Source organism: Aedes aegypti, chromosome 1 (genome assembly GCF_002204515.2).
Source record: "Aedes aegypti strain LVP_AGWG chromosome 1, AaegL5.0 Primary Assembly, whole genome shotgun sequence".
Lineage (NCBI taxonomy): Eukaryota > Metazoa > Arthropoda > Insecta > Diptera > Culicidae > Aedes > Aedes aegypti.
Window position 1 is genome coordinate 119,080,776 of NC_035107.1, and position 130,869 is coordinate 119,211,644.

General features: G+C 37.7%; 1 protein-coding gene across 12 annotated transcripts; it reads left to right on the plus strand.

Annotated features, from left to right (window-relative positions):
- The first annotated feature begins 6,543 nt into the window (after window positions 1-6,543).
- LOC5578826 (progestin and adipoQ receptor family member 3) lies at window positions 6,544-110,117 on the plus strand. 12 transcript variants are annotated; one of them, XR_002500761.1, is made up of 8 exons: window positions 6,544-6,723; window positions 21,990-22,310; window positions 82,323-82,844; window positions 82,905-83,057; window positions 87,681-87,869; window positions 96,346-96,517; window positions 105,541-105,864; window positions 109,642-110,117. XR_002500761.1 is itself a non-coding variant. In XM_021846226.1 (7 exons), the coding sequence occupies exons 2-7, from the start codon at window positions 22,143-22,145 to the stop codon at window positions 109,701-109,703; spliced, it is 1,266 nt and encodes a 421-aa protein (XP_021701918.1). In that variant the 5' UTR covers window positions 6,544-6,723; window positions 21,990-22,142; the 3' UTR covers window positions 109,704-110,117. The 12 variants fall into 12 exon arrangements, 11 of the variants coding, with proteins under 11 accessions (XP_021701918.1, XP_021701851.1, XP_021701856.1 ...); XM_021846226.1 differs by lacking the exon at window positions 105,541-105,864; XM_021846159.1 differs by lacking the exon at window positions 109,642-110,117 and having other exon boundaries at window positions 21,944-22,310; window positions 105,541-105,819.
- Window positions 110,118-130,869: the final 20,752 nt, after the last annotated feature.

The following is a 130,869-nucleotide window of genomic DNA, read 5'->3' on the forward strand; positions in this document are numbered from 1 at the left end:
ATGAAAACCTATTTGCAAGGCGATGTTGATTAACACGTAAAGGAATAACAATAATAACAAAATCAGGCAAAATTTCCGAATAGTCTGCATGTGTACAAAGCCAAAATATAAAAGTGCACTGTTGTTGGACGGTTTCTTCGCGAGATTAGTGCCTTTGAAGTTTTAGTGCAAACTTAGAAGTTTGATTCCAAACTGTTTCACCTTAATGATTAAAAAAAATGTGAAAGTACCACGAAGAAGTTTTGTTACAAATAATGCTTCTATTATTTATTAAACAAATCATTCCTTTATTTAATTTCCGATCAAACGTCATCTTCCCACCGCAAAATCGCTAGTGGTTGGAGGTGATTTTTACTTCCAAATCTCAAAACCATCGATCGTCGCAAGTTTCTCAGTAAACAGTCAACACGTCCATGAATACGTTAAGAATCATCAATTAACTCAACCTACAATACTTTATATTCTTACACTCGGATCAAACATAAGAACTTTGCTTACTTAGGCCATCTTCTGCTGTAATAGTTTTGTGATTGTAATGCTGGAACAAAAATACAAATACAAATAGTTGACATTTCAACAACTCGTAATTGTGGGTGAAATTCATTATTTTTCATACAATATTGCGAGCAACGCCTAAATGTGGGCAATTTTCCATGCATTTTTCAAAAGTTTGTGTATGTCCTCATCTACCACATAACACGTGTTCTAAAAAAAAACAGCAATTTTACAGAGATTTTAACATTTTTAACACACGAAATTTTACAAAAAAATTCGGGTGAAATTGATCGGTACAGTGAGATTAATCACCGTGTCATACGATTTTATTCTTTTGCTAATAAGGAAGCCCAAAAACCAATGTAACCTATCGTAAATTCGGGTGAAATTGACCGGTAGGGTGAACTTGATCACTGCGATCGAATGCTCTTTCGATTGAAAACTGTTTTTCATTCCTGTTTACGCCAGCAAAATCAAGTGGGCCAAGGATTCGAAATCCCAGATTTGTGCTCTTGAAAATTTGAGGTTCGGCTTCGATTCATCTTCACCTTGAGCGAAGGTGAAGAAATCGTGGCTTACTTAGTCAAAGTCTACACATCCATTGAAATCTGAAAGGGTGCTGCCTACATCCATTCGAGTTGGCGCGAAAGAAGATTAGAAACTAACATTATGAAGCTAAATTGGTGGTTTCGATCTCCAACATTTTGGTAATTAAATTTGAACACACATTTTTCTACCAGTGTTAAGCGTTGTTTGTTTGCTTGTCTCACAGGAAACCATTTTTAAGTTGCACAATCAAAATACTTCACACAAAGCTTCTGCAGTTTGATGCAGGCAATAAGTTCAATAAATCAGTTGAATAATTGCTGAACGTATGTTAGTTAAAAATATATTAAATATATATAATTTTCACAAAAGTTCTGGCAAACTTACGCATCAATAAGACCAGGTAAACGTTTTTCAACAGTTGATAGTTTTTGTGTCACATAAAATGTATAGCAGTTTTAAGCGTGAAGAACTAATGACCGCTTTTTCCTAGGCATACTCTGATCATTTTGATGAAAATTTTTGCTTGACAGTAGCCTGGCTGCTTGTTGATATCCTATTCGCACCCTCAGGTTTTGACAAGCTTTGGACAAAGTTAGAGAACAATTTGTTTAGGGTGGTGGCACACTTGCCCCAAATTCCACTAATATTGAAAATGTCGTTGCTTACCAAAATCATGACTCCTGAAGCCAAATATAAAGGCCAAACTCTTACAAGTCATTTACATTTTGAGTTGGCAGCATCCATTTAAGTAGATGAAAAAACCGATTTTAGTACTATACCTTTTAATTTCACTAGAGTTTGTATCCTTTGACAGATACGCGTATTTCGACCTCAACTATAACTTATAGTCATGTATTCATCGGCCCGTTCCAAAAATACCCATATTGCATGGGTTTGAAACGCTTTTCACAAATCGGAAGTCGCCATCTTGAATTCCAAAACAACTACGGACATCGATATCCGACATCTATTCGTTGGTCTCGTTTTAAAAATACCCATGTTACAAGGTAAAAAGGGCCATATTGTGTACACTTTGAGCCTGTTTTGCCTTTACTCTTTGCGTAATCGCTTACACTCTCTTTCCTACTGCGTGCCCTCATTGTGTTCGTGTTGTTACACTTTGCGCGCGTCTGTCTCCTCTTTGTGCAGTGGTTAAATTCTGCTCTTTGCGCGCATTGTGCGAGTTGATGCCAGCCCTGACTATAAGGCCGTCTTCAGTGTCGTGTACTAGACTCGAGTCTAGTACACGACACTGAAGACGGCCTTACAGTTGAGGTCGAAATACACGTATCTGTCAAAGGATACAAACTCTAGTGGAATTAAATGGTATAGTACTAAATTCGGTTTTTTCATCTACTTATAGGTATTCTACTAAACAGCTCGAAGATTTATTATCAGCATCCATTTATTGCGTAACGCCTAAATTTGAAATTTTCGTAAATTAACATAGAACAAATATTATATACATGTCTAAGTTATATTGGTCACCCTATTTTAGCCCAATGAGCTGAAATTGGGTAAATGCAACTTTTTTTAAGCTTGGGTTGAAATAATTCAATTTTGCGTTAATTCCACACAAATATCAGTATTTTTTCTAATTCAATAGATCTTGGTAATTTAGCCAAAATTGAGTAATTGGGCTCAACTACGGAATTGCATTAAAACAATTCGAAGTTGAGTTGAACCGCGTCTCCGCGCATAATGAATCCTGATTTGTAGCATTTAAATCGTCCCCACTAACAAATTCCTTTCTGTGACAGCCATGGAGATGCAGATGTGATCCCGCTCCTCAGTAATAGTGGATGTCACACTCATAATCCTTAGGGGTTCTCGAATGGTGCATTGAAGATAGAAAGCTACTTCCAAGCTCCATCTGTTGGTTCTTTGTGCAACTTCGATTTTTCTGGTCAAGCACTGAGTAGCAACTACGAATTGTAAGGTCATCAATGCTCATGCTCAAACTTAAAGAAAAAAAAAAAATAACAAAACTCTTCTTCTTTTATTACGAATTATGGTCAAATCGACTGCTATGCTCTACAATCTGACATCAACGAGCTGCTTCTATGGTGTTCAGAAAATGGAATGCAGTTGAACAACAGCAAATGCAAGTGCATAACATTTACACGCCGTCTTTCCAGCATCTCTTTCAACTATGAAATCAACGGTAGTATCATCGACCGAGTGACGACCATTAACGATTTGGGTGTTACCATTGACAGTAAACTGAAATTCAACAAACACGTGAGCGTAACCACTGCTAAGGCTTTCTCTGTTCTTGGGTTCATTCGGCGTAACTCACAAGCGTTCCAAGATATCTACACCCTAAAGACATTGTATTGTTCATTGGTGCGAACCATACTGGAATACGCTGCCTGTGTGTGGTCACCTTATTACACTACTCAGGTGCTCCACGTTGAGAAAGTACAGCGTAGCTTTCTTCGTTATGCACTCAGGTCACTACCGTGGAACGACCCTGTCAATCTTCCGGACTATGAGAGTCGCTGCATGTTGCTGAATATGGAAACACTGTCATTTAGGAGAACCAAATTAAAGCGAATGTTTTTATTTGATTTGATTACGCACAATATCGATTGTAGCGATTTATTACACAGCGTAACAAAAATTACATTTTTGCGTGTCTCAAAGATCAAATTATGTGTCTCTAGTAGATTTGGGGTTGCTGAATCTGATGCCGATCTTAGAAATGTTCCAGCACGTCACAATTTTTAGCTACAGGTCACCAAATTTGCATAAAACACTGGTTTTATTGATATTTACATAAAAATTAAACAATGATTTATCAAAAAAAATTGGGATCTAATCCACCAAGCATACAAAATAGAACTTTAACTTTCATTTCAGATATAATTTGGTTGAAATTGCACGATTAAATTCAGATTAAATCGATTTTTTCAACATGCTTGCAGTCTTCATACAAAACTCTTCGTTTCTCTTATATGGCAAAATACAATACTTTTCTAAACCAACAAAAAATAGCTTTTGAGCATCGGAAATATTATGAACTTTGTTCATAAGTATTGTTATACACATGAAGTTTGAGTTATGGTGCAAATTAGGCAAATGAATTGCCATACAAGCTGGCAAACTTGCATGCAAGTTGGCTGAAATAGTCAAATTTAGCATTTTCAACAGCCAATATCTCAAAAAACTAGACGTGCTATGATATTTCTGAAAATGGCAATGGATTCAGCAATCCTTAATTAAGTTAATAGTGGTATTTTGGTGCTTGAGACAAAACCGTGTTCCGCAGTGTTAGCGGAAGTAGGGTTTCTCGCTCCAAGCCGTTATTTACGTAGTCGCCAACTCTTGGCACCTAGAACGCATAGAACTGCCTATGGTCAGCATAGCCCACTAACTAGTTGTATACTTATTGTGAATGATGTGTTTGATTTTAATCTGTCGAGAGTTGAGTTTAAACGTAGAATAAGTAGTAGGGTAAATCGCCAAATGTTGAACGGTTAAGATAGACGTTTTTTTGTTATTTGATTTTCATGGAAATTTTGATAGAAAGGTTGCTTAAAAAAGCATTCAACACCGTAAACGATTGTTTAACATTATTTCTGTAACATTTTTAGCACGGTAATGTCCATTTTTAATTGAAAAAATATATATTTAAAAAGATAGTTCTATACCCAATTGTTGAACACATACATAACCCATCTTATCCTAATGTTGAACGATTGTCGCTAAATGTTAACCGTTTGCGGGAGTAATTCATTCAACTTGCAAGTTCGCGCTCCTCGTCGGTTGTGAGGCCAGGGTTAGGTCCGCGAAGCACTTTCCCTGACCACTCTGGGCTGAAACGGAAGTGAATCGTCCCCTACGACACTCCATAGACTTTAGCGGCTTCTCATAATGTACATTATTTTCGACATTACAGCATCAATCGCGAGGTTGAGGTTATACTCCGGATAAATCGGCTGCCGATGCGTAATTTCAATCATGGTGTAAACAAACAAACGGTAATGGCATTGATGCCATAGTGAAGATAGTGAAATTCAAAAAAAAAAGAATAAGAATGGCTATGGGAATGGGATGCAATTAATTATACTTTTCTGAATCGCGTTTTTCACCATTGCAACACACCATTATAGGATTTTTTAAAATAATTATTCAACAGATATTTAAAGCAAAAAACAATACTATATTGTGTAATGCAATATTCCATTTCAATATAGGTGTTTGGTACGAAAATAAAAAATCTGGCAATACTGTTGATGAAACCAAGCCTTTCATGTTATGCTAGTGTTCAACAAATGGAAAATGTACATGAAACGAAAGTGCAATTGAAAATGATTTTATGTAATTAATAGATACGAGTAAATTGTACGGATGTTTAGAAAATAACTAAAGTAGACTTTAACTGATATCGTGAATAGGTGCTTAACCCAATATACGTAGTATGTTTTACCACACAGCTTATTTCATAGCAGCCCCAGCTTAAGTTATTTTTTAAGCGAATTGAAATTTTCGTTCCACCTACCGATAAAAATTTTCAATAAATATTTCGTTTCAGAAATTGATGTGCTAATTAAATTTATTGTGTCCAATAGTACAGCTAACTTACAAAATAATCTGTATAATTTATTGAAACTGTTTGAAAATGGTTCAATTTCCTGTTTTAACATGGTTTGTACAGATCGTTCAACATTTGGGCAGCGTTCAACAATTAGCGAATTACCCTATATGATAAGTAAATCAGTCTGAAGGAAATTTATCCAAGAAGTTGCAAATAAAATAACAAAATAACAAATTATTTTAACTAATAATTGAGGGGGTTAAAAGCAACTAAATTTTTGTCACTTACACCCCAAGTGACAAAAATTTAGTTTTGAGAAAAACAAACTTTGAAGTTCTTTCAGCAATTTTACATTCCAGAATGGCAGCCAAAAAAAAAACAAGACAATCTCCTACAAATTATGTTATTTTTTCTGTAGGACTGATAAAATCACGTGAAATTCATTGGAAAGCCTAGAAAAAGTCCAATTTTTTTTAGTATACTTAACTCAAAACTTTCCAAAATGTCACTTATACCCCTTTGCCTTTTGGCCCCTCATTTTAGTGTTAGAATTTAAACCCAGTACTCGAAGGGTTAAGGATAGAAGTTGATAGTATATCTGCATGTGTGCAGTTACTAGAGTTAATCGTAAGCCCTAGCATCAGTTCGTCACGAAACGGTACAAATCATTTTAAAATTTCGTGCATCATGCATCGCGTGCAGTTGAGCCTCAGCTGTCCTCGTCCGACGCGTACAGATGCTTGCTACTACATTCAGATTTAAATATTTTGCAATGTTTTACATCTTACGTTATAGGTATCGTGCTGTAGCCACAGACTATAGCTATGCCGTCGTCAGACGGTTGGATTCCTCGCGATTTCTCGCGACGACTCTCTTTGTGCAAAATTTCTCTCGGCTTAACCAGCATATCGTATGGGTAGTACACTGCCGTAAACTCTACCTTTTCCAAGGCCGGCAACTGCACCAAGGCATAGTTTCTCTTTGGACAGTGCTCGAACCGGTCACTGGGGTCTAGTGGGCATAAATATGTTTACTGTTTATGTGCATACAATGGGGCTGCTGAATTAAGGTTACTTTTTTGTGAACATCGCAAAGGTTGAAATTGTGACCTCCGGACTTACGCGTATGAAGTGTGATCTGTGAGTGAATCTATGAGTTTCACACAGGATATAAAAACGTGACATGAGTGAAGAATGTGAAGCATACTTGATTTTTCAAATTTGTGAATACAGTGTAATGAATTAACCCATTGACGATTTTCCGGCCATCTATTGCGGTGGTCTCAAGTGGATGAAAAATCTATTTCGAAACCAATTCATGATCCTGATTCCGATGGCAAGGCGTTTGTCTGCATATACGCGTGACTCGTCTTTACCGCAATCGTACCGTATTCCTACCGATAGTGAAAAGAGAACGAAATTTGACGCAATGCTTGAGAGCAGAGCAGAGCAGAGAGTGAACTTTCTTCCATCTACATTCTACAGTATTGGGCAATGGATTGGCAAGTTTTTTGGTTTTCCACACGAAATGGTCAAATTTAATGGGCTAGATCTTAGCTATTTACGGACAGATGTGATTGGAATTTTCACAGCACTTAAGCCTTAACTTGAACTCCACTATGTACTCGCAGAGAAATATATTATAAATGCAAACGAATTCTATATAGACTCATCACATCTAATTATTGGCTCACGGGCTTACCGGCAAGTTTTGTTGACTTCATGATTACCTACTTCCATTTATTTCTAACATAGAAATAGTTGAAGCTAAAAATTCCTTAAAACTATCAAAAGGCAAATCAATGCTTATTTAAAATTCCACAAATCCAATACATACACAATAAGCTTTATTGATATTGACAAATCAAAAACATTATTGTAAAATAGTTGTTTATCAAATATAGCTCAATATTTCCTGAGAGGGTCATAAGCTAGCACTTGTTACCGCCAGTTCTGGATGTTGAGATGTTTCACTCTGATTATTACTTCTATTGTTTATTCAAGTGTTGTGTTGAAATTTTAAATGAAAATATATGTTTGACTTCAATGCGGGACAAAAATTATTAACGTTTGAAAATTAGTGTAAGGATTATTAGAAAGTGTATAGTTTCTTATCATTGATATTTAAAATAATAATAAAGAAAATGTTCGAGAAAAATGAATAGTTTTGTAAAGCTATTTATTTCTATGAAATTTTAAATTTAACAGTTATTTTACTGTTTTGTACTTGTTATAAATCCTACATATGTTGTCGAATATTTTAGTGGTATAAAATAGTCTGTTTCGAAAAAGTTTTCAATATTGAATTGATAAACGATAACCAAATAACTATAAATTTAGAGCTGAATCAAGTGATATTTTCAAACTTGAATTTTCAAGGAGTTGCAATCAAAATTCGTTAAAATCTAGGAGGAATCTGAGTTACATACGATGAGTTAGTTTGCTCAACAAAATTCTAAGAATTCGGACTTGATTCTGGACAAGATCTTTGCAGTAATTGAGAGAACATTTTGAAAACAGAACAGAATTCAAATTGTTGGACGATTCTGTCATGAGTCATGAGAGGATTTTTAACAATGCCATGAGAACATTCCGAACTAAATCATGAACTTAAAATATAATAAATGGTATTTTGACAAGGCTCCAGCTGAACTATTGTGATCATTTCTCCGAGTGAGTACTGTGAAAATTTTTATATCTACCATTTTTTTTTTTTCATTTTTTTATTAGTATCATTCCAAACATTACATTCATTATTTTTTAGATCTAGGTGTTCTGTGTTATTAGACAACACTATCATCCTAATTTGGTAAAACAAATCTAAGATTTTATTAACATTTTGTTAACAACATATTACATTTCATTTGCCGTAGCAGTTCAGATTTTGTACAGGTGAGTTGATTTCACCTGCTTATAAGAGAAAAAAAAATCGCTTTAAATATACTTAACCTAACTTAACCTAAACATATAACGCATTAATCGTGGCAATAGAAGATTGTAACGATTTTTGCCTCAAATTATTTATTATTTTATTTGACATTTGTTCCAATGTTTCAACATTGGATATTCTATGTAACTCATTGGTACTATACCAGGGAGGAAGCCTCAGAATCATTTTCAAAATTTTATTTTGAATTCTATGTAGAGCTTTTTTCCTAGTATTACAACAGCTAGTCCTTGTTGGTACAGCATACAACATTGCTGGCCTGAAAATTTTGAATATCAAATGCTTGTTCTTAAAGCAAAGTTTTGATTTACTATTAATAAGGGGATAGAGACATTTTACATATTTATTACATTTGGCTTGAATGTCCTCAATGTGATTTTTGAAAGTTAAAGTCTTATCTAGCATGAGCCCTAGATACTTAACTTTATCTGACCAATTTATTGGAACCCCTCTCATCGTGACAACATGTCTACCTGAAGGTTTCAAATAAAGAGAAATATGGGAATATTATTAGTTGAGTTTTGGAAGCATTAGGATAAATCTTCCATTTTTGCAAGTATGAAGAAAAAATATCCAAACTTTTTTGCAATCAACTACAGATGACACGCAGACTTCGTCCTTTGGCGGAGAGGCCTGTGTCATCCGCAAACAAGGATTTTTGACATCCCTGAGGTAACTCAGGTAAGTCATATGTGAAAATATTATATAACTAGTGGTTCCGGCAAACTTCGTCTTGCCATCAAGTAGGCTGTTCAAAAACGCTATGAATCGTCCCATACAATATGACAGTTCCGTTCACGCTCGTTTTTCCAACTTTCCCGGTAAATATCCTGGGATTTTTATACACACAAACACGTCGGAACACTTGACGAACAAAACGGAAATATAATCATTCAAATCCGTTGACCCGTTTGGAAGCCATTTCGTGACATACAAACATCATTCCATTTTTATTTATATAGATAGATATTGGTCCCAAAATGCTGCCTTCAGGAACACCAGCTTTTACTGGAAGTCTTTCAGATCTGGAGTTCTGATAATTAACCCGAAGTGTACGATTTGACAAATAACTTTGAATTATTCTAACAATGTATGTTGGAAAATTAAAGAAAAACCAAAGTCTATTTGGACATCACTTGATGTATACATTATATACCAATGTTAAGATTTTAGATGGATTTCGCTTAAATTTTGGATATATTTCATCACTTTTAATCATTGTATGAATGCCAATTTTGAACGCAATCATTGAATTTTATGTGTGTTCTTGAAATGTTGGAGCAATTCTCGCTGAAACCTGGCTGGCATCGGCACCCATCGTTAGAATTCAAATTTTATGTCACTGATCGCTAGTATATGCTAAAACTAAAGGGTGGTACTTTCGGTATTCTCAAGTTTGTGGACCCCTCGTACGTCAGCTAGCTAAACAGTTTGCGAAAAAGCCCATTTTTTGATAAATCTTAGGTATTTCTTCACGTGATATATCTCGTATTTCCCGTGGAACACATAGCAAACTTGGTGACATCGTATAGTAGAGGAAGGATATAGCTTTCATCCGAGACTAAAAAAAAAAATTGGTGGCCATTATTAATTTGCCCGCCATTTTGTATTTTGTTAGAAAAATCTTTTTTTCACAATTTGCGTACCGCTCGTTAATTCTGAGGTCACCTTCAGAAAGCTGAGAAAAAAAACTGAGTAAGATAGGATGCAAAAACTTAGTGAGCAGTGGTATTTACCCTATGAAATGAACGATTTTATAAAGCATGTTCTACGATTTTGACGTATATCGCGAGTACAATCAATAAAACATATTATTTTGTACAACAAAGAAATAAGTTTTCAATTGCTGGTGGTTTCTTCGAATTGAGTGAAGAATAAGTGCATTAATTTAAGTGAAAATATATGGTGGCCATCTTGGATTTTAATGCCACCTTGATCAGCAGAATGAGTTTTTTTCACCTTGTTAGCACTTGTTGAATTTTAAGTCCAAAAGGACCACCCTTTAGTTTTAGTATATAATAGCGATCAGTGACGTTCTTCACCATCTGATTTGAAATGAACATAGAACGATAAGCCTGTCCAAACTATATGCATGTCACGTTACCCTACCAATGCGTATATTTTTACAAATCGTCTCAAATTTTCAGAACTCCGAGATTCAAATAAGTGAAACTAAACGTAAAAATTACAATTCCTTTATTTTAGATGTTTTTCTTAAAATATGATTTGTTTTGATATTTTGCAATATTTACTAGAGTTTTACTTTATTTTAAATTTACTTAAAAATTACCAATTTCATATTAAATAGGGATAATGAACAGCTTTTTATTCAATTTTCCCGATTTAAGTTATCCTTACATTAATATATGTATTCAAGAGTTACCTAGCTTTTTCAAACACTCCATAAGATATGTCATTCTTCCAATTTCGAAAACTTTTCACGTAATTTAGAACCATTTCGTAATGTATGATCTTGCAAATCATATTTCCTTGCACAAATTTCGTCATATCATGATTTCTATGCAGAGTTACAGCCACATTAAGAAAAGAGTATCAAGTTTCCCCAGTCTCCCCTATTGGCTTTGATCTAGCGAAAGGATAAAAGCAGTGAAAAATATATGTTGCAATTCATATTATTTATTTCTGAAGTGCTCTGAAAATTTCATTCAAATCTGTCCATTAATAACTTAGATCCAACCCTCCTAATTTGTCCATTTTGTATGGAAAATCGAAAAAGTTGCAAATCTATTGTCAAACACTGTATATCATGGTGGGATGCGCGGCAGATAGTGGCAACTGCAATAATTCGTCATATAGGAATTCTGGTTGAACGACGAGAGAGAAAACTAACGTTTTCACATGCAAATTTCATACATCCATCACACTAATTGACCGAGCTCGATGAGTTCAATTGGTATCTGAATGTGTCTCTGTGTGCTGAATTGCTTACAGCGGACAATTGGCGCGTGTGATTATTGATGAAATAGTTTTTTGGGGACAACATTCGCTCCGTATACCGGCCGGCAGCGGTTGGGCGATATTTTATACAAACAAATTTAAACGCACCACCCCGTTCGGAAGCGGTTTTAAACACAGAATGCTACCGAAGCAGTAAAGAAAAGCGAAAACAACGTGTAGTCCGCAAATGGTCTTGTCGATTCCCTCAAAATTGTGTTTGTGTAACGAAAGTCGTGGACATTGGCAAAATTAAATTTGTATTGTTAACTTCTTGTGATGGGTGCTTCCTAGTGAATTAAAAAATGGGTTCATGATACATTAATATTGTTATGAATACCTAATTGAAATTTTTGTTCCTCATGTTTGAATTTTCGAATAAATTCAAATTTTTACCCACGTCTATAATTATTTGATCTGCACACCCTACACACACAGTTGAGGCGGTAAAGGCACGGATATTCAGTAAAACCATGCTGAGTATGGTGGGTTGCAATTCTGCTCCAAATTGATGATACAAAAATAAAAGATGTAGACCAGGGGTTTAGATATTTTCGATTTTTAGTAAAAATTCTCGCTTCTTCCAAATCCACCAAGATTTATCGAAAACGTTCTCTTGATTGAGGATTTTAAATCCTGAACAACTTGATTATTCATTGACCTAGTGAGACCTACATTAAAATTGTGCGCGCTTTCAAATTGGACAGTATTTTTTGCCTTTTTTGCAATTAGTTAATAAAATTTTGTTTTCCTTTTTTAATTCTTAAATCAACTTCACAAGCTTTTAAAAATTTTCTGCAAGATCCTGTTTTCAAAGGTATAATTTCTTAATTCTAAAAAACGTTTCTTTTAATTTTTTTGCAAATTCTGCACTTCTTTTTGATTCTTTCATTAGTATGATTTTAATAGTAACAATAATTTCTTAAACCTAGGTGTTGTGTTGGATAGCATTCATATTTTAGTAAAACTAAATTAGACTCTTATTCACATTTTTGGTAAGAACATATTACATATATCAGTTCAAAATATTTACATGCGAATTGAAATTTTACGAGAAAAAATCGCTTCTTGGTGAACCTAATCTTCCTAATGCATTAAGAGAAAGACTGTAATCCGGGGTAACATTGATCAGTTTTTTAGGATATTTCTTAAATATTTCATTCAAAAATGCAAATGTTGCAAGTTTTATATTTTTAAAACAAGTACTGCCACCAATAGCTCGGGACCATATGCTGTATTTTGTTTCTTGAAATATTTTTGATTTAGCTGATATGGGGTAACATTGATCACTTATGTAAACAACGTTCGGTAATATTAAAAATGTCATTACTTACTTAATTCATGGCTTCTGAAGCCGAATATGATGACCAAACTCTTACAAGTCATTTACTTTTTGAGTTATTCTAAAATTAAAAACACCTCGAACCGCGGAACACGCCTAAAGGTAGGCAATTTCTTAAGGAAATTCTACATTCGTTAATGTTGCCTAATTGAACATTCTTTTGAAAGTTTTGACAACGGAATCGTTTTTGGTGATGCCATTTTTAGTAAGAATTTTCCTTGCTCATATTGCTTGTACAACTTATGTGAGACATGAATCTTCGGTAGTGTCATTCTTAACCATTGAAATAGTTGATTCAAAAAGGTGTTTACGCGTGAAGTAAATGCAATTTTCGCAAACATCTTAAAATTCATTAGCTCATGAATATAAGAAGGAGAAGTGCAATTCATGCTTTGGCAATATTTCATCAATAAATGATGATACGAGATTACGAGATGAGCCATTCCGATCAATGTTACCAATAGAAATATTAGTAGTAGAACGCTAATGGCGGTGTTCTCACAAACTGAATTAGTTTATTATCACCTTTAACTGTATCTTTTCATTGTTTGATCGATGCCATGTTGTAGTGGATGGTTTTAAAATTTATTTGACACTTTGAGGACCGGTACTCAAGCTGTCAGCGCGTGGCAAACTAGATGTTGGTAATACGAACAGTAGCGACATTAGCATTCTTAGGCTAATGCTTCTACTATGTTACCCCGCTGATCAATGATACCCCGGATTTCGATACATATTATGCATTCAAGCTAAGTAGGCTGTTCCGCTCAAGAAAAGTAAAAATTTCTGCACAAGAAATGGTCAAGAAATTTTCTGCAGTGAGATCTATTTGAATTGACATTTCTTTTCAACTGCGTACTGCGATCAAAGAAAAATGCTTTTCTTGCAAGAAATTTCCCACGCTTCAAGATAGACGATTACTTTTCTGTTGAAGTGCATTCTTCCCATAAGGGTAAAAAAATACCCATGACTTTCAAACGCTCTCGAAAATCATTTTTCGGGCCGATTTTCATTCATTTAGCTTTATATGAAAGGTATGGAAGCCAGAAAGTAACTCTGAACATTTTGGTGAGTTGAGTAGTATAGCCATTCTGGGCGTAAGGGCTCAAGAGCACGTGGAACCTGTATGTATGGTACGACGGTACAAATTCCATGGTTTTTCATTCCGATTTACAAGAGCTGGATTTGGTCGGAATATTTCGGAACCGGCTCCGGTAAGGTGTGATGTGGACATTTTCAGACCATCATATAGTTCCATCACGCGACAGCTCAAAAGTCATGATTTTTAATTCAGATCTAAATAGACGCCATACCAAAAATGAAACATAAAATTCTTCTTTTTGTTTCTGGCGTTCCGTCTTTGCCCTGCCCTGCTTCTGCTTAGTGTTCTTATGAAAACTTCTATTAGTTATTTACTGAGAGCTTCCTTTGCTGATTTACCATTTTTGCATGTGTATATCGTGTGGTACGTACGAAGAAGATACTCTATGCTCTGAAAAGGCGAGAACATTTCCAATCCAAAAAGATCATCTAGCGGTGAGATTTGAGACATTTTATCGGTGTTGAATTATAACTTTTGACAGAAATCGAAATGTTGGAACCAGTTCAAATAGGGTTCCAAGGATTCAATTAGCGGTTTTGCCAGAGATTTCTCCAGGTAGAAGTTTTGTTCGCTACTAAGCAGTTTAGAACGGTTCTGGTTGGGCTCCAGGAATACCTTCAGGAGTTCCTCCAGGGGTACGACAATGGGATTCCTCCAAGGATTCTTGCTAGAAAATATCAACAGGGATTTCTTTAGAAATTACGTAAGAAGTTCTTGCAGGAGTGTATCTATTGATTCCTTCATACATTTTGCAGTAAAATGTTTACTTTGATTCATCCAGAAATTTCTCCAAGAATTCATATAAGAATCTGTTTCAGGTATTCTTCCAGAAGTATTCCGGAATTTCTCCGGAGATGTCTCTATTTTTCTAAGCAATTTCTTCTGGTATTCCTTAACAAACTCCTCTAGAAGTATTCCGGAATTTCTCCGGAGATGTCTCTATTTTTCTAAGCAATTTCTTCTGGTATTCCTTAACAAACTCCTCTAGAAAATCCTCCAGAGACTTCTCCAAGGATTTCTCTAGGAAAATATCTAGGATAGGCAAAATCTTTGCAGATATATTTTCAAGGATTTCTCCAGGATTTATTTCAGAAACTACCCTAGGTTCTTCAAAAACTACTCAAGATGTTCTTGAGAATCATCAGACATTATCCTAGGATTTTTTATTATGAAAATCGCTACAAAAATTTCTGCTGTAAAATCTCTAAATAAATTTCTGGAGGAAGATTCTCTTCATGGATTGTCCAGAAATTTATCTGAGGATTTCTTCACAGATTCCTCCAAGTATTAATCAAGTGTTCTACTCTTTCAGAAAAATCTCTACACTGTTTTTTCCAGGGATTTTTCTAAAGATTGGCCAGCAAGTTCTATACAGTGCTTCTTCAGGGATTCCTCCAGAGATGCCTTCAGGAGTACCTTAGTAATTAACTAAGATAATGCTTCAGAGATTCCTACAGGAGTTTTTTTTTCAGAGACTCCTCTAGGGATTTCTCAAGGAAAATCTCTACAGGGATACCTGCAGAGATTTATCCAGCTTTTTCTTCAGGAATTTCTCCAAGGATTGCTCTAGGAGTTATTCCAGGGATGAGCTGGTAGATAATTTACTGTATATTTAAATGGAATGAAATGCTTTCCGTTCACTTAGTCTATATTATAAAAAAAATCGTTCAATAAACAAAGCGCGCACAATTTTAATTTAGGACTTACTAGTCCAATTGAAATTCAAGTAACTCAGGACTTCAAAAATATTCTCAATCAAGAGAACGTTTTCGAAACTGCATGGGAGACTGATTTGGAAGAAGTGAGAACTATTATAAAAAAAAATCAAAAATATGAAAGCTCCTTGCGATGATGGAATTTTCTACATCCTCATCATGAAAGTTCCAGAAAGTAGCTTATCATTTTTAGTTGATATATTTAACAATTGTTTTCAATTAGCATATTTTCCTGACAAATGGAAAAATGCTAAGGTTGTTCCAATTTTACAACCAGACAAAAATCCTGCAGAAGCTTCTAGCTATCGTCCAATCAGTTTGCTTTCCTCCATCAGTAAACTTTTTGAAAAGTTCAATTTGAACAGAATGATGGCCCACATCAACGAAAATTAATTTTTTGCCAATGAACAGTTCGGATTCCGCCATGGACATTCGACCACTCATCAACTTTTACGTGTAACAAATTTGATCCGTTCCAACAAATCTGAAGGCTACTCTACTGGTCTTGCTCTTCTAGACATAGAAAAAGCATTCGACAGTGTTTAGCATGAAGGTTTGATTGTAAAATTTAACAACTTTAATTTTCCAACATACATTGCTAGAATAGTTCAATGTTATCTGTCAAATTGTACACTTCAGGTTAATTATCAGAACTCCAGATCTGAAAGACTTCCTGTAAGAGCTGGTGTTCCTCAAGGCAGCATTTTGGGACCAATATTATACAATATTTTCACATCTGACTTACCTGAGTTACCTCAGGGTTGTCAAAAATCCTTGTTTACGGATGACACAGGTCTCGACGCCAAAGGACGAAGTCAGCGTGTCATCTGTAGTCAATTGCAAAAAAGTTTGGATATTTTTTCTTCATACTTGCAAAAATGGAAGATTTCTCCTAATGCTTCCAAAACTCAACTAATAATATTTCCCACATAAACCAAAAGCTCTTCATTTGAAACCTCCAAGCAGACATGTTGTCACGATGAGAGGGGTTCCAATTAATTGGTCAGATGAAGTTAAGCATCTAGGGCTCATGCTAGATAAGAATTTAACTTTCAAAAATCACATTGAGGGCATTCAAGCCTAATGTAACAAATATGTAAAATGTCTCTATCCCCTTATTAATAGAAAATCAAAACTTTGTCTAAAGAACAAGCTTTTGATCTTTAAACAAATTTTCAGGCCTGCCGTGTTGTATGCTGTCCCAATATGGACTAGCTGTTGTAATACCAGGAAGAAAGCTCTGCAGAGAATTCAAAATACAATTTTGAAAATGATACTGAAACTTCCTCCCTGGTATAGTACCAATGAGTTACATAGAATATCCAATGTTGAAATATTGGAACAAATGTCAAATAAAACCATTAATAATTTCATGCAAAAATCGTTACAATCTTCCATTGCCACGATCAATGCGTTATATGTTTAGGTTAAGTGAGGTTAAATAAATTGAATACGTTATTTTTCTTCTCTTATAAGCAGGTGAAATCAACTCACCTGTAAAAAATCTGAACTGCTATGGCAAATTAAATGTAATATGTTGTTAACAAAGTGTTAATAAAATCTTAAATTTGTTTTACCAAATTAGGATGATGGTGTTGTCTAATAACACAGAACAGAAATGAATATAATGTTTGAAATTATACTAAAAGAAAGAACAATTACAATTACAAATACAATTTTTACTCAAGAATAACCCAAAATATAAATAAAATGTTTAAAGATTTATAATTTAGGGGATTCTCAGTGCCAAATACGTAGTAGAGATGTATACTGAAATTTGAAGGTGAGGAATAATCATTTTGAACGATTGAAAATTGAACTTATATTCACTGATTTATAACCACTACTTTACCAGTTTCGTAGTTTGCATAGATTTTATATGTTTGAAATTTTGTCTGACATCGCTGCACATCAATGATATATAAATATATATAAATTTCAAATTTCGATTAATATTCCTTCTTTGTTTAATTCAGTAAAAAAAAACTTTCATTAATTTTTCCGAAGAGATCACGAGAAATATCTCTTGTGGTTCTTCCATGAACTTTCCATGTATTCAACCATGTGCTTTTAAGAGATTCCTCTGAGAATTCTAACGGGGATTTCTTCATGAATTATTTCCGTGATTTCAGTGCTTTCTCCAACAACTTATATACCAGTTTTCATTGAGTTCGTCCTGGGGTTCCCATGGTAGTTATTATTCAATAGATTTTCCTGGTGTTTCTTTAGGATTTCTTAGCTTGCCAGAAAATTTCTCGAAGGATCTCTATTAAATTACTTTAAGAAATTTCTTGAAAAATTACGCCAGAGAATGTTTTAGAAATTCTATTAGGCATTTCTCCAGGAAGGACCTCCTAATAAATCACTTTCCCCTTTCCCAGTTAGTTTGCCGAATGTTTTTCCACAGATTCCTTAATCGCTTGGCTAATGTGGGAAGCAAAAGTATTACGGGGGTTTTCCTCTAAAGATCCGGAGGCAAAAAAAAACTTTTTTGTAAATAATTTTTGTACAATCTGCGGATTTAAAGCAGAAAAACTAAAACAGAAGAATTTTTTTATGCAATGTGTGACGTAGTTTGGAAATAATTCTGAAGGACTTTTGATAAATTTCGTGAAATAATTTGTAATGAAATCTTAGTGTCTTAGTTTAGCCTAATTTTTTTCTCGGTGTATATCATCTTAAGTGATTTTTTTTCAGTGTCTAAATGAAGTACTCAACAAATGATGACACTTTATTGAACATGTCAAAACGCTAAACCCAATAGTTTCAGCAAAAACACACATTTCCCACTTTTTTGATTTCGTCCCACTGTGCTGCTTTTGTGAAAAGAGCATGCTGATTGAAGTAGCTTACAGCTGCCCAATCAAGGATGGATGATAAATTTGGTGAGCTCTTGTACATTAACATTAAAACCCCGTACCTTTCCTTTAACCTGATTTTTATCATTATAAAAAATATCCTTTGAATAGTTCGACCCCAGAAGTGTCGAGTTACCGTCTGCTTACGTTGTATTTAAAATACTGAAATAAGGTTGCATGAAACGCATCACTTACCATGGTGAATCCTGATCATGCAGCTATGATCCCTTCCCACTTACAAAACACCTTCCCATGACAAACCTGAAGATGCAGAGTAGATTTCGGTCTCTAGTAGCAATGGATGTCAAACTAACATTCCTTTCCTTCCCCGATTACTGCAAGAACGTGGCTGGCGTCGTTATTGACTTTTTAATATTTGGAGCTCTTGAAAGTGTACATTGAATATGGAAGGCTACTCCCAAGCTACATTCTTGGTGTTATTATTTCCTCTACAACTATTCTGAAGGCCACATTCACAAAAAACTAAAAAAAAAACAATTAAATTGGACCAAAAATACTGATTTTCCAAATTCAAAATCAATTTACTACGCTCCAATGAGGAGAAAATGTCTTTGACAAATCTGTCCACAAAACGTTTACTAAAAGTTCGCAGAAGAGCGAATTTCCTCAAACAAGAAAGTTTGAGTCAAAACTGAATCCTAAATAAGGTCCACCCTATTCAACGTTTTTTTTTCAAAGATGCAAAACTCAATCAGGAACATCTTCTCTGAAGACATCATGCGTCTAAAATCGACGAGAACAGAGAAAACACATTTTTACTGCTTAAATGTCGATTCGGACCATTGTAAATTGCTACTTATGTTACTATCTATTCCATTGAAGCGAAAAATAGACAGCTGTAAAAGCATTTTATCAAAAAAAAAAAAAAAAAAAAAAAAAAATTTGCCTGGATAAAGCATGTATTGGATTTGTAGATCATTCGATCGGCAAATGCATTAAATGTTGACAAATTGGTGGTGGCTGCACCATTTGTGGAACCAAGTTATATTCCAATCATCCTGTTCGCATAACTATTGTGCTCATCTCACGTGAAACCAGACCGGTTTTTGTTTCGGTTTTGTGCTGTGTCATGGCAGTTGTGGAGCAGCTATTATTGCATGTGGCGAAAATAAACGCTCCTCTTTAGCTAAATCAATTCCGGTACGAAATACGCCGGTATTCTTACCGACGACATGATCGTACGTTTAAACGGAGAAAGTTTTATCAGCGGGTCGTGATCTACTGATTTTTATCTCTTTGGTACATTGCACTAATAATCGAGACATTTAGCGATAGATGTGCACACACAATCCATTTATATTATCTTCTATATAAATAAAAATGGAATGCTGTTTGTATGTCACGAAATGGCTTACGAACGGGTCAACGGATTTGAATGATTATTTCTCCATTTTGTTCGTCAAGGGTTCCGACGTGTTTGTGTGTATAAAAGTTCCAGGATATTCACCGGGAAAGTCGAAAAAAATGAGAATGAACGGAACTGTCATTTTATATGGGACGATCAAAAGCGTTTTTCAACAGCCTACTTGATGGCAAGACGAAGTTGCCGGGACCACTAGTTTGTAAATAATTTGAAAACACTCAACTAAACACGTGATTGCAATACAGTGAACTCTTCCTTTTTCGATATTGAAAGGGGCTATAAACCTATGAAGTTTATCGAGTTCTGGTGTTACGTTTCATCTGGAACAGAATCTGCTTTGCAATTCAGTATTCAAATGAGCAGTTCCACATTTATAAACTGAGAGCTTTCTTCGGAAATTGACCATTTTATCGTGTGGCAAACACGAAGGTAGTCTCTGCTTTGGGAAGTTTTTGTAACAGTTTTATGCCAAAACTTTATATGCTTTATTAAACTATGTTGTTAAAGTCCAACAATATTTTCAGTTTGGACATCGAGCAATCCAATGGTAGAGGGTGTACCCATTTTAAGCCTTTATTTCGTCTATGACTATATTACTGATATCTCTCAGATAAAGCATGCCAGATTTACATTATCATTGCATAGGTTCAATTTTTCAAGCAGATCTAATGAAAACCGGATGTTCATTCCTTGCTCGCAAGCCTATGCTAAGAAGCAAAAGCTCAGCTCAAAGGTACATTTTCATGAACAATTTACTTGAATTCGCAATGCACAGATAGATGCCTAGTGCCACTTGTGCACGATGACGGCTGACGATGATGGCTAGCGTGAACAATTTGTTTATTGAGTTTTAAGTTTCTTTCGAACTGCCTCTGCCGCCACTTGCATGCTTTCGCAAATGCTAAACAATTGCTGGCTATTACTGCATTAGCTGCGCGATCGATGCTGCAGCCAGAGTCGGACACTGATGGAGACCGGGAAAATAATGTTTGGTGCCAAACTATGTTCATACCACTCCTGAGTGAGTAATAAAATCATGAAATTTATCACAAGCAATATCTATAATGTTTTTCAAACAATATTTGAAAAAAAAAATAATGTGAGTATCTGATAGAATGACCATTTTCCAGCCATTTTCGTAGGGGATACTGGATCCCAGGATTTTTCTAATTTTCAATAGAATCGTCGTTTTTTTAGAACGGAATTAAAATTTCAATTGCGAAATGTATGTTTCTTCCAATTGAGTTTAAAGATTATTGTTTCAAATTTTGCATAGTATTTTAACCCTATCTTTCCATGAAAGCTCGTGAGTTCCATTGATTTTGATGAACTTGCGATAAATCGAATTTGATAAATACTATGCAATAGAATTCTATTTCATACTCATCAAACTGTTAATTAACAATCAATTTACTATTGGAATTTTGTTCAATCCGATTTCGAAATATTTAGCCTATTTGCAACATTGGTTGTTCAGCTATAGCTATAGCATCATGAAAGTTCATTATAAAACCAACGACTGTACTTCCGATCCATTTACCTTGAGAGTTATTGGTAAGTAAGTAAGTAGGTTATTGGGAGATGGATGATTTTGCATTTCGACCAAGAAGTGCAACAACCAATATATTCTAGTCTTAAATAATGTAACAATTTTTCCTCCAGTCCGGCCCTGGCCTATCTCTGAATCTATAGTTGCACGATGGAGTTGAAGCTATGCACCCTGCTCCAATCACAACAGTCTTGAAAGGAGTAACATGAGTGCACTGCCAGCCAGACTTGGGAAGAATATGTTTGTGGAAAGTTGCACTTTGGCTCGTCGTCATCACCGATAGGTATACTGATTCGCCAATTTAGGTACTTATCGTAAACCCTTTAACTTGGATCCTCAAAACGGACACGAGCGGCAAAGTGCTTCGCTCGACGCGTCACAAGTGCTTGTCATCGGAAATGATGGAACTGTTGGTCTAGAGTCTAGTGCGAGTTGTTCGTGTGTAATTCATTTGTAATGACAATAAATCGGCTTACATCAATTAAATGGCAAAATTCGAATTTTATAGAGAAGGAAGCAAAACATGATAACTAATGCGGTCAAGTTCGTTTCAGTGGTTGCACTTAAATCCCTGGAGATGCCTTGCAGCTTGAGCCTGCGTAAATGAGTGATTGCTGACAATAATGGTGATGTTCAAGTGATATATAATTGATAAGTAGTATTTCAGTATAGAATAAAAAGAAATTGTCAGAGAGCATTCAACGAGAATGGAAGAGTTGAATAAACTGTTCAATTCGGATTTGCTGGCAGCAGCCAGTAGTGCAGCGATGAAGATGGATGAAAACATGAACACCAGCGGAATTGTGGCCTCGACACTGATAACGACGACAACTACGGCGGCCACGTGCTATCAACGGTTCACGAAGAACAAAAAGGTGAGTGTTCTTTTGTGTTTCTTGGAATTTTATACTTGTTGAGAGTTACTTATAAATAAAATATGAGTAAATCTCAAAAAAATATTTGTTCCGATGTCTGATTATGCTCGGCATATACATAAAAGAGTTCTTGGATAATCTTAAAGGGTTGATGCACTCAATACATTCTATACATAATTAAATGACCCGGGTTATACAATGTAAAATGTAAATACAATTAGCCATACTATACATCTTCTTTAAAATCCATCGAAAAACACTGATTCCACTCGTAGATCTGAAGGCCTTTACTCAAGTGAGTTCTTAAATAACCTTAAAACCTCATTGAGCCAAAAAATATACATGGACACAGTTCCATGAGCCTGTATGGGAATAAATGTTTTCAACAAAGTTCTTAGAGATCATTGTTGCGTTTTGTAAATTTTTAATCCTGTACCCAAAGAAGTTTTTGGTAAGGTATTGGACAACCACAAATAATCGTTGGGCTCCAAACTTGGTAGAACCTAATCAAATGAACCTGTATGGGCTGAAATACTACTCGACTGTCAAAACTCAAATGGGTCGATTTTTGTTTATATGGGAGACTGGGGACACTTGATCTTAATGCGACTATAACTCAGCAGAAAAATCATAATCATCATTGTGGGCTTCGTAGCCGTGTGGTTAGTATCATCAGGCATTTAGCCGCATCGTGCTAAGGAGTGTGGGTTCGATTCCCGCCTTAGCCCGGTAAACTTTTCGTGAGAAATGTTTTCCGACTGTGGGCGTTGCATGCTAGTCCGTTGTCTAGTGTTGTGCTTCCTTCAAATAGCATTCTCACTGAGACCGGCCCACTATTTGCACTTGGTCTTTCAAAATGTTAAAATTTATGCTCATTCGGAAGCTCCTGTCGAGTAGGTAAAGAAACTGCATTTGGTTAGTAAAATTGATGAACCCCTCGGTTAATAAAAACAGTTTCTGAGGACCCCTCGATTTTTGACAATTCTTGCCTCACACAAACTGCCATAACTCGAAAATTTGTTCAACAACATTTTCACAAAAACATGGTTTTAGAGAAAAATATAGTGGCTTCATTTGCGAAAATAAAATTATTTGGCAGCCATATTGAATTTGAAACATTATCTCTATAATGCATAAGACGACATATTCTACATAAGATGTATAAAAATGCAGAAAAGTTCCAGAGATGATCTTTGTGCTTCATCCGAAAGATTTTATTGGCTGCTCCAAGGGGTAAATGTTGAACCTACGTTAAAATCAAATATTTGGTTTGAAATTTCTTGCATCATTATCGAACGGCTACTACTGGAACACGAGTAGTGGGTCAAGCGATTGACTCCAAAAATCTCTTTTAGATCTTTTCGTTCTTATGTTATGATTTTTTATGCTTAAATAATCCACTATTGGCATCGGCACCTTTTACGTGGTTTTCATTTTATCGTATAAACACAGGCTTACACATTGTGCGGGATAACTTGCAACAGCCTTTTTAATCACAAATTCTCAATTTTTTCTGCATTGTCATAAACTTATAAAGCATATTTGAACATTTTTTAACAACGTTACGCAAAAACTTTTGCATTTGCATTTATTACACTTGTAATACAGAACATTGAAAAAATTTGAATCTTATAATTTCTATAATAAATTTTATGGCTTCTATCTATTATTTTTTAGATAATTTAGAAAACTGCATTTAAGTTATTATAAAGGTTTTCCATTGATTAAATTTGAATGACAGCTATGTGAGATGACCAATAGAGGTGAATTTGACTGAACAGCGTAGATATATGAGATGTGGTGTTGCGATTCCAGTTTGGGCAACAAATCAAGTATATGAAGCATGACCAAATAGAAAAATCAATGGGTTTCTATAGGAAGTTGTATGCAATATTATAAATGAATGTTTACAAGCTTGGAAACTTCAATCCAAGCTAGCAAGAATTATAACAAATAACCGTGTACAATGATTTTGTTTTTTATTCCAATAGTCAAAATTCGAGCAAAACCAATTGTACTAATAAACAGCTGTGCTTATTTTTTGAAGTATTTTCATGTACCTATTCTATAATTTCATTATATGATAACAATATTAGTGTATTTGAGAAAATCAAGAAAGTTAACTTTAACTCAAGAGCGGTCGCGCATTTAACCATCCAAAATGCTGCCTCGCTTGAACTGTGTATGAAAAGCGAGCTTTTCGAAAGGTGTGTGTATTCAGTACACGCAAGCGACCGATCTTGCGTTAAATAGAACTGTTTGTTGCAAGTTACTCCATATTCTGGGTGGTTTGTAATATGCATTTTAGATCGATGCAAATTTTGAAGTTTTTGCTCCCCTATGCATAAACGATAATTATGATGAATATCATTCTCCCAAATTTTGAAGTGATTTCGAAAAAAATGGTTGTGCACACGCCATTTGAAGTTTAAATGGAAATTATTATGGAAAAGGCATACTTTTTGTGTTTAGTCCACAAACTGCTCGTCATAGTAATCTAGGGAAAAGTGATCAAACACTTCTCATGTGAATTTTTCTCAACCTAAAACTTTACCAAAGACTATATTTTGATGGGACCTAAGAATAACTTGTTACTTTCAGAGCAACACTGCGTTTTGGCTATAGAACATAGTAGACTGAATTATTTCGATCTTTTTTTTGCCAAGAGCACTACTGCCCATAACTGCATAACAGTCACATTCGACATTTTTGACAAATTGGAGTTAATACCATGGAGAGTCATCAAATGATAAATACTTTCGATCAACTTACTGAAATCTGTGAGATTGTTCTAGAAAATTCGAAAAAAATACCAAGTTGTTTTGTCACATTAGTAATTATAATTGCATAACAGTCACATTGAGATTATAAATGAGCCTCGTAATGTAATATCAATGAAATTTCTATCAGAAATATTTTCTGACTATTCACCTAGTTTGCGATATGAGTTGTACAAAATATCAGCCTCAAATAAGCACCTTTGAGTTCCTGGTAATTTTTAGAAATTTTAGTTTGCTCCCATACTGCCAAAAAATGCACGCTTGGTATTCAATTCACTCAATGCCTACTTTTGTCGAATGTTACAAATATGCAGTTATGGGCAGACTACTGTTGGCTGCCGAACAGTTGGTGAAGCAGGCTAACATGCAAACCTACTTTATGACGATGAATAACAATTTATACTTACGTCCAATCAAAATGTGATCTTCGGCAAAGTAGTAGCTGGAAGGAATTCACTTGAGAAGAATTTGTCCACTTTTCCATAAAACATTATGACGAAGAGAAAAAAAAACTGAACACAAAAGGTTGGAGTTTTTCATAGTAATCTCCATATAAACTTGTGCAAACAGTCAAATTTCTTCCGAATCATGTCAAACTTTGGGAGGATGCTATTCATCATAATCGTTTAAGCATAGGGGGGTCAAAATTTCAAAATTTGCATCACTCTAATGCACATCTATCGCCCCTTTCAACACAAGGAAAAAAAATGTCGATGAAATATGCTCCATATTGTGATTAGGACACCCAATAGCATATAATACATTCAAATCTTTTGAATTGTACTCTATAGAGCTTTGAAGTTGAAAAGTGGTGCAATATATCCCATTTGAGGGTATTTTAAAAACATATTTTCTCTGAGGCTGGGTAAAACCGGTGCTTCTACTCTACATGTATGGGTGTTTGTGCCACAAAAGAATCCGTTTTCAGATTTGGAAAAACCTTTTTATAATCAACAAGGTATAATTAGGTACTTGTTCAAGACACATGCCCTCCACATTGAAAAGTATTGAGAATTGTAGTTTTGACCTTTCGCCACTGTTCGGAATATCAGCCATGTTCGGAGATTCAGACAAAACGGTTTTGTTTTTATGTCGCTTTTCGATTTTCAAAAACCAGAAAAACAAAAATCATATGGTTCATCATGTTTCTTTCGCGTCTTCGACATTTCGGTTCAATATGGAAATCGAAATGCAAGTTGGAGTGTATAGTGCTTGCATATCAAAGCATACAACCAATTACACACGAACGGTGCAATGATCGTGTAATGCGCTTAGGATCTAATCAAGTGCATACTTCGTCCCTGATCTTAAGGTTAGTCGCAAATTAATCTTGAACCGGTCATTTACCCGATCCTATACAGCTGCGTTTGCCATTCTGCATTCGAAATCATAAGAAGCATTATGTGTGCCATAATTGCATACTCAAAGGCGCTTAAGGCACCCAATCACAAGGCTGAGCAGAATTTATGGTGCACCTTGCACTCGAGTGTATACCGTTAATTTTACTCTCGATGACGACTATTTCCATTGAAAGCAAATGGTATGAAAGGAGTTAACATTGAAATCGATATGATTAGTATCGTTCTTGAGTTCTAACGAGGCAATAATCACTTATGGCATCGAATGTTGTTTATCAGGTGTGAGTAGGTATAACGGTTTAAAGGAGTGCTATCAATATCATATGATGTTGAATGTCAAATGGTAGACGGCCGGAAACCGGTTGACGAGATATCTCAATGAATTCAATGCCATTGAATCTGGATCCATCGTGCATTAGCACTATAGCATATGTTTCGTGATACAGAGCAGTAGAGATTTGTCGGTGGGACAGTATCACATAGTTGGCACAGTGGGCGAAGGGTAATTTAAAAGGTTATTCAATATTTGAATTTATAAGGCCTTGCTGCTGAATCGTGGAATATAATATCCAAACTTCGTCTAAATAAATAAAACCGGCGCTTTACTTAAATTTAAGTCCAAAAATATGTCAAAGAAATGGTTGTGCTACTTTTATCCGAACGCGAATTCCCCAAATTCCCCTAATAATCCATTTAGTTCCATGTTTTACGTGAATTCTGCAAATTACTGAGATTCCAATTATGTTTTTTTTTCAAATATGTCCCAAAGAAATGAACAAAAATTTCTTGAAGTATAATCAGTTTTCAGTTTTTTAGGGTTGGCACATTGGTCCAGTAAGCAGTTTTACGCGGAAAATTGCATTTTAAGCTTTTGAATGAAACATTAGAAGAAAATGGTCTTGTACAAAGTTGTTTGTATTAGTTACCCCTTTGGTGTTATAGGAAATTAGGATGCTCCACATTTTTAGGGAAATGGTATAACTAACACTCTTATTAGTAGAAATCATAAGAAACTTTGTTAAAAAATAGTATGTTTGTAGCTCTTAAATTGATCGATTTAGAGGTATTTTTTTCTATGGTGTCAAAGTAGTCTATGCATGAAACATAAATGTTCATGCAAAAATATTATTGATATTTTTTAGTTCAAAAGTTATTCAAGTTTGTCTGATAAAAATTCTTGTTTTTTAGGCATTTATTTTAAAGGAACAAAAATGACACATCTGAAATGTTTTTATGTAATATACAAATATATTTTGTACTAGTGGTCCCGGCAAACTTCGTCTTGCCATCAAGTAGGCTGTTGAAAAATGTCAATGTAACCTCCCATACAAAATGACATATTAGTACCGTAAAATCGGGTGAAATTGATCAGAAGGGTGAAATTGATCATCGTATCACACGATTTTATTTATACGTAATGGAGCACAAATATCAATGTAAGTTGCAGTAAATGAACGTTGCTTGTCGTAACTATTGTCGAATTGTGTGTTGTGAAGTTTTTTGCGTTAAAGAATGTTTATTACAATGAAAATAACGTAAAATTTCAAAATCATGCACGGTGCAGTATTGACAAACACCTATGAACTTCTATTTATAAGCAAGGATTTGAACATGGTATAAACCTGAAAGTTTGTGAGAATGCTTGAGATATATCCCCAAAAAAGATTTCATCACCAAAACTCGTACCAATTTGCACATATGGTTGAAATAATTGAATTTCTGTTAGATATCATTGAATTCCTATAGAAATTGCATACATTTAGGCGTTTTCCGCGTAATTCTTGAAATTTAACTATTCGTTATTTATATATTTATATTCGGATTCAGGGAGCTCAAATTTATCATATAGAGTTGTTTTGGAAACTAACAATAATGGCATTAACAAGTGATCAATTTCACCCCGAAATGAGTTCCTCTGATTTTTTATTTTAGAGGTATTTGTTAACACTAAAATTACATTTGTTAGAAGATTTCGGTACACACGTCGATGAGGCTCACCTTCGTACTTGTTTTCCTGCATTTAGTTGTTTGAAATTGTTAACATTATAGAAAATAGACTAGAATAACCGTGAAAAATGATCAATTTCACCCGAAATTACGGTACTCTCCCGTTTTACCGAATTTAACGAAAACTTCCACGAACTTTTTCGTCACACGAACACGTCGTAAAGGATAGTTTTATATTTACTGCGATATTCACAGTCAAAGTAGGCATTTTTTGCAAGAAAAACAGCAATAACTCTCAAACTGAAAGAGATAGCAAGTTCCTTCACTCACCAAATTACCAACCTTGATACCTTGATGGCTACAGCGTAGCGTCACGCCATTGCCGGGCGTATTGTAGAGCTCCATCTTCGTCGGTCTTGGGCGAAACTTTTCCAGTTGCCCCGAACGTTTAGGGTCGCCAGTTCCTTTTCCACTGCGTACAGCCAGCGTACTCGTGTTCTTCTTCGAAGCCGCCGGCCTCTACCTGGTTCCCCGCTGAATATTATTTTCGCAATTCTTTTATCTGACATTCGCACTAAGTGACCAGCCAACTGAAGTCTGTCGTTTTTTACACGCTTGATAATATTCGCATCTTTGTACACTTGATACAACTAGTGATTCATGCGTCTGCGCCACACACCATTTTCGAGTTTCCCACCGAATATTGTCCGCAGCACTTTACGCTCGAAAATACCGAAAGCTTTCCAGTCTGCCTCTTTCAACGTCCACGCTTCGTGCCCGTAGAGAGCCTTCGTTTCACATGTCACAAGTGTTCCAAGGTAAACAAATCCTTTAACAACTTCAAACACATCCCCATCAAACACTACCTCAGCACCTACACCACCAAGCCTGACTCTAGCTCAACCTGCAACCATGTACTTCGTTTTGGCCTATCCTCGCGGTCTCCCTCTTCAGAGGCACGAAGGCTTCTTCCACTGACCTGTGATCGATTTCAATTAGGTCTATATCGTCCACAAAGCCAAGGAGCATGTGCGACTTTGTGATAATAGTGTCATTTCTCTGCACGAAAGATCTCCAAATAGCACCCTCGAGTGCAATGTTGAACAGTTAATTTGAAAGTGCGCCTCCCTGCTTCAACCCGTCTAACGTCACGAACGAGGTTGACACCTCGTCTGCGATCCGAACACTTGATTTCAAACCATCCAGCGTAGCACGTATCAGCCTAATTAGTTTCGCCTGAAAACCATGTTTAGACAGCTCATTTCTTTTCACTGAGTCGTGCGCCACCTTTAAATCAATAAACAGATGGTGAGTCTGCAAGTTATACTCCCGGAATTTATATAGGATCATTCGCAAGCTAAACATCAGGTCCGTTGTCGAACGGCCCTCACGAAAACCAGCTTGGTGTTCGCTGAAAACGGACTCCTCTAGCGGTCTCAGTCTGTTAAACAGGATGCGCGACAGAATGTTGTACGCCGAATTCAGCAGGGTAATTCCTCTGTGATTGGCACACTCCAGTCTGTGGGCTTCCTTGTAGATTGGGCGTATGTGGCCATCCAACCAACCGGTGGGCAATTCTTCGTCCTCCCATACCATCAGAAGTACTCGGTGAATAGACTGATTAAGCTGCTCACTTCCGTGCTTGAGAAGCTCGACCGGGATCTCGTCCTTCACATCAGCCTTATAGTTCTTCAGCTCACTGATAGCTTTTTTAACCTCTCCTATGGTCGGTGGGTCAACAGCTTGATCGTCATCATCAATAATCATTCTGTTCCTCGCTACATTTCCATTTTCACCGTTCAACAATTGCTGAAAGTGCTCCTTCCACATGGCAGCCACCGCCGTTTTATCGGTCAGCAAATTCCCTTCTCGATCATTGCACATGGCGGGCATTGGTACGGTATTGTGCCGCGCACCATTGACCGTTGCATAGAATCTTCGCATATCATTCCGGTTCATGCTTTTTTGAGCTTTAGCTACCACACTTTCATCATGCTGCTTTTCTTCGGCTCTCGCTGCGTTGTACCGCTCTCAGTTCTGTCGGGTAACGGCCATAAGCATACGGCTTCTGGCGACATTCTTCATGTCTGTCACTCTCTGGCACTCCTCGTTGAACCAGTCGTTTCGTCTTCGTCGTTGATCAGTGCCAATCACTTCCCGCGCCGTTGTTGTCACAGCTTTGTGGATAGGGTCCCACAGGCTGTCGACATCTCCAGCAACGTTGATTCTTCCCAACTGCTCGTCTACTTGCTGGGGGTACTGTGCAGCTACCCCATCAGTCAATTCTCATAAAACTCCTTCATGTCATCGGGTTTATCGTTCGTTGGCGCATATATGCTTATCAGGCTGTAGTTGAAGAACTTGCTCTTCATTCTCAACACACAGATTCAGTCGCTTACCGGTTTCCACAGATTAATTCGCTTCATCTCCTTCCCAATCACTATGAAGCCAACTCCACGTTCTGCTCTGTCGCCTCCGCTGTAGTAGATGTGGTACTTGAATGAAAGTGTTGGCGATGGCGTCCACCGCTCGGAATTCACGTTCTCCGGTTCAGCGTATTTCTCCGGTACAGCGTATTTCCTGGATAGCTGCCACGTTCACGCCGACATTCCGCAGTTCACGAGCCAGGAGCCCAACACGCGCGGGTTCATTCAAAGTTCTCACGTTCCAAGATCCAAGTTTCCAATCGTTGTTCTTTATTCGTTGTCGGGTCTTTTGCTGTAAAATCAATCCGTTTGCTCTACTTTTGCCTTTCTTGATTGGTGACGAGTCTTCGATAGGCCACCTAGCCTGGGTTGCGCTACCTACATCGTGCTAGAGGGGATGCCTCCTCGGTGCTGACACGATACAGCATTGTCCGTTTGTTATTTACATGATGACCATGGTCATAGCCATCACAACCATCCACCTTTATCTGGTCTTTGGACCTGTAGCTCTGGTTCTCAATAGTTACAAGTTCTTTCGGACATGCTACTATGGTGAGCCGTCATGCGCTCACCAAATTACGCATTGTCTAATAATTTAAAAGTGTTCCATAAACTACTTTGATAAGATGTTAGAATTGAAAACGCTGGAGCTAGAAAACTAGTTTTCTCCGGACTCCCCTATGTCACCATAGGAAAAATTCTCTAAATCGGTCAACTTCTTAGGAGTCTTTTAAAAATCCACTATTTTTGAAGAATTATTACGAAGATTGTTTCAGAACTTCTTCTCTTTACTAATAACTATTGAATATTGAAATTACTACAACATTAATTCTATAATTATTTCAATTATCTTGAATACTCGGTTCATGGCCGCTTCTTTCCATCCTCGACTGCGACCCACGCTCTCCAGGTCCTGGTGCACCTGGTCAATCCACCTAGCTCGCTGCGCTCCACGCCTTCTTGTTCCGTCCGGATTCGTAGCGAACACCATCTTTACAGGGTTGTTGTCCGGCATTCTTGCAACTGCCCTGCCCAGCGTATCCTTCCAGCTTTAGCTACCTTCACGATACCTTCATGAACTTCTCGAAGGTATTATTTGAAGGTTTGCCTTCGGGGAAACCGTGAGGAATTGCACCAGGATTATTTTTATGGATTCTTCTATGGCTTGCATCAGAAATAATGATCAAAGGGGATGTCAGATATGCGAAAAAGTTTTCAATTTGCAAACATTTGGAATGTTTTAAAGATATTAGCTTGTATGACTTTGCTAACAAATTTACTTGAACGAAAATAAAAACTTTCATAAAAAAACATTTTCTTCTAAAAACAATCTTGGAGAAAATCGGCAATTACTGATGGAAATGTTCGAATTTTTTTCTTGCTTTTCATCAAAATTGCTCGAACACTCCAAGTGCTTGCAGATCCTCTTCCAGCATGGTCCATGCTTCATGTCCATAGAGGGTCCTCTAAGCGGTCTTATAAGCGTTTTGTACATGGTACTTTTGGTGCGGGGGTGAATCTTTCTCGACCGCAGCTTCTTCTGGAGCCCATAGTAGGCGCAACGTCACCGTATTTCACGACTAACGTTGTTATCAGCCGTTAACAAGGATCCTAGGTAGAGAACTCATCAACCACCTCAAAAGTATCCCCGTCTATCGTAACACTGCTTCCTACTAGTTCCTAGGCGGGCTCTGTCGCGTTCGGTTCCGCCTATCAGCATGTACTTTATTTTTGACGCATTTACCTCCAGGCTGATTTTTGTCGCTTCACGTTTCAGGCGGGTGTATAGGTCTGCCACCGTTCCAAATGTTCTGCCGACAATATCCATATCATCCGCGAAGCAAACAAATTGGCTGGATCTTGATTCGATAATATATCAAGAATCCATTAAGCAATTATCAGCAACCATCAAAAATTAAAAACCAGTTTTTTCGTTCAATTTTAAAGGTATCTCTACAAAAAGTATCATTGAATTTCAGATAGCAAGTGAAGTGTAATGCTAGACTTTCATGAGTATTGCTTTGATTTTGAACTAAAAAACTGATTCTTGTTTTTTTTTTTTAAAACAATGACGGTTATTTTCTTCTTTACAATTCAAACAATGATTCTACTCCATTACTCCGAGCCGAACGCCATTACCTCAAATGTCATTTTAATAATTTTAATTTCAATTTGACCCATTGTGACCAGTACACGCCTAAATGAAGTTTCGCAATTGCATGCGCTGCTATCTGCCCAAGGTCAACGAAAATATGATTTAATTGCTCGAACTGTGTTTTTCCAACTGGTGGCTCAAGCTGGACTGGTTGATCCGGTAAGTTTTACGATGGGGTAGTCGCGAAAAAGCTAAGTTCAACAAAACACCTCCAACGGGTGGTTTGACGTGACCACGGGCGGGTGAATGGCCCAAATCAAGTCGCTGAAGTGTGTAGATCGCAAACGAAAGGTAAAAAATTAATGCGTCTCCCTCCATCCATCCGTGTACCCTTCCTGAGTCGATCTTTGTTCCACCGTATCTCTTTGTGGATACGTCAAAGCTTCAACGGAGACCGACGGACTGACGGACGCGACGCGGCCAGTCATTTCGTCATTTTAGTGCGAATGAAGGTCAAGTTGTTCAGCATGATCCGTATTTTATATTTGCTTAATTGGTTGGTTCGATGAGGTGCAGCAGGGAGAAGTTATTTTTCGATATAAACAATGAATTGTTCATCTAGTGGCGTCTGAATAGTAGATAGAAAATGGCTTAATTGTTTGAATTTTACGCGAAACTCAAGCAGACTGTACCTCATCAACTTGATTCAGATGCTTCATTAAAATGTTTCCATATTTACTGTTACATTTGCAAGCAATGCTTGATTACTGCTCTTCAGAATCATATCGAAATTTAGGTTTGTTCTGCTTAGCATATCAGATTTGTAAAATACGAGTGAAACAGTTGATACCATTCACTAGCCCAGGGCTAAAAATCTTGAAAATAAAGTTAAAAAAATGTTACCATTTGCAAATTATTCTGAATTTTACTTTGTATAGCACGCAATGGATACAGGTTGGCACAATTGACACGAACAAAGTTTAAACAAGTATTTGCAAGGGTAAGCAATTCTTTGCAAGCTAGTATTTAAGAACAGTATACAAACATTTTACAGTATAAAAGAAAAGAAAGGAAAAACGAAAAGTAGTGCCAAGGCCGTAATAATTGAAAACATATTTATACTTAAAAACTGTGGAGTCAAATATATTAGGGTTTCGTTTCTATTGTTCATTTCTTGGGAATTCTATATTTTTATCAATTTTCTAAACATTTTTGCATATATTATTATGTATTTATCTTAATATCAACGTTAAGATTTTCGCCTTTTCGTGTTTGTTTTCGTGTTGTACGGTAGAAGATTACTACATCTTGCTTCATAAGCAAACTATGTTGCGGATTTATGAACATTTGAACATGAGCATTTAGAATGACAATAGCAAAATGCTACAGTCATTTGATGATTTTATCTGGTAACTTTCCTTAGGAGTTTTACCTTAATATTTTGTTGATATTTCTCTGTTCTATGGGAATACTCAGAAATATTTAAACTGGAGGAATCTCTTAGAGAATTTTGTAAATTTTATGGAAAATGTAGAGAATCTTCTGAAACAAAATTTAGTTAAAATGTCTTGGAAGAATTCTATCTATATAGTTAGAGAAAATTCTCGCAGCTTATCAATATGACGGCCTAAAGTAATTCTTGGAAGAATTAATTAAAAAAAAATCTTGTTAAGGGAAATTCTGACATTATAACTTATACCGTTTAAATCGAGGGATTTTTTAGACTAATTCTGAAACAAATTCTGGACAAATCGCTAGAAGAATTTGTGAAAAAATTACGGGAAGAATCCCTGGGAAAACAAATGGTAGGTTTCCTGGATCAATGTTAACTATTTTTAGCAGTTTCGTGTCACTCGTAGGATTCTAGAAAGATATAGTCCTGATTCCTATGACTCTTTAACACCTACGTCCCCAACCCCCTTTTCGACTATAAATTCAAAATTTAAATTGATGGTTCTCAGCCGGTTTTTGACGGATTTTGAAGATTTTTGCATGGATCGGTCACAAAATTCTTCTAGTTTCAGGGACTGAGTTCGACATTCCGGTAATGACCGTGGTTCCGGATATATTCAGGGGAGTACTGGGGTAACCTCCATTGCCGTGATGTTGGCCACTTTTTGATCGCATCTAAAACCCCGCTTGTGACACATCAAACTTCACGATTTTGCATAATATCCACATTAGGATTCATTGTGAGACTTTTGGCCACATTGGGCACTGACATGGACACTCCGGGAACCTGGTGCCCCCGGGGAAGAGGACACTTTGCAGAAATGAACAAAACCTATCTTGCGACGTATCAAACTTCATGTTTTTGCAAAAAATGTACGTTAGGAATCATTATGAGACTTTTCGACCATATTTGGCCCCTACCATGGACACTCCGGGAACCTGGTGCCCTTGGGGAAGAGGACACTTTGCAGAAATGAACAAAACCTATCTTGCTCCGTATCAAACTTCATGTTTTTGCAAAAAATGTACATTGGGAATCATTATGAGACTTTTTGAAAATATTTGGCCCCTACCATGGACACTCCGGGAACCTGGTGCCCCCGGGGAAGAGGACACTTTGCAGAAATGAACAAAACCTATCTTGCGACGTATCAAACTTCATGTTTTTGCAAAACATGTACATTGGGAATTATTATGAGACTTTTTGAAAATATTTGGCCCTACCATGGATACTCAGGGAACCTGGTGCCCCCGGGGAAGAGGACACTTTGCAGAAATGAACAAAACCTATCTTGCGACGTATCAAACTTCATGTTTTTGCAAAACATGTACATTGGGAATCATTATGAGACTTTTTGAAAATATTTGGCCCCTACCATGGACACTCCGGGAACCTGGTGCCCCCGGGAAAGAGGACACTTTGCAGAAATGAACAAAACCTATCTTGCGACGTATCAAACTTCATGTTTTTGCAAAAAATGTACATTGGGAATCATTATGAGACTTTTTGAAAATATTTGGCCCCTACCATGGACACTCCGGGAACCTGGTGCCCCCGGGGAAGAGGACACTTTGCAGAAATGAACAAAACCTATCTTGCGACGTATCAAACTTCATGTTTTTGCAAAACATGTACATTGGGAATCATTATGAGACTTTTTGAAAATATTTGGCCCCTACCATGGACACTCCGGGAACCTGGTGCCCCCGGGGAAGAGGACACTTTGCAGAAATGAACAAAACCTATCTTGCGACGTATCAAACTTCATGTTTTTGCAAAACATGTACATTGGGAATCATTATGAGACTTTTTGAAAATATTTGGCCCCTACCATGGACACTCCGGGAACCTGGTGCCCCCGGGAAAGAGGACACTTTGCAGAAATGAACAAAACCTATCTTGCGACGTATCAAACTTCATGTTTTTGCAAAACATGTACATTGGGAATCATTATGAGACTTTTTGAAAATATTTGGCCCCTACCATGGACACTCCGGGAACCTGGTGCCCCCGGGGAAAAGGACACTTTGCAGAAATGAACAAAACCTATCTTGCGACGTATCAAACTTCATGTTTCATCATAGATTTTTTTCAATAATAACTGACTGACGATGTAATAAGATTCATATTGCGTAATTCCCGCCAATCCATTAGTAATACGTCTGCAAACGAGAAATGTGTGAAATACATGCAGAACGTAAAATGAAGACTGTCAGACATGTATTTAGTATCGCTATGAACAGCATTTTATTTTTCCCTAACTAAACGAACAGAAAAAAAAATACAAAAACACTGCGTACTACATTTGCAAAACTAGCATATACGACAAAATATGGGATTCAATTATTTTTGATATTGCTTCATGCACGAAAACCTTATTCCAGTGAAGTGCAAAAAATATATATCCAGGAATTATGTTCTCCGATTGTCCATGGTATAAGCTAAACTGGTAAAAAACTCAAAAAAATTATCAATGAGTTTGAGCTTTAGCTTGATTGGCCCCCCGTGGTTGCTATTGCAGTATCGCCAGTCAGCTCCACTCACACAAGGAACCAACCAGATGATTGCTTGGGATTAACAGACATCCTCAGTGTATAAGTGCTGTGATCTTCTATTTTTAGGCAACAAAGGTGCCTGTCACGTCAGAATGCAGACCAATGAGGGAAAAGGGAAGGAGTTGATGATGTATTCAACTGGCTCCCACAGTAGATCATATATACCACTGCGTCTACGCCAGTTCATGCAGGAAGGGTGAAGGGGTGGGGTAATTTTTATGGCAGAGAAGCTTGCTGGTTTGGTTAGTAGACTGCCTATGTATCAGGCGTAAGGAAAGGCGTGCTATAATGGTGAAAAATGGTAGCGTATGAAAACGGTTTATTTCTGTCCGTCTCGGGTTCTAGCAAATGCTATGAACTGTGATGGATCAAAGAGTGGTAGATAAAAGCAAGCGAAAGATATAAGGTAATGTCCCAATTTTGTCAGCCCCATGCTGCATTTAGGGTTGACAAAATCGGGATAAAATTTTTCGACTAATTTCAAGTTTTATTTTAACTAAAGGACTTAGTTTCATGGTTTTGTTGATATAAACATTATTTTTTTACTTCCATTTTCTACATACCGTGATCCAAGGTAACATTGATAAGTTTCTTGGATAATTATTTAGAATTTCAAATTTCAAAAAATCGATCTTTAGACGATTATAGACGTGACCATGGTAATAATTGACTTTTTTGCCAGTATCGGATGTGTTTAGTCTAATTAAAATAAATATAAATTTTAGGTTGACAAAATCGGGAAAAATGGATGCTCTAATCGGGGATAGACAAAATCGGGTCAAAAAAGGTGCTAAAATCGGGGGTAGAAAAAATCAGGGGCTGACAAAATCGGGTCATTACTGTAACTACAAAGTACGAGGAAAGGGACGCGCCTGGGATTGAACCCATGACCTTCTGCTTATGAAATAGAAGCGCATTATTTCAGCATTTTTTCATGAATTCTTGCAGCGGCCACTTTAAAGGACAATCCAGTTATAATTCTTGAAATGCTCTACAAATTATTTAAAAAACCGTACAGGTATTCGTCCAAAAACCTGAAGAACAATTTTATTGGCATTTCTCCACCAATTTTATTATGATTTTCTGCAGAACTTTTTACAAATATTTATGCAGAAACCATTCTATATACTACTTTAGGTTCTTCAAGGATTCTATGTGAAATGAAATCTTTCACTGATTCCATCACGAATTTCTTAAGAAAGATTCCAATGATTCTTTTTCATTGGGTTCTTCAAGTAATTCTTGAAGACTATAAGTCTAGAAATGTTTTAATGGATGTTTTTTATTACAAAAACATATTCACGGATTTCAAAAACTGAGCATCCTCCTCCTGAGATCCCCCAGAAATTTCTCCTAAAATACTACCGAAAATTCCACAATGTATTCGTTCAGAAACTTTTGCATGAAAAATTATTCGAAGATAGTTCTTGTTTTTAATAGTTTTCTAGTGATTTCTTCATGAATTCTAAAAAAACATTTTTCAAAGAATTCTTGGGACATTCATTCTAAAATTCTGTCCAGAAATTACAAAAAGATTTGCTTTAGGAGATCTACCACGAGTTCCTCATAACAAAATTCTTGAAATTCCATAACTGCTTGCTAGAAATGTTCATGGATTGCTCAACATTAACATTTTTAAAGATTTCTGAGAGATCTCATGTATGAATTTCTTCTATAGTTTCTCCGAGTGTTCAAGGATTCCTTCAAAGTTTTTTCCTGAATACATTTCATTAGGGATTACTGCATTAAAAACGTAAAAGTAAAAAATAAAACAAAAAGAAAAATATAAAAAAATTACATACTGAAAAATATTTAAAAAAATATGTGAGATAAATTGAAAATGCCTGCTATTTCAATAATATCAGTATAAGACCCATTTTCTCACCAAACAATACATGATGAACGAAATTCAGAAAAAAAAGTATTTTGCTTCGATATAACGTAACCTCGATATAACGTAACGAAAATAAAAATCGAGTTACGTTATATCGAGGTATTACTGTACATATTTTGCAAAAATCTAGAATTTGACACGTCACATTGGTTTCGTAAATTATTGCAAAGTGTCCTCTTCCCCGAAGGAATCAAGGGTAGTGACCGAGTGATCATAAGTCTTAAAATGATTCTCAATGTACATATTTAGCAAAAAACTGAAATTCGGTACGCCGCAAGATGATTTCGTACATCATCGCAAAACGTTCTCTTTTTCAAAGGCACCAGGTTCCCGGAGTGTCCATGGTGGTGGGCCAAAAAGTCTCATAATGATTACCGATGTATATTTTTTTTAGAAAAACATGAAGTTTGATACGTCGCAAGATAGGTTTTGTTCATTTATGCAAAGTGTCCTCTTCCCCGGGGGCACCAGGTTCCCAGAGTGTCCATGGTACTGGCCAAATACGGTCGAAAAGTCTCATAATGATAACCGATGTATATACAGGTCGGACTCGATTATCCGGAGACTCGATTATCCGGGGACTCGATTATCCGGGATTCGATTATCCGGAATTTTAGACTCGATTATCCGGAATTTGTTTTTTGATGTTCTTGTTTTTCAATTTTTATGCTTAAATCTGAGATTATTTGGTATTGCAATATACAATATGAATGGTTTTGAAGTTTAGAACGTATTTAAGAAAAGGGGGTTTAAAAAAGTGTTTTTTTGTGTATAGGGGGAGATCCCCCAGTACCGGACAGCACCCAATACCGGACAAAGTCGAAAAATTGAGAAATCATGGTCCAATCAAGATGGTGTATTAGAAGAAAAGAAAGCTATAATTGAGACTAATGTTTGCGTAGAATAACATATCCTTGAAATATGTATGCCTTTTTTGAAAAGTAGAAAAGTTTGAAAATCTCAAAAAAATTTACGTATCACCTTAATTTTGAGCCTATTTAGAAATTATTTTAAATATGAAAAAATACCTTGGATCACGCAAGCATGATCGAACTGATCCTAATTTGATAGTATGAATGTATTTTGTACCATAATTGAACAAAATATGGACAAATTGAAATTTTTGTTAAGCGCCTCCTGTCCCCCAGTTTCGGACAGCTTGATTTGTTATATGATATCTTTGTAATTATTGCGCCAGTGTCTCTAAATACATTCATTTTTCATGGATTTCGTCGATCATGGCATCAAACATGCAATAAAATTAAGAAGAATAAACAATCAGAACAACATCGCAAAATGTGCTATTTTTCATCATATATGAAAGAAGTTTTTGATGGACATCTTGCAAATTAAGAAAAACTCAAATTCTTCTTGTAAATGTTGCAAATGCATTGAATTGGTAATTATATAATATTCCTATAGTAAAAACATTCAATGATGCTCAAATTTACAGAATTCGAGGCATTTCCAGATCGTGTCCGGTATTGGGTGCCACCTTTCAAGATCGATCAATTTGGTACTAAAATACATCAACAAAATCCAATGTCAAAATTCATATTAATGTTCGAGAATTTATTTTTGTACACTATAAAAATGATAATATTTATCATAAATGGGTAACACGAGCACATAAAACCAATATTTTTTGACTTATGAATTTAGTGGCTTAAGTGTCCGGTACTGGGGGATCTCCCCCTACTGGTCAAAAATTTTGTTTTTTCTTGTAAAGACCCCTACTGTTCCTAGAAAAAAAAAAATCTGGATACGCCACCGCATAATATAAATAAAATAACGAAAAAAGATATTATTTAAGTTATTTTATCAAAGATATCAATTTTTTTTCAGTGATTCGATTATCCGGAGGATTTGATTATCCGGAGTGAAAAAAAAATTGATACTCCGGATAATCGAGTCCGACCTGTATTTTTAGAAAAACATGAAGTTTGATATGTCGCAAGATAGGTTTTGTTCATTTCTGCAAAGTGTCCCCTTCCCCGGGGGCACCAGGTTCCCGGAATGTCCATGGTAGGGGCCAAATATGGTCGAAAAGTCTCATAATGATTACCGATGTACAGTTTTTGCAAAAACATGAAGTTTGATACGTAGCAAGATAGGTTTTGTTTATTTCTGCAAAGTGTCCTCTTCTCCGGGAACACCAGGTTCCTGGAGTGTCCATGATAGGGGCCAAATATGTTCAAAAAGTCTTAAAATAATGCTCAATGTACATGTTTTTCAAAAACATGAAGTTTGATACGTCGCAAGATTGGTTTTGTTTATTTCTGCAAAGTGTCCCCTTCCCCGGGGGCACCAGGTTCCCGGAGTATCCATGGTAGGGGCCAAATATTTTCAAAAAGTCTCATAATGATTCCCAATGTACATTTTTTGCAAAAACATGAAGTTTGATACGTCGCAAGATAGGTTTTGTTCATTTCTGCAAAGTGTCCTCTTCCCCAAGGGCACCAGGTTCCCGGAGTGTCCATGGTAGGGGCCAAATATGGTCGAAAAGTCTCATAATGATTCCTAACGTACATTTTTTGCAAAAACATGAAGTTTGATACGTCGCAAGATAGGTTTTGTTCATTTCTGCAAAGTGTCCTCTTCCCCGGGGGCACCAGGTTCCCGGAATGTCCATGGTAGTGGCCAAATATGGTCGAAAAGTCCCATAATGATTTACAATGTACATTTTTTGCAAAAACATGAAGTTTGATACGTCGCAAGATAGGTTTTGTTCATTTCTTCAAAGTGTCCTCTTCCCCGGGAGCACCAGGTTCCCGGAATGTCCATGGTAGGGGCCAAATATGTTCAAAAAGTCTTATGATAATTCTCAATGTACATTTTTTGCAAAAACATGAAGTTTGATACGTCGCAAGATAGGTTTTGTTCATTTCTGCAAAGTGTCCTCTTCCCCAAGGGCACCAGGTTCCCGGAGTGTCCATGGTAGGGGCCAAATATGGTCGAAAAGTCTCATAATGATTCCTAACGTACATTTTTTGCAAAAACATGAAGTTTGATACGTCGCAAGATAGGTTTTGTTCATTTCTGCAAAGTGTCCTCTTCCCCGGGGGCACCAGGTTCCCGGAATGTCCATGGTAGTGGCCAAATATGGTCGAAAAGTCCCATAATGATTTACAATGTACATTTTTTGCAAAAACATGAAGTTTGATACGTCGCAAGATAGGTTTTGTTCATTTCTGCAAAGTGTCCTCTTCCCCAAGGGCACCAGGTTCCCGGAGTGTCCATGGTAGGGGCCAAATATGGTCGAAAAGTCTCATAATGATTCCTAACGTACATTTTTTGCAAAAACATGAAGTTTGATACGTCGCAAGATAGGTTTTGTTCATTTCTGCAAAGTGTCCTCTTCCCCGGGGGCACCAGGTTCCCGGAATGTCCATGGTAGTGGCCAAATATGGTCGAAAAGTCCCATAATGATTTACAATGTACATTTTTTGCAAAAACATGAAGTTTGATACGTCGCAAGATAGGTTTTGTTCATTTCTGCAAAGTGTCCTCTTCCCCGGGAGCACCAGGTTCCCGGAATGTCCATGGTAGGGGCCAAATATGTTCAAAAAGTCTTATGATAATTCTCAATGTACATTTTTTGCAAAAACATGAAGTTTGATACGTCGCAAGATTGGTTTTGTTTTGTTTTCTGCAAAGTGTCCCCTTCCCCGGGGGCACCAGGTTCCCGGAGTGTCCATGGTAGGGGCCAAATATTTTCAAAAAGTCTCATAATGATTCCCAATGTACATTTTTTGCAAAAACATGAAGTTTGATACGTCGCAAGATAGGTTTTGTTCATTTCTGCAAAGTGTCCTCTTCCCCGGGAGCACCAGGTTCCCGGAATGTCCATGGTAGGGGCCAAATATGTTCAAAAAGTCTTATGATAATTCTCAATGTACATGTTTTTCAAAAACATGAAGTTTGATGCGTCGCAAGATTGGTTTTGTTTTGTTTTCTGCAAAGTGTCCCCTTCCCCGGGGGCACCAGGTTCCCGGAGTGTCCATGGTAGGGGCCAAATATTTTCAAAAAGTCTCATAATGATTCCCAATGTACATTTTTTGCAAAAACATGAAGTTTGATACGTCGCAAGATAGGTTTTGTTCATTTCTGCAAAGTGTCCTCTTCCCCAAGGGCACCAGGTTCCCGGAGTGTCCATGGTAGGGGCCAAATATGGTCGAAAAGTCTCATAATGATTCCTAACGTACATTTTTTGCAAAAACATGAAGTTTGATACGTCGCAAGATAGGTTTTGTTCATTTCTGCAAAGTGTCCTCTTCCCCGGGGGCACCAGGTTCCCGGAATGTCCATGGTAGTGGCCAAATATGGTCGAAAAGTCCCATAATGATTTACAATGTACATTTTTTGCAAAAACATGAAGTTTGATACGTCGCAAGATAGGTTTTGTTCATTTCTTCAAAGTGTCCTCTTCCCCGGGAGCACCAGGTTCCCGGAATGTCCATGGTAGGGGCCAAATATGTTCAAAAAGTCTTATGATAATTCTCAATGTACATGTTTTTCAAAAACATGAAGTTTGATACGTCGCAAGATTGGTTTTGTTTTGTTTTCTGCAAAGTGTCCCCTTCCCCGGGGGCACCAGGTTCCCGGAGTGTCCATGGTAGGGGCCAAATATTTTCAAAAAGTCTCATAATGATTCCCAATGTACATTTTTTGCAAAAACATGAAGTTTGATACGGAGCAAGATAGGTTTTGTTCATTTCTGCAAAGTGTCCTCTTCCCCAAGGGCACCAGGTTCCCGGAGTGTCCATGGTAGGGGCCAAATATGGTCGAAAAGTCTCATAATGATTCCTAACGTACATTTTTTGCAAAAACATGAAGTTTGATACGTCGCAAGATAGGTTTTGTTCATTTCTGCAAAGTGTCCTCTTCCCCGGGGGCACCAGGTTCCCGGAATGTCCATGGTAGTGGCCAAATATGGTCGAAAAGTCCCATAATGATTTACAATGTACATTTTTTGCAAAAACATGAAGTTTGATACGTCGCAAGATAGGTTTTGTTCATTTCTTCAAAGTGTCCTCTTCCCCGGGAGCACCAGGTTCCCGGAATGTCCATGGTAGGGGCTAAATATGTTCAGAAAGTCTTATGATAATTCTCAATGTACATGTTTTTCAAAAACATGAAGTTTGATACGTCACAAGATTGTTTTTTTTGTTTTCTGCAAAGTGTCCCCTTCCCCGGGGGCACCAGGTTCCCGGAGTGTCCATGGTAGGGGCCAAATATAATCAAAAAGTCTTATTATAATTCTCAATGTACATGTTTTTCAAAAACATGAAGTTTGATACGTCGCAAGATAGGTTTTGTTCATTTCTGCAAAGTGTCCTCTTCCCCGGGAACACCAGGTTCCTGGAGTGTCCATGGTAGGGGCCAAATATTTTCAAAAAGTCTCATAATGATTCCCAATGTACATTTTTTGCAAAAACATGAAGTTTGATACGTCGCAAGATAGGTTTTGTTCATTTCTGCAAAGTGTCCTCTTCCCCAAGGGCACCAGGTTCCCGGAGTGTCCATGGTAGGGGCCAAATATGGTCGAAAAGTCTCATAATGATTCCTAACGTACATTTTTTGCAAAAACATGAAGTTTGATACGTCGCAAGATAGGTTTTGTTCATTTCTGCAAAGTGTCCTCTTCCCCGGGGGCACCAGGTTCCCGGAGTGTCCATGTCAGTGCCCAATGTGGCCAAAAGTCTCACAATGAATCCTAATGTGGATATTATGCAAAATCGTGAAGTTTGATGTGTCACAAGCGGGGTTTTAGATGCGATCAAAAAGTGGCCAACATCACGGCAATGGAGGTTACCCCAGTACTCCCCTGAATATATCCGGAACCATGGTCATTACCGGAATGTCGAACTCAGTCCCTGAAACTAGAAGAATTTTGTGACCGATCCATGCAAAAATCTTCAAAATCCGTCAAAAAACGGCTGAGAACCATCAATTTGAATTTTAAAATTATAGTCGAAAAGGGGGTTGGGGACGTACGTGTTAAGATAATATTCAAAATTTTGATTGTGGGCATAACGAGGTGACAGAGTGCATGCATAAGAAAGCACTGAAAAAAGATGGATGTGTATTGAGCTTGAGCTTGAGCTTGATTGGCCGCCCGTGGATACTACTCCAGTATCGCATGATCAGCTGCACTTACAAAAGTAACCAACCGAATGACTGCTTGGGACTAACAGGCATCCTCAGTGTATAAGTGCTGGCGATCTTCTATTTTTAGACGACACTGGAGCCTGCCACGTCAGAATGCAGACCAATGTGGGGAAGGGGGAGGAATCGATGATGCATCATACTGGCTCCCACGTAGACCGTATATACCACTGCATCTACGCCACTTCATGCGGGAGTGTTTGGATTGGGGGAAAGGCATGTCAGAGAGGTTTGCTTTTGTGGTTAGCAGACTGCCTATTAATCAGGTGTAAGGGAAGGCATGCGCGTGGAAGAATGGAAGCGTTAGGGAAACGGTTTCTTGTCCGTCTCTGGTTCTAGCGTTTGCTATGAACGAACAGTTTGAGTGTGATATATTTAGAATGGAAGATCGAAGCAAGTGAAAGATATACAACTACAAAGTACGAGGAAAGGGACGGGCCTGGGATTGAACCCATGACCTTCTGCTTATGAAGCAGAAGCGGTAGCCATCAGACCACCAACCCCGTCTGAAAAAAGATGGATGTGTATTGTAAAAGAACGGCGATCGAAATTGAATCAGTTCTTCTTTTCGGCTAACTCCCTTTTTGAAACGGCTTGGCGTGTAGCTTGATTGAAGATATCAGTGCACACTTTTCCAAATGTACAAATATTTGGCCAAGCATAAATCAACAGACAAACATCGGTTTCAACTCTGATGAAATTTGTGCAATGTCAAACATTTGTATTTTGCTCTGTACCAATCCAAGCCAACTATTTGCCAGAGTATACTGATAGCAGAGCTATAGTGTGGTCTCACGGTGCCCTTGGTGGACCCTCATTTGAGCGCCTCTTGTACAAAGCACACTTTTGGCATGTTCACGTGAGATATTTAATCAAATTTTCAATGATTTTTTTATGTGTAGGGTGACTTCTGTTCATCGTTCATCAATCTTCTCAAAAACTGTCATGAGAAATTTAGTAATACTTAAACTTTAGTTTACATTGGTAAGACTTCTGCAAGAAGACATACAAAATGTTTGAAATTTCTTTTCAAGGTGAACTGTCAGAATTCCCGGATACTCCTGAAAAAGATTATTGTAGACATTGCTGATCCACTTATGACCCAAATAAATTACATTAACGAACTTTATTAAAAAAAATATTTGACTTACTGGACAAATTTTTGCACGGTGCTCGCACAAACTACGGACATCACGAACCATTCAAAAGTATGTGCCGATGGTTCAACCGTTGTTTCAATGAATTTGATTTTCATCTTTCCCGTCCAAGTCTTCGTAAAAAAATCTAACTGGCTCTGGGAAGCTAGGTTTATATAAGTCATAATTATTAAGTAGATTTAAGTAATCTTTGTATCAGTTGGAAACAAATGTAATATTCTGTTGATACGAAAAGAAGTGGAGGTTTTGTGCCCATTTGAGAAAGAGCTCAATATTGCTCAGTTCAAATGGGCTTTTCCCTGCTCCAAATAAACAAATCAACAAATGTATTAAAACTTATGGAGAAATACCATAAGTTTTAATACATTTGTCCGGTATGTCAAAAGAAATTTTTATCAAATTTCGGTAATGCTTATTTTAAGTCATACTTTCTTGACTCAAGAACGAAGGGCAATTGCAGAATATATTCAAAAAATTATAGATCATTTTTTTTTTAAATAAATATGAGCTTCGAATATTTTCTCCTTCAATTCTACAATAATTTTTAGAATATTCGTAGTGCAAACATTTTGTATTGAAAAATAGAAGAAAGAGATCAAAAGAAGATTCCTAAGCAAGTGTTATCCAGATAACCGGCGGCGGAAATAATTGAATAGCAAATGTTTTCTCTAATCAATAAAAACAATATAACGAAAAGTTCTATACTCATTGAAACGGTTATCAGTCATTTTGGAGCATTATTTTGGAGGAACAAAAATACTGTTGTTGCAAAAAATAACCTATCCCATTATTTTTCACTCATGTCCTAATCTCAATGTTAGGTAATTCTCTATTATCAAAGAATCCTGTTTAAAATTCTGTCTGGAATCCGCCTGGCATTCTTCCATGGCTTAAAATATTATAAATCTGACCAATAATTTCGTGGAATCCTACTATTTTAACTACTAACTGGTACAATCAGTTCCAGGTCATTTGGCCGAATGCCGTTTGGACGAAAGGTTCATTTGGCCGAATGCCGTTTAGCCGGAAAAAAGTTAAAAACAATAGTGAACAGTTAGCATGCATTTGTAATTAATTTCAAAAAGCAGTTAATTCTTAAAGAAGGATAAATCATCAATGATATACAGCTCTTACGTATTAGTTTCAGAAATAGTCAATAATTCTGAAAGAAGAACATCTATAATAAGCAATTATTCACTTTTCCGCTAGCGGGAATAGCTGCCAGTATTCCAAAATGAAAGAACAGCCTATGATCAAAGGAAGGAAAAATCTCGTATAAAAATTGAAGCAAGTATAATCAAATAATTATTATATCAGTATATCTACATCAGTATATCTATCTATATACAAAGAACTGCCGATGATTTACAGAAGGTTAAATTTTCAATTGAATTATAAGCTTAATTATTGCCAATAGTTATGGAACTAGTACAAAAGAAAGAATAGTCTATGTTTAAAAGAAGGAAAAATTTTGGATGAAAATCACTCTAAACCCTAGCACACCGTTGGTACTCCAGAATCGAACCAACCATCAGCTTTGAGTCTTGAGGCGAGTTCACAACTTCGTCCTGAATTAACGGATCGTTTTAATTATTCTCTTGGAGCACTAATATAGTGACAAACATGACGTTCGGTCACATAATAAAAATCAGCAACTTGATTAGCTGATCAGTTATTGAGCCACACTTATGAATCCTTCTCATCACCGTTGAAGCTTTTTTTTATTTATTTTTGTTCGTAATTCGGCCAAACGGCATTCGGCCAAATGGCTGGATACCGTACAATCAACATATTCGTTTTGTGGGTGTTTCATAGATACTGATATTTTAAACACAGGCACTATGTATAAGCTGATTTTTCATTTGTATGGAAAACTATTTTCAAAATTATTGAATAAAACTTTAATAATAAGTTCGTCTCTGATTGTTCATTCAAGTTCATTGTCTCTATTCGCATGATTGTTCTTGTGGGACCGTCGTAATAGAGAAATGCCGTTTTAGAGATTAGCGATAACATTAAAATGTTTTTCAAGGGACAGAAAAATGTCGTTATAATGCGCTTTTGTCGCTATAAAAGTGGTTGTTATAACGAGCTTCGACTGTACAATAAATAACAGAGGAAGACGATACATTCATCCTCTATATTTTTATACCACTATGTGTTTATGGGTGTAATAATATGATCAATCGGGAGTTAGTTTCTCATACATATTATGGGTAAAATTTACCCAAAAATATGTATTTCCTTGAAATACATTTTAGAAATCGCAAAAATATAATGTTCCAGAGTCCCGGTAGCACATTTTAGATTCAGCACCAAATGAAATGATTTTTTTTATTACACTATTCATTTTATAAAGTGGACGCTTGGTTCATGCTATATTTCTATGATAATAAACCTACGAGCTGATTAGTGAAATACCTATAAGTAGTAAAAAAACCGAATTTCGTACTATACCATTTAATTCCACTATAGTTTGTATATTTTGACAGATACGCGTATTTAGACCTCAACTGTAAGGCCGTCTTCAGTGTCGTGCACTAGACTCGACTAGTCGAATGATTCATCACATTATATTACTATGACTTTCTTCGCTTTTTGATACATAAAACTGATTTTCTTTTAAACTTGAACAGATTCTGGAGCCAATCGTCTAAGTTGATCAACCACAATCTCACTGAATAAAAATTTCACTGGATATGAATTTTGAAAAAAAAAAAAACTGGAGGAATAAACGCGTAAGCACTTGCACAAACATTAGATGTAATGTAACAGATTACTAACAAAACCTTGGGCAGATTTCCACAATATTGTCTCTAAGATTTGGCCCACGGTTCAAAAAGGTTGGGCAGGCCTGCTTTTGAAGGACTCATTAAATCAATGGTCGTTACTTCCCGTTACAACATCAACATATACATTAATTGCGATTTTTGAATTTATGCGATTAAATGAAGTTCAATCGTGCTTAGTACCTCCACTATTGATACATCTACCCTAGTCGAATTTTCGAGCCAATTTCTAATCTCGAATAACTAAAAATAATTTTTAAATGAAAATACTTAGAGCAGTATGTCCTTCTGCAAAAATGTACAATTTGATAAGACACACAAGTTTGCAGAACATAATTTTTCGGTAAAACTGATTGTTTTCAAAATATTTTCAAAATTAAATTTTGCAATATTTTGCAAATTGAGAGATTTTCAATAATTTAAAAGATTGTGTTTCAAATGCAGTGATATTTTAATTGAGTAAAATCTATGTTATATCTAGGCTGTGGTGAAAATTTCGGATCAATCGGACCACTAAAAGCTGAGATTCAGATCTCCAAACATGTATGGAAAAACAGCCAATGCGTACTTTATTCTGTCCAGTACTGTAGCATAGGTACACAAGCTGTCCACTTTATAAAATGAACAGTCCTTACGTGAAGAAAACAGAATAACATCCAAGACCAATTTCTGAAAGAATTCGTAGAGTAATTCTTGGTAAATTTCCTAGAAGAATGTCAGGAAAAATATCTAGAGGAATCCCTGGAGAAATTTTTGAGACAAAAAGTAATTGCTAAGTAATGCCGGCAAGATTCTTGGCTGAAACCTTTTGATATTCATAACAGACTTTTGCAGAAATTGGATGGAACTATTGAATACATTTTGGTAAAATCATTGGCAGTAATCTGATGTTTCGGCTTTTTATTTCGCCTAGAAGTTGATTTTTCAATCCCCCAAAAATGGTACTTGTATCATTTTATAAAAATCAAGCATAAAACTAATTTTCTTAGTCAAGAAATCGATTACAAAAAATCTTCATCAGGCCATGGAGTGGGAAAGTTTGATTTCAAACTATACCATTTTCAACGAAAAACGGCCTATGACTATATTATTCATTCCCTGTACTGCATATTGCAGCAAAGAGATATCTCACCAAATCGAATGTAACTGTTGAAAATTGTTGTGTAATTGTTCGTCAATTGTGAGACACACTACTTAGACCGCTTTTGTAGTCTGCCTCCTCAAGATATCTTCTTCTTTTATGGCGTTACGTCCCCACTGGGACAGAGCCTGCTTCTCAGCTTAGTGTTCTTATGAGCACTTCCACAGTTATTAACTGAGAGCTTACTATGCCAATGGAAAATTTTGCATGTGTATATCGTGTGGCAGGTACGAATATACTCTATGCCCTAGGAAGTCGAGAAAATTTCCAACCCGAAAAGATCCTCGACCGGTGGGATTCGAACCCACGACCCTTAGCTTGGTCTTGCTGAATAGCTGCGAATCCTCAAGATATAATACTGTACTATTATGATAAAACTCTTATTTTTTGCGATGTATCATAAGCCAAAAGAGTGAAAAATCTAATGTGCAGTGTATGGTGATTGCAAGACAAACCATGCAATAGGTATGTATAAATAGAGTACGATAATAATGAACCTGAAAATGCTACGTCATTTATGGATGCTTCCGAAAGACATAAATCCTTTGATGAAAAATTCATCTTATTAAATATTTCTTAGCTTGTTGTATTGATCTACTTCCTTCTAATTACCACGCAAAACAGCTTCAATTACATATGCAACACTATGCAGAGTTTGGGAGCCTACACATGTACTATACATGGGCTACTTTTTGCCTTTGCATAGAATTATTCGCATTGTATACAGCGCCAAGTGCATGTGGTCAAATTCTCACTGCTGGCGGTTTGGCTCTGTTGCCCCAGAAGCGGCGAATCGGAATATTGGATGAAACAAAAAAAAATCATTCTCCCCAAGGCTGCCAGTTCTTGCACCTTCTCCGTCGCTCCTCACTGGCGCGCGCGGCCTACCTTCAAAAACAAACGGAAAGTAGTGGCAAGAAATTCGCGCGCCATTCGTTAGCCTCCCAGCTCACATGTGCTAACCTGCACTACCGTACAAAAGTTGTGGATCACCCCCTAAAAACACTTAGAATTGTTTTGTTCATAGGGGAAGTGGTGGTAAAATGAACAGGGGTGGTAAAATGAACACCGTGCTTTTACCAAGAAAAAAACAAATTTCGATGAATTTTTATCACGCACGGATGATTTAAAGCATAAATCTGAGTGTTCGAGTTAATACGTAGGTCAATTGAAGTAAAAATATCAACGAAAACTAAGATTTTAGAAAACCGCGTTTGAAAATTACAACTGACGTAACTTTTAGCTCGGAAGACTTGAGGTTTTTCAGTGAGTTGAATATCGTTATGATATGATGTCAAATCTGATACCTTTAGAATTCTTTTTGAATGGGTTATAATCATTATTGGATGTATTTGCGGTGGGGCAATGAAAATTTTCAGATATATTTGTTTTGCTCACGTTTTTTGCGTGATGTTCATTTTACCACCAATCGCTGTTCATTTTACCCACATAGTGCAGGTAAAATGAACATTTGCATCGCTTTTTGATAGCGATGAAAATATGTGAAAATTTAGCTATCTTAGTCTGAATCCATATAGCTGCTATAGATTACATCCCTATTTTTGATGTTGTGCGATTGAACTGTACAAATTCCTCGTTTTTCTATCAGAAACAAGATGATTTTCTTAAGGTGTTCATTTTACCACCCCTTCCCCTATCTCTGTGATAACTCATGTAATTGAAATTATTTAAAGTTTATTCAGAAGGTAATGAGTTACTAGGTATTTTTAACACTTCTCCTTCTTCTTTCTGGCGTTACGTCCTCACTGGGACAGAGCCTGCTTCTCAGCTTAGTGTTCTTATGAGCACTTCCACAGTTATTAACTGAGAGCTTACTATGCCAATAACCATTTTTGCATGCGTATATCGTGTGGCAGGTACGATGATACTCTATGCCCTGGGAAGTCGAGAAAATTTCCAACCCGAAAAGATCCTCGACCGGTGGGATTCGAACCCACGACCCTCAGCTTGGTCTTGCTGAATAGCTGCGCGTTTACCGCTACGGCTCTCTGAGCCCCACAAACACTTCTTGATTTTTAAAATTTAATGTTTAACTTGAAATTGTGAAATTTTTAAAAATTACACTTAAAAACATGTCTAATTTTCTTCGAATTGAGTCAGACAAAGTTTTTGAATCAATGCGGTTCTGGAATCGTTATCTTATATGCAAATTATTTTGTGAATATCTCTATTATTTTCCGACCGATCTCAATGATCTCTAGCTTATTTAAGCGTAAATAATGGAACGTATGACAAAAAAAGAAAGGTAGGGTGCAGAGCTACTTGGGCACTTTCATGAATTACTTTGGCATGGGGGTTTTTTCTTGACCAATTTGTCTGAAACTTTACAATAGGAAGCTTTTCAATGCGACACTTGTTATAATCAAACATGAGCTTAGTAGCTTCAAAAAAAAAAAAAACTACTGCTGAAGTGAATCAAAAGTGCCAAAAATAGGATCCGGCTCCCTATGTGTGTATTAAAATCATATAAATCAGGAATAAGGGTTAATATCCACACTTGCAGTGACGAACCATTCATAGTTTGTTTGCCACGTTAAAATTGTGTTATCATAAGCATGAAACGAGCTCACCAGTTGGGCTTTCCGAAGCACTACCTAGCAAAAAGCGCGAAACGAAACGAAAAAAAAACTTTTATACCGACGCCACGAAAAAACGACATGGCTTGCTTGGGCTTTCCGAAGCACTGTGAATCAAAAAGGGGAAGAGCACTAATCATCGACCCATCACTAGTTTTCGTTCGACCCGTTCCTACGATTTGCCTACTTTGTTTGAAAATCCGAAAATTGGCACAAAAATCTTGAAGTTCGAAAATAAGTGCTTTTCTCATATTCATTTTGATTGTCGTTGTTCGCTTATACTCAGGATTGGACCTTGTTCCCCGACAAATTCAGCAAACAAAATTCAATGAATGTTGATGTCGAAATACATCGAAGTAAAATAAACTGATTGCTTCTTGAATGGACCATAAATAGTTTCAATTAGTCCAACGTGTATTCACAGAGATATGGACAGAACACTCTTGAGGGGTGTGACCCCAAACTTTTGCACGGGAGTGTACTAGTATAGCCCCAACCCCAACCCCGAGCAGCGCTGTAGACAGACGTAGAAGAAATCCACTGCTGCGGCAGCTTCAGTCTGCGTTCGCGTTTTGAAGTGTGTCGACCTGCTGGACCTGGCCGGACTACGGCGACGACTACGGTAACCGGTGGACTAAACGACTGCCTGTTCTTCTCTGTGACATCTCAACAACTGCGCGGTGGAACAATTCCAAATGTCTTGCGCAAGCTTTCCGTCCGACCTTCTCGACGCGTGAATCAATCGAAATCCATTAGTTTTTGGATCACTTGCGGTAGCGCAAGAAGCGGAGTCGTTTCTCAGTGGTGTTCAGTCAGTGTGAAATCCGGCCCGGTAGAACATAATATCGGGTGCAATCACCAAGTGGCAACACGCCTCAAGTTGGAAACGAAGAAGGCCGTCCGGATATAAGCGCGAAAGGGTGGTGTAATTGTAATGCCTACTGCTGCTAAATAGTTAAACCATCATATTGACGCTTGAGCAGTAGGCAGCTGTTTTCGTGTGAAGTTTGGCAAACACGGCCTGCTGCCTGGGAAATGTGACGAAAGCTTCGTAGAACAGGCGGGCAGATCTTCTTGAAGATATAAGTGTGCTTGTGTAATGTAAATTACCGTTACTGTTTAGTGTATACGGTTGACCTCCACGTGTTGAGTTTATGTCCACTGCTTTCGGATCATAATGATGAGTTTGCTTGTTAAGTGACGACGTTGTGCGAATTATACACATCAGCTGATTTTTGCAATACCTTAATCAGCCTCTCACAATTCTTCCAGAACGGGAACAGAAGGACATCACAATGCAGCCGAACGAGAACTACAACAACGTATGTCATTCATTAGAATTAATTTATTACTAACAGCCGAAATACCTATCATAGAAAATTACTAATAATTTAGAATTTTTTGTGTGAACTACAGTCAAATCTCCATAACTCGATATTCAATATTTCGATATAGAGTTATGGAACCATGGTGATAGTTGGTTTTCATTACTACCCTGACGGATGCTTGAACCGCATTTGCTCTGATTTTGTGTTCTATAACTCAATTGTCCCTTCAATATCGATTCATGCAACTCTTCATTTCTGCTTTTTTAAATGATACATTATAATTATTAACGAAGATTGTTAAAGTTACACTTAATAATACACTCAATATACATGTATTGAAGCAAATAAATAAATCGATAAATAAATAATATCAACATTTTTAAGAAGCATGCGAACCATTTTCTGGTAGTGTATAGCTATTTTCCAGTGATTCATCCATACATTTCTTCCTTACTTTTCATTGTTCAATGTAAAAATTCTTCCGGGAACTCCAGGAATGTCTGCAAAAAATATTTTAGGAATTAGGGGAGATTTGGCGGACTTGATCCCCGGGGGACTTATTCTACTTATCATTAATTCAACAGGCTCAAGTGCCATTAGGCATAACGGAGCGGAATTCATCGGATTTCTATTACAATGTGATGATTGCTTCTTATTGTACTACACAGAAAAAAAATATTTAAATGTCAATGCCATGTAAACTGAAGACGGCTGTAACAATAAACCAAAATAATGTACTGTTACAGCATCATGTGGATTTAATTGAATTTATTTTGAAAGCACAACTAGAAATACTTGAATTTTACACAATCGTGTAAAACTAAAGTAAATTTGATTGAAAAATAAGTGATTGGAAGTTAAAATTAGTGTTTATTTCGATGCCTCAAATATGTGAAAAAAATACAAATATTGTAGCAGTGTATGTTAGCTTTGGAGAACCGTAAAATTACCGAATAAGTAGGAATACAATCATTTTCTAGGAAAGAATGGAATGGAAGGGTTTTTTCAGCAGCTTAATGTAATTTGGTGTACTAACATGATGCTGATGCTGGTCCACGAAAAGTGGACATAGCAACCTGTAACGGTACAGACAAACGGGTTTCGAAAGGAACATGGTGGGACAAGCGACAAACAGGGGGTCATGTAGACGAACGGAATGACAAAGGTTACAACAAAACATGCAAATCAATGTGTTTAACCTACCCAACATGTGCCTTATGACCCGGGGTGAGTTGATCCCGCTCTATTTTCTCGAAAATTTGAACATTTTTGTTCTAAGTAATTTTATGCATTCCAGTCATATATAGGCTGACCATAAGCCAACCAGATAAAAACGGGACAAATAAAAAAAACGGGACAATTTTAAAAGACATAGATTATGCGATTGTGCTACTTTTCCCCGAATGGCCCGTTTCTCTGAAGCCATTTCCCCGAATGGCCCGTTCCCTTGTAAAGCAATGCAGCTCAAAAAAGTGAAATAATAGTCTTAACCTGAGCAGGCGAAAATGCTAAGTAATAGCAAATTTTGATATGGACATACAAAAGTGATATTAACTTGAAAGATATAAGAGATAGAAGATCCGAAAATAATATCTAAAATTTACTCCTGGAATACTATTAGCATATCATATTTAGCTTTTATAAGATCTCACCAATATCAGCGAGCTTTTCCTTAGATCTTTCAACATCAAATTTAGCTACGGCTCAGAAGTTCAAGGAATAAAATTTTGATATTATCCTCAGATCTTTTATCTCTTATGTCTATCAAATCAATATCTCGATTTAATGGTCAGAGCTTCTGCTCGGGTAGTGAGATAGTGTTGAGTTAGAAAGATCGATAAGCCTCCAAAGAAGGAGATATTTGATCATTCTCGACTAAATACATATTGCCAAAAATACATATTGTTCACCACCTTGAAAAGCGAAAGGTTCTGACAATTATGAGTGTTATGACTTTTCGGAGAACTGAGTTGTTCGGGGAACTAGCATTCTGAGAACTGACGGGAGAACGACATTCGGGAAACCGCCATTCGAGGGAAAGAATGCAATCCCAAGCTACATGTCTGTATGATTCATTAAAAATCACTTAAGAACCTTGAAGCGCAATCTTTGATTTCCGAGAAGCAGCGTTTTTTAAGTAAAAAAAATCGTCACACTTTTCAATTTTTCTAATTCAAACGTGAATTTTTCTAATATTTCATTACTTTTTTGAAATATCCACTTTTTAAACAGTTAATTCAATCAATTGCGTATCAGAAGTAAACACTTAGTTGTTCTTTATAATTTTAGGTATTATAGAATAATAATCTTATGAAGATCCGTATTTTGGAAATCCTCCAAAATTTGGCATAAATATGAGTAAAGAAACGCAAAAAGTTAAGCAGAAGCATGTACGGATCAAGTTTAACTCTGTTTGAGAAATTAATAATTGCTTGGAAAGTAGATGAGTAAGACAATATACTCTGAAATATTTCTAAAAACTGTTTGTTATGTTTTTAATGTTATTGTTTTACTGGTGTTGAAAATTATGTGCCAATTCTCCATTTCTTAATATACGGGACAAATCTAGCATTTTCCATAAAACGACGGGACAGCCCGTCGTGGGGATGAAAACGGTACTGTCCCGTTAAATACGGTACGTATGGTCACCCTAGTCATATCTCGATATAACGTCACCTGTTTGTAACGTATTTTTAACCTCGATATAACTTTTTTTGGCATCGTTTTTTTTTCGCGAGTTTTATTATGGAGCTACAAGAACACATTTTTTTTTTCTAGATTCAACCACCAACAAATGCCAAGTCAGAGCAATGCCAAGGGATTTTACACGATTTTTTCCAGGTGTTCTTCCTAAAATTTATCACTGAACTTCATCAGGAAACCTTCCAAGGATGCCTCCAGTGAATCTTTCAATAATTTCTCAATGGAGTCATCTGGAAGTGAAAGAATTCCCTTAGTAACTACAAAACAATCTAGCGGAATTTGGGGCAAGTGTGCCACCTTAAGCAAATTGATCTCTAACTTTGTCTAAAGCTTATAAAATCCACCAATTTAGCCTCATGATGTTAGTTTCACATCTTTTCATAACCACTATGCCATTTAAGAAGAAAATTATTTCAAAAAGTATTAGTTTTGGAGCTTCTCAAATATCATCCAAAATAACCAATTTTTCGACACTATGGGGCAAGTATGCCACCCATATGGGGCAAGACGGCCACCGAATGAACATCGCATGTAATTCTACTTGTAATGAAATTTTCTTTATTTCATATTAATATTACTTACATAGCAGACGCTAATCGATAGTTTAAAAAATAATTTTAAGTTTACCGTAATAAGGGGATGCTTTATAACAAGGTTAAAAAAAAGGGTAACTTCCTATTACTCAATTCGAATAACTAAAATGGTTATTTTTGTATCCTAATAATGTATTACCCTAATATTATGGCGAATATATATAATATTAAACTAGATCAGCACTAAATAACATTAAAATAATGATGAAGTTATGTAAAACAGTACTTAATAAGCCAAAAAACATATTATTATTGAATATTTTGAGAAAAAATTACTTTAGGGGCAAACATGTCAGTTATTCCCCTACTTTACTTCAGAAACTGCTACTGGTGCCTCATTTCGGTTTATTATTATAATTTTGTTGATGATGTTTACATTTTTATAAATTTCACTCCAACATTTTTTGCTTACCAAATAGGTGGCACACTTGCCCCAATAAGTAAACATTTCAACCAAACTGGATTTCGTATGTAAAACTAAATAATTTTTTCGTTCAAATGCCACAATAACTTACACATTTGAATAGTTTCACGATGTACAGAACGTTAGAAAAATCTGGTAATAATTTACCCTCCACCATGCTATTTTGAAACAACGAAATCTTATAAAAAAATCACTCAAATTTGGTTGTCTTTGCACAAGTCGATGTAAATACGTGAAAAATAGAGAAATTTTCATCGTATTTTGATCATTGTATTGTGAACTATAATAGAACATACTGTTAAGCTCAAAGAGAAAATAAATATTATAGTTTTTATAAAAAAAGCAGGGGTGGCACACTTGCCCCAAAGTCCGCTATCCATGGATTGTCCAAGGAATATCTATAAGTATCCTTTCAGACAATTTTTAAAGAATTCCAAGAGAGATCTCCCAGAACTTCCACAAAGTAACCCTCGTGATGTTCATCTATAAACAATTCTAAGAATTCTTTCAGTAATTGTTCTAGGAATTACAACAGATTTTTTCAAAGATTGCTTCAACATTTTTTCTAGAAATAGGCGATTCATCCAAGAGTTCCTATAAAGATTAAATCTTTAAATTTGATTCAGCATTCATTTCAAAGATTCGCTTGATAATTCCTTGAGAAAAATAATCAGAAAATACTTCTGAGGTTCTGCCAAGAAATATATGGAAATTTCTCCAGGAGTTCATATAAAAAATAACCCAGAAGAGATCCGTTACCTGTTGGAAAGATTCTTTTCTCTTTTTATCTTGAATATGTATGAATGATGTATCTATGAAGGCGTTTGATCAAGAATTTTATCAAGTCATTTCGCGAGGATTTCGAATTGGAAAATCGATCCAGGGATTTTTTCATAAATTCTTTGGGAGCAGCCTTTTAAGAACTATCCAGTAATTGTTCAAAGAATGCTCTAGAATTATTCTAAAACATTCACAGGCATTTTCCAGAACTTCCACGAACTACTTGAGTTCCTTCTATGATTTTAAGTGGAAGGATATGCTCCACTGACTCCAATAAGCACTGTTGTCAATGGGTTCTTCCAGTGATTTCTAAAAAAAAATCTCTAAATATTTACCCAGAAATTTTTATTGGTACCCAAATTTTTTTTTCAGAAATTCTTCCAAAAACCTATCAAATTTTCATTCAGAAATTGTTTTAAAAACCGCTAGTTATTTTATTATGGAAAGCTCTTCAAGAATTGTTCTTGCATAAGTTCTTGATTTTTTTAATGGGGTTCTCAAGTGTTCCAGAACTCCTCCGGAAATCTATTGTAAAATTATTCCAAGAAGTTTTAAAGGATTTGATTCAAAAATAACTATGAATTCTCTTTTTTAATTAAGCTTGTAGTTTTATAAGCTCTTTCACAGTTATTTGCTGAGAGCTTTTTACCAAAGTTTCCATTTTTGCGATATATATTCTACAGCAGGTATGATGCTGTTGATAGTCCAGGAAATTTCCATAACGGAAAGTTCCTGTACACATCTCCCAACTATGTATTTTTTAATGGCCCATTAACTACCCCCGCACCAAAGAGCTCTACAGAGCCCCCTGGTAGCGGACACCATTTATTAGATATTATTAACGTATTTGCTTATAGTAGAGGTTCCTTAGGCCTTCCTGAGCCGAGTGGTTAGAGTCCGCGGCTACAAACCAAAGCTTAAGGTGTCTGGGTTCGATTCTTGGTCGGCCCAGGATCTTTTCGTAAAAGAAATTTCCTTGACTTCCCTGGGCATACAGTATAATCGTACCTGTCACACGATATACGAATGTGAAAATGGCAACTTACACACTTAAATTATTTTACGGATTCCTGTGAAATTTCAACAGCTGAACGGTAAAATAAATTAACGGAGTTCCATCAGTGCACCAGTATCCGCTCATGCCCCTATTTCCGCTCACTAGTGTAAAAATTGATTTTTCGTGTCAAAAACTCACATTTTTCGCACGGATATTCTAGCAATATTAATAACTTTCAATACGCCAGGCTGTCTTGGTAGTGTCATTCTCAAAACACACCCAAGCCGTTCCCATAGGGGACGTTAGCCACAAGGAAGGACATTTCAAGTAATACTGTTTCATATGGTATGCCCTCTTCAACATCTAATCCAATTTCTCTCGCCGTTCCCTTACGGTACCTATCCATCTAGTATTCATTGCTTTGTTCTCCATGCTCCCTCTTACTTCGAGCAAAATGGACCGATATGCCGGTAAACAAATTCAAAATATAATTATCACGGTCGATACCTTTGTATGTAACATAAAATTTGTGCAGTAAAAAATTCACAGCATTTTGGTCTCCCACTATAAATTTATCGCAAATGAACCATTTTGTAAAAAATACTATGTTTTGCATTCTGAACTAATTTTGAAACAAAAGGATTTAGAGCAATATACCCTTTGGCAAAAGTGTTTAATTTAACAAGAGAAACAAGTATGTAGAATTTTTTTTTCTGTATAATTCATACTTTTCAAAATATATCAAAACCAAAATTTCGACATTTCTTTCCATATGGAACATTTGCGATAACTTCAAAGTGTGGGGTCAGAATGGTGTGAGTTTTTAACTGCACAAATTTCATGTTATCTCCTAGCGGCGGTAGGAATTTCAGATCAATCGGAGCTCCAGGATCAAGTTCCAAGTTTCCAAATTTGGCCAAACTATTCCAAAAAGATCTTTCACCAACCCTTCACGACTTTTATTAAGTTATGCTCTCTAATGTTGCATCCATTTTTGATGTCTCGTTGATATTGATCTGGGTTAAAAGCTTTCAAAAATGCTGAAATTCAATGAAACAATGTTTTTAAAATTTCAAAAGTCTAATATATTGTTTCAAATCTAACCATTCTAAAGCACTCATTATGCCAAACGGAAACATCTTGAACAAAAGTAAAAAAGAATCTGCTTCGATATAACGAAAACAAAACAAAAATCGAGTTAGGTACGTTGTATCGAGATATTACTTTATCTATACAAAAAAAAAGTCAGAGCTGAAAATCCATCAGATGTTAGAATTACCTCAACTAAAATTCAATAGAGATCTTTTGAACGGCTATAAAAAATAACTTTGCGTATATTATAACAGGTCATCTCAAATTGAGTACGCTTGGTAAAACCCAAGCAAACAGGTTCGTGTTTTTTCTGTGTCGCTGGATTAGAAGTTTTTTTTCTTCTATTTGTGTTTTGTCGGCAGTGCACTTGTGAAACCCAAGCAAGTGGATTCGTGTAAAAATGACGATAAAATGTGCTATGAAAAAAAAAATTACTTCACTTGGCCTTAGTGTATATAGTAAAAAAGAGGGATCAAATCTCCCCAGATTCAATGAATAGTAATAACTAGTATATATTTTTATATTTTCAAATAGGTCCTTTAAATTTGAGTGTTTAATAAGTGGAAAAGATTTTATAATATATTTTTCAGATTTAAGTGACAATGCATTAGCGCATGTGTGCAAAACGAAATCAGAATTTTAAAGAAACAAATCTTGAGGGATATTTATATTTTTCAACGAACTTCAACAGATTCTCCTATAATGATTTTATCTAAAATTGTTTTAAATAAATTTGATTGTGATTGGATTCTATCGAAAAATCTTCCAAAGTTCTGCCAAATTTAAACCAGAAATTCCTCTAGTTTTCTCAAATTAAATTTCAAAATTTGGAGTGAAATAAAAAATGCTTTTTTATATTTTTTAGATTTTGAAAAAAAACTTTGTGCGTAATATTTTAAATTATTTTGGTGGAAACTCATAAAAACTCACCTTTGGTCTAACACGCAGTTAAAAAAAAGTTTAAAGGCAGAATATTGAAAAAAATATTAGAGCAATTTGTGAAGGATTTAACAAACCAACGGCTATTTTTTAACATTTTTTTTTTCACACTTTCTTCTACAGAAATGCAAACTTAAATTTAACGTGAGTTTGCATTCATTTTAAGAAACTGTCAAAGTTTATGTCATATTTGGAGTAACCCTTGTGAAAGGTGATGCATTTTGATGTATAAAACTCAAAGCCTAAATAATAGTCTTTATTTTAGAATTGATTTATTCATCGATTTCTCCAGGAAAATATTTTTGTTAGATTTCAAGCCTTTTCACATAACTTTTTCAACGGATTTCTGCAAGAAAGCCTGCTAATTTTTTTTTCTCAGGGTTCTTTGAGAAAATCCTTCGCGTATAAAGGATTAAAAAAAGATGACTATGAATGCCTCAAAAAATTGCTCACGAGAATTCTTTAGAGATAAGAGATACTTCCAGAATTTGCTCCAGAAATAACTACTGGCTTCCATCCTAGTAGCATTAAAAAAGGGACTATCAACACTATCAGAAATTATTCAAAAAATTCTGCAACAATTTGTTCAAGGATTTCTTAAGGAAACCTTCAAGGAGTTTTTCAGGGATTCCCCAAGAATTGCTCCAACTGCCCCAAGAAAAATATACCACAATTTGTGAGCGATTCATTCTGCATTCATTACAGTTCCCAGAAGTTCACCCAAAGACTTCTTTATGAATTTGTTCATCCCTGTTTTTCTTCCAAGGTATGGGTTTGTTCACAAATTTCATAACTCCAAAAGAGGCCATATTCAACACTCACCCACCCCTTCGTAACACTTTTTGTATGAATATTTTATAAATTTTGTATGGACTGTAACATCACGAGGACACCCACCCACTCTTTTTAGCGTTATGAAATTTGTGAATGGTCCCTATTCTAAATCTTCTGTTGAACCATTTAGAACTTCTTATTCACAGATCAATATTGGAATAATAATGCGTTTGCATTTCAAAACATTCAACCACTTTGCAATCGCATTGACTTCGCTTGGGATGTGTAAATGAATCACGTCACGCTTTTAAGTAAGCGATGTCCTGGATGAAACAAAGACGCTCCATACAAAATTGGAGATTTGATACAAAATCGTCGGGGTCGGGATTGCTTCACGCAATCTATGGACCTTCCCTCATTCTATGTTTGTTCGAATTGCAAGAAGTAAACCGCATGGTGTCCCAACCAACTGACCAACAGTTAGTATATGCATGCAAAAGCTTAAAATACAATCATCCGCTAGCCAAGAGTTCGATTCGTCACTCCATAGGCTTATGAAGCAACACCATCATCGGTAAGTTGAGCAGTAAGCAAGGTAACCTCTACCAAACCTATCCATATGCTCGGTGGAAGATATGTAGGAGCCTACCTATATATGCATTCGTTCTGGCACGGAGGATGGTTGTAGTGTTGCAGACGAATGCTGACAGCGAGACAAAAACCGGGCCTTGCGACACATTGTCCTCCACTTGTTGCGGCTTCATCCGACCATCGCGCGCCGCCGTCTACTGTGAGTAGCCGCAGTCACCCCGCAGTTTTGGATAACCCACAAATATGGAACATTTCTTCTTGTTATTGGCATTAACGTCCTCACTGGGACTGAGCCTGCTTCTCAGCTTAGTGTTTTTATAAGCACTTCCACAGTTATTAAATGAGAGAGCTTTCTTTGACAAAGTTGCCATTTTTGCATTTATATATCGTGTGGCAGTTACGATTATACTCTATGCCCAGGGAAGTCAAGGAAATTTCCATTACGAAAAGATCCTGGACCGACCGGGAATCGAACCCAGACACCTTCAGCATGGCTTTGCTTTGAAGCTACGGACTCTAACCACTCGGCTAAGGTAGGCCCCGCTGCACAGTGATTCCTCTCCATACAAAAGATGGAAAAAGTCTTAAAATAGATTTTTTTTATATTATAATAAAACTTCTTCACTGTCATTGACCAGATTTTGCATTTTTTGACACTATTTATCATCATCACATGGTTAACCCATTTTTAGGTTAATGCTTTATGTATCAGAATTCAATGTCATCAACATGTAATTTGTCTCCGTCAAGCTATATGGCAATTGAGCGCAGCTAGTTTTGCATTAAATTCATGTTTATTTCCCATTGTGATTTACAAAAATTATTTTTACAACTTAAGAGTTTGACCTTCAGGTCCTTCAGCTTTAATTTTGGTTGATTTTTGTTCTCGTTGTGGAATAGATTTGGTTTTACCCTAGTGTAATTAATCGGCCTTTAAGGCTCTGGTAGTTTTAAGGAAAGAAAAGAAAAGAAAATTTGATAACCTAACTACTACTATTTACACTACAAAAAAATTTGATAACCTAGGGGGGAACGAGGTCCCGGATGACCTGCTGGCCAGATTGGTGGCAACGAGCCCTGAATTTTTCAATCGAGTCACCAAAGCGCTCCTCTAAAGTTTTGATCTCGGCCAGACGGTGGACCTCGGTTGTCCTCGTTCTCGGAGGACTGTTGAGGATCATCCGGAGGAACTTATTTTGGGTCCTCTGGAGCCTCAGATGGTGGGTTTTAGCGCAACTCTCCCAGATTGGTACGCCATATTCAATTACTGGAAGAATGATCTGTTTGTAAACAGCAAGCTTGTTCTTCAAAGACAGAGTTGACTTCCGGTTGATGAGTGGATAAAGTGCTTTTAGCAAGATATTGCTTTTGATGACCGTTTTGTCAACCTGCTGTCTGAAGAGAAGCTTGCTGTCTAACGTTAGCCCAAGGTAGTCGGCTGCATCAGACCATTCCATCGTTGATCCACCGAGGGTGATTTTACAATCCTCAGCCGGAAAAAGTCTGGGGGATTTGGAATAGGGGAAGAGGATGACCTGGGTCTTCGCTGCGTTGATACAGATCTTCCAGCTGTTCAAATAATCTGACAAAACGTTCAGGTCTCTCTGGAGTCGAGATGTTAGTGCTCTCGTGAATCTGCCGCTGTAGACGACTGATGTGTCGTCAGCGAACAGTGACAAAGAGCCGCCTTCAGAGAGCTGAGGCATGTCCGAGGTGAACAGGTTGTATAGTAGGGGACCTAAAATACTGCCCTGTGGAACACCTGCGGGGATGTTGTGAGGGTCTGAGTTGACTCCATTAAGGGAAACCCTGAACGTCCTGTTAAACAGATAATGTTTGATGATTTTCACCAAATAGATGGGAAGATTGTATCGGTGCAGCTTGTACACCAGGCCGTCGTGCCAGACGTTGTCGAATGCTTTTTCAACATCGAGCAACGCCATGGCGGAGGATTTGGCAAGGGACTTGTTCCGCCTGAGGATGTTGGTTACTCGAGTCAGTTGGTGCACGGTTGAACGACCGCGTCGAAAGCGAAACTGTTCCTCGAGCAAGATGTTGTTTTGATCGGCTGCCGAAAGCAGCCGTCTGTTGATTGCTTTTTCAAAAAGCTTTGATAACCCTGAGAGAAGGCTGATGGGTCGATAGCTTTTGGGGGAGGAAGGATCCTTCCCAGGTTTCTTAATGGGGATGACTTTTGCTGACTTCCACGACGAGGGGAAGTAGCTAAGTCGAAGGCACTGATTGAAAATCAGTGCCAGATGTTGGTAGAACTGGAGACTCAATTGCTTGAGCTCCAAGTTCAGGATGTTGTCGAAACCTGGGGCCTTCATGTTTTTGGATGTTTTGAGATAGGCCAGCAACTCGTCGGCAGTGATCTCCAACTCCTCCGAAAAGTCGTTGGGAGATTGGTGTAGGTTAGCTGCGTGTTCGGAAACAGCAGCTTCGTGTGGGCTAGGGATGTCTAGCCCTAGATTGTGGGAGCTGACGAAATGCCGACCTATCTCAGCAGCCTTCTCCGCAGGGGTTATCAAGCGATCCTTAGAGTCGGTGTTGTCTAATGGGATCAACGGTGGAATAGGTCTGGGTTTGGATTTTAAAAGTTTGGTCATCTTCCAGAATGGCCTAGCACAATCTGGGAGAGAGCGGATCGTGTTGGAAAAATCATCGTTCCTGAGGTCCACCATTCTGGCCTTGATTATTTTGGATATGCGATTGACCTCGCTTTTCAACGCAGGCAGACCAGAGCGTTGGTACTGCCTGCGTTTGGTGTTCCTTAAACGAATGAGATCTTTGGTAACACGATCGATAAAAAGGGGGTTGCTCACCTGACCAGATGCTGGTACATGCTGTTCTCGGGCCACGGAGATGGCCTCTTCGACGCTCTGCAGGTGCCGGTTGATGTGTTCAGCGGACGCCAGGGGAGCCTCGTACTGGATGTTAGCGTCGACACACCGCTGGAATTGGCCCCAGTCGACACGGTGGTAGTTTCGCCGGGTGACCCGATGCCGGTTGACCAGGGAACCAACTTCTGCCACCACCGGGTAGTGGTCCGAGCTCAGGTCCTGGTGAACGACCGGTTGGGAGATGTTATCGGCCATGTTGGTCAGGAAGACATCAATGGTCGCATGGGCCCCGGACCGGCTCAGGCGGGTGGGTGAATCCGGGCTCAGGATGGTGTAGTGGCCTTCCTCCAGGTTCTGTTGTAGGATGAGGCTGTTCCTATTTCGCCGGGGGTTTCCCCAGGTCTCGTGGCTTGCGTTCAGATCGCCAGCCAGGATGAACTGCCCCTGCCGCTGTGTCAGTTTGACGAGGTCTTGCTTTAAGGCCGCCGATGTTCCGTCGTTGATGTTGGTTTGCTTCGGGCAGTACGCCGCGATGATCGTGATTGGGCCGATGGAGGTTTCCACCCGAACACCTACGGCCTCGATGATTTGGAGTTGAAAGCTCGGCAGCAGGGTGCAGTTGACGTTCCTCCGCAGAGCAACCGCAACGCCTCCACCTTCGGATCCGCACCGGTCAAGCCGCACGAGCCGGAAGTCGGGGATGAAGATGTTAACTTCCGGCTTGAGGTGCGTCTCCGTTATCACGGCTATGTCGATGCCTTCCTGGTCCAGGAAGGCGGACAACTCTCGATTTTTGCTCCGGAGGGAGCAAGCGTTCCAGTTGAGGATCTTGGTGGTGGCCTCACGGGCCATATTTGGCGAGAAAGGCGAATACCACCGAGTTGGCGGCGTTGATCTGCTCCGACTTGGAACGGCAGGCGCGCAGCCGTTGGAACAAGTCCCTGGTGGACTCCAACATTTGCTCCGGAGTATACAGGGAGCCGTCGTCGGAGGGAGGAGTGCCGGGGGCACTGCGTCCAGGATTCCCCCATCCAGGAGGGGGCGCATTCTGCACCGGTGGGGCGGCGGCGGCGGCCGCGAGGCGATGTTGAACAGAAGGGGCTGGTTGGCGGGATGCTTGCCGGTGGGTTGATGGAAGCGGTGGTAGATTGGGCACTTGGTACCGGGGCGTCGGGAAGTGCTCCTCAGTCATCGGTGGAGGTGGTTGGCGCTGGCGTTGCCGTCCCAGCTTCTTGGCGGATGCTTGCTGGCGGATTGCCAGAAATTCCGCACGTTTGGGGCAGTTGCGGCTGCTGCCCTCATGGTTTGCACCGCAGTTGGCGCACTTCGGTTCGGTGCCCTCCATCGGTTGGCAAGTTGTAGTGGCGTGCGCGCCGGCACATTTGCCACAGCGGGGCTTCATGTGGCAGTTCCGTGTACCGTGTCCGAGCGCAAGGCAGTTGCCACACTGCGTTACGTCCCGTTTCTTCGGGCGGTAGCGCTCCCATTCCACCACGATGTGGAAGAGCGCTCTCACTCTCGTCAGGCCCGCCATGGTGGTAGACCCCTTCTCCAAATGGGCCAGGTAGAGCTGGTCCCGGTGTCGTCCTCCTTGTGCTCGCCGGATGGGGAACACACTCGTCGGCTTGAGTCCAGCCGCCTTCATCTCATCGATGATGGCCTCCGGGGTGAACTCCGGCAGCCCTCGGATGAGGACTTTCAACGGCTTGCTACCGGGGGCATCGTGGGTGTAGAATTCCACCCCTTTTGCCTTCAGCAGCTTGCCGGCCTTGTCGAAATCGGCGCCGGAGGCGCACATGATCTTAGTGCCGGTATGGCACAGCTTGAACAGCGGCCGAATGTTGTTGGCCGCTAGCTCGGATCGCAGCGCCGAGAGGTCCTTCGACGCCGTGAAGAGGGGGGGAACCTTCGCGCCCGGGGGGGCTTGGTCCACAGGCAGGGAGGCAAACTTGTTATTTGCCAGCAGCCTGCTGTATGCCGCCGGGTTGGCATCTTCATTTCTGGCTCGTTTCGGCGCGCTGGTCTGCCCGCTGTCGGCCAGCGGGGCGGGGGTCGAGGCGGAGTCCGCCTTTTGCTTCCGATTGCGACCCATCACTATGGGCCGCGGTTGCTCTGCTTCAGCTAGCAGAGATGCTTTCTGGCTAGCCACCCCTAGGAGGTAGGTTAGCGCCGGAGAGCAGTCGCGGGAGCGGGAAATCGCGAATAAAGTGCACTTCGCACACGCACGGAAGAGAATTCGAACTTGTGTCTCGCAACTCAAAAAGACACGCAACCGTTCACAACGGCAGTTCGATTCGGAAAATGATCAAGCGCAGCTAGTAAGGCAGCGTCCATTTATTACGTAACGCAAAAATTGAAAATTTTCGACCGCCTCCCCCCCCTCCGTAACGCTTTTTGTATGAAAAATTTAAAATTTTTGTATGAGTCGTAACGCTTGAGCCTACTCCCCCCCTCCCCCTAGAGCGTTACGTAATTTGTGGATGCCGCCTAAGAGGTTTGAAAGTTGAATCCTTTAGTATCGTTACAGTAGTTTCTTATTGAACGATACTTACACAAATATGTCTTTTCATTAGCACCCAAAAAGAGGTATTCATTACACACATTAATATTTGAACGTATTCAGTATTGTCGTATTCAACAGGTTAGTCAATCGACAGAAAACCTATGTCGCGCAAGTTTGCGTTTAGTTATTAAGGTGAAGATAAATCTAAGGCAAACCTCAAATTTTCAAGAGCACAATTCTGGAGAACCAAACATCCGTTAACCCCTCTACCGGCAGCTTCATTTTTTACCTCAAAATAAATATTCAAATCTCTATAACTTTTTTGTTTATCAATATTATTGCACCATTTTTTCCCAAGTTCTTAAAAAAATCTTTTAGTTTGAGAATCCGTATTGATATTTATTATTGGTGATCTGGTTCTGAAGATATTTCGATGTTCCTTGGGGGATCAACATTTTCCATATAAAATGTCTTTGGCGGCCATTTTGTTTTTGATCAATTTATCAAAAACATAAAATGTGGACTATATGATGCCAGGTAATAAGGAGCTACTCTGAAAAAATCTTACAAATCCATTAAGAATTCTTGTAGATATCTGAAAATTACGATATGATGTTTTTTGAAGTTTTTAAGATCTTTATTTGGCCAGAAGAACAACTAATGTCCGAAAAAAAAGGAAAATTCCAAGAGAGATGCTTTAACTGCTACTGGTACAGGGTTAAAAAATCAGCATTAAAAATTTTACCTTCTTTTGAACATAAGCTGTTCCTTCGACTTTGCAACGGAGTGATTTATAGGCACGCCGATATTGATGTTCATTTACATCGATATACCTTGCGCTCTGATTTAAAATCCAGACGCTTTGTATAAGAAACATTTCACACAAAATGTTCAATATTTGCAGTTTAGAAGATCCCGCTTTCGTTGCTCGTTTTAATTAGCAGCTTTCATAGATATCTATGAAAATTTTGATTGCTCAACTCAGTTGTGGCAACTGGCTTAGACGTCTCTCTACGTGATTTCAATTGAGGGATTGACATTTCTTATTATGATTTCGACAAGCTGTCCGGAATTCGCATCAAAGTGTCCGGAGTACACGGCAAAAGTGAGGAAGCGTCCGAATAAGAATCATTAAAAGGTCCACACATTCCTATTTATTTTAAATTATTCATGTTGCAGAACATTTGAAAGTAGGGGCCCAGATAGCCGTAGCGGTAAACGCGCAGCTATTCAGCAAGACCAAGCTGAGGGTCGTGGGTTCGAATCCCACCAGTCGAGGATCTTTTCGGGTTGAAAACTTTCTCGACTCCCAGGGTATAAAGTATCATCGTACCTACCACACGATATACACATACAAAAATGGTCAATCGGCAAAGAAAGCTCTCAGTTAATAACTGTGGAAGTGCTCATAAGAATACTAAGCTGAGAAGCATGCTCTGTCCCAGTGGGGACGTAACGCCAGAAAGGAGGAGGATCATTTATTTATTTATTTATTTATTTATTTATTGAAAGTTAAATGGTTTGAATGCTCGAAAACGTTGAGAAATCATACAGAATGATATTTTATATGCTAATATAAAATATACTTTTAAAAAACCATATGTCTTAAAGTATTTGCTTGTGCTTTACATTAACTTTTTTGTACTGATAAATTATGACCAATATCTGTCCCTTTTTCCAGTTAACTCAACTTATCCTAAACAAACATTATTCTTATTTCGATCACTAAAATTCCCATAACTCATTATTTTTCAATGCCAGAGAAAAAAAACTAATAAATTTGACAACTACCGAAAAATTAAATATTACATATACTTTGCAATTGGATTAAATGGACAAATTGATGTGAAGTTTGCGAAAAAATTACACGTCTTCTCAGTGAGAATCGAACTTAGACTCCCTGATCTCTAGTTAGGGCGCGTTACCCCTACGCCATGAGAGGACTCATGGATGCAGAAGTTGACGGACGCGAAAAAATTTCACTCCCGTCAAAAGTAATCTTTTTATTCCGTTTATGAGCTTCTTCAAGCCGAATATCGAATAAGCTTTTAAATTCATTTAATGTGTAATAGTGTTAATTGAAAAAAGTGTGGAAATATATCTTTAGTGTTGTGATTCAATTGTTTAATTTAATCGTCTTGCTGTCTTGGGATCGTTTTCAACGTTTCGGTTACGGAATAATCATGTTCGAAAGTATTGTCGCAAAGCCACCATACCGGACAGCGCAGCGCACAACCCACTCGCGCCGTACCTCAACTTGCCGCGGAAACCGGACTTTTAGCGCTGCGCTGCAATCTTATGCTTTTTATGAATACAGCGAACTAATCAGATATTATTCGCGACTCTCGGGGACCGAAGATAAATAATAAAAAAAAACTGTTTGACATGAAAATAAATAATTAATGCATGGTTCGTCACTCCCTGCGTCAACAAAAACTTTCATCAAGAACACACATTAAATAAAATAAAAATAACTTTTTTTTTAATTAACAATTATTTTTGAATAGTTCGTCACTTCAATCAATCACGGAGTAGCAACTACGAATTGTACGGTCATCTATCCTTATGCTTATAAATTATGCCAAATGGCCATTATGTCAAACGGCATTATGCCAAATGGCTTCATGCCAAATGGGGTAGAGCCACCACAGTTAAGAATCAATTATAAGGCGATTCCAAAAGAAACGCCAATGCTTATGCCTTCATGATTACTACACTTTTCATTTACCTCGCATATAAATTCTCGCTATTTTTTTCTAAACAACCTTTGTAACATTAAGACATTCTCTCCTCTCTCGCTTGGTTTGGTTATTATACCGCTTAGAAAAGCATAACTCGTCCCCTTAATGCTAAAACTAGATAACTCGAAATTTTGAATTTTAGAGTTCAATTTGTCAAAAAAAAAAAAAAAATCTTCATCAATTCTGCAAGATACCCACACATCATAAGCGAGTGATTGAAAATAAACATATCAAAGTTTACATTTCAGTCATATTTTTTGTGATTAACAATCACGTTGAGAAACGGCTAAATTTTTAATGTTGGATAGCTCAAAAGGGGCCCAGATAGCCGTAGCGGCAAACGCGCAGCTATTCAGCAAGACCAAGCTGAGGGTCGTGGGTTCGAATCCCACCGGTCGAGGATCTTTTCGGGTTGGAAATTTTCTTGACTTCCCAGGGCATAAAGTATAATCGTACCTGTCACACGATATACGCATGCAAAAATGGTCAAAGCTCTCAGTTAATAACTGTGGAAGTGCTCATAAGAACACTAAGCTGAGAAGCAGGCTCTGTCCCAGTGGGGACGTAACGCCAGAAAAGAAGAAGAAGATGAAACAGTTATGCTTTTATGGGCTAAATTGCAGTGGAATACTGGAGCTTCAGAAAAGTTTTCCAAGTTGCTGTTGTAGCTTTCTGATTCATAATATGGTCATTATTCGTGATACGGATACTTCTCTATCAGTGATGCACAGCTATAGGTTAGAAAAGGTTTTAAATGGCTACCTAAATCACCACTTTTTCGTAAATAGTAGTGAATTGCGTATATGTTATTCTTAAAAATAATTATATGCTGCAGTTTTAGAGTGGTAATTCAATCTCACTCAGCGTTACTATAATTTTTGATCAGATTTTCCTCTATCAGCGATCTTTAGTTGATTCATAATTGTGGAGTGACTGCACCCCGATTGGCTTCTGGTGAATGATCTTTTGCACCCCCGATGGCAGTGCTAAGAAACGAGGATGAGAATGAATGAGGCGCAAGGTAACAGTGCCGCTAAAGTTATGTAACCGTTAATGACCAACAGCATCAGTGTCTGAGGAACAAGCTTGGTAGAGAATTTTTGCAATTTTATTTTCTAGCCCTCTTTGGATGTATGTGCTGAGTTGACTGTCGGGGGGCTTGACTCTTTTGAAGCAGCGTTACTGATTGAGTTGCTGATGTTGACTGAGCTGATTTGAGTGCATGTGAACTTTGTGTTTACGTTCGCTATACGATTATTTTGCCGTATCCATACGAACTCTTTTCATCGTATTTAGGTCAAGATCGTTCACAAAACAGTAAATATTGCGTGCCACGGTCAAACCAAGAGAATGTATTTAACTTTTGAAAACTTGTTGCTAGCCTTGAAAATCTCATGATCAAGTATGAACAATAAGATAACTGTTTTACTTTTTTGGGTACACCTACCTTCTGTTTCAAGGCGTCAACGATAAATTATTCAAAACTTCATCGTGGTTTACGATAATTTATTAGGAATAATAATATATGACTTTTGAATTGGATTATTCGTGAAATTCTTGCTAATTTGATCAATCCCGAGAAGGTTAGTTGCATTTTTTTTATTCCTTTATTAGTGCCATTTTGTTGGTAACTATTGAACAAGTTGTGTGAAAACTATTGATTCTAAAGTTGCAGATCGTCTGATTTTAGACAAAAAAATGCACCAAGACTTTGATGTAACAGACAAACTACACGTCGTATAATTTTGATGTCTTCAGCGAATATGTGCATTAAGTGATAAGGACCAAATCATCACAGCTAGATTTACATTGAGAGTCATTCTCGAATTTTCAATTTTATACCTCGATGATATTACTATTCTACAATACACCAAGGAAATTACGCATCCACGCCATTATCCTTACGGCTACTATTACAACCGTTATGCACGCGGTTAAACCGGTTATAAGCAATGCTGATCCTGAACTATTATTTAAACCTAGGTCACCAACTCTGATCTGATCAATGTCCATTTACTTACTCGCCTCGCCACATGAAACGCACTTGCACGATTTCTTCCTGTCACACATAGCGTTTGCATTATATTCAGTAAAAGGTGTCTGACCGGATCGACCAGAACCAGTTAAAAGCTATAGAAACAGTGAAAATATATTAGGGTGGCTGATAGTAGTAATGCGGTTTTCAGTAATAAAATGAATGAGTTCTATCTCTTTAGCAAGGGAATAGTAGAAATCAACTAAAATGCTATGAAATCAATGTATACCACTATTATAGGAACAGATCATGTTCCTTTAATGCAGGAAGTGTATTTTTCAAAGATACAATTATTTTATCATTCTAAGAATGATATTTACATGAATTAGAATATAAAAGCTTTTGAATGAAGTATTCAAATATTAAAAACGAGCTTATTTTGGGTGATTTTCAGACGCCCTACCCTACAACGACTGGCGAGCGTCTACAGCCATAACAGGAACCAACTCACTAGACATCAATGAACAGAAAGTCGGTAACGGGGCGCTAGAAACATAAATAGAATATCCCTAAATCGATATGTCACTCGTAAACAGGTTTTAGAGATTGCTCGCTCAACCGCCACCTTACGCCGATAGAACAGAATGGGTATACCAGAGGATACATTCGATGTGGTTGTCTTTTGTCGTTGAGGTAGAGCAGTATATGCTAATCAATTTATTTAATATATCCCAACGACAGTAAGAACGGGTCTTGGAGACGCGAAAGGATCTATACATTATCTGAAATGTTTTAGCAAGTATTGGGCATATTCAAACAACATTCTAATGGTGTGTTATTTGTAATTGTCAATAGTAAATCAAACTCAGAACAGGTGATTTTCTCCTCATTACACTGAAAACGGTTCTTCGTATTTTATCCATAATTGGTTTCGTAAAACATTCTATATTCATTCATCATACGAATCATACGTACTTGACAGAAATTCGCGTTTCAGTAACTTTATGAAATATTCGTAAGATGCACGATTCACATTTCGTAGATAAGCGTTTTTGTATTTTTTTGCGTTTGTCTTTTACTTAAGCTAATCGCACTGGATGAAAATTCTCGAACATTTTTTCAAACAGTCGTAAGTCAAAAGAGTAAACAAACTTATTTTCTACTCTAAACCAACTCAGTTTTTCCTTTTACAACATTTAATTTTCGGAATCACAACGTAGCCACAAATCAACACAAAACAATACTTAAGTCAATCTTACACTACATAGTGCTCCAGAAGGTAGATTTATGCGGAAAAATGCATTTAGAGCTTTGTAATGAAAAATGTCTACAAAGCTGGTTGTATTAATAAAGTCCTTTCCCAACTAACATTTAGTGCAAATGTAAAACATTCTCGATGCTTTGTTTATATGGCTTTATTCTGAGTAAATGTGCTGTACATACAAACAAAAACTTCCATGCGATCCTGTTACCAACAAATCTGGCGAATCTACCCAACTATTTGTAAGCTGTGTTGGCAGCAATTATGCATACCAGAAATCCAGTGTACTATCGAACACCCTATATGAACATATGAAAAAAATGAATCGGTCAAATTAAGAGCTACATTTTTTTGTTTGCAAAGTTTCTTTAAATTGAATATAACATCGATACTGATGAAATATTCAGGAAAAATAATAAATGAGTCTATAGTCAATTTCATCAACACCTAAGCTTCATCGAGGAAGCAAAGCAAAAGTGATCGAAATAGTATGAATATTTTGGAAAAGGCAAAAGCTATGCCCTATTCAAAAATCGTTTTTACTCCACATCTCTCATTCGATTCAAGATCAAATTCTGAGTGTCCTGCCGAAATTTGGGCTCATTTGGAAAAAAACAGAGATTGCACAAGCTCTTCAAAGTTTGTTTTAGAATTACTATGCGTAAATCAAGCAATTCATTCAATCGGTCTTAGTGTTTGCCCATGTTCTCTTGAGAGCTAAAGCTACGATCGTGCTACTTTTTCCCGAATGTCGGTTCCCCTAATGCCAGATCCCCGAATATCCCGTTTCCTTGAATAGCCCACTTACCCTAAATGTTTTCGGAATTCATATTTGTCATGTCTTTTTACATTTGAGCGCTGTGAACGTACTGGTCGCATATCAGACCATGCTGAAATGTAAAAATACATGACAAATATAACTACCGAAAACTTCTTACCGTCCTCAGCATTTTTGACAACATGTGCATAGTCGAGAATGACCAAATACCTTCTTTTTTTGATTGCTTATCGTTATTTCTAATTCAACATCCTACCACTGAAAAATATTAGCACCTATTTGAACTGCTCCACTTTTCGGGGAACCGGGTCATTCTGGGAAATGGCATTCGGGGAAACGGGTCATTAGGGGAACTGGCGTTCAGGGAACCGACATTCGGGGAAACGAAATTCGGAGAAATGACATTCGGGGAAAAGTAGCACAATCGTAATTTCCATATAAAATTTGAAGGGCTTGTACAGTCTTAATTTTCATTCAAATGAACTCAAATTTTGTGAGAATTTTTTTTTTTAAATCGAATAAGCGGTGTGAAGCAAGCACGATTTTTTGAACCATCCTTATGCCCTACCCAAAACGCATGAATGCCTTCTCTTCTCATGCTAAGCACGTCTATCTTGTAAAATGTCTACCTATGCCAATATTTCCCCAAGAAATACATCATTTCTATTACGTCTAAACACCAACAGAAAGTCCTCAAAACGTTCCTACTTTTGGTATGTCTGCTACTGATTAGGTTTTTTATCTAAACAATTGCAACAAATGTTTCATACAATGCTTAAAACCACAGCTAATGAGTTATGTTTTGGTAGTTGTTATCATCATTCATAGACTTTTTTCGTTATTTGAATCCAAAGTTTTTGTAGCTTTGTGTATTTCTGTTAAAACACAGCTTTGTAATTATTCTTCAATAACTGCCTATTTGCCTTTTTGGTTTGCAAAAAATGACTCACAGTAGGTCTAAATGTTTCATTATTTTGGGTCTCAGCATAAAACACCGTGTGTAGACCAATTCAATACTCTTACACGACGATTCATTTTGAGTGAACCTATAACTTTCCATATAATCGTAAGTCGAATTTGCGTATTAGTGTAACTTTTATAATGGGCATGTAAACACATGGTAATCTACAACCAAATTACTGATTAACATTATTACAGTTATAATTGGATTGAAGAATGTTTATAGACAACGTGGATTAGGATTTATGCATTAAAGTACAGAACTTATAGAAACAAGCACAATAAATTCCATTTCAAGTCGATAATAACTTGTATAAATAATATTTATGAAGAGATATCGTTCGACACTCATGTTTCGACATTGAATTCAACATTAATCAATTGTTTTTGAATTATAAGTGAGTGTATTTCGAACAAAATCGAACGAATTACGTTATGTATACCGGGTACCCCCGTTGGTTTAACCACATTTAATCTGAACACTTTTTAATCTGTACCCCGCTAATTTGCACATCGTTCAGATTAAAAATGGTCCAAACGTCATTTCGCTCATGGAATGGAGAAGAGTGAAATGGAACGCTATGGAACGGAACGTAGAATCAAAACAAAACAGTGAAAGAGGTAACAAGAAACATGTTTCTAGGGTGACTAGATGTTCAAATTAAAAATGAAACTCGATGGTTTGCATGAGGTGCCGTTCAAATTAGCGGGGGTACACGGTATATACCTCTGTATAGGTATATACCTCTAGGCGTTTAACGTTATATGGAAATCTTCTTCTTCTTCTTCTTCTTCTTCTTCTTCTTTCTGGCGTTACGTCCCATCTGGGACAAAGCCTGCTACTCAGATTAGTGTTCTTATGAGCACTTCCACAGTTATTAACTGAGAGCTTTCTTTGCCGATTGACCATGTTTGCATGAGTATATCGCGTGGCAGGTACGAAGATACTTTATGCCCTGGGAATTGATAAAATTTCCTTTACGAAAAGATCCTCGACCAGCGGGATTCCAACCCACGACCGACCCTCAGCATGGTCATGCTGAATAGCTGCGCGTTTACCGCTACGGCTATCTGGGCCCCTATGGAAATCTCTGACTCACAAAAATCCAAACTTGGTTCTGACTAAGAGGTTTTAGACCGGATTTATGTTCTTCTATAACTAGGGCTTCAATGCTACGTTTTGTAGCGTCTAACAAAAAGTTCAATGTCTTTACTTCATAGTACGCCTATGAAACATACAAAATCGTTCTATTTCTCCAGAAAAATATACATTTGGAACACCATTGTCCAAATGCCTATAATGGACCCTCCCGGGGTCCATAATAGAAATGTTTTCAAAGTTGACGTTTTCCTATTATGGACCATCCATTTAATCCCCATTTAATCCGTCTCGCTGCCGACGTGCCAACCCACCTGGAAATACCAATTATGGACCCTCTTGTGTGGTTTTATTTACAAAACTGTTCAAATATCTGTATTTATGCGCCTCAAACCAAATATGTTGCCTTAAACTGCTGACTAACAATGCGATCGAAGTTTTCCCAGTGGATTTTCATAGGAATACGGTTGCTTTGAGTGTCATTTTTATGTTTTTCTGCATGGGGTCCATAATACGCAGAGGGTCAATGACCGGCATCGACTCCCTAGGCTGTCAAAGATAAGTGACGAAATCGTAATAACTTCATCAAATAGTGATCCTAGAACAGATTGATTATCCGAAATTATGTTATTTCGTTCAGTAGCATGTGGGTTCCGCATTATGAAAGTTACCCCGTTTTACGGTATATCAAATGTCCGTATCCACTGGTTTTTGATTGATTTTGATGAAATTTTCAGGAAAAATCACAAATGATTTGTATTCTGAATTCATGCATCGAAAATTTTGAATTTGTAGATAATTCCGGATTTAGGTCCAAATTTGTTAGGGTACCGTAAAACGGGGTAACTTTGATAATGCGGGTAACTTTGATAGTGCGAGACTCTCAACATACTAAACGAAATAAGAAAGTTTTTGTTAATTTGTTTAGCTAAACGAATGCAAAAGTAAATAGTATTAGTATGACACTACATGTTAAAGCTATTTTCGTTGGAATCAAGTACATTTGAGGATTTATATGCAGATATTGAAAATTTATAAGATTTTAGCAATTTTGAAACGCTCCCAAACAATCTGTTCTACGATCACTATTTGATGAAGTCATAATGAATTCGTCACTTATACTTGACAGCCTAGTTATAGTAGAACATGAATTCGGTCTCAAAACTCTAAGCGAAAACTATTTTTACAAACTGGGACCATTTTTGTAATCTAAGTCAGAAATTTCCATATAGCGTTAAACGCCTAGGGGTATGCAACGCCCTACAAATGTTCCGTGATTCATTCAATTTTGTTCAATTGATGCTCCATTATCAAAGTTACCCCAAAACAGAAAACCGACTTTCGATTATATGAAAAATTATATGTCCATTTAGAATACATCTTTTGACAATTTATTAACTGTAGTCGATACTAAGGATACCAGTACTTGTTTTAAAAATATGAATTATAATTCTTTGAAACAGCATGCATAAATATTCAAGTTTTCTTCGAAAATACTATCAAAGTTACCCCATTTTACGGTACCTAAGCTGCCGTGAATCGCAAGTCAGTCCCATGTGCATTTTCGTCAAAATTAAGTTGATATCAGTTTTTAACATATCTTTCTATGATCTTTCAGCTGGACTAACGAGATAAAACTTTTTGCTCGGTAAAATTTGGAAAAAATATGAAGTCGGATTGTCCCGATTGTATCCGACCAGGTTAAGGAAAAAAAAAATCAAAAATTTTTTGTGGAGCTATTTTCTATCCGATTTGCAAACTTCTTTCACTATATGAAATCCAAACTCTTCTATTTTCATATGCTGGGAAAGTGGTCCAACATTTTGCTTGTTATCGGAGTTATTCCGGTGTCCTCCTGGGTCAAGTCGGGTAAAAAATTGGTTAACTTCCTTTCCCGAACAGTTTTATTATATTAAACTGCTATTTAACAACTCAAGTTTTGTAAGAACAGTCAATCATACAACATGAAAGATATTCAAGTGATTTAAGGAGTCACTTTCATGGAAGTTTCCTTGAAAAACTGAAATATGCCTTCCGGAAGATCAGTATATAGGCAGCCATGTGACTTTAGTTGGCTACTGAGTGGAACCTCCGTAAAACTGCCCATATTATGGGAGATGTCTTGAAAATTCGCGTTGTTTGTTTTATTTCACTAGTTTTCTATATTCAAGGACGAAATAATATTTCGATCGCTTTATGATCAGCTATGGCCACTTTAAGGCTTACCAGAAGATCCGGAACATCCGAAAAAGTAGACGATTCTATATCCCAGGACGTAACCAATATTGCCAATATAACCAATATTGCCGACCAGCTATAGGTACTCAATAGCTCAACCCAAACTTTTGACTTGATTGACTGTTTCATTGATTTTGAATATTTTTTTTGTTTTTAACATCCATGTCATTTTTACCGATTTGACCACTTTTAAGGATGTTCCGGATCTTCCGCTGAGCCCCCCAATGGCCGTATTGGGTCTTATGCACTCAAAACATTGGTTATGTCCATGTATATTGAAAACTATTGATATTGGAAAAAACCGCAGCTTTCCAAGTCATTTTTAACGATTTGACCACTTTTACGGATGTTCCGGATCTTCCGGTGAGTCCCCCAATGGGTATATATGGTCTTATGGACACAAAGCATTGGTTATGTCCATGTAAACTATTGAGATTGAAAAAATACGCGACTTTCCAAATCATTTTCAACGATTTGACCACTTTTACCGATGTTCCGGATCTTCCGGTGAGCCCCCAATGGCCGTATTGGGTCTTATGCAAACATTGGTTATGTCCATGTATGTTGAAAACTATTGAGATTGAAAAAAACACCGCGGCTTTCCAAGTCATTTTTAACGATTTGACCACTTTTACGAATATTCCGGATCTTCCGGGAGGCATATTTCAGTTTTTCAAGGAAACTCCCATGAAAGTGACTCCTAGGTGAAGTAGGCCGTCATTGAAATTTGTACGCGTCGTTGATGATTGTTGTTAATTTATCTCATGATTTCGAATCAAAGAAAATCAGTTGGTTTTGCACTGACGCAGCTGAAAAAGTATCAGCATACTTTATGCATGTTAGGGCGTTTGGTGATACTTTTTCAAGTCAATATAAACTTTCAAGATTGTGTTTTATCACTATGACATGCAAGCTGAAAAGTCATCATTGTAGCCAAAATGAATGATGGGCTACTTAGCCTTAAATCACTTGAATATTTTTCATGTTGCTCGATTGACTGTTCCTATAAAACTTGAGTTGTTAAATGACAGTTTAGTATTTTAAAACTGTTCGGGAAAGGAAGTTGATCAATTTTTACCTGACTTTACCCAGGAGGACACCGGAATAACTCCGGGAACATGCAAAATTTTGGACCACTTTCCCCAGCATAGGAAAATAGAAGAGTTTGGATTTCATGTAGTGAAAAAAGTTTGCAAATCGGATAAAAAATAGCTCCACGAGAATTTTTTGATTTTCTTTTTCTTAACCCGGTCGGATACGGGTTAAAAAATAATCGCATATCAGTCCCACTACAGATTTCCGCACCGTGTGAATATGAACAATGTTTCGGTCATCTTTATATTTTTCTCGGATAGTTATCGGAGTGAAAAGCAAATTGTGCAAGCTTCATTCAGAATCAAACATATTTCAATCTCCTGATTTTTTTGAATATTCGTATGGATAACGAGCTTGCAAACTTCGCAGCCCATTTTCTCAATGCCTACTTTTTACAGATTGGTCTGACTTGCGATTCATGGCAGTAAGACATTACGAAATGCATAAGAAATATGCAAGAAACGTCATCAAAACTTTTCAAAAATCAATGAAACATAAATTGATAGAATATATCACCTGTTTCTCTTTGGACACTATTGTGGCCATTTCGGGAACATGGTCACCGGAAATTGATTCCGGTAGGGACCCTAAAAGGACAGTTCTAGAATATCATGCACTGATATCTTTCGATAATAATGAAAATAATAATGATGAAAAAGTTTTCATTTATTACTTTGCTTGATTTTGTCTGTGATTATTAAACACAGCTTTGTAGGCGTGTTAAGTAAGAAGGCAAGAGAAAGGTTTTGGTTCGACCTTCAAGTTATCATAGAACCATTGAATTTTTTGAACACATATGACAAAATTCTTGTGGCAGATGAATTTCTTGAAAGCTCTATAGAAAAGTAACTGAAAACTCCAGAAAGAATATCCAACAGATTTCATATTCAATGAATGCCAAAAACTGGTGTTGCTGAAATCGCGGGTAGGCAAAAGTGGGTGTTGCCAAAACCGGAGAGGCACTGTATTGCCAAGCCCATAAGAAGACAACCATTCAAACAAGCTCTCTTTTTTACTATTTCGTTTATTTAAGGCTCAATCGTAACCAGCTGTCTCATACATTCCTGATTTGTTTTCTGAATCCAGTTTCGAATAAGCATTGAGGATCTTAATTCATTTTCAGGAAAATAACTGTTGTTTTCAAAGAATATGCCTACCTTTGTGGTTTGTTCTGTAATTCACCAAATTCGCTTCTAAAATTTACCGATTTATCAACAAGTTATAAGATTGTTAAAACTTGTTTGGAAACCGATAGTAGCAATTGATCAACTTCACAATGGAACATATATCTTCACTTTTTGAACTGAACTGATTTGTTTAATTATGATATTAAAACTAATATATTAAAGAGCAATAAATAGCGATGGGGCCTTCCTTAGCCGAGTGGTTAGAGTCCGCGGCTACAAAGCAAAGCCATGCTGAAGGTACCTGGGTTCAATTTCCGGTCGGTCCAGGATCTTTTCGTAATAGAAATAGGCATAGAGTATCATCGTACCTGCCACACGATATACAAATGCCAACTTTGGCAAAGAAAGCTCTCAGTTAATAACTGTGGGAGTACTCATAAGAACACTAAGCTGAGCAGCCGGCTCTGTCCCAGTGGGGACGTTAATGCCAAGAAGAAGAAGAAGAAAATAGCGTTATAACTATCTATACTTTTTCATCAAATAACAACCCAATTAGACACAATTTTGTCTGTTTTAGCACCTGTGAGCACTTAGTGAAATCGTACTCTTTCTTCGTCTCACTTGATTGATATATACTCTTTTGGGTCCACCATGATATAAAATTGTAGAAATGTTTCTCTGTTGTAGATTCAAAAAACTTTAAAGATTAAGAAATATAATTTTTATTTTTACTACAAATAAAACAGGCTATTTTATGTATAAATTCAATAGAATTTCATAGTATAATTTCTCTTTTCTTTTTTTCTTTCAGAACATAACCCAGGGCGACTTTGCCCCCACGCTAGACAACAGTGACAAAAGCCCCATAACATGCACCAAAACGTCGACCACCATCTTCAGCCAGCAGCAGCCAAGCCACACGAAGAATGAATGCTGCGGTAGTAAGCAGGAATGTGCCACTTGTAGTAGTATTAGTTTAACCAATTCAAGCAATAACAATAACAACAGTAGCAGTAATAGCGACCCAGCGGAACTGGTATGCAGTAAACAGGACGTCTCGTATTATAAACTGCGGCAGCTGCTCAACTATGAAGATGCTCCGAAGCACCTGCAGTTCAACCCGTTCATTCGTACCGGCTACCGAACTATTCTGTCGACGAAGCTTTGCCTGGAGAGCATGTTCTGGTGGACAAACGAAACGTTCAATATCTGGAGTCACGTGTTCGGGTGCTTTCTGTTCGTTGGACTGGCCTATTCGGACATCGTTTTGCTACAGATGCACGCAAGCATGATCGATAAGATAATTGTGGGAGCATTATTAGTTTGTTTCCAGGTCGGTCTACTCAAATAGATGGGGAACGAGTTGTATTTAAACTTTATACTATATTTTTAGGTCTGCATGATTCTGTCTTCCATTTACCATACTTTCTCCTGCAAATCGGAGCAAAGCTATGAGTGCTTCCTAGCGTACGACCTGTTTGGGATAGCGTTGTCACTGTTGGCCATCTTCATCAGTGGCATATATTACGCTTTCTGGTGCAATGCGGTAAGTCGAATTTACACCTACATATATTTCTATGTTAAAAGTCGGTATACTTCAGAATTATTCGTAACACACTCTAAAAACAAACGAGGTTGATTGCTCGTATACAATCGTAACACTTGAAGTTCCTGCTTAAGAACTTTTGCCAATGAAATAAGTCAAAAAGTTATTGTAATTTCTAAACCATGTAAACAATGATCGATAATATTAAAAACTAGCTTACCCGACGTGGCTAGCCACGTTCCAACGAAATGTTAGAGCAAAATGCTACGTATAATCTTTCAAATCGCATGATACTGATGACCGCAAAACCGCCTAAATTTATGTTCTGGCCATACTCCATCGAGCACGTGGATTCAACAGTTCTAAGCTGAAATAATTATATCCTTATATGCTGTTGCAGTGTTTCTTCTGTTGTGAAATATTTCAAAAGTTACAGAATCTTCTAGCATATTCTCCCGAATAGCTACTACAAAGTAGTATGATTCATTGATAATTTTCAAAATCACAGTTGTGGTGAAAAGACCATCGACTCAGGAAAATATCGAGTCATGGAACAGGAATGTTTTGGAAATCCACAATTTGTTTTAAGTATGCATCTAAGAGTCGATATCGAGTCATTAAACATCATGGAGATTTCGCTGTAAATTAATAAATCGTATATTTGGCGAACATTCATCTCATTCATCTTTATCTTGCTTTTAAATATGTCAAACTCGTTTTTGAAACTGAGTTGGAACTGGAGAAACCCGTTTTACATTTTTAACTCCAATCCGATTCAAGTTCGACCAAATTACAATTTGCTTGAAGTTGATTTGTTCACGTTTTAGTCACCAACCAAATTCCTATACAGACGACAATGATGAAGTGTTCGAGAATATTCCATGAATTGGAATGAGCAAAGTTCCAGAGAACTCCAAAATATTCTGTCAAAGAGCTGTTGTAGTGCTCCACAATTTGCAATTGTAATGTTATTATATAAGAATTGACCGTTGTAGTGCTTTTAAAATACTGTTGTAGTGTTCAACGAAACTTCTCGATGAAACATTTCAAAGCGTTACTGACAGACAGACAACGCTGGGATTTTATATATATGATATCTTCGTGGGTGTTGAGCGATACTGCTCCAGTTGCCCCGAACGTTTAGGGTCGCCATGTCCTCTTCCACTGCGAACAGACAGCATATTCGTGGTCTTCCAGTCACTGACTTCTACCTGTTTCCGTGCTGAATATTATTTTCGCAATTCTTTCTTCTGACATTCGCAGCACTTTACGCTCGAAAACACCGAAGGCTTTTCAATTTGCATATTTCAACGTCCACGCTTCGTGCCCGTAGAGAACCACAGGAAAAGTCAATGTTTTATGCAGGCCGAATTTTGTTCCCATTTGCGGGACATAAGCTGGTTACGTTTTCCGTAAAAGGCCCTATTCGCAGCCATGTCACAAGTGCTCCAATGTAGATAAACTCTTCAACAACTTCCAACACAAACCCATCAAACACTATCTCAGCACCAACAGTACCACAAGTTTACCTCTATCTCTACCAGCAACCATGTACTTCGTTTTGGTATAATTAATGGTCAGGCTTATGCTCGCTGTCTCCCTCTGCAGAGGCACAAAGGTCTCCTCCAATTAGCTCGATATCGTCCGCAAAGCCAAGAAGCATTCCAGACAACCAAAATATACATATAACGGAATCCTTTTGCGTTATGCGATGCACTGTGTGCACTGTGCACTCTAGATCTCCCAATAGAACCCTCGAGTGCAATGTTGAACAGTGATTTCGAAACTGCATCTCCTTGCTTCAATCCATCTATTATCACAAACGAGGTTGACACCTCATCTGCAGTACAAACACTTGATTTCAAACCATCCAGCGTTGCACGCATCAGTCTAATTAGTTTCGCCGGAAGACCATGTTCAAACATTATCTGCCACACCTCATTTCTTTTCAGTGAATCGTAAGCTGCCTTGAAATCAATCAATGGTGGGTATACAAGTTTAAACTCCCGGAATTTTCCTAGGATCATTCGCAAAGTAAACATCTGGTCTGCTGTCGAGCGGCCCTCACAAAAACCAGCTTGGACAGGATGCCCGACAGTATTTTGTACGCCGAATTCAGCAGATTAATTCATCTGTATTTGGCACACTCCAGTCTGTGCCCTTTCTTATAGATTGAACGTGTGAGGCCATCCAACCAACCAGTAGGCATTCTCAACAAATAATGTTGGTGAAAAAGAGTTTAATAAATTACTCTCGAGCATACTTCAGCTGCTCACTTCCGTACTTGAGAAGCTCGACCGGGATCTGGTCCTTCCTAGCAGCTTTACAGTTCTACAGCCTTTTCAACCTATCCTATGGTCGGTGGGTCCACAGCTTGACCGTCTCCATCAATTTTTCCCCTTTTTCTCGCTACATTCCCATTTTCGCCGTTCAATAACTGCTAAAAGTGTTTCTTCTATCTGGCAGCCAGCCGCGCGCCGTTGACCGTTTCATAAAATCTTCGCATATCGATTCTACCCCATTACCCCGAATGCCATTTCCCCGAATCCCAACACCCCGAATTCCATTACCCCGAATGTACCAATACCCCGAATTCCATCACCCCGAATGCTTTTTCCCCGAATTCACAATTATCTTGACATGATGATATTGATAACCTTTTCCCATGATTTTGGAATTCGGGGTAATGTCATTCGGGGTGATGGGTCGTTCGGGGTTTTGGAATTCAGGGTAATGGCGTTCGGGTTAATGGCATTCGGGGTGCTGGAATTCGGGGTAATGGGGTAGAATCCTTCATAGTAAGTGGTCAACTTTTGCGGAATTGTAAACACATTTGAAAATGTTGGCAATGGAATCGTTTTCAACCATGTTATTTTGGGTAACAATCGCAATTTTGTTTGACGACCTCATATAAGACATGAATATTGTACTCTTGTTGTATCTGTTCTTGTTAATACTGATAAGTTATGATCAGTAACAAGTCACAAAAACCACAATTTCTATTTGCTCTGGAATATAAGAAAGAGAAACACCATTCAAGCCTTGAGCATATTTCATCGATAAATGTTGTTGAAATAAACCGAGGATTTTTTTTCATTTACGTTCAAAAGCCATGTGTTTAGATTGATGCATTTATTTTTTTTTAAGAAAAATCGCATTTTTTGTATTTATAAAGGATAAATGAAAAAAAAAATGATAACACTAAATGTCCATCGGATTAATGTACCAAAAACAGTATTTCAGCATAAAATTAAAGTTTAAGAGTTTTCAGCATTATCCCATATAAGCTTTTTCTCTGAGCGGTTGAAGGTGAAGATTATTTAAAGCTGCATCGCGAATATTTTAAAGAACAAAAATCTAGAGAACCAGACGACGGTGTGCGTTGATAATTTGATCAATTTGTAACTTGCTGGTCGATGCCAATTTTCAGCTTAAGTGTTTTTTTGCTTTTTGCACATTTGTGCTCATGAAATTCATATAACCTGTAAGTTACAATTATCATCTATAAGATTTTTGAGAAAATATTCTGGAAACATACCATAGTTTTATTAGTTATATTTAATTTCACTTTACTGCCTCTCAAATTTGACAAAAATCCGGAAGGAGAGAAGAAATAAAATTTATATTTTAAGTGTAGTTTTTCATAATTTACCGTGTTTGACTAGTTTCATAATTCGGTTTTTCATAACATTGCATGAAATATCAGATATCATCGGGTACAACATTATTTTATTGGAATTCTATGTTATATGACAAAGTAGCCATGAAATCCAACTTTTACTATGGTTCTCTAATTCAATATCGAGGTACCGAATATCGAGTAAAAGAGAGTTGACTGTATATGTGAAAATTAATACTGAATTGCATTTTCAGGTCACTTCGAATCTGAAACATTATTCCATTGTCCTAAAAAAATCAAATAATGTAGGGTAGATGTACCAATAGTGGAGGTACTACACACGATTAAACTTCATTTAAACGCCCAAATTCAAGATGCGCAATTAATGTACATGTTAATGTTGTAACGGGAAGTAACGATCATTGACATAATGAGAAAAAATATTTGATCGCAGTAATCCACGGCATATCAGTGAAAAATAATACCTCCACTATTGGTACACTGTTCCTTTAGTTGCGGTATATTTTTAAATTGTGTTCCTATAGTTGCGGTATCCGTTGTTTTCGAATGGGATCCTCTACTATAGGAACACTTTACCACAACTATTAGTACAAGAAAGTAATGTTTTAGCAATTTTAGTGATATTTCATCAGTTTTAAACAACTAAGGGAACACTTACCCTAACTATATTATTCAAAGCCTGATTTTTTTTAGTTTTATATTCTGAACAACTATAAGAACATGTGCATGACAATCAAACAAATCAAGCATTTTGCATTCCAATATCAATATAGATGTAAATTTTCTTTCATCAAGGTCATTGTTGCGACTTTTCAAAATATTATCGATCGATTTGGCAATTTGCCCATCAATTAAAATGATCACTTCTAAGTGTTACTTTACTCGTCATAATCATTTGAGTGTATTTTATATTAGCAAACTGACATTTTATTAAAAAAAAGTATACAAAACCTAACACATCTTTCCCCCTTACTCTCGGCCAGGAACTGCGCAATTTCTACATTATCACCATCGGAGTGATATTCACGGTAGCAATGATCCTGCAGATTCCCCGACTGAAGGTGAACTCCAATGTAAAGATGCTGGCCTTCGTGGCATGGGCGGCCTATGGCGTCGTGCCAACGCTCCACTGGTACATTGTGATGGGCGGCGCAGAAAGCACCATGGTCAAGGTAAGTCATTTAACACCCCCTCTAGAGCATCCGAACCGAACGCATGATATGCGATATCTCCGTGCAAAATCCAATCAATGAACTGATGGACGGACAGCCCCCACACAGTGGGGTAGATCGTTGTTTTCGATGGCTAAAACCTCTAGTACTTTTGATATGCATCCTAGATGCATGGTGTCTTCCTTCGACAAAGTATTTTATCATCAAATTTTATATACCGTTTTGTCTCAAATTACGAGCATGATATATATTCCGAACAGTGGCGATTTCAAAGGTTAGAGTTGATATTTTAAAACTTTTAAATTCAGTGGCTTAAATCATAGAATAATTAATCATACTGTGGAGAGATTTATGTGGTTTTCTTGGAATACCGCTATAAAACGGCTTTTCTTGTTCGGAATTTGAGACAAAACGGTTTTTAACAATAAGTCATAGATAGCAAAATTTTCAGGTTGAATGATACTTTTAGTGAAAACAATATTAAACAGTGCTTTACAAAATCCATAACAACTTTTAAAACGGCACCATGGCTGATGGCGGCATTACTTGGTCTACGATTGATCAAGAAAATTACCTTCAGTTTCTCGAAGAAAGCCATGTGCGACTATCTTGTTGTAACAGTTTGAAATCTTGTTGAAAATATAGTCAAATACTTGATTCGGTGAGGTTTTTATGCATTTTATGATTTAAAAATGGGCCTTTCTTAGAAAAGTGGTAAAAGTATGTGGCTACAAAACAAAGCCATGCTGAAGGTGTCTGGGTTCGATTCCCGGTCGGTCCAGGATCTTTTCGTAATGGAAATTTCCTTGACTTCCCTGGACATAGAGTATCATCGTACCTGCCACACGATATACAAATGCGAAAATGGCAACTTTGGCATAGAAAGCTCTCAGGCAATAACTGTCGAAGTGCTCATAAGTGAGGACGTTAATGCCAAGAAGAAGAGAAGAAGAAGATTATTGAAAAAATGAAGTTAAATTGAACCTGAAAAATTATCGCAAAATACAAAGTCAAGTTATATGTATATACTAATGTAAGAAAAAATTTCGCTCCAGTCCTCATAACAACTGTGCAAAATAAGCTCGATTAGTGAAACTACAATTTAGCGCCAGCCGTTCAAAGCTTAATGATCATATCACAGACAAACAGACGTCACACTCTCACCATTGTCCATCGACCACCTTTTTAACGGTCGATTCAAAAATATGGTAGGTGGCCAATCCGCCACCCGCAGCGCTCGCATCGTTTTTGTTCGCGTTTGACGTTTGAACACTACCGCCATCTGTTGGCCTGTCGGCCAAATACAATAATTTTAGCATTGGGCGCACATGTCCTCGTGACTATGATTTTGATCGAGATTTGTTCTAAGTGTTACGTCTGTTTGTCTGTGATCATATGATATCTATATAGTTAGAGTCCAGCGACTCACCGACGCGACGCCCTCATAGATATGAAGGATTTGAGTGGGTGAGGATGTGATGGTCTAGCATTCACCATAAGCGAGTGAAACGACCGGGCAGGCTTGGGAACTGTGACCACTATTTACCACAGTTTATCGATTCTGCCAGTCAACCAAAACACAAAGTAACAGCAGCATCAGTACCATCAGGCGTTGCGCTGCCAACGGTTCACACACTGCTTGAATATTTTTGTTTCTCCACTAGGGTTATGTTCTACTTCGTCGTAAGCGCTACGATTCGTCGTATCAAACTTTAAATGCTCCACTACGACGGATATCCAAACTTACCTGCAACATAGATTCATTATCCAAGTGTAATTTTGTGAAAGCTGTTATGGTTTGTACACTTGTACACCAAAAATGCAATAAAACTACTGTATTTCGGTAAATAACTTCAGCTCAATTATCCACTTTTCACTTTTTCACCGAAATCGCATGGACGAACACGATTTGAGAGAAATGCTTAGCGATCGACTGAGCCACACCACTTTCCAACACAAATTTCTTCCCGCCCCCGTGGGTGACTTACTTCGCCGGGCACTTATTTTCACTATGGAAAACCTTCGTACTTCTTCACTGAAGGATTTCATTGCAATCACACGCCGTAAAACTTCGCCGCGTATAATTGAGAATGTAAACAAAGTTCAATCCGTCGTACTGAGAAAAAAAAGCTTGTGCGCATCAATGTGTGCGCGACGCTCGACGTAAAAGTACGATTCCTTTGATTGTGTTGTTTTCGCTGTACTGTGGGCAAATGCCATAATTGTACGGTCAAAAGGAATTGTGTTCATAAATTTGGGCTGAATTTTGATGACGAACAATTAATTTTAAAGGAAATTAGTATATTCCATCATGATGGTGGATTGGAGAGAGATGCCCGTAGATCTATATATTCTAGTAAAACATTTTATTATAGCGTTGATATGTTGTGTTTTAACCATTCAATACACACAGTGAGCCGTGAGTTGTGAAACGAATCTGGAAACTGATTGCGACGGAGTTGAAAACGATACGACGGACTGAGAATACGGTAAGATGCATTTTATTTGCATTATTTCCAAAAAGAGATCAAGATTTATCAAAATGTTATTGTACAATGCTAAAGCCGTTTTAAGAAAGAATTGTTTGGCATCGGTTTGTATCAGCATCATTCACTGCAATACTGGGAAAATTGCAGCTCTCACTGATCAATGCTTAATACGATGGATACTAGCACATCACCCTATTGTCGTTTTCGGGCAGCCATCACGAGGTGAATGATTGAAGAAAAATGTTAAATAATGCAATCGCTATTATTTCGCTTGTGTTTTCAACTAATTGAAATCTATAAGCGCTAATAGCAAGAGCACAATCATTCCGTTGCGATACATATAAACAAGTTCAATTTCATGCTCCCTTTATCGAGCAAAAATGCAAACCCCCGAAAACCGGAAAAATCTTGTCACCACTGTGCTCGAGTCATTTCGCATTCGGGTTCGGGTGAAAAAACGTTGGGAAGAAGAAGATTACAGTTTTGAAGAGCCGTGACATTTTTTGTTTTGAACGGTCATGGTTTGCTTTGGATTTTTATGGTCGTGTAAAAAAATGTGAATTTCGAGGTGGTAAATGTTTGCTACAGTACAAATACGAGAATGAAAATGAGAACAGTATTTTTCAACATGTCTGGGCGTCTGGGCACTTGTCCAAAAACCTTATTTTTTTTATTTTAACTCAGCTAACTCACCTTCACCAAAACCCGTCCAAATTGGATTTCAAATTTTTTTGGTCGATAACTCATTCTTACCCATACCTCGGATGCGAATTAGAAGTGAACGTTATTAAATAAACACTTATAATTAAGTCAACTAGATATCTTACTCAAACGCGCTTTTAAGGCTAAGGAATCGATTGCAGAGATTCCTCTTGCCTAATTTTTCCCAAATGTTAGTTTTTGCAAAAAAAATATGTGAGCCTCAAAATGTATGAAAAACAGCAATTTTATTAGAATTTTGTTCTACGAGAACCAAAGAAAGTCCAAAATAGAGTATTTAACAGTAAATCATGTTCCATAGGGGCTGTCCATGAATAACGTAAGACATTTTTTAGGATCTTTCAAAATACGCCATTAACACACATGTCACTACCCCGAACGCCACTACCCCGTATGGGTCACTATCCCGATTGGGTCATTATCCCGAGCGCTATTACCCCGAATAAGCCATTACCCCGAAAAGTGTGAAGAACAGTGCAGTTTCTAGTTTTGTGACCAAAAATATCGACGATACTGTAATAATGCAAACTAGTTGGTAGTTAATGGTGCGTAAAATTCGTCGGTAGAATTTTCATCATATGTTTTCCCTTTCCTTTTCTTTCGAAATAACCTGTTGGCAACTATATTTTCTTCTTTCTAGGACAGGGCCTGTTTCTCAGCTCAGTAAGCATTTTTACAGTTATTGATTTTATAATTGATCAGTTTTGTATTTGTGTCTCTATGCCCAGGGAAGACGGCCCATCTCTCTCAATATGTTGAGCTTGAGTTTGATTGGCCGCCCGTGGTTGCTACTCCAGTATCGCCAGATCAGTAGCACTTACACAAGGAATGCTTGGGATTAACAGACACCCTCAGTGTATAAGTGCAGGTGGTCTTCTATTTTTAGGCAATAATGCTGCCTGCCACTTCAGAATGCCGACCAACGAGGGGAAGGGGGAGGAATTTATCATTAAACTGGCTCCCACGCTAGACCGTATATACCACTGCGTCTACGCCAGTTCATGCGGAAAGGGTATAGGGGCGGTAATTTTTATGGTACAGAGGCTTGGCTGTTTGGTTAGCAGACTGCTTATGTATCAGCCGTAATGAAAGGCGTGTTATAATGATAGAAGAATGGAAGCGTAGGGAAAGGTTTTTTTTTGTCAAAAATAAAGAAAGCTGCATATTCTATGCCCTGGGAAGCTGGAGATATTCTATGCCCTGGGAAGTCGAGAAAATTTCCAACCCGAAAAGATCCTCGACCGGTGGGATTCGAACCCACGACCCTCAGCTTGGTCTTGCTGAATAGCTGCGACCGCTACGGCTATCTGGGCCCCTAATCTCTCCCTATGTCGATAATTTTATAGGTCCCTTCAGTCTGCATACATTTGTTCTCTCCTTATCTCGATATGCTCCTTATCTCGATATCTCCATATCTCGATGTGTTTCTGTTGATTCTTTGTTCCCAATTTTCTCTCCGTATGTCGATATAACCAATATCGAAGGTTACTAGACCAAAGTTTTGGGATTCAAAACAAGTTAGAAGCACAAAATGAAGTCTGTTTGTGTATTACTTTCTTGGCAACGGAGTGTCTCGATCTCTCCCTATCTCGATGGTCCCTTCGATATCGAGATGTGAAGAGGCGACTGTATTAAGAATGGATGATAGAAGCAAGTGAAAGATACAACTACAAAATACGATGAAAGGAATGGGCCTGGGGTTGAACCCATGACCTTCTGCGATTATTCACGTCAAAGCTGCAAGCATTTTATCGGAAACTGTTCTTTCATGTTGTCATTTGAAAAGCTAGTCACTAATGTTTTGTTTTGCTATACTAATCCAGAAAAATCACGTTTAAGAGTGCTACTGAATTAAGTTCACGATTTCGGCCTATACTGTGCAACACTTGCAGCGATCATATCAGAGTGATCATTAGGGCGATTCAAAATTTAAAAATGTTTGAAAATCCAATCTCCCATATTTCCCTTACCATCCCCACCATAAAAATTGAGTTCTATGAAGTTTTCAGCTTTTTCAGTGGTGATTTAAAGGTAACTCAAGGACAATGTAGGTTATGGAAATTATTACAGAGAAATTTTGAAAAACGTTCCAAACAAGTTTGTACTATAATATGAGTACAAACTTATTATACAATAGTGAAAACTCATTCCTCAAACCTTAATGAAGAATGTTGCTGAAGAAATAAATTTCTTCAATTTTTGTTTGGGATTTTGTCGATGTTTTGAGGGATATAAGCAAAATAATAGCAAATAAATTAAGAACATCTCTTCTCCTATCCGTCGGATTATCTTGCTCTTTTAAGCAAATGTATTTATTATAGTTAGAAGAATGAGTTTTCACAATAGGATGATGAGTTTGTGTTTACATACCAGTACAAAGCTGAGAATTTCACAGAACACTATTTTTATGATAACGATTATAAGAATGATATAAGAGATTGAATTTTCAAACTTTTTTGAATTATGAACCGCGCTAATGATCATCCATTGCCATCGCTTAGTAAACAATATGTTTTGGAAGATCCTAATGCCAGTAGACTGACATCTAAAAATTGTAAGTGGAGGAAGTGGGTAGCAAAGTACAAGAAGACTTTACTCCATCGTAATTTTGCGCATATTATTATCCTTTTCATAACAAATTCACTCTTTTTTTAAATAGAGTTGTGCAGAGCATTGTATTGTATCTTTGTGGATCTCACAAAAATTGAAGGACAAATCCAAACGTAACTTATTATGTAAGATTTTTTTGCTGAAAACCTTGCTTCTCTTTTGTCTTCTAATATTTGAAAAATATATAGCTTAAGACAAAGTTGATTTATGCACATAAGGAACCATGCAATTATCTCCCTGTCTTCTAATCAGAGTTGATCTCAAAATGTTTCGAGGTAATGGCGTTCGAAGTAGTGACCCATTCAGGGTAGTGGCGTTCGGTGTAATGACTCATTCGGAGTAATGGCTTTCGGGATAATGGCATTCGGGGTAGTGGCATTTGGGGTAGCGGCATTCGGGGTAGTGTCATAAAGTCACTATATAGATACAAGTGAATTAAGCGATATTGAACACATGAATATGATGTTTCGAAGTGTTTATATATTTCTTATAAAATCAAGATAAAAAGCTTTCAGATGATCATAATTATAATATCGCTGGATTTATTATTCAAGTTTTATATTTTTTTGTTCTTAGCTGATCAGTTGGTACATCGACACTAGTCGTAGACAAAAATTTAGATGCAGTAAGCTGCTGGAGGGCCTTCCTCAGGCAAGTGGTTAGAGTCCGCGGCTACAAAGCACATCCATGCTGAAGGTGTCTAGGTTCAAATCCCAGTCGGTCCAGAATATTTTCGTAATGCAAATTTCCTTGACTTCCCTGGACATAGAGTATCATCGTACCTGCTACACGAGATACGAATGCGAAAAATGGCAACTTTGGCAAAGAAAGCTCTCAGTTAACAACTGTGGAATTGCTCATAAGAACACTAAGCTGAGAAGCAGGCTCTGACCCAGTGGGGACGTTAACGCCAATAAGAAGAAGAAGAAGCTGCCATTTTAATGCATCAAAATCTTGAGGACAAAATGTTTTGTTCCCAAAAACAGCACCATTTACGTATGTGATTTAACATTAGCGTCTTCGGAAGATATATCAAAAATACCTCAATTAACAACTTTGCAGTATAAAGTTTATTGCTGAAAAGGTCCTACCATAAGATAAAAGTGAGCTTTTTAGCCGTTAGAAACAGCGATCTGCCCCAGTGTGCTCCATATGCATTTCAAATGTGAACCGACAGCCAAACAACCCTGCATTCCATACCGCGCATCAAAATCGACGATCGACAACGTACGACCTTGCCACGCGTGGCCGGTGGTCATTTTATACGCATCGCATTCGCGGTCAATCGTGTATTCATTTATGTGATCCATCTCCAGCCTTGGAAGTGAAATTCGACAAACCACTAAACCCACCACCGACTTCGGGCCAGGCACCTGATGCGATGGATAACGCGACGATGCGACACGCATTGCATAATTTCGCGCCTCAAGTCTAATGTCAAGCTCATTGACATTAGTCGTCCGCATCATCAGTATTCGACGCCGTTATCGCTTGATTCGCGTTGGCGGCTATGCGTTTGATCGGTTTGACCTGATCGTGTGTACATGGTGTTTCACAGGCCGTTGTAATCAGGAAACAAAATCTTCATCAAATCTGTGCTTGTAGGTCGTTTTCTATGGTAAAGATGCATGTTTGGGCAAAATTTGAATAAAATATTTGATTTCCGATTTGAAGTTACGACCTATTGATAATATAAGTCCATGAATTTAATGAAAGCCAGCCCAAATGAACAATGATAGTCCTCAACTTACCAAACAACCCTTGACCGAAGACTACATATTTCCAAGTGGTCTCATGAGATATCTGCAGAACAAAAATTTCATGTTCACTAGCGCCGCCTGGTGCCAAAACTTCGAATATTTTGTTCCAACTAATAACAGCTACTAAAATACTGTTTCACAGGCCGTTGTAATCAGGAAACAAAATCTTCATCAAATCTGTGCTTGTAGGTCGTTTTCTATGGTAAAGATGCATGTTTGGGCAAAATTTGAATAAAATATTTGATTTCCGATTTGAAGTTACGACCTATTGATAATATAAGTCCATGAATTTAATGAAAGCCAGATATATTTGAAGGTTTTTTCATTCACCGTTATAATTAGAAGAAATATATTATCGAAACTTAGTTAAAGGTTCTTTTGTTAAGTTATTTGTAGCCTATAGGCAGAGTTTTGAGTAGAAGTTGGTGTTCATGGCTACCTGGATGGTCCCTAGGATCGCAGTTACACTGGTTTTATATTTGGGTTTTTTATACGAGTGGCGTGAGGTGACTAAATTGTCGGTCTCGTATAGCGAGGTGACAATACTCGACTCGAGTGAAGTGACTCTCCATTTGATATACACGGCGAGTCACTTCACTCGAGTCGGCAATTGTCACCTCGCTATACGAGACCGACAATAGTCACCTCACGCCACTCGTAGAATAAACTTCAATTATGTAACTCGATACCTCCCTAACTCGATGGTCCCTTCAATATCGAGTTGGAGAGAACTGACTGTATAATCGAAAGAGCGTTACTTAGAGACGGGCCTCACGAGAAAATAACGGTCTGAGGAGCACCGTGGTATATCTACTGCACCTTCGATGAACACAAGGATTGACCTCCAAATTCGATTTTCGATACTTACCTACCCATGTTTTCTCTTCTCGTCCGTAGTTATTCATTCCACGCGTGATGGTGATGTATTTGCTGACGGGCACGGCCTTCCTGATCTACGTCACCAGGATACCGGAACGGTGGTTCGCCGGCAAAGTGGATTACATCGGGCACTCGCATAACTGGTGGCATGTGTTTGTTCTGGCAGCTCTCTACTACTGGCACAACAGCGGTAACTATGAAACAATTTTTGCACCATTTTTAATTGCTTCACCACACCTGTACCTCTTTTGTAAATAATTACTATCAGACTAACACCCTTAAAACGTTTCCAGGGGGAATTTTGAGTATTTTTCTACTTTTGCACAATGATGTTCTTTCATTTTATCCTCGGTTCATCAATATGTCGACTTCGTTGGGATGTTTCTCCAACTGTTTGCACATGTCGAAGGCTTGTTTCATGTGAGATACTAAATTCATAGGTTTATTTGGTGAGGGACCATATGAAACTCTAGAAAAAAAAATAATTCACGATGAACATATGCATAAGTACATGAACATATTTTACATTCCATGATAACATCAGGCAAGTTGTTGAGATTGGTAGCTTGAACTTAAGACCTTGTGGTTGAATGATCTCTCGTGATTGGTAATTCAAAATTGACGATTTAGTTGTACTTATTCAAAGTACAAATCCGACTAATAATTAGTTTTGTTGGAAAGTTCAACTTTTAATGATTCTCTGTTACAATTTACGACGTAATGAAAACGTTTTTGCCATTCGTTTTATGACGCCATTGGAAGATAAAAATCGTATATAAGGTTTCGTGTTTCCAAGGACAGATTCGCAAATTGTCGAATCATTACTTTTAGAATCATAGAAAACACTCCAAATCATCAAAAATTACTCCAGTCGACTCTCCACATCTCGATGTTCTACATCTCGATATCTCTCCCTATGTCGATGATTTCATAAGTCCCTTCAGTCTGCATACATTCTCATTCTCCATATCTCGATATCCTCCTTATGTCGATATCTCCATATCTCGATGTGTTTCTGTTGATTTTTCGTTCTCAATTTTCTCTCCGTATGTCGATATGAGCAATTTCGAAGGTTACTAGACCAAAGTTTTGGGATTCAAAACAAATTAGGAGCGCAAAATGACGTTTGTTTGTGTATTACTTTCTTGGCAACGGAGTGTTTTTCAATCTATTATTCATCAAAGATTTGTTCTTTGTTTCGATCTCTCCCTATCTCGATGGTCCCTTCGATATCGAGATGTGGAGAGGCGACTGTAGAATTGAATTTCGTTTATTTGCACATTGAATATAGCCCTAAAACAAAAGCCAACGTCCGAAAAAAAACTTAGTCTTGAATTGGATTTCAGAACGTCCAGAAAAATAAAACACGTTTTCGATGTAATTACAAAAACTTCCTCGGTTAAATAGTTATGTTGTATCGAGGTAAACTGTTTTGCTTTGTTTTTGTTTTTTATTTTTTGTAAAATTTTCTTAAGTTTGCAATGCAGTCGATGCTTGAAATAACGACATCAGTAAAGAAGTTTTTATATGTAGATCTCTATAAAAGAAGCTCAACATGTCTCCCCTGGAACTGCTCTTGGGATTCCACTTTATATTCCTTTAGATATTTTCCGTGAGATTGTTCAAGGAATTTCTACAATAATCATTCCAGGGATTTCCCCATAAATCGTTCATGGGAGTACTTAGAATTTTTCCAGCGAGTCTTATCGGGTGTTGAGCGAATTTCTGTAACGCGAGTAGTCGCGCGTTGTACTTTGTACAACACCCTTGGTTTTTCATGTTCAACTTTGTTTCATGTTCGATCTAGATTAAATATGAAAAAAAAAAAACATATATTCGACAAAGTTGTTTAGGAGATCAAGCTTGATCTTGCTGAGTAGCTGAGTGTTTACCGCTACAGTTATCTGGGCTCCCAAATGAACAATGATAGTCCTCAACTTACCAAACAACCCTTGACCGAAGACTACATATTTCCAAGTGGTCTCATGAGATATCTGCAAAACAAAAGTTTGATGTTCACTAGCGCCGCCTGGTGCCAAAACTTCGAATATTTTGTTCCAACTAATAACAGCTACTAAAAAACTTTGCCGAAGACGCCTAAGATCTTTCTAAGTGGTCAGGCTTCTGATACATCTTCTAAAAAGAAAGCTCATTAGCGCCATCTGGTGGCAAAGTTTTGAATCAGCTGGCTCCAACAATGATAGTCATTGACATACTGAAAAAAATGCACACGAAACAAATGTTCTGGTGGAAAAATCTCGAATTTTTTGGCTAAAATAAAAAAGCCCGTGAGCTACTGAGCAACTTTGTCGAATAAGGCAGCTCTTTAAGTGGTCAGACTCATGACACGAACAATGATAGTCCTTGTCTTATAGAACAACTTTTTTTCAAAAAACATAAGGAATTGGTTGATTACTGGTTCCAGGAATTCTAGCTAAGAAGATATTGTAACAAGTATATGGAATTCACTGGAAATTCTCCATGCATTCCCTCTTAAACTCATTCAGGAATTAAAACTGAAGTTCCTATTTAGTACTTCAATTTTTGATTAATGCCTTTTAAAAAATAAAATACTAATAGTGTTAATTCTGAAAAATTCTAATAGAAAACTATAGGTTTTCACAGAGATATCTCTAGAAAAACTATAAAGAAATCATCGGATGCATTTCATTAAGAATTTACAGAATAACATTAGAAGATGAAGTCTGGAAGTAAATAAAATTGATTTAAAAAAAAAATGATGTGACACCTGCAACAATCCCTCAAGTAATTCAGAGTGTTTTGAACTATTTGGAGGATTCTGGTGAGTGAGTGATTTCTTAATGTGATATTAGGGGAAGTCTTATAAACCTAGAACCCTTTTTTTAATTTCTTGAAGTAGTTTATCAAGGATTACTTGCGAAAAAAATCTTAATGTAAAACTCATGAACACATGCTTTGTATTTTTGAAACAATACATTTGATAGAAAACATTGAAGAATTTCTCTAACAAATTCTCAAGGAGTGCAAAGTACCCGGAAGAGTAGCCGAACAATCCTGGATTAATTCCTGGAAGAATGTCCGATTCCTTGAAAGAATATAAAGAAAAACTCGTTGAGCTGAAATTCTCATTTGAACCAACTGTTTAACTATTTAAAACAATGTGCAACAAGGAACTCAGGTATATTCCGGTGTCGAAATGGCCAGAGCAAAATCTCCCTTCACTTAGCCTACACATTGAACCAAGACACGCTACTCTGACCAGGCCAAGTCTACTTCATTTTCATTTGTTTAATTAACATCTAAACAGATAAGGGGTGGTCCATTAATTACGTAAGTGTTTATAAGGAAGGGGGGGGTTCGAGATTTCTTACGCGATATACAAATTATTTTCGATTTTCATACAAAAAATCTTACCCTTGAGAAGGGGGGGTTAAAAAACTGACAAAATTGTCTTACGTAACTAATGGACAGCCCCTAATTCTGAATCAACAATTTCACGCCACAATACTCGGCCGCATCTCTCCATCCTCGGTTCTGCTCCACGCTCGCCAAATCGATGCGCTCTTGATCCGCCCACCTAGCTCGCTGCTTCTGCTAGTTCCACGCCTTCATGTACCAACCGGATCCGAAGCGAACACCATCTTTGCAGGGTTGCTGTCCGGCATTCTTGCAACATGCTCTGCCCATCGTATCCTTCCAGCTTTGGTCACCTTCTGGATATTGGGTTCGCCGTAGAGCCGGGCGAGCTCGTGGTTCATCCTTCGTTGCCACACACCGTTTTCCTGCACACCGCCAAAGATCGTCCTAAGTACCCGACCTTCGAAGACTCCGAGTACTTGCAGGTCCTCCTCGAGCCCGTAGAGGACTACCGTCCTTGTGAGCGTCTTGTACATGGTACACTTTGTGCGGGTCTGCATCTTTTTTGACCACAGCTTCTTGTGGATGCCATAGTAGGCCCGACTTCCACTGATGCTGTGCCTCCGTATTTCACGGCTAACGTTATTGTCAGCCGTCGGAAAGGATTCAAGGTAGACGAACTCGTCGACCACCTCGAACGTTTCCCTGTCTATCGTAACACTGCTACCTAGGCGCGCTTGGCCCCACCAACTAGCATGCACTTTGTCTTCGTCGCATTCACCACCATTTCAACTTTTGCTGCCTCGCGTTTCAGGCGGGTGTACAGGTCTGCCACCTTTTTGAATGTTCGGCCAACAATGGCCATATCATCCGCGAAGTAAACAAATTGACAGGATCTCGTGAAAATTGTACTTCGGCTGTTAAGCCCGGCTCTCCGCATAACACCTTCTAGCGCGATATTGAACAACGTGCACGAAAGTCCATCACCTTGCCGTAGTCCCCGGCGGGATTCGTACGAACTGGAATGTTCGCCTGAAATCTTCACACAATTTTGCACACCTTCCATCGTTGCTCTTATTAGTCTTGTGAGCTTCCCGTGAAAGCTGTTCTCTTCTATGATTTTACATAGCTCTACGCGGTCGATACTATCGTATGCCACCTCGATGAAAAGGAGATGCGTTGGGACCTGGTATTCACAACATTTATGGGATCCAAATGCCATCCAAAAAGTAGACTGGAGCGAGAATCTAATTTGTTTATATAACCGTGTCCCAGGCTAATGGCCAGCCTTTCCGGGTCCATTTTTATGAGTTCAGCTCCGATATCATCCTTGCCAGCAGATTTATTATTCTTGAGCTGAATAATGGCATCCTTAACCTCCCTCAAAGTAAGGGCTGGCCTCTATCGTCCGCAGAACTGACGAAGGCATTTGTTCTGTTGTCTCGACCTATATTTCCTGTGCTCTCAGAGCCATTCAAGTGTTCGTCGAAGTGCTGCTTCTACCTTTCGAACGCTCGTCCGTCAAGAATCTCCCATCCTTATCCCTGTATTCCTCGGCTCGCGGTCCGAAAATGTTTCGGGATGCGTTGAGTTTCTGATAGAACCTACGTGGCACATTATCTCATTGATCCGCCACCACCCGATCACGCACCTCTGCATATCACCCATCACTATAAAAGCTGTTCCCAGCTCGTGTGTGTTACCGCAGCTCTGGTAGATGGTATGGTTACCTCTAAACGTTCGCACCATTCATCCCTTCCAACATGCTTCCTGCAACGTTACGATGCCGAATCCACGGTCCTTCAGCACATTGGCGATCATGCGTGTGATACCGATCCCGAAGTTGTGAGGTTTACAGTTCCACGTACCGAGCATTGTCTTGTGTTCCCACAGGATTTTCGCACTAAGCAATAATTCCTTGCTGGAAGAATAGAGTTATAGAAAACCAGACTAACGCAAATAGCAAGCATAGCTGTTGACAATTTTCCAACAGAATTATTGATTGAATTATTTTTGACTGCTTGAACGCGGTTCAGTGATTTTTAATGCGAATCGTGAGATTAGCGAGACTGATCTCAAATGAAATAGCTCTTACGGGATTATTTGAGTTAGAGTTTGAGTCAATGATTTTCACATGTTGCTCTAGAATTGTCTCAAAACATAACACTCAAAAGAGTGAAATCTATAAAGTCTTCATCATTCATCCAAAGACGAAATATTCGTCTCTGATTCAAATCCACCCTTTTGTTCGTAGAGCGCCATTAAAACAATCAGCATTTTTTTACAATCATAGAATATCGCGATGAGCATTGTTTGATACATACATTGTTTGATACAGGATTATCAAAGCCTTCGATATAAAGGCCCAGAAGATCAACGGAATCAATTTTGATCATTGTGATCATTCGGCAGCTTTTTTTCGCGTACATTTGTCCGAAGAGTCTCATAGAACTTAGAGTAGTAAAGGATGTTCTACATCCAAAAAGGCCTTTAGTAACTATTTCATCTCTTCCCCAAAGTAAGCTTGATTGAGATGGCCAAGAATGCTCGTAACATTTATAGGTGAGAAAAACGAGCAGAAATTACTTGAATGACTAAAACTATTGATTCTGTAGATATATGGAAAATATTTTGAAAATGTGAAATTTGCCATACACATTCATGGATATTTCAACGCCTATACAACCCAAGTAACAATTCCACAGCAACTTGGCTTTCGTGTGGATTTAATAATGTTTTATGACAGTTACGTGATTGCTATAATACTTAGAGGCGACATTTAACGTTGCCAAAAGATGATATTTTGTAATTCGGCTCTTGGCTATATTCAAAACCTTTCAGAGCCAAAACATAAAGTCAAAATTTTGTGGCTACAAAACCTGCTTTATTGCAGCATACAATACCTTATTTCAACTGCTTGCCGTGGCTGAACGACTCTAATTTGTTACGGCTATGATAAAAGACTCATATAATACAGCTTGTTGTCATAAAAGCTGATTTTAAGCTGCATGACTTCCACTTGGTTTCTCATGACTTACCTCATTTATACCTCCCAAATCAGTATTGGAGCTCATAAGATGCGAAAACACTATTTGCATTGCAAATTTAAAACTTACCACTCCAATATAACGTCTTTAATATTGCATTATTACTAAAGAACACTTTTTTTCTAATGAGAAAAGCAAAACTGATATGCGTTTTCATTTTTTTTTTTTGCGTACATTCTTCACAACAGCACGCCCGAACTGTCAAACTGTGTTAAATGCTGCTTAGTTACCATAAAAAGCGAAAAATAGCTGAATCATCTTAAATCAGCATTTATTAAGGCAATTTTACATCCATAAATGCCGAATCATAGCAGTTTGCCTTATTTATGTATTTATGATAACAAACCAGCATTTGTTGATGGCAATCTATCAATTATGATTCCGCCATATTAATTTCACTCCGTTTGCCACAATTTCACTATTTCAAATCATATTATCTCCATGAATTTGTTCATAAGATGCTATGGAGTGATGATTTAACTGACTGAATATAATTTAAAGCACATTTACTGTCCAAGCAAACCACGAAATGTTGAATTCTTTACCTGGCGATTTTTTAGCAAAAACTAAATAACTAGAAATATGCCACTTTCAGAGGGGGGACAGGTAAATTTACTTCTTTCACATCACATTTCACAGTAAATCTCACTCGGCACTAAAGATTCGAGCACTATATCCAAATAAATCACACGAAAAAAAAAAGCACTACGAAATAAACTATCACGACCGTGTTTTCAATCTTATTTTGTTTTGTTTACGTTGGAACAAATCCGGCAAGATCAACGTTATGATAAAATAATTTTCGAGATGAAACGACATTCATCTAGAACAGGTGGCCTCAAAACAGCTTCCATAAATGCTATTTTGCTTTATTTGTGTGACATAAATATACACTTCATAGCCTCTTTAAGAGTGGGCCAACTAGGCACGTTCTAATCTACAAGAAGTTTGGGGGGATGCGATGAAGGCAACAGTGCCTTGACCGTGGTTTTATGGGCGTTTATTTATAGCAACCTGGAAGTAATTCATAAAACTAAAATTGTTACTTGGGAAGTATTTCATTCTTATGTAATATTATTCTGCGTACACACACTAATACCTAGGGTTGTATTTGAAATTGATCAAGTTACTGCCGCTAATGTGATTTTTTACCCCGTAATCTACGATAGACGTGTAAATTTCAGCGTAAAATCATGCAAATAAAGGGAATGCCAGATTTGTCGCAAATTTTGCATGTCACATTGTGTAAAATTACATCAACATCATGTAAATTTAGGCGAATTATCGTGTAACCGGTTAGAGCCCATGCTGGATTACACGATGTATAGCGGAAACTTACATGACGTTATTGTAATTTTATACGATATGACGTGAAAATTTGCGACATATCTGGCATTCCCGTCATGTGCATGATTTTACGTTGAAATTTACATGAATTTTTCTTTCTGTGCAGTGCAAACTTTCAGAAAATTTGGCCGAGAAAAACCCTCGCGCCAAAGTGAATCGAGGCAAGAGTTTCTCATATTGTTATTTGAAAAACTAGTCTGTGGCAAAAAGCCGAATCACAATACGTCGTAGGTCGGAGAGAAAAAAACAGACGGATTATGAAGCCTAATTTTTTTTTACGATGTTCTGTTTATATACTTTTGTCCTTAAACCCTAAACTGATATTTTCCATTAGTATTCGGATTCTGAAGCAATTGGGCATACAGTAGAGTGATGCAAATTTTGAAATTTAGCTCCCCTATGCTTAAACGATTTTAATTATGGTAAATAGCATCCTCCCAAAGTTTGAAGTGATTCGGAAGAAATTTGGCTGTGCACACGCCATTTGAAGTTTATATGGAGATTACTATGGAAAACGCCAATATTTTGTGTTCAGCCCTCTATCTCTTCGTCATAATATTTTGTGGAAAAGTGAACAAATTTTTCTAATGTGAAATCCTCTCAGCTACAACTTTGCCGAAGACCACTTTTTGATTGGACGTCAGGATAAATTGTTATTCATCATCATAAAGTGGGTTTGCATTTTACATGCTTAACTAACTGCTCAGCAGGCAACAGTGGTGCTCCTGGCAGGAAGAATAGATCAAAGTAATCCAGGCTACTATGTTCTACAGCAAAAATGCAGTGTTGCTCTGAAAGTAATTGAATGATCATCTCAGCGTGGTTTGAACTTTTGAATCAAGAATAACAAATTATCCAGACATCCAATCAAAATGTTGTCTTCGGCAAAGTTGTAGCTGAGAAGTTTTCACATGAGATGAGTGTGTTCACTTTTCCATAGATTATTATGACGAGCAATTAGAGGACTGAACACAAAAGGTTTGCGTTTTCCATAGTACTTTCCATACAAATTTCAAATAGCGTGTGCACAACCAAATTTCTTCCGAATCACTTCAAATTTTGGGAGGATCATTTTCATCATAATTGACATCGTTTAAGCATAGGGGAGCAAAAACTTCAAAATTTGCATCAGTCTAGCATACAGCGTACAGAAATACTCATAATAAGTTTAAGTACATAGCAGAACTAATCCTTGCCTTACAGTAGGTATTTTCAGATAAACTAACAGCAACAAATATTTCTTTTATTACGTCCTTTACATATTCAGTGTCGGGATCTGTATCTGCTATTAGTTTACTAAGTATTGGAGTAGTTCTTTTCTGGTTACTTCGAAGTTACAGCACTAGGCATATTTAATCTATACTCACTTCTCCACCGAACAGTAGAGCTACCAACAAGTCCTCAGTCTGCTAAATCCGTAGAAAATGCAAACGAAACCATACTATCTGAGACCGATACACGATTCCTTTCTTCTTCGCAGGTTTGGCCTTTGCATTTTTCATGATTGATAACGGATGCGTGGAAGATAGAGATAAATGTTACCGATTGTAAATAAATGGATATTTATCGAACGACATGTTTAACTATTCCTACCAATTTTTTGTTTATTTCAAAATCAAGCGCGTTATTTGTTTTACTACGTTAACCATTTATATACAGTGTTGTTACGATGTAGTTCATTCGGGTTCATTGAGGTTTCGGTGGCAGGCGGCAAGCGCGTAATTTTTAACATTATACCGGTAATAATGTTTAGTGGAAATAATAGGATCTAACCAGAAAGAAAGGACATTTCTAGAACTCACAGGTATAAAGTACAATGGAGGCATAGTCAAATACATTTCTCTCGACCAATGTTGAAAAAACTTAATTGTTGATTTCGATTATTTATACACCAACCAAGCAAAAAAAAATGCGTATTTCTTTAATGTGAAGATGCATCGAAGTCAAACCTCGAATTTTCAAGAGCACAAATCTAGAGAACCAGACAACTATTTGTGCTGAAAATTTAACTCAGTGGTCACTCGTTGATGGTGACCAATCGATCAAATCAACGCGAACGGTTGTCGGGTTCTCTAGATTTGAGCTCTAGAAAATTTGAGGTTTGACTTCGATGCACCTTAATAGTATTTTATGTGTTCCACAGTATGCGAGATATGTAGGTTCCAAGAAAAAAAAATGCCCTCTAAAACACTACTATGCCAGACCGTTACTACACAGCATAAAATTTTTTTGCCCAAAATACCGCCTTTTACTTATCTGAGGATTCTGAATCCATTACCATATATATCATAGAGCGATAGACCTTTGAGACAAAATGCAATGTTTAGGTTTAGAGTATGGTGGGGCAAAAGTTCGAGCGGAGTTTTAAATGTCAAGACTTTTAAACGTCATGGTGGTTCGAATAGTAGAGCAAGGTGGGGCAAAAGTTCGACCTTAGTGGTATAATCAAAGTTTCCGGGAAAATAATAACAGTTAAAACTAAACAAATAGCATACAGTGAACCTTCTACAAATTGGCTATAATTTTGCTGAATAAACTTGTGTCAAAATATTTACCCATTTTTTGTTATAACAGTTTCAAAATTGATTGTCTTAAACGAACTTTTGCCCCACCGGTGGGGCAAGAGTTCGAATCTAGTGTGGGGCAAAAGTTCACTGGCAAAAACACAAAATATCGATCCTTATATGACAGGCATTCTTTACACCAGCCGTAAACTTAAGTTTACCGGAAAATACACACTAAATTTTCATCAAAAAATTTCCCAAAACCGGGTTAATTGTAATATACTCAAAAATAGCAGTTTTTCGCAAAACTAAGTGGAAATGCAAAATTTTGGTGACAGTTTTCACGCGATCGGACAAATTTAACTAAATTTGAAGATTATATGTGGGTTTTAGGCAATTTGCAAATTTTTCCGTAATTTTATACATGGGTCGAACTTTTACCCCGCAGATTCGAACTTTTGCCCCACTATGGGCCAAAAATTGTTTTCAAGCATTTATGCAAAACCTAATACACCTCAAAGGAACATTATGATAGGCCTAGAAACGCCCTTACATAAAATATTGAAAAAGATTTTATCTTCAATTGGTTCCATGCAACGAAAGTTTGACCAAAAATTACAATATTCACGTCGAAAAACAACAAATAGCCATAACTTTTCCAAATCTCAATCGATGTTTATGAAATTTGGAGTGAAAGTCTCTTACTTGAATATCATTCGAACCACCATGATATTTATAAGATTTGTTTTGAATTGAGCTAGAAATCTTAAAAAGAAACTCTTACCCCACTCGAACTTTTGCCCCACTTTACTCTATTAAAGTAAGTAACTTTCACTTCAAATTTTAAATAAAACGATAGAAATTTAAAAATGTTATAAATATCGTGGTCTTTAATCAGATCCCCTTTCACCTCTGAAGGTCTGACACAGGCGTCGCTTTAAGCTATCTAACATGTTTTAAAACATCCCTTAGCACAGCGGTAATCAGGTCACCCGTAGGAAAAAAGGAGAGGAACTGGAATTACGTACTACAACACTGGCATAGAAGCTATCTCGGATATTTACCTTCAAATTGAAAAGATTCGAACGGTTAGCCGACGGGAGAAAATTAGCTTGTGAATGGGCATGATTAGCATTAACCTGATGGGTATGATATTTGAGCAAGCGATCGATAACTGAAAAATTGGAATTGTTGGAGATCTGCTTGAAGAATTCCTGCTACGAAAATTGTTGCCGTTTATCTGCCTGGTACGAGCCTCGGCAATTCGCTTACGAGAAGGGCAACACCAAAAATTAGACTTATGATTGCCACCGCAATTTGCGTATATAAACTTTTTGGTATCTTTTTTCACAGGACAGACGTCCTTAGCGTGAGAAGAACCTTCGCAAATCATGCATTTAGCATCCATGCGGCAATGTTTTGTTCCATGGCCCCACGGGTTCTGAAACTTTCTTCCAGGTTTCTGGAAATGTTTCCATGTCACAAAGCTTCCATATTATTTTGATCCCTTTTGTTAAAATGAACCAAACAATATTCTAGAGAAAGCTTTTTCTGAAAAATGCTAGATTGGGTTCTCTTTTTCATAATGATTACTTGGACTGGGAAAATACAAGTAACCGTTTTGGTTCATATTACTTAAGGCTTTCGTGAAGTATAACCGATCGAAAAGAATATAAATGTTATGTATTGTGGGATACCCTATTATGAGAGATAGTATGCTATACAATGTACCGCTCGGTTTGCTGCCAGTTGACGTTTATCCAACCGAGTCGGCATGCACTGCCAACACGCATATCACTAACGTATGCACGCAGTAGCACAATTCGTCCTCTTTCTCCTGTGGACTACCGACCCGACAAGACGTGCCGATCTGCATCGTATAGTGAGTATTGGCATCGTTGGGCAATCCTCTACGGGTTTATTCTCGGAATTCCACATGTATAATACCTCTGCGTAAAACATCGGGTTTTTTCTCGCTAGAGATCAATATTATGTCCATAAACATAAGGTTTTAAAATATTCTATCGGTAAAATTTGTTCCATACATTTTGTATGGGCCAATAGGCGTAGAAAAACGTTTTTTCATGGGTTTTAGTATTCCAAAATAGCCAGAAAGTATCAGTTTTAGTACTTCAAGCACTCGACACCAAACATTCGCAGGCAAAATAAGCCTATCTTATCACAAGATAACTACTACATTAGAATTGAAAGGGGTGTTACAATTCAATTACTGTTTTCAATCCATACTGAAACTAACCCACTTTCAAACTTAAGTTTCAGTGCAAAATTTTCAACACATTCTTGAAGATACATAGCATTTGAAAAGTCTACATTCAAGTATATAACGCGAGTTTTCAAAGCTTATTTTTGCAACTCAATGATCCAAACCTCTTATTGTTTGATTTGCTAGCTTTTGCGGATTTTAGAGAATGAAATTAAATTAATAAGACAATTATATTTTCTCTAACTTGTTTTGTTATATGAATTGAATTGAACATCCAAAGGTATTATTTTCAATTTCCATTTTGAAAAGATGTTTTTTCTAAGAGAAAAGCATTTCACACAAAAAAAAACAAAAAAAAAATAAAATAACAAAAAGTTGTAAAATAATGATTAACTTGCCACCGGTTGCCGGTATGAATTATTACGGTTTTTTAATTTTGAATTGCATGAACATTGCATGTTGATTTCGTTCATATTTTCATATAACAATAGTCCAATAACCTGTTTAAGGAAAATTATTGTCCTTAGTAATCGACTAACTAGCCACACATTGAAGATCAAATTAATAATTTTGATAGATATCAAACACGCAATTTCATTTAAACACGTGCTAATGGTTGGTGTATGAATAACATTGAAATGTTTGTACTCATTCAGATACATTGCAATAGTAACTCCTGGACAGTATGCAATACTTATAAAGCGAGGTCGCAGATCGCTTTGTCTGCAAGAAAATCCTGATTCTGTTCTTTGTTCTCATCGATTCACTATCCGCAAGCATTACAATAGCTTAAGAAATCTGCCGAAAATATCTCAATTTTCCAAACCACCCCCTAAACCCCGCCCCGTTCTAGGTATGAAATATGTTGAGTTCAGGATGACTCACGGATGCTCCGCTGGGGTTCAGTACACCTGACCAGATGCGCAAAAGACATGCCGCACACAAACACAGGGCGCACGATACTGAGAGAGAAAGAGAGACAACCGGTTACCAAGTTTATCATAGTTGTAAAAAACAGTAGAATAATTAAACTCTTATCCTTTAGTCAATTGTTACAGTTAGGTAGTGCTGAGCTCGCTATTCTAGTTGAATAGAATGGCGTGGTGAAGAAAAGTTGCTCAAAGTTTTCAGAAGAAAAAATAAACAATTACGAATGTAGACAATTATTACCGATGACGTACTATACATTTAATATAAAAAACGAATAGTATCAATTTTTACCAATTCGCAGTACAAGATGTGATCTAATGTGACGTTTCAATTTTTTTTTTCTACTTTCTATGTTACATTTGACTAGGTATTAATGACAATAAAATTCTGAAATGGGAAGTTTGGTATATTTTAAAATTAATGATGACATCCTTTATTCGGTAAGTATATTAAGTTGTTCATAAATAGTAATTAATAAATTTATGATAACACGGGAATGGGAACTTCCACTGCCACATCAACCGCTGTAGGATCTATGAAAAGAACTGGATTTTAGAATGTATCAGGTATCAGAAGGCGGGCTCCAATTCCCCAAATTCCCCACCAGTTGGGAGATTTGTGCCATCGTCATATTTGAGCCTATCTCATCATTTACCCGATGGGAGAGGTAAGGGAAGGGAAAGATGGGAGGAAATAGGAGTGCGGTCCCTTGAAGATCGCAAAAGCAAAATGAGTCCAACCCATACCACAATGGGTTCGAACAGCGCCCTAAGAAGGACACTGCAAAACGCATGAGCGTAAAGAGAGCGAGTTAAGAATAACAGAATGTCCTGAAGATTCAGGCTTCCGAATTCAGTTTCACTTCATAAGAATTTATCAAATAATTGGAATTGCATCTGCGCAAAAACTGGGCAGTTACATATCAGGTCATATGAAGTTCCATAATCGGATTCACAAATTCTGCTTTGACAGACGTGTTAAATACTTCGCCACCCTTGGAAATGGCTCAGTAATGTACAATTTTGTTTGACGACACGACTCCAAACTATTCCCACGGTGTGCCAGAAAATGTCCATGAATTTGGCACCCACCATTCGAAATATATATCACTCGAGCATCTTCTCCGTGAATTTTAAAATATTCTAACGAGGGAATCGAAAGTTATCGTGATATGAAAGTTTTGAGTATTTTGGAAGGGAAATTCACATGCTTATGAACATTTCCCAACGGTGCATCATTATTAACTTGTAAACCAGCCAAATTATCACTAGCTTTGCATTAAGCATTCAAAACATGTGATATCCAAGCACCTTCTCTGCAAATTTGAAATCATTTGGTCGAGAAAATCTGAAGTTACAGTGATTTGTATTTTTATGATTATTTCTATGATGTGTATATTAGAGCTTATTTATATGCCTTTGTTATGAAAGTGTACATAATTTACAAATAACAATGTCTATAGGACTGACCCTCGGCATTCAAAAAATACAGTAGTCAATTATCTTCGCAGTTAGTTTGAGAATATTTTATAAAAAGACAACATAACTAGAGTACTTTGAAGTTTTGGAGTAATTAAGATTTTTTTTTCAATCGTCTGAAATAGTGTGCCCAACACGCATTTAACAATTTCGACACAAATTAACTTAACAGATTTGCATTCAACTTGTATCTTTCATTGCAGAAATCCAATGCTTCATTAAATCACAAGCAAATGGGTTCGTTTTTGTAAAATTTGTTTCATTTCCGCGCCTTTTGCGGGTCAGTGTTTTGTTATGGCCCAAATAAGCATATTGGTGAAACTGAATAATTTGAAAGTGACACCTTGTTGCTCAGTCGAGTTTGGATTATCAACTGGTGAGATTGTTTTATTCTAGTGTTTTAAATAAGCTGAATATGATGGTTCACATTTTATTCATGACAGCGAAGGGGATACGTTTATATAAGTGTTTGCTCAATTAACAGTCAGTAGGAGTTTATTGTAGAAATTAACCTTGTTTCATGTTTTGCAAAATATGTAGATGCAACAAGCCTTATATTTTGTTTGGTTCCTTGAATTATTCGATACTGTAAGTGTCGACTTTTCCTTTAGATACTTATAGATTATTTTTTGGATTGATGCTGCATGATTTGCATCATACAAAATCTTTGAATGGTTCGTCATCAAAGGTATCGTAATATTGACTCTTCAGTCATGTTTTGGGCATAAAAAGGGTTACTTTTTATTTTATTGTATTCATTATGTTATTGACTTCATTATGTTTTGAGGGAGATATAACAGGGTATAACCAGGGAAAAAGATGTGATGATTCCTAGGACTATTGTAATTAAGCGTTTTGTTTACCAAGACGAAACTTTAATATAACCTCTTCCAATTTTCCAAACTACATTGACTTATCGTGGAAGTGCAGAGGATTCCAACGGCTTCCTCAAAGATAGTAACACGTAAATATTTATTCCATAACCCCAATTGACCTGTATTCGGACGCAGCAGTACCGCGTCCTGCTTATTACAAGGAATGAGAACTCCATTACTTACACACTAAAAGTGGTGCGATTAATCCTAAGTAGCATCAGTTGGTTCCTTGTGCATGTATAGTTGCTCTTGTAATAACGGAAAAGCAACAGTAGGCGGTCATTCACGCTATTAAATCACATTGATCAATATAGGTATTGATAAGAATTTGTTGCAATTAGTAGTGGTTGAAACATTGAACATGGTAATTTAATAATCAAAATATACTTCCAAAACTTCAAAGTACTTTAGTTATGTTGTCTCTAGATAAAGTATTCTCGAACTAGCTGCAAAGATGCTTGAATAATACATCTTTTAAATGCCGAGTGTCAGTCGTATGGACATTTTTATTTGTAAAATCTGTGCATTAATATAACAAAGCCATAGAAAAGCTCTAATATACACATCATAGAAATAATGATAAATATACAAATCACTGTAACTTCTGGTTTTCTCAACGTAATGATTTCAAATTTACAGAGAAAATACTTCGATATCACATGTTTTGAATGCTTAATGCAAAGCTGATGGTTACTTGGCTTGTTTAAAAATTAATAATGATGCACCGTTGAGGAATATTTATAAGCATGTGAATATCCCATGCAAAATAGCTCAAAACCTTCAAATCACTATAACTTTCGATTCCCTCGTAAGAATATTTTCATATTCACGGAGAAGTTGCTTGAATACTATATCTTTCGAATGGTAGGTACCGAATTCTTGGACATTTTTTTCTGTTAATAACGGTTTCTGGCACACCGTGATTCCAATATTGCTTGTGCTGAGTTGCCGCCCAAGAATTTATCCGAAGCTTCACCCAGCACTTCGAAATTGGAATAGCTGGCTCAGTGCCAATGAAGTCACACGGGTAGAAATCAGAATCCAAAAACAAGATTATGACTCATGATATCATGATTCCAGCGTGTTTTCATCTTATGAAAATACACCATGATTTGGACTCATGATATCATGAGTCAGATTGCCGTAACGCAACACACGCGTTAGGTTTTTGTAGCTGATTGCTCGGAATCATGATTCAAATTCCAAAAATGCTGAGTCGCGCATCCGTTTATGATCGACAAAATAAAAAAAAAGTTAAAAATAGCATACATTGAGATTCGAGCCAAGAACCTTCCGATTGTGAGCCACGTACGCTACCACTCAACCGCTTCGTAATCTTGAATTATGAGTGATCGATACGAATGAGATGAAGCAAAGTGCGCCGCTTAGTGTTTTCACACTGGATGTGATGCTTATGAGGAATCATGATTATGACTCCAGGAACCATGATTTGTGATCCTGATATTATGACCTAACCAATTTATGAATTTCATGATTTGTAAATCATGGTGTGGGGATCAGATTTTTATCCGTGCATGCGATGCTCCATCGCGAGCTAATGGCCAGATACCCAAACAAGGTTTTCAGAGTTGACTGAATTCAGTTCATCAATTTGAGTTCGACATGCGATAACAAGCTTCGACATTGAGTTGCTTCCCAGTGAACCCCCAGTCAACATTTTGGTTGGTATAACTTTTGATATACATCATTCTATATGAACCAATTCAATCGTATAGAATGCATGAAAAGGCTATATACCTACCAAAGTAGAAGCTATATGCCTACATGGCACGATCAGATATACGATGCCACAAAATTTGGATGAAAATAAACAAAAAAGTTTCCAGCGAAGTCTCGAACGTGGGACCTCTGGATTAGAAATCAGGCACCTAACCACTCTTGTGGAACTACTACTGCGATTATTGAGCTTATTGATGAGTTGATCAGTCAAATAGATCAAAAAAACATTGTTGGAGGTCTTTTCATTGAATTGAAAAAAGCTTTTGACACAATAAACCACGAAATTCTTCTGAAAAAACTCGACAGATGTGGTATAAGAGGAATCGCAAACAATCTTATAAGAAGTTATCTTTCAAATAGGAAGCAATTTGTTGTAATAAATGGCGTTCGTAGTAGTTTACGCCCAATTGATATTGGAGTGCCCCAAGGGAGTAACATTGGTCCTCTATTGTTTTTAGTTTTTATTAATGATTTGGGTAACTTAAGACTTCGAGGAATTCCAAGACTTTTTGCGGATGACACTGCATTGTTTTACCCGCAGGCCAATGTTCAACTAATTGTCAACGATATTGAAAAGGATCTTGAGAGTCTCATAGAATACTTCAACGGCAATCGTCTTTCGTTAAATCTGGCAAAGACAAAGTATATGGTTTTTCATTCTTCCCGTAAATCAATACCGCAACATCCTGACCCATGCGTCAGAAATGTTTATCTTGAAAAAGTTTCATCTTTCAAATATTTAGGTTTGCATTTGGATTTGAGTTTCCATCACATTTCTTTTCCATATAGATTAAATATCCATAATACTAGACATGCATTTGAGCTTTCGAGAAGCAGAACATACACGAATCTGGGGCTAGAACGTATCACCAGTTACGGCCCTTTAAAGTTTAATTCACTTCCAAATGATTTAAAAAACATAATTAACAACATTCATTTTAAAAGCAAGCTGAAGCTACATTTACTGAGGAATGTAAATGATTACTTACTGTAACGTGTCAACCATTTAATAATGTAGGGTTTTTCTGGCTCATGCTAGTTTTTACCTGCATAATTTTCTTACTCGTAGTTATTTACTGTTTGTTATATTAAGCCACAATCGTTATCACTGTAGTTTGTAATATGTTTATCAATCTGTTATATATTCCTTATGTCTGTGAATCCCTTCAAAGGAACAATTCTTCACTGGGATTTCACACTGTTTGTACCGTAAAACGGGGTAACTTTGATAATGCGGGTAACTTTGATAGTGCGAGACTCTCAACATACTAAACGAAATAATAAAGTTCCTGCTAATCTGTTAAGCAAAACGAATGCAAAAGTAAAGAGTATTAGTATGACACTTCATTTTAAAGCTATTTTCGTTGGAATCAAGTACATTTGAGGATTTATATGCAAATATGGAAAATTTATAAAATTTTAGCAATTTTGAAATGCTCTCAAACAATCTGTTCTACGATCACTATTTGATGAAGTAATAATGAATTCGTCACTTATACTTGATAGCCTTGTTATAGTAGAACTCGAATTCGATCTCAAAACCCGTAACGAAAACTATTTTTACAAACTGGGACCATTTCTGTAATCTAAGTCAGAAATTTCCATATAGCGTTAAACGCCTAAAGGTATGCAACGCCCTACAAATGTTCCGTAATTCATTCAATTTTGTTCGAGTGATGCTCCATTATCAAAGTTACCGTAAAACGGGGTAACTTTGATAGTTTTTTCGAAGAAAACTTGAATATTTATGCTTGCTGTTTCAAAGAATAATAATTTATATTTTTAAAACAAGTACTGGCATCCTAGCTATCGATTGCTGTCGATAGATTTCCAAAAGATTTATTATGAATGGATATATAATTTTTCATATAATCGAAAGTTGGTTTTCTGTTTTGGGGTAACTTTGATAATGGAGTATGAATCGAACAAAATTGAATGAATAACGAACATTTGTAGGGCATTGCATACCTCTGGGCGTTTAACGTTATATGAAAATTTCTGACTTAGATTACAAAAATGGTCCCAGTTTGTGAAAATGCTAATCGCTAAGAGATTTGAGACCGTATTCAAGTTCTATGATAACTAGGCTGTCAAAGATAAGTGGCCAACTATTCAAAACTACATCAAATACTGATCGTAGAACAGATTGTTTGTAAGCGTTTCGAAAATGCTAAAATTGTGTCAATTTTTAATATTCGTATAAAAAGCCTCAAATGCACTTGATTAGAATGACAATAGCTTTGACATGAAGTGTCATACTAATACTCTTCACTTTTGCATTCGTTTTGCTTAACTGATTAACAGAAACTTCATTATTTCGTTTAATATGTTGTGGGTCTCGCACTATCAAAGTTACCCGCATTATCAAAGTTACCCCGTTTTACGGTACCTCAAAACAGAAAACCGACTTTCGATTATATGAAAAATTATATATTCATTAAGAATAAATCTTTTGGAAATCTATCAACTGCAATCGATAGTGAGGATATTAGTACTTGTTTTAAAAATATAAATTATAATTCTTTGAATCAGCATGCATAAATATTCAAGTTTTCTTCGAAAAAACTATCAAAGTTACCCCGTTTTACGGTATATGTTATTCAAACCTCCGCGTATTAGTTTAAAATTGTTTTATACAAGTAAGTGTCCACTACCAGGGGGCTCTCTGTGTGAGCTCTTTGGTGTGGGGGTCAGTAGTGGGTCTTAAAAAAAAATCTAACAATGCAATATTTATATAAATAATTAATATTTAAATTTCAAGAACTACGCGGAAAACGCCTAAATGTATACAATTTACTAAGGAATTCAATGATATCTAACAGAAATTCTATTATTTCAATCATATGGCTAATTGGTACGAGTTTTGGTGATTAAACCTGGTTTGGGGATATATCTCAAACATCCTCACAAACTTTCAGGTTTATACCATGTTCAAATCCTTGTTTAGAACTAGAAGTTCATGGATGTTTGTCAATACTGCACCGTCCAAACAACGTTCATTTACTGCAGGTTACGTTAATATCTATGCTCCATTATGAATAAATAAAATCGTAGAATACGATGATCAATTTCACCCTTCTGATCAATTACACCCGATTTTACGGTATGTGGTAACTGTCCTGTAAGGAAAGTGACAACCAATTGTGAGTACAAGTGATCAAGGACAATTTTGTCCCATTTTACCAAAAGTGGAAACAACGAAGTGTGTAAAGATCTACGATTCACCGGATTTTTTTTCAGTACATCCAGTACCCATAAACGGTAAGAGCAAGAAAGTGCTTCTTGTTTAAGATGTATGTGTAGTGTCGTAGAGAACGCACAAGACATCGCCATTAAGCACATCCTTTGGAGATGGCCCAGTTTGGATTGGATTATTCACCACACAAGACATCCATAAGCCAATATTGGCCGAACAACTGTTGTGTAAATCCATTTGATATACTTGGGTTTGAGGCCCCAGGTTTTACCAAAGGTAACCGCCAGCGCCGGCATTGACCGAAGGCCAAGCTTTTTTGACTTTGAAATCAATGTGAGGTGTCCAGGTAAGTTTGGAATCTAGAACGATTCCGATATACTTTACTTAATCAGTCACATTAATCTAAGTGCCAAAAAGACGTAAAGGTCGTATTCCATCGCGGTTTCGTCTTTCCCTTAAAAGAACAATAGATGTTTTATTCGGGTTAACCGAAAGACCATATTGGCGACACCAACTCACGACTTTATGAAGAGCACCTTACATCAGGTCGAAGAAGGTCCTTATGTACATACAAACTATCAAAGTTAGATATAGTCGTCGGCAAATCCATAAGTTGGAAAACCGCAATTATTGAGTTGACTCAATAGCGTAGCTGCTACGAGTTTCCCCGTTGGGGGCATCCGCAAACACTCAATTTTCGAATCGCTGCTTGACGCAATGTCGAGAAGAGACCTCGGTTTTTGAGCATTTGATGGATCCAATTGGTAATCATTGCCCATGGTTTCGTGCAGCTTCCAATATGGTATCGAAAGACACGTTATCAAAGGCACCCTCAATATCCAAGAAAACACCCAAGCAGGATTGCTTCTGAGCGAATGCTTTCTCGATATCGTACAGAACTTTGTGTAAAAGAGTCACAGTTGACTTTCCAGATTGGTAAGCATGTTGATTTACATGGAGAGGCATGTTTGCCAAATAAACATCACATATGTGATGATCTATAATGTGTTCCAAACATTTCAGGAGAAAAAAGGTCAGGCTGTTTGGCCTAAAACTCTTGGCTTCCTCATGCGACGCACGTCCTGCTTTCGGGATAATCTTCACTGTAATATCCGCCAGGATCTGGAAATATACCCGGTAGCAATACATGTTTGATGAACTCAAATCCCTTCTGGAGTTGAGCAGGATAAATCCCATATGGTCCTGGAGATTAGAAAGGAGCAAAGCTATTGAGTGTCCATCAAATCAATTCAGCAGTTACGATACTGCAAGCCGAAGCTAGAGACTCATAACTATACATGAAAAGACATTGGATTCATCCATAGATGCTATGTCCACACATCCGGGAAAGTGTATATTGAATAAACATTCTACAACTTCTTTATCAAAAGAGGTAAAGTCACCATCAAGTAAGCGAATTTCGCTCACTTGGATATCCTTAGATTTTGCAAGGATTTTGTTTAGCCGACTAACTTCACTCAAACATTTTTACACAGGTTTTTCCAGCCGGATCGTTCAGCACAACGAAGAGCCTTCTTGTAAGCCTTGCGGCTTGAACGACTCTGATCCAGCTGAACGGCGTCTGTTCCAACTGCTTCTACATTGTTTCCTGAGTCTAGTAAGATCGGAATTCCACCTAGTCTAGTAAGATCGGAGTTCCACCTTGAATTCCATCTTGTAGTCTTTACAGATCGCAGAGGACATGCTTCTTCAAAAGTTTCCATAATGTAGGAAGTTGTAGTATCAACGGCAACTTCCAAATCACTTGGATTTTCAACGGACGGAGAGTACCCATGGAATTTGGTCGCAACCAATTCAGTGTAGAGTTCACAGTTTGTTGACCGGGGATTCCTAAAACGCAAAGTCTTCGAAGTAACATTTGAATGTTAGAATAAGACGTAGCGATGCACAGTGGTTCCCCCATAGGTCATAAATCCAAAAGTTCGACTTCAACGAAAGCATGATATTTGTTCATTTGTATCATGTTAAATACCTACTTGTAAAATAAAGCTCCATAATCATTTTTGCTGAATTCTTGCTTTTACGTTCCGACAAAGGTCATTTTAGTAAATCGAATCAAATGTAAATATATATCATTAAAATCAAAATATGTTTAACACTTTCATAACCCTGTCAGAAATGCTTACGATGCTTTACAAGTACCGTTTTGACTCATATTCCAAACACTTAAGGCCACCAGTGACTTCAAATGCATCTGGAAGGCATAAATTAACTGATATTTGTGAAAATTGTAATTTCTTCGCAAAGCCTAACAGTTAGCTGTGTGGTGTGCTGGTAAAAATTTTCATTTAAACTTGTTTAGTATTGTTTTTACGTAAAAGTAGGGAACTACATTTTGGCTCAAATGCCGAACACTACGTTCATTCTGTCTCATATTCCAAACACCTTGATTCAAATTCCGAACAGCACGAATCAATTGTATTCGAACGAATAATTTCGCAGATCAATTTTTCACAGCTAGCTATAACATACATTTAAATACGATAAAACTGAATTGAATTGACTGCCATTTCCTAATTATTTGATGACATATTTCAGTGAAACATTTCAACCAAATCGCCATACAAAAACTGAAGGCCCAAACGCAATGCTAGCGGAACGGCAACGGAATGCGGAACCGGTTCGCCAGCATGAATCACAACATCTCGACTGAGCTGACAACGAATGAAATTGGATCAACACTGAGTCGACAAACTGATTATAGTTCATGCTGGCGAACCGGTTCCGCATTCCGTTGCCGTTCCGTTATCATTGCGTTTGGGCCTTGAGTGTTCGGAATATGAGTCTGTTCGGAATTTGAGACAAAACGGTACGTTATCAATGGCATTGGTTTTCAATAAGATTTTCATCAATTTCTCAGAAAAATAAAATAAAAATAATTAGATTTCGTTTGGAAACTAGATCAGTGATATACAGACTTAATTCGAGCGTCGAAACTCGAAATCCTAAAAACATTTACTAAGCCGAAAAAACTGTTTACCCTCCGAATCTCTGCGTTCTTCTATGAAAGTTGCCTATATAATCACATTACATTTTGCACATAAATGCAGCTGCGATCGTTTGCGACCAGATTGGTGGTAACCACCCAAATGACGTATATCCAATTTACCAGAATATAACTTGATTTATAACAAATTGTAGCTGTAAAGTATCACCATTTTGAGTTTTTAATATATAATCAGAGCAAGCTACTCAATAATGCATGTAGAAAGCCTTAGTTGTAGAATTTCTGCGACTTAGTTAACTCTTCTGGTGAATAACGCTGAAATCATGTCAAAGTCACATAAATCAATACGATGAGGAGAGATTTTTTTTTTATATAGAATTTTCGCACTTCTAGCAAAGCTAGAAACTTTCACCTAACCCGGCTATCTTGGGAGCACATGAAGTTTAGGCTCTGTGGTTCTCACTTAACGGTCTATTACGGTCTATTACGGTCTACTGCGGATGCACGTCTCGAGTGCGGTAACAGTGAAAAAAAGGGGAAAACAACTCTCTACCACGTCACTTTTCTTTGGCTTGGGCTACAAGTCCGATGTCCTCCTGCAACTACCTCATGGTATTACTTCAGGAGGCAGAGGGCTTGTTGATGCCTCTACGCCTTTGCGTCACCTGTTGCTCTATTCGATCTGGCTGCAATTTGTCTCTTCAACGTCACTCACATTTTGGGGCCGACCACACGCCTGGGCTATGTGAGAATTTTTCGATGGATGCTACTGTGTTTTCTTGGTGCGCTTGACTCCATTTTTCTGCTCGTCATGCTCTACGGGCGGACCGGTTGGATACTGAGGTCGGTCTTGCGATTTCAGTTGAGGGGTAACTTCCGGTTCGCAAGCGCCCTGACGACCCAAAGCCGGTGGTTCGTCGTGATCGATACTACTCGGCTTAGTTCCCGACGGTGAAGCTAGCCTACTCCGATGGAGAGTATCTCGACGGAGGAATATCTCCCGAAACCGGTAACGTTACGCGTTGTTCATACTCCGTTGTTGGCCGGTAGAGTGCCGAAGTCGGCCCAGAGATTCCGGTTGGAGGATGGCTTCCGCTTCACTGAAGCTCCGAAAACTCAAGCCGGTGATACGCTCTCACTACTCAGAATAGCCCCCGACGGTGGATCTATCCTACTCCGACGAAGATTTCCTCGGCGGCGGAAGATCTTCCGAGCCGATGCTATCCGGGCAGATGCCGAGGTCGATCCTGCGATTCCGGTATAAGGAAACTTCCGGATCACAGGCGCCCCGACGATCATTTGCCGGTGCTGTTCCGCGATCTACTCAGCTAGTCCCCGACGGTGGACTTAGCCTACTCCGAAGCTGGCCGGGTAGATGCCGAGGTCGGTCCTGCGATTCCGGTTCACAGGCGACCCGGCGACCATTTGCCAGTGCTGTTTCGAGATCTACTCAGCTAGTCCCCGGCGATCTACTCAGCTAGCCTACTCCGACTCGATGGTAGTCGGCCAAGTGTCAGGGTCGGTTCTGCAATTCCGGTTGGAGGGTGACTTCCGGTTCACATGCGCCTCGACGCCTTATTACCGATAGAGTAAAGTGGGGCAATAGTTCGAGTAGGGTAAGAGTTTCTTTTCAAGATTTCTAGCTCAATTCAAAACAAATCTTAAAAATGTCATGGTGGGTCGAATGCTATTCAAGTAAGAGACTTTGAATCCAAATATCATAAAAATCGATTGAGATTTGGAAAAGAGATGGCTATTTGTTGTTTTTCGACGTGAATATTGTAATTTTTGGTCAAACTTTCGTTGCATGGAACCAATTGAAGAAAAAATATTTTTCAATATTTTATGTAAGGGCGTTTCTAGGCCTATCATAAAGTTGCTTTGAGGTGTATTAGTTTTTGCATAAATGCTTGAAAACAATTTTTGGCCCATAGTGGGGCAAAAGTTCGAATCAGCGGGGCAAAAGTTCGACCCATGTATAAAATCACGGGAAAATTTGCAAATTGCCTAAAATACACATATTATCTTCAAATTTAGTTAAATTTGTCTGATCGTGTGGAAACTGTCACTAAAATTTTACATTTCCGCTTAGTTTTGCGAAAAACTGCTATTTTTGGATATATTACAATTAACCCAGTTTTGGGCAATTTTTTGATGAAAATTTAGTGTGTATTTTTCGTTAAACTTAAGTTAACGACTGGTGTAAAGTATGCCTGTCATAAAAGGATCGATATTTTGTGTTTTAGCCAGCGAACTTTTGCCCCACACAAGATTCGAACTCTTGCCCCACCGGTGGGGCAAAAGTTCGAATAAGACAATCAATTTTGAAACTGTTATAACTAAAAATGGGTAAATATTTTGACATAAGTTTGTTCAGCAAAATTATAGCCAATATGTTGAAGTTTCACTGGATGGTATTTGTTTTGTTTTAACTGCTATTGTTTTCCTGGAAACTTTGATTATACCACTAAGGTCGAACTTTTGCCCCACCTTACTCTACTACGTTACGCTCGTTCTACTCGGTCTAGTCCCCGACGAAGGATCTAGCCTACTCTGATCGCGCCCGATGGTCTCCTCTCATCAACAGACTGACTTATCGAGTGCCGAGGTTAGTCCGACAATTCCGGTGGGAGTTTGGCTTCCGGTTCATCAGCGCCCCGACGTCCCGACGTCAAGCGCTTCTCTCTTCGTCTCGTTTCGCTGCTCTTCTCGCCAGTTGCGCTGTAAGCCAGGCATTATTTGCACCACCATGTTGGTCATCATATTCCAAAGATCGGGATCTCTTAGAATTCCGTGGACCAGACCATCTACGCTGAAGTACTCACCAAAAATAGTCGCCACCGTGTCTCGTTCTTTGTTGAACCTCGGGCAGTCGAAGAAAACATGTTCTGGCGTGTCTTCAATCTCCATACACTCAGGACAGAATGGTGAAGACGCATGGCTGAATCGATGCAGATACTGCTTGAAGCAGCCGTGACCTGACAAGAACTGTGTCAGGTGGAAGTTCACTTCTCCGTGCTCCCTGTTCACCTAGGCCGATAGATTCGGGATGAGCCTGTGGGTCCACCTGTCCCATTCTTGCTTCCACTTAGCCAGCGAACGAATTCTTGACAACTTTCTCGCCTGTCTAGTTTCTCTTTGCTGATAGCAGTCGATGTCTTCGGACAGGATGATGCAGATCGGGATCATCCCAGCGATTACGCATGCCGCCTCCGACGACATAGTCCGCGCTCACCACTCGCATGGTGATGAGTTGTAACGTGCTGTTTAACTTATCCCGATTCCGCTTGGTCTGCAGCGCCGCGCCCCAGGCTGGTGCACCGTATCTTTGTAGCGATGTTGATACGACAGGCAGAAGACGCCTCTTACTGCTTCTAGGACCACCTATGTTGGGCATAAGTCTTGTGAGCGCATTGTTCGCCTTCGCCGCCTTCTCACATACATAATCTACGTGATTGTTGAAGCTCAGCCGATCGTCCAGTATTACGCCCAAGTGTTTCAACTTTCGCTGTGATCCTATGGCATGCCCCCCAACAGTGATCTCACCGTGCATGACTGCTTTGCAGTTGCTAACTAGTAGCACCTCTGTTTTGTGGTGGGCTATCTTCAGCTCCATCCATTCTTCAACTGGACCAATTGCCTCCGTTGCCAGCATTTCTACTTCCTCCTGCGTCTCACCTATTACCGTTAGGACGACGTCATCGGCGAAACCGACAATCTCGACCCCCTTGGGTAGCTCCAGCGATAGGACCCCGTCGTACATCGCATTCCACAGCATTGGTCCCAGTATGGAACCTTGTGAGACTCCAGCCGTTATTCTTAACTCCTTTGGGCCGGCGTCGGTTTCACACCTCAGTACACGGAAGAAGCTCTTTAAAATCTGGCACAAGTAGTCGGGAACCCGCATTCTGTGCAGCGCTGTGGCAATGGCCTCCCAGCTGGCGCAGTTGAACACGTTCTTCACATCTATCGTGACCACGGCGCAGTAACGATCTCCTCTACGCTTTTGTTTGTGCTTTCACGCCCCTCTCCAGCACTGTCCGAATTGCGTCAACCGTCGACATTCTTTTCCGGAATTCAAAATGCCTTTATGATAGCCCGTTCTCGCTCTCTGTGCATTTCAACACCCTACTGAGGGTAACCAGTTTACCGAGTGTATCTAGTAAACATATATGTATGCCTATATGATCCTGGGTCCCCGAGCGGTTTTCCTGTATTCAGCAACAGTAACAGTTTCTGAATTGTCCATATTTCTGGAAATTGACCTTCGTCCAGGCATTTCTGCATAACCTTCCTTACCATAACTGGATACGCAAGGACCGCTGCTTTGAGTGCCACGTTGGGGATTCGTGTATAGGTGAGTATGTTTGCATATGTGTATGTGTGTAACTTATTGTATAATGTGTGAATTTGTGCATGTGTATGTGTTTTTACTATCCCAACGTGTTACTGTATGTGTAGATCTACATGAATGTGTGTGTATATATGTGTGTTTATAAGCGTTTGCATTTCAAGCAGTTTGTCATTTTCCAATTGGTTATAGAAATGAAATTGATTAATACAATTGCTTGAATGTGTAAGAGTATCCAGAAACCCAAATGTACGTATAACGAAATCACCTGGAGGCTTTTTATGTGCAAAATTTCACTTATAAGATGACGCGAAAAGGCCTTCTACGTACAAAAGTGGAGGCGATATGCGTGCATACATTATGTGATGAATAATAACATACAATGCGAGTGTATAAATTTTCTACCGAACCGATCCGACTTAGCTTATGATAACAAATGTTGATTTGACAGCTGCTACGGAGTGATCCGATTTTGTTTGTACGAGTGTACGAGACGAAACAAAATGTACAAGTGAATTCAAAAAAGAAGTGTTTTATGCGAGGAAGGTCATCAACCAGACGAGTTTATCCTCGGTGTTTTGCGGGTTTGATGTAATTGGAATGAATAAACGAGTTATAACGTGAACTTTCATGCGATTTCTGGTTGTCTGGGAATATTATGTATTTGTGTGTTTGTATGCAGTATATTTGTTTAGAAAATATTGTTTTAACATTTGATATTCTATGTAAATCATAGTACTATATCAGCAGTGGATAAGTGGATACAGACATTTACATATTTGTTACATTTGGTTTGAATGCCCTCAATGTGAATTTTGAAAGTTGAATATTTGTCTAGCATGAGCCCTAGATACTTAATGCTGCCTGGAGGAACACCAGCTCTTGCAGGAAGTCTTTCAGACTTTTGGTTCTGATAATTAACCTGAAATGTATGATTTGACAGATAACTTTGGATTATTTTAACAAAGTATGTTGGAAAATTCAAGTTTTATAATTTTACAATCAATCCTTCATGGGCAGTATAATGGTCGTTAAAAGACAGAATATATCGAATTTGTTTACTAAGTAGCAATAAATTTTGAGCCCGAAACGAATTCCACCAAAAAAAAAAAAAAACTACCCGCTGAATATCGAATTACAACAGGCAATTGGTTGCACCTGTATGCCTTCCTCGTCAGCAAAACTCCACACAGAAGCCCTTACAATGTCACCACGTTGAACTCAAATCTACTTTAATTCGCACTTGATTGAAACAGACAGCAGACTGCACTCACAGTTGTATGCTAATCTATGCCGTGTCCCCTGTACAAGACATCGCGATTAAAGCCAATGGCTCATATCAGTGAATGTGACAAGATATCGCGTTGATTGGCAGCATGTACCGTAATCACCTTATCCTTTAATCAATATGTCCTCAGGAATAGAAATAATATATCAATATTGTAATTCGGGGTAACATTGATAAGTTTCTCGAATGTTATGAAATTTCATTCGGAGATGCATTTATCGCTGGCACCCAAAGTTCGTGACTGCACATATCATATCGTTTTTTTTTTTTTAAGTTTTTACGCTCAAGTATCCACCATTCAGTCATCAGCAATCATCAAATAATAAAAACCAGATGTTTCGTTCAAATTTCAAGAAATTCTTTCGAAAATCTATCAACGCATTAAAGATAGCAATGCAATGATAGATTTTCATGAACAATGCTTCGATTTTGAGCATAAAAAACTGGTTTGGATAATTTGTAGAACGATGATGGTTATTTTCCTCTAAAACATGTTTAAAAACAATGTTCTACTTGATATTTTATTTTGCCGATATGGGGTAACATTGATCACTATGTAAAGAATATTCTATAGTAATTCAAATACCGCTAACTAAATCCATGGCCTCTGAAAACAAATGTAGCCAAACTTTTACAAGCCATTAACTTTTTGTGTCACTTCAAAATTGAAAACACCTTGAATCGCGGAATACGCCTGGAGGTAGGCAATATTCGTATTTTAAAAAGTTCAAAAGTTTGTGCGTAAACAAACCACAATTTTCGCAAAAATCTTTGTTTTAACTAGCTTAAAAATCGGATTGAAAAGCACCATTCTAGTTTTCGAAAAGCTTCAACCAAAATTGTTTATGTCAACCTTTCACGAGATGGATCATACCGATAAATGTTACCCCGCTGATCAATGATACCCCGTTTTGCGTTACTAAGTTTTAATCAACGCACCAGTATGAATATCACTACCTAACTCTATAACAACATACTACAGTATACAGCTGAAATAAGTTAACCAACCCTCTACAGGAGACTTAAGACTTACCTTTTTGCTTCACCTTATCCTGTTCTTACAAAATTGCAAACGAGCGTAATTTAGCAGAAGCTTCAAAACGTGAAGTAAAACAAAAGTACGACAAACAACGTTAACCACAGTCGAACCCCTCCCACCTTACATGGATCTCAATTAACACACTAACGTACGGATAACGAAATGGAAAGATTAGTTTCAGTTTTCACTGTAGTTTTCCTTACGCTGCACCAAAGGCACGCATGGCAAGGTGAAGTCCACCCAATGAAAACTAAAATGTCGAAGGTGAGTGATGCCTACTTTTGCAGTTGAACCTAATTTGGGTGAAATGGTGCATACATATTTCGTTACATGAGGTGCTCTTGTGAAAAAGCTGATCCAGTAACGCTATTTGACCTGAAAGGTTTCATTTGATCTTTTTTTTGTTGAATCCTAATGAGAAGGCTTATGCTATGTAAAAATTGGACATGTTAACCCTTTACCACAGACAAACAGACGTTACACTTGAAACGATTTTGTTCAGAATCCATCCAATCCATTGCATTAAACATGGTTATGTGCAACAAGGCATGCAGAAGGCACTAGTGTGAAATGTCAAGCACGAAGGAAAACGATGCGCGCTCCTCTGGTTATGAGATATAGAAATGCAATATCAGAAATTTGAACCGTTTTAATTGTGGTCGATGGAAAATTTATTAGTTTTACATCTGTTTGCTTGTACCTTTACTGTCTATTTTCAATAATAGATCTACACCGATTCACTAACTTGATACTAGATGGGCCACAATTAGCTCCGTCGAATCAACGCCGATTTGAAAATCCTTCTCCACTGTTTTTCCTGAGCCAATCACTACCAGCTCAGTTAGGTGCCCTCATTAACTGTAAAGACAACGTTTGTGCAGCTTACCACGAAGTCAACTCGTCCGGGTTTTTTTGCTGGATACTCTCTTTAATTTTAGTTCTTCTGGCATACGTACAACGTGACCAGCCCAAAATAGCCTGGCCTGTTAAGGCTTGACAACATCCACTTCTTCATATACCGTAATCCGGGGGCAAATTGATCACTGGGGCGAATTTTATCAGGTCGGAACCAGAAAACATTTCCTTCCAAGGCTGCTGAAGGTTTCGTTGGCACCACAGACATTCCATGTTTTTTAGTTTATGATGATTTCGAATTATTTCATTTTTATTAGGATCAGTTTTGCATAGAAATATTCTGACTTTTTGAAGACGATGTAAGGAATACAGTTGGAATTGTCGGTGCTAAACAATCCATTGGTGCTATGTCTACATGTCAACTTTGAGTGTTTAAAATATTGTGTAAGCTTGAGTATGGACTACTGAACTCATTTTTTATATCATACAGCATAGCAAGTATAGATTTTTGCTCAAAAAAACGTTTATTCTCAGATAATATATTTATTTCAAGGGAAATTGCCTACATTTAGGCGTATTAGGCAGATTTTTAGGGTAAATTTTGCAATAAAATGATCATATACTCGAGTTAGAAAAATTTGACATCATTTTCAGAATCAGGAGATCCATATTTAGTAAATAGGGAAATGTTTTATTCCTAAACCTGATTTGTCACATGATGATTAATTTCGCCCCAGTGTGTCATTTTAATTGTTTGTCATTAGAACTATTTTTATGACATGTTAAATATTATTTCATGAAATATCGAGTACATAAACTGATAAAGATCCACGAAGTACTGATTTTGTCGAAATTAATTTGACAATATTTGAATTCCGGAGGATAACACAACAAAAAGTTGTAAAGTAGTGATCAATTTGCCCCCCGATTGCGGTACTTGATTTTCCGGTCGACCTCTTTTAATGTCAGGATTCATGGCCGTATAGAGCAACCGACAGGATTATTATTTGGAATTTTTTGAATATGTATGCAAAACGAGTTTGGAAACTTCACAGACCATTTTCGCAATGCCTACTTTTCACATATGGGACTGACTTGCGATTCCGGGACAATCGGCGAAGACCACAGCGACGTACAGGGACTAACGATTGGGAGCTCGGTACGTGGAACAGTAAATCTCTCAACATCATCGGGAGCACACGCATAGAGACAACTAAAAGTCGAGATCGCAGCAAGCCGTGCACACGGGCGGCTGCGTTTTGAATTTTGTGTCACGTTTACTTCGTGCCGAGTTTTTTTTTCTATTCGGCTGGTGAAGAATTAGATTCGGTGGCATAGCGCCGCCACGTGCAAATGTTCTGTGGAAACATGTTGTGATGAAAGTGTTTTTTTTTTTCTTTTTAAAGATTAAATTTGAAGATTTGTGACATTCTGCATTCTAGATTTTTTAATAATTCCACTAATGATTCCGCCAGTTCTACGCCCCGAATAGTTTTTTTTTCTCATTTGTGCTAAACTAAGATGAAAAAGCATAGGGCAAACGCTCCCTTAGTGGAGGTAGCTCCAATAGTGGAGGTAGTGTGTTTTGGCATGTTTCGCTCTAATAAATGATTAAGTAATATTTTTCTATGATGCACGATGCGAAAATGATACAAGTAATCGAATAATATTCGTGAATTTTAACCGTAAAACTATTTACAACAATTATTTTGCTTATTTTTTTTGCTCCTTTGCACCTATAGTGGTGCATCAGTACCCATAGTGGAGGGTCCCATAAGAAATCAATAGTTTACGCCACTAAAGGAACCATTCTTAAAACATACCTCCACTAAACGAACAGTGTTCCTATTATTGGTGCAAGGCTTTTTGCAGGGAAATTTCAAATGAATCGTGATTTTTATACGTTTAAAGGATAGAAGGATTTGTGATCTATCGAATGATACATTAGAATCATATGTTTCACGATTTTATCACCATGTTTTAGCAGTTTTCCCTTAGGTGCACCACTAATGGTACACTTGTCCTATCAGCTGAGTGATTTGATGGTGCTTTTCAATGCTATAGCGACAATAGCTATAGAAAAAAAAATAACGTGTGAAAACAGCGTTCAATAATGACCATTGAGCTACGCAAAGTTGAATGTTTCATACCAGAATGATCTGCCCAATTTTGCTCCTCATATTGTGTGTGTGTTTTGACGGTTTTGACAACGGAAAGCGTCATCCATGCCGTTGTTCCATTGTGATACGAAACCGTCCAGATGATGTGAATTTTTCAACAGAATAATTGAGTTTTTTGTTGAACCGACTTCTGCACTGGACCTTAAGACCAATGAATGGATTTGGTGAGTTTGTTCCAATCACATTGCTTATTTTTCGGGCTCTGTGTATTATGGGGTAGGGTAAACTTTTCTCGTTTCAGAGAGCGAGTAACGGCGCTTAAACCAAAACTCGTTAGCTAGAACACTAGGTGTAAATGACTGTGCCCCATCCTTGGATGACAAACGCGCATGGAGTGACGTTAATTTTCTTAGCTGCGTCACTCCCAACGATGATAAAAACATGATACTTACACCCAATTACAAAAATATACTAAACTACACATACACCAAATTCCAATCCGGTCGCATCACTCGCTTATAGTGAATCCTAGACCATTGCCCTTCCTATCAAGTAGCTCCTTGGGCATCTATGAGGAAATCGGTGAGTCGCTGGCCTCTCTTTAAGTAGATGTCATATCATCATTATTCTTCCCTTTCCTCGTAAAGCCGGATTCGCTGCTGACAAGTAATTTCTCGGCCTATCTTGATGCATGGAAAATTTCTGCAAGGAATCGATTAAGAATGCGCTTTTTTCTGATCGCAGCACGCAGTTGATAAGAAATGTCAGTTCAAATGGGAGTCGCTGTAGAAAATGTCTGCAAGGAATCGGTGAAAAGTTTTTTTCTTATTTTCAGTAGGCTTAACGGAAAAGATGGGCGTGACCAGAAATGGAAATTGTCATGACTTTTCATCCCTTACTTCCGATTGAAAAGCTGCGACAACATACACGAGCTGTGAACAGCTTTCATAGTGATGAAAGACGCGTGATCGGATAGTGGCCGATCCACGTAAGAATGTGCAAGTTGAGGATCAACTTCAGCATAATAAACGTGCACAGCTCTCACTCTGGAAGCACTCATGATGATTTACGCGCAGCTCGAACGCAAGTACGACAGCTGCTCAAGTCACGACGTCAAAATCAAACCGAGATCTCAACGCTCATGTTGGCGAACGAAAACGGCTGACGACTAATTGATTTGGCCGCCTCCAAGTATATGATCATACGTAGCGCATCCTTCCAGCACAGCCTTGTATACCGAT

Bases quoted from the DNA above. Each gene is read 5' to 3' on its own strand.
- LOC5578826 (XM_021846159.1), top strand. From the start codon at position 22,143: ATGGAAGAGTTGAATAAACTGTTCAATTCGGATTTGCTGGCAGCAGCC. The intron at 22,311-82,322 runs GTGAGTGTTCTT...TTTTTCTTTCAG, and splicing joins GGTTCACGAAGAACAAAAAG to AACATAACCCAGGGCGACTT. The intron at 87,870-96,345 runs GTAAGTCATTTA...TCTCGTCCGTAG, and splicing joins CAGAAAGCACCATGGTCAAG to TTATTCATTCCACGCGTGAT.